Here is a 116,578-nt window from a genome sequence, read left to right on the forward strand (position 1 = left end):
TATTGATGGTTCTATCTAACTGGTCAGAGCTGCGGTCAGCTTTTTCAGTGGCACTCGGTCTTATTAGAAGTCCGGGACACAAGCACACAACGACAGCTACCTATACAGTAAAATAAATACACTTGTTTTCATTTCAAACAGAGTTATTCAGTTAAAAAGTTATTGGAGATTGTGACACTATGAGCAGAGACATACAAATATGCCTTTACTTCAGACACCAATATAAACAACCCACAGAGGAAGCAAAAGAAAACCAACAAGTAAGCAACAACAAAGATAGACAATCCCAAAAAGTATAAAATGAATAATAAAAGAAGTGAACTAATGGATAGCATGTTACATCACCACCGGAGAGACCACGACTCTACACAGCCCTATTTCCTGGCCTACATGATGAGTACCTCAGAATATTATGTAAAAAAAAAAAAACCCATAGAAACGAAATAAACAATTCTGGAAAGAAATTGATAGAAAAGTGTCGCTACAGAAGCTGGATACAAGAAAAGCTGGGGGACAAAATAAGGTCATTACCCGTGGCTTTGTTTTTAGGGCAGCTGTGGCCTTATTGCTCATCGTAGCTCTGTTGGTGCATCACAAGGCATCTTGGAAACTTGCAGAAAAACACTGCACCAGGAAAATGTGCAGTCTGATTTTCACTACATGCAACATACAAATATAATATTTAAGCATCTAAAATATAAACACAGCTTGACTTTGGTAAGCTGTCAGCAATTTTCTAAACATTTACAAATGAAGACCTGAAACTGGAAGAGAAGAGTAGGCGATTGTTGCTGTGGATTTTTTCATGATGCATCCCAAATAATTTCTGCTTGTTTTCTGCAGCCAACAGGAATTTAGATGAATTTCTATCTGACAGGCAGAAGAGGAAGGAGAACGGGAGGAGGAGGACTAGACTTTGAGCACCTGCCAGCAAACTAATCGGCCTGTGACCGATTTGGCCTCAAGGCCCATCCAGTCCGACCTGAACAGTCCAAGCACAAACATCCTGCAGTGCAGCAGGGCACAGAGGTGGAGCGACTGCAGATTATGACCAGAGGAAGAGCACTTTCAGCTGACACACAACTTTTTTGCACGATTTGGTCTCTAACAGAGCAGCCGAGGTGGCTTGTTTCATTCACATAAAAAAGCTACAGTGTCTACACGAAACCTCTGAATTTCATCACATTCAATTTATGCTCAAATTTTAATACAAAGAGTTTGACATACCCCAGTATCTAACTTCCTTGTGATGTACAAATCCAACAAGAATGAAATTGGGTAGAAATGAAAAAGAGAGATTGTCCAAGTTGGTGCAGGTGCACTTTCAACCTCAGATGAATAATCACAGTGTAGAAATGAACAGCTCCTCTCATTTCCATTGATTATTTCCAGACTCTACACCTTTACAGATTCACAGGTCAGAGCCACAGCATGCATTTTGTTTTGGAGCTATTCCACTACACTCTCCTGATTCCGGATTTGCATAAACAAGAGCAAAAGAGTCAAACTGTTGTTGTCACTCCTTATTCTCCATAGTGCAGGGAACAGCCACAGATTTTCAGTAAGCCTTCTACAGTGCAACAGGAACGAAAAAAAAAAGCACAGCAGGTTCACTTGATTTTACTTGTCTCACTCTTTCTGCAGCTGCTGAGTCAACATTCAAATATTTGGAATATCAGTGGTTTAAAGACAAAGAACAGCAGGTGGAAAGATTGAAAGAAAATCAGCCCATGCCTGCCTGTCTGTCTGTATGCCTGCCTGCCTGCCTGTCTGTCTGAATGCCTGCCTGCCTGCCTGTCTGTCTGTCTGTCTGTCTGTCTGTCTGTCTGTCTGTCTGTCTGTCTGTCTGTCTGTCTGTATGACTGACACAGCAGAGCTGAGTCTGATTCTGAATCAAATTTCATTTGTCTGCTTTCTGGGCCACATGTTTTCTGGCCAATGACCTATCACCTCGTTGCTGTAATCCTTCGACAATGATGCTGCGATCTGGCGCTTCCTCAATCCCACAGTCCACTGCTGACTGCAGGGTTTATGTTTCGGCAGAAAGAAAAAAAGAGGGGCCAGCTCACTTCTTTTGTACTTTCTGATGTAATAAAACAAAACCCTACACACCTCACCTGAGAACAAGCGTTCTTTTAATTAGTCACTTGCCTGGAAAAAGTGTAATTTCCTGAATTAAAGCACTAATTAAATCTAACATTTTAACTACACTTGGAATGTATTATGTATTATCAGTGGAATCCATTCTTTTGTACCCACTGTATGTTTTTAAAGAAATCTGCAGTTTCTATTTTTTCATATTTGCTCAGCTGCACCACAGTTGTCCTCTGATTACTGCAGAAGTAACACTGGGTTGCACCTGCCTCTGCTGGGGAATCAATGCTACATGTGATGTCTCATTACAAATCCACTGAAGTGCCGGAAATAAATTGGTTTAGCTGAGTCCGTCAACCAAATGATAAAAATGTGTGTGTAGGTTTAAATGTGGATGATTAATGCAAATAATAATCATTGAGAGTAAACACACCATCCGGCTGCTGAAGGGATGATATTAAAACAATTAAATCCCTTCCTGAGCCTTAGTTACTCAGTGAAGTCAACTCTTGAACCTCACAGCCTGCAACACACACACACACACACACACACACCAGTTACACACATACAGCCTGTATTTTGCATATGCACAGCGCAGGAAGCAAGATGAATACAAATTTATGCACAAAAATAATAACATTTTATGAGACACACAAGCACACGCACACGCGCGCACACACACACACACATACCCACACTTCCCAGCAGCCAGCTAGCTAAACCCCTTCAATCCATGATGTAATCTCTAAGTGTGTTCAGTAATTACAAGGTCCTGGGTTCCTCCTCTGCTTGGAGCCACCTCAGCCTTATGTAACGGACGACTCACGTGCCGTCAATTCAGTGAGCAAGATTACAATATGGATCCCCTAAAGCCTGCAGCAAGACGGATGGGCATTACATCCATCATCTTGCTTAGACCAGCAAGGGTGGAAGTGAGGAGATGAGGAAATACAGAGATGATGAGAGGTCAGTCAGTCAGTCAGGTAGAATCTGTAGTAAATTAAGACATAAACAGTTACCTAATTTATACTGAAGATCATGCCACTTGCACTTAGATAAACTTCTACTATTCCACCAGGTTTCAGAGGGAAATACTGTACTTATTATAATCTCCAAAAAGCTTCTCCAAAACATTTAATTACATTAGATTTAAAATTCAAATTTTTGCACTGAATAACACTCAAAGTGCCATCACTACACAGCAGAGCTGACTTTGGCTAGCAAGAACAGAAACATACACACACACTTCACCCACAATGCACTAAATCCATGTACATATTTGAGATGAAAGCAGCAACAACAATAAGCGGAGGCGTCATAAATTCCAAAGCATCACTCATAAAGAATCTGTGACCATGAGCCAGAGGCCCATAACAGGCTCCCACAACCAGCAGCAACCTCTATGTAAACCTCCCAAGGAGCTTCATCAACAAAGCCCTTTGTAAAGAGCTTTAACACTGATTAGTAAGTCCTGAAAGAGGTGGCAGCGGCTGAAAATTTATCTTCAACCCAAAGAATTTCTACTTTCCAAAAAAATCCAACGCGGCAACAACATGTGTTCAAGGCAATGACCACAGCAAGTAAACTAGAAGAAGCATCAAGGGACACCAGGACTTACTGGAAAGAGGTTAACATCCCCAGTTCGTCATCGTCGTCACATGGCTCCATCCTGTCAGCCGGACAGATGAAGGAATGAACGGGTGGAGAGAGTGGGATGGACGCCCCGGCCCCACTCACCACCAAAAGGCTCAGCGCGTCGGAGAAAGAGCTCCTGTCCCGCTCCCTGACTCCAACTCCTCCACTAAAAAATCCACTTCCTCTGAATCTCTTTAAAAAAAATCCCCAAACTCAATTTTCTGTGTGTGTGTGTGCATATGTGTATGTATGAGTGTGTTCCTGTTTTTTTTTTTTTTTTTCATTCCTAGCTTGGTGCCAAATGTTCCAGCTTAGCACCGCTGTGCAGCACCGCTGGTGATGGATTTAGCCGGGGCATCTGGGCCAGCGGGGATAAACTCCATTCACACACACACAACTGCATGGACACTGGCAGACACATGCATGCACACAGTGTCATGCAGTGTGAGATTGCAGTGGGGGGACAATGTTGGGAAAACCTCCCCCACACGGCATCATCTGAGAGATGACAAGATGTGTGATATACAGTGCGTCCGGCACAAAGACACACACAGCTTGCACACGCAGCGGACAGATCAATGCATGAACAGATGTGTGCCAACTTCAGAGCTCCCACGAAGCGCACACATCAGCAGCTGTACTTACAGCATGCACGTGTGTATGTATGTATGTGTGTGTGTGTCTCAGACACAAAGATGTCTGATGCCACTCTTAAACCCTGATGCCACAGAGCAAGGATGTGTGTATGACACATACAAGGCATCTCATGTATGTTTGTGTGTATATGTGTGTGAATGTGGGAATCAATGATTGTGAAGCGATTCTCTCCAGGCAGAGCAGACAGAGGTCAACTGTGCCTGTGGGCATACAGCAGGCACAGAGATTAACACAACAATAGTGTACAGACAACAAGAGAAGTAAACGACATAATAGTGCAGTCGTCCTTGGTTCAGTAGAGGATATAAGATAATTTATTCACATATAAAACACTATTGCCCTCCCTTCTCTCTCTCTGGGTCTCAGTGAAGGGGTGAAGGGGGGAGTATTCAAACTATATGAAATTACGTAAACAAACTGTAAAATCAAACCTGTCTGATCTATGTGGGGGTGTACGGCTATAACACACTCAGCACTGACAGTCTCCGCTCCCTCTGCTCCCACATGTGGACAAAGAAGATGTCAAGGGCATAGCTTGTGCAGACTTTAAAACATTCATAAGGTAAAATGTGATTAAACTGAGGATGGTAAACAGGGTCGAATCCCACTGTTATTCATTTATTTTGATTTTTTTTTCTTTCATTCTGGTGGAGAAATACCTTTATAGGGTAGGGCACCAAACCTCAATCCATTCTGAGTACCAGCCAAAATCTGACCACGCAGACAGAATCGAATAGTGTCACATATAAAAAAGTTGCTATTGAATGTTCAGAATTCTCAAGTATCGTAAAGGTAACGAAATCAAACACCCACCCTAATTAAATACAGGAATCAGCCTGTAAAATTACAACAACATGGAAGTTTAAGTGTAGAATGTAAACTTCCCCGGGTTGTTAAAACCCACAACAGACAAATACAGACGCCATGACCTCAGTGTCCATAATGATAGCTACAGCCTTGACAGTAAAGCAAAAAAAAAAAAAAAAGGTGCCACCAACAAGAAACAGGAAATCAATTGACAAATACATCAAAATAAATTGGAGACATTTGCAAGAATGCAATGGGGATGAAGTTTGATGAAGTCTGGGTGTGGAAGGCATTGTCCCAGTTGCAGGTATGGGATGCAAGCTGCAGAGAAAAGAAGAAGCTACAGAGAATGTGGAAAGAAATGTGCCTTGTCTACAAAGAAAAAGACTTCAGAAATCAGCCAGTCGAATCAGAAAAGTAATGTCATATAAAATCATCCATTTTTATCTTCAGTTTTTATAGCTTGCCCGAAGCATTACTGCTGAAATACAGTATTTGTTTTTAGAAATGCTGTGTTGGCTTGCAGCAGATTTATTTCTAAAGTGATGTGAGCACGGTATGCTTTCTCCTGTCAGGATCAATAACGGCTTCAGAAATTTCTGAGTGATGTTAGTGAATAAAAGTAGGGCAGAGAGGGTGTAAGACTCAGAGACACCAAAAGTCACAGCTGAGCCTGATGGAGGTATTGTTGGTCTATTTCAATCAGACATCTGTGATATACAGCACCTACGTTCTCAAACACTCGACTGTAGAACGTCCAGCTGGCTGGTGAAAAGTGCTGCCTGTCTGATAGTCCTGCAGATTCATCACTGCATGGTCTGATGTACTCTACAAGCACGCTCTGTGGGTGAATACATCATTCTTTTGACAGCTGAATTTGGTTTCTGTTTATGTTGCAACACTGGTTTCTTATTGTATTGCAAAATACGAGCAGGTGTTTCAGATCAAGCAGTTTAAGTTGCCTTTTAAAGTCATGACGAGGCAGTTTTGGCAGGACAATAGTAATGATTGTTACTAGTTTTATATGAAATTCCATATAGTAACTAGTAAAATTTTTATTATCTGTTTGCATTTTTACAAGCTGGTCCTGCACATTCCAGTTCAGTGGAGGCCAGCTCCATTTGCTACCTCTGAGATGCCACCTGGTACTGACTCTTGGCCAAGACTATCTATAGCCATGTCTACAGGGACATGACCACTGAGTTGTACATGCCAGTGACCCCTGTGTGTCTAATTTTACATACAGCATGGTAAAAAATATTTAGGTTAGATGGAACTATCTGCTGATACAGTATATTGTGTCAATATGAAATGCCATGCATCAGCAGGCGAGCTGCGTTTTCCACTGCAGATTTCTGCAGGTCCTCCTTGACCACAGATACATGAAGCAGTCTGACAAAATTCTGAATTCAATTTAGTCGTGTGTTTTATAAATTTATTCTACGTATAAAGGTAAAATTACTCAAACCTGTTTTCCTGCACATAAATAAATGTGTCAGCTGATCGTGCCTGAAAGGTTAGGATTTAGAATTAGAGTGAGACGCAGGTTATGGCAGTTAATGTTATGTGGTAGCAAAGGTGAGTATGCAGGGAAAGAATATGAGATTAAGGGATGAGAATAAGCTCCTAAATGCCCTAAAGGCAACCACATACAGGTGCGTGTGTGTTCTGCGTGCATGTTATGCTGGAAATGACTCTTGGCCAAATGACTGGACCTCGGTCATGTCCATCTCGAGGCTTTGCAGACTTTATGTAACCCTCCCCGTTTACTGGGAAAAGCAAGCAAAAGAGTCTCCTAAGTAAAGGTAATTTATTTTTTTATCCACTTGCTACAATGAGCTCTATTTTATGTAATATTATGGGGATTAACAGGGGACTGGAGGAAGATAGGACAGACAGATGAATGGATGAAACAGAGAAAACAAGGAATGATGGAGAGATGAAAGGAAGGAGAAGGATCTTGGTGATGACTCATCCTTAAAAATATACGACGGCTGATTTTACTTGAAGGCGAATTGGCTGTTAATTGGCTAAATACCCTGTCATCCTGATTCAGAACAAATGCAATAACCTGTCATTAGTTCTCTTAATCTGTATCATTCACATCTCATTCACAGCTGAAAGAGTCTCATCTGGTGGATTTGATGCAACAGCCAGCTCACTCCAGAGGGCCAGAGGTCTTTACTGTTTCATTAAAAAGAGAATAGAGATTCATCCTCTCTTTAATTACACCCTCTCCCATCATTTATAATACACCACGACTTAACTGACCCCACTACCAGCTGACCAGTGCAGAAAATGTGTTTGAGCTGAGCTTTAAACATTTTTTGTAAATCAATAGCTAAACAAAGTTATGAGACATTTGAGATATACCTTATTTATAATGTTACATTTAAACTCACATTAATTTTTTTGGTCACTGCGATGTGACGCAACAAGCTGAAAACATAGTATCGACATGTTATCACCTAACACAGTTGTTGTTGTGAAAGTGCAAACAGTTGCCTTTGCCCACGACCTGCAGGCATGGAGCAATATTTATTTGGAGTCATTATTGTGTCTACCTGATGCATGTAAATCTAACATTCACTCTCCCTGTAGCCCTGATTTGCCGTCCACCACCATCTGCTGCTTGGTGCTGCGTGGATACTGTATACTTCATTTTTCAGATCTTTTTTTTTTTTAACTGAAAATAGCTGCCTGCTGCGGCAAGAAACAAGATGATTGATGAGAGCTGTAAGACTGAACCAAACAGTAAAGTTGCAGGTAGTAAAACCAAAACAATGAGCTGAACTATGATAAAACGCTCTGTAGAGCTGTGTGTGTGCAGCAGACTGCAGAGCACAGCTTCACGCTACAGCCTGAATTTAAATCCTCTCAAATATTATGTCAAAACCTGAGAACTTGAAAGAAGTAGAAAATGCTGTTACTACAGTAAGATAAGTGGGAGGACTCTGATCAGACTGCCTCCACCCAACTGTGAAAATGTCTGTCTGCCACACACTGTGTTTGCCTGGAGAGACAGAAAACAACTTTCTCCGAAATTCTCCAGAAGACCGAACTATTCACAGCTCCTGTGCAGACGAAATGAGGCACTAAGTGCAGTGGAACACGGAAACACACTGTGATTATCTGTGCTATAAATTCCATAAGTAGATAAAATTGAAAATATACAGAATTCTGAGCAGAAAAGTCTATTAAAATCTAAAATAAATGAATTAACTAAACAGCCAATATCTAAAACAATAAATAAATTTTAAAGAAATAGAAAAAAATGACTAAACCTCAGACACAAGCAAAACCAAATATGCATGTATTCACTCCACTCGACAGACATAAACACCTTCACTACACTCCTGCATAAACACTGCACACTCACTACAATCAACAAAGCTCATCATTACACCATACGGACACAGAGGATGAGATGTAAATACTGTATCTTATCTTACCTCATGACTCAGTTTGCCATCCTGCTGCATCTCTCTGCCCGACTGTAATCTAATCCTCAGGCTACCACCAGCAAAGGGGGCAGGCTTCAACAAAAACAATAACCACAACTGCAGCAAAATTACTTCATGATTGGGTCAGTGGGGGTGGGGTGACGGATGAAAAAAGAAAAAAAGAGTTAGTAGATGTGAAGCAGTTGTGATACCAGAAAGTGGACGAGAAAAACCAAATGAGAAGAAAGAGAAACTGGACAAAGCTGGGATAACAGGGCAGAAGGTCCTGAAGAGATGTTATGAGGTCAGGTGATTCAGCAGCAAGCAGAAAATCGCTCAATCTCTTTATCTGCTTTCTTTACATCTCTGTAGCTCTCTCCCTCTGTGGTATGATCTCTTCAGACTGCCTCTCTCTTTTTTTACCCTCCCTCCCTCTCTCTTTCAACATCTGGGGATCTGATCTTTGGTTTAGTTTAGTTTTGTTCAGAAAAATACTACCCAGCAATGGCAAAAAAAATAAGCAACAGAAACGGTCATTTATTTTCAGAAATGGTAATTATATCATATTTTTTTATTCTCACATCAGGGATCCCATCTTCTTCCAGATGGTCCAATCATCACTAAGCTTCCCAAAATGCACTAGCCAATAGGGTTTAAGTGCCCTGACCGCTGTAACCTTTTTAGACTTTAAATACTGCAGAAGAACATTAACTGTTTCCTTGCACATTATCAAGAAAGAAATCAGCCCGAAGAGAAAAGACTGCAAGGGCGGAAATTTAGACAAAGTGATCTGGAAGAGGAGACAGAGGAAAAGGTGCAAAATTCATTTGTATTCCTCAGCTGACTCTGAAATACTCCACAGCTAAAGTTTAATCAGTCTTCGTGTAAAGTTACAGAAACACTCCACAGGGAGTTAGGGGACATTTAAAGACACGGTGAGAGTGTCTGCCAGTGAGCCTGTTCAGACCTTTGTCTGTCTGTGGAAGGGTAATTATATATATCAGCGCACGGCGGAGTGATGGAGAGTGGAAAGAAAGAATGAAAGAAATAGGAAAGGAAAGGCTTGATGAACAACACCCTGGATTTTCCCACTTGCCTGAGATTCTCTGAAGAATTCAAGGAGAGGTGATTTATGGTCTCTATCTAAACTGATGCATGGCTTGTTTTATCCGCGCTCACAGTCCTACTATTGGGAATCAGACTTCCATTACAGAAACACTCATGATTAAAACCAGATGAAACAGATAATCATCGCCACTGCGGGCTGAGAGCGAAGTCTCAGGGAGAGCACTTGCATTCATGTGCTGCTGGTAGAGCTCTTTTATCCGCTTCTCTCCCATCCTTTCCACAGAGGTTAGAGTTATTTTCTTGCTGTTAGGGAAAGAACAATCCTCGCCAACGAACAACACTTGTTTTCAGTGACTCAAACTATCAGACATATTTATCAAAATGCCAATGGAATGCCATCACAAGCTCAAAACAATGCAGAACCACATATTGATATTGGCAGACACAATGAAAATATATTGATTAGACCTTGTGCTTGTATCTTGGCACTCATTTTATTACATCTGAGACTACAGGATCAGTCTAATACCTGATAGGGAAATGATGAAAAGGCTATCACAATCACAAGTCAGACCCGAGGTCAAGGCATGCAATTCACATGTCACATGATCTTGGTGTGTTGTGTTATTAAGGACACTTTTTTCCCCTTTTTAGCCACTCTCGCAGTGTGGCACTAGAGATGGTAATTCATGTTGACCGCACTATATGTGCAAGACAGTAATTGTGACTAATTTTGCACTACATTGTGTGCATTTGTTGATTTTAAGTCATCTGGTTATACTGTCACAAAAAATATATATATCTGACCACTTTCCTATTTCTCACCAGTAGATTACACATGAAAGTGTTTGTCACTTATTTACACCTGGTCCCTGAGGAACGCTCTAGTTGTTGCGATGATGTACTCACTCATCAAGAAAAGATGTCTCCCTCCATGCAACCCTCTCGGTTCGCACTTGAGAGGAGACCCTGACTGAAGAAGGCTTCTTTGGGTTTTGGTCCTCGAACAGTTTATAGACACAGCAAGCTGTCACCGGAGTTAGGATCTGGTCAGAGCTGACTGATGTGAGGTCAGTGCTAACGTCAAATGATGTCCAAGAAGAATCAGAGGAGACAGAGGGGCTTGTGTCCGCCTTCTCCTCTTGCAATCCATCTCCTAGATCCATGGTGCAAGAACGAAAACGAGAGAACGGGATCATGGAAGGAAAAAAACAAGATGATGAAGATGAGTTAAAAAGAGAAAAAATGACTTGGATGAGGGTGGGTAAGGAGAGGACTGCGTCAAAGGATATCTTGATAAGACAAAAGCTTGGAGTGGATGAAAAGAGAATGAGAAGCTGAAAACAATTCCAAATTACTTAAATGATGGGAAAAAAAAGATGTGTCTACATAATCTTACTGGCCAAAAGTTTCCCAGTCTTTTCTCTGCTGTCTCAGTAAAGTACTGAAGACGGAGGAGAGGAAGGGAAAGACAAAAGTCCAATCAGAGGGCGCATAGACAAAAGAGATGATGATATGGATGTCAGGGCAGGAAAAAGAAACCACTCAGGGACTAAAGCAGAAGTAAGACATGAAGCCCGGAGAGTGGGATGGAAAAATAGGACTGCACCCGCTGCAGAAAGAAGGGGTGAACACAAACAAAAGAAGTGGTGGAATCAGGTGAAAGGTGCGGGCAGCAGCACTTAGAAGGTGATAGCTCACATCTCATTACATCCCATTTTCCCCCCCAGCGATTGAATCATGTGGTAAGTGGATAGAGATGGCACGGGACGGGAAATCGATCTGAGATGCATGGAGAGGCTTGAACTGGTGGCTTCTGTGGCTACATGATAGCAGCAGGCAAGAGAGTGCTGTCTTGGGTTGCACTGATAAGCGGTTCATTACAAGAAGTCTCACCCAGTCCAAATACGATTAAGGTTTACCACTAAAACCCATTAGGACCCTGATATGGGGAGGCCAGGTTAGTCAGCCTCCCATAGGTACACTGGGAACAGACTAAGAGCATAGTTCTGCAGACAGTAAAGATGCAGCACAAAGGTATAAAAGACTTACATATTCAGGTGTTTGCTTGTACATCAACTGCACGTTGCGTCTCTCAAAGTCCATTAACACAGCGGTTTTTAATGATCCAAACGTTCCTGTTTTGGAACATATCAAACTTTTATCTCTACCAAACACACGTCCAGACTCCCATCCATCTTCAGCAGGCAAGGGTACACTGACTGGACCAAAATTTCAACTTCTTCACTAATGCTCATCAGGGAAGCAGAGGCAGTATCATACCACACAGCACTGACAAATCCCTCCTGCCACTTTGGCTTTTATTCTGACAGTTTTTATTACCTATGATTAAATGTGCTCAGAACGGTGTCAGGCTTTCATATAAATGAGAACCACTAGATTAGATACGGATTGCTTAGTAAGTAGCTGCTACACAAACAGTAGAGCCACGCTGACAAGGACAGTAGATTCAAAATGTCAGACAGTGGCAACAGCAAATTCAAGGCTGAAGTTTTAATCAGATATAGTCCAGTGACATGTAAGGTCAGGGTGGCTGATGAAACTCTCCTGTCTACATTTTACTTTAATCGTGCCCTCGCTGCTAATCCATTTGCATGTTCCAAGCTAATTCATCTAGTTTCAGTATAAAAGGCAAGAAAAGGCGCCAGAATGAACAGGTATCAACAAAGACCGTGCCAATTGCCAGTACATGCATACACAATCAGTGCATTATATACTGTATGTATATACATAAATAAGTTAACAAGTTTTAGACAAAGTCTTTATTCAAATACCGTCTCGATGCTATGAAGACGATAAAGATAAAAGGAAACTGACTGTACAGAAAAAAGTTGAATGAAATACAAGAAAGTCTAACAGGCTAAGCTCTGTACGCAACACTGGAAAAATAAACACTGTAGTAAACTTACAAGTGTGCTACAACCCCGCAATTTATATGACACTGTATCTACAGATATATTTGTTCAAGAAACAGCTGAGACAAAGCAGTTGTGTGTTATCAACAAGACTGTTTTGGGCCTTGTCCAGTATTTTATAACCAGCTCAACAAACGACACGTGAACAAAATGATCCAGTGGTGTGCAATGAAAAATAAATAACATACTGACCCAACAGGTGCTTTGTATTTACATTTTCACAATGTGAAGTAACCAGAATGATCACTTTGTTTGCATTTACAAATACTGATGTACAATACAAATGACTGATGGAGCAAACTCCATCAGTCAATATGGCGTAAATCACATAAATGTAAACTAACTTTGTTTTTGACACATTTAAGTGATTGTCTGATCTTTATGGTACGAACTGAACAATGTTTAAGTAATATCTGCAAATACTAACAGCCTCTGGTTTTTAACTGTGTATTCAAATTAGCTTCAGAACAAGGTATTGTTTTTATTAAGACATGTTGCTGTGCTATGTTGTACACAGCACCATTGCAACTCATCCTTCCTGTTAGAAGGGGACAACAGAGGGAGGAACAGGCAGAACAAAGTCAAATACAAAGGTCAGACATTTATCAGACATGCACAGGACAACATCAAAAACAAAGAAAAGCAGGAAATGAGAAAATCTGCTACAGACACTTAGAGGACATTACACATACAAAAAGTGAAATAGTGAAGAAAAAATTGGGAGAAAAACAACAATCTTGATTAAAAGTCAGCAAATCAGAACTGCTCAGCAAAAGCAGCAGAGCATCTCCAGGATAGGAGAAGTAAAGCCTTCTGTAGCTTTAGAGGAATCACATCCAGAGGAGGATCGCCGGCAGCACTGCATGGGAAGCACTTACAGGAAGTTGCAACATTAAGACGGGCCAAGACTCCAAGCAGGAGAAACAGCCCACAATGCCCCAAAGAGAATCCAAAATTAGTTTATTAGGCAGGTAGACAGGGCTTTTCAATCTGTGTCCCTTCTATGAACAAACCACAATATTCCAAAACTGTGGCCCAAAAGCAGGAGAGAAAAAGGGCTTTGCCAGTAGAAGAGATCATGTCTGCTTCAACATCGGAGGGATTCAAAACTGTTTAGTTTTGGCCAGCCTCTAATATCTGAAAGGCTAGAGAACCTTCCATCCTCCGCCTGGTCTTTAAAGGTGCGGACCAGGTAACACACAAGCAGACGACAGTGAGTAAAGGCTCGGAAAGGCAGCTCAGCAGTTGCAGTCTAAGAATTGAATCGGGGCCTACAAAAGGACAGCCAGCACAAAGCACTCAACATGCCATGGGGCAGTACACTGAAGCAAAGCAGCGCAGGGTGGCTTCACATGCACGACAGCACCAAACACAGAGCGCAGGTGAGGGTTAGTGGCACGGTAGAAGCAACTTGTTCCACCATGCAACAGGAGGAAAACTAATGTTAGGCCAGAGGAGAAGAAAGGGAGGTCCAGGGAGGCTGTTATCCCTCTGAGAACCCCAGACAGGTCAGTCTTGACAAACTGGGGGGGGGTAGATAGGGTAATGACAGCAAGGGAAGGAAATGGTCAGTGTCTCCTTCAGTAAACGGGCCTCGGTTGTTTCATGCTGTAGTGGGCCTCTGATGCTGACACATACGCAGACTCAGGAAAAAAATCCTCATGGAACTCTGCCAGAAACCTGAGAGAGGGTGGGAAAAGGAAATACAAGAGAAGGAGATCAAGTGAGATGGTTTGACTCAAACAATGTTCAGCAGCCCTCCGTTCGCATTAAATACTCAACACGAGCGGTTTGTCAGATGACAAACAGCATGGACATGATATGCTTACATGAAGCAAAAAGCAATGACAGGAAAGCACCTCAAATGTCCCGTACCAGTTCACTTCAACTTCTGGTTTTCCTAGATATCCCTGGCTCATTCCACATAAATCCTAGACCCCTTGCCCTCTGCTCGTGGGTATACATGTCAGAGACAAAGCCCCCTCATCCATATACTACCACCAGTGAACCAATCGCAATGGCAGAAAGACTGAGAACATGAGAATGACAGACCAACGGTCAGAGAGGGAAAGAGTGAAAAATCCCCCCTCCTCCCATCTAATCAGTAGCAGGGAAAACTAATCCGGAATCTTCTTAGTATCCGCTACTCGGCCAAATCCTCTAAATCTTGCCATCTCATCTTAGCTCCACCGGCCTTCCTAATCTCAATGCAAACAAATTATCCTCATCAGAGCAGAACTTAAGAACGCTTTAACAACGAATAACAGACAAGACAACCTGACGGGACAATAAAGGAAACGTGACCACCCCACAGAGAGCAAACCGAAGGTAAGCAGGAGGTGGTTTAAAGAAATTACGATTATTTAAGCTGATTCTTCACTACAGACAAAAAAAATGATTCAAAGAGATTCATTACAAAGCACTACACAGGTTTTACTATATTTGTATTAATAGGAAAATAATGTTTTGGTTCCTTTGGGCCAGAAATTCTTGCTTATTCTAATCTTTATAGCTGTTAGAGCAGTAATAACACAAGTCAAGCTGCTTTAGGCATACACAATAAAGTAAATCACCATAACGTGTGTGTACACATGTGTGAGCACACACACCCACACTTAATCATAATCATTCTTGCAGAGAAAGGGAGAGTGAGAGATCAACTGTGGCCAAATCCCAGAATGCACTGCACTTCAGTCTCCGCAACATCAATCAGTTTTCGCCCGATCGGCACAATCTGCCACGAGGCTGAATTCACTGTAGAAAGCAGGAAGGCTTTCCCAAAAGACACCAGTGTTTTAGTTTGTGTCCGGTGTCCTGCAGAGTCTCCAACACACTTCACTCTTTGCATCCAATTGTGCCATTCTGTGGAATAATGCTCTATGAAAAGAGATGCACCAGTGATTTGCAGTCCAGAGCCACTGAAGTGAATTAAAGGACTTTCTACCCATGTTTCCCGTACTACTGATGACACTGCATGAAGTGCTGTGACAAGGGGAACTGCCAGTGCTGAAAAGAATGAGGATCAGTATTTATTTTGCACAGAGTTACAGTCACATCCTGTCCCATGTGAGAAAAACCTGGTGAAGGTGCTGCATCACTTACTAAGTTGAATGCTGTAATCTCTTCTCACAAACTGACATGGATGCCAGCTCATGCTTTTTTCTGAGGACCACCTCAAGATTTTTGTGGCACCAAGCACTGAGCTCCAGTTTATTTATTTACACACATTTTTGGGTGAGTAGCGGAGGAGAGGCAATTCTGGCTCAGAGACTCAGGTCTGCTCCTGTGCCCGCTTCATGTGTTCAGGTGTTGCTCCATAGCACGGTTTGGTGGCAGAAGGAGGTACTGCGAGTGTTTGATTAGAGAATGAGAGGACCTAAATCCCCCAGGTTTGGGACCGGCTGAACTGAAGATCGCTAGGGAGGATTTAAAGATTAGACTCCCGTGCTTGTGTAACGCCCACTCATCTCCCTCCCTCTAACACATGCTCTTTCTCACTCCAACCATCCCTCCCCTCCACCTCCATGTTCTCATTTACTTCCTCTTCCCTGCCTTTTTGTTTTGGTGTCTCTGGGTCAATTTTATAATTTCCTGACTCTCACCACTTTTGTTTTTTATTATTTTGACTGCTGTCCTCCATCTTTTAATCTATTGCTTTTACTCTGCTACAGTGAAGCAGATTACCAAACTCTTTAGTACACTGAGATACTGTGTGTAAGGCATAAACTGTACTTGTCAAGGGTGTACTGAAAGCTTCAAGGTTCTGCCCAACTCTTCTTGTGAAACGAGAACTTTCTGCAGCTCAACCATGGCAGTTACTATTGCGCTTTAATGCTTAGCTAGGTCAAACCTCAGTAAATGAACCATGCTGGTTATTAGCAAGGTGCATTGTAACTCAAAGTGCCTCCTATTTAATGTTCCGTTAATTCATTGCAGCATTACATCTTTTTAATGATTTGTCCTCTGAGGAAATTATACATGATTTCATACAGTTTTTGTCCACCTGACAGCACAATCCATTTTTTTCAAGAAGGGTGAGATTTCAATATTATGCCTGAATGCTTTAGTGAAAAAACTAAGCTTTTAGGCCCGAGTAAGTCAAAGACTGTTACTCCCACATATCTACAGGGCGAATAAACCTGAAACCTGCACTTTCATTATAGTATATCTGTCCATCTCTTGGTCTGTAAAGTACTTACCTCTGTGACTAACCTCTTATATATTAAGGAAATAATACGAATACATTTTATGACACTGATCAGTTACCTGAGAAAGAGTTCTAGATGTTTGACCAGGGCTCGGAGATTCCTCTCAGGGATCTGCATCTTTCCCAGGATCTCAGGAAGCTTCACTGGAGGAAGAGACCACAAGCAGGGAAACATAAGGACACTGACCCTTCACCCAAACCAAACCACTCAAGTCATGTATAACAGGTGAACCAGTGAGAGTACGATAGGAGACACCAACCAAAAAGCCGCAAGAGGTGCTGTGATCCGTACAGGTAAGAAGGTGGAGGAGGCTGGTCATTCAGAGGGTAGTTATCAGGGGTGAGCTTCCAGCTTAGGACCTGGTCAACAGAGCAAAGGAAAAAACATTTCGTCAGGTTTTGCTGTGCAGTACAAATGAATATCTCTGAGTGACCATGACGTGGCAACATGATGGACCCATGTCACTCAAACAGTTTCATACACACAGTTTCATACATGAGTAAATTCGCTCCCTGCAACGATGCAAGTCGTTAATATAACTATCCTGGAGTCCTTGAGCAAGACATTGTTTCCCTTGCAGGTAATAGTACATTCGTCACACACAGTTGGATCACCTCATTAAGCTCATTGTTTCTCCGACTCTCCAGGCCATAGAATGGCCCGCTTCGCTCTTTGCTTGGTGTCAAGGGCAATGGGGAAGATGAGCCACTGTGCACTGGGGTTTCTGGGTAAAGAGGAAGAACAGACGAAAAACAACACATTTATAATAAATGTCTTACTTTGTAGTGTATCACAGTTGAAATGTGGTTAAAATGAGAAATAAGTGACTGCAAAAATTAATGCTGGGAACAAGAAGTTTTGAGAGATTACATTTATTCTTGGGGGTGTGTGTTTCTGAGGTACATGAGAGGTGATGAATGTGGAAGGAGAGAAGTAGGATAACACCATCTACTGGGCAAAACTGGTCATTACAAAGTCACCTTACTCAAAATGATGATACTGAATGTTTTCATCATATACATCATTTTCCTGTCTCAGTATATATATCTTGAAAAAATATGTTCCCAATTATCAGCATGGTGAAAAATAAAAAGATGAACTAGGAGCAGAATATCCCACCGAAGAGACGGTTAAATGTTACAGTTATAGTAATACGCTGTTTTTTTTAATGGAGTGTCGGCTTACTTCTGTCGATGTTGAGGAAGAACTTGGGCTGGGATGAGGTGTCGACCAAACGCCGTTTCAGCTGTGGGGATGCTGTGGCACTGCCTCCACCTGGGTCAAACATACATCGTATTTACTATTCACAAGTGTAATCAGTGTTAAAATATGCTTTGCAAAGATCAAACAGATCACAAACGATTACTAAACTAGACAAGAAAAGATCAAATATTTTTATGTAGACAACATATTTTTACGTAGTCTCAAAACAACACGAATTCCAGTAAAAGCGGATTACCTCCACTGCTTCCCTCAGCTGGCCTGTCACCTCCGGACGTGTTCCTGGTGGAGCGTCTCAGTGACTGGGACTGGTATGAAATGCAGTCCATGTCAGGGTGGCGCCGGCGCTTTGGGGTTGGGGCTGGGGCAGTGGGCGTGGTGGCAGAAATATCGCTCAGCGCAGGCTGGCTGTCTGTGGACTGAGGAGTGGGGGGGTTGTGTCCCAACGGGCTCGGGCTGCGCTCTCGTTGTGTACTTCAGAGACAAATGGAGAGAAAAAAACTTCACAGCTTAATGGAAGAACACAATAGTCAAATGTAGTATATAGTATATTACAACCAAGCACTGGAGTCTGGTCCAGGACACAGGACTTGATTTGTCATGGCGCACTTACTTGCTGGAGCAGGGGGAACTTTCATTCATGGCCAGAAAGAGCCTGGAGGAGCTGACCTTCTTGAACTGAGCTTGTTCACAGGGGTAGAGGAGGATCATGGGTAAGGTGAAGTCAAACGTGATCCTCAGGCCGTCAACCATTTCCTTACACAGCTCCTCGCTTAATACAAAGGAAAATTAAGCATAATTAGTTCATATTCATAATTATGTAGCATATAACACAAGCGAGATTCACTAACTAAATGTAAGGATTACAATAATACAAATATGGAGAGAGAATATGACAGATGATTTTAAATTACTGCCAGGACCAACATGTATTTCATCTTTTACTTATGATTACACTATTCTATATCGATTCACCTCTTCTCTGGAGGGACTGGCTGTGGGCTGCTGTCCTGTGTGGTGCTCTGCTGTCGCCGGTACCTCTCATTGGCCATGAATGCTTTGTTGATGGCAAAGTGTTTCACGTAGGACTCCAGGATGTGCACAACATTCGTCTGACAGGGAACCATCACCAGCTAGAAGAGGAAAAGGACGGTGAATTATAGACAAGACTAGAGGACAAATAAAATCCATATGCACAATCACAGAATCATGAAATACAAACCAGTCATGTTCTGTAGTAAATTTCACATAATGTGTAACGTGTAGCTGAATATCTGCTGCATGCACCTTTTTCCTCTTGTTGATGTAGAAACAGTCATCCTCAAGTTTCTTCTTCAGAACATCGGGGATGCTGATGTCAACATGAACAATCTTCTCCTCACATTCCCTCTTAACATTAATGTCTGGTTCAACCCTCTGAAACAAACAAGATTTAAAGCTTCAGGAACATGGGAGGAGGATGCAGTTTTCTAATTAACAGTGATGCTTTTAAGAGTCAAATCTAGCTTTTCCATTTTAGAGTTTATGTCAATGTTGAAATGTATATTCAGAGATAAAGAATGAAATGATCCACTTCACCATTTTGTTGATATCCTCAGAGAAGGTGCTGTCCCCACTATTTGAAGATTCAGGGTCAGAATCGTCCCCGTCACTGCTCTCTGAAGACGAAATCAAACCTAGAGACAGATAAATACAGACAGATTAATTTGATTGCGGAGGGACACTGAGAGCAAAAGACAAAGACAGAGAGAGTTTTCTCACATGCGTCATCACTGTCGTCCTCCTTAGGGAGAGTCTTCAGAGAAGATTTAGTACCAGACTGACGGCGACGCCTCTTTGCCCATCCCTTTCTCTTCCTACCACAAGAAGACGAAACAAAACACACACTATCTGTATCAGACTTCTCTATAGATAGAACGAACAAATGGAAAGGTCAAATTCAAAACTTGTGGATACAGAAACTGATATACAGCGCATTGGATTTATAGTTTGAGCTAAAGGTACATGTACATAAAGTGACAGCATTTAGCCTATCTGAAATCCCTGAGGAAACTTTTCTATAGCCTGTTAGTAACAAAATCCATGACAAGACTGTGACCTGAATTCTTGTGGGGCTGAGATGGTTTCACAATGTATATTTTGTTGGCATGTTTACTTGGAGAACTGAATTAATGAACACAATATGAACTTACATGCGACCTAGAGCTTTGCGAGCCAGTTTACGTTGCAATGTACGGGTTTCTTCAGTGTCCCTTAGGACATGATCCTCTGCAGCCCAACGATCCCAGCTACACAAACAGACAGAATGATCCATTTAGTGGCAGTCGTTAACTACATCATTGCACAGGCTGATGAACATGAGATTTTGAAACAATAAACACAACCATGAGTATGATACACGTAAGCAGGCAGACATATTCATCTACTGTTAATAAAATAAAGCCAATTTTAAAGTCACCTTCTGTTCCAACCGTTGAAGTGAATCAGGTACTTTGGGATTCTTCTTCCATGTTCATCTGTACCTATTAAGACATCAATGACCTGTAATGTAAACACAACAGTAAGTATTTCCTCAAGGCTCCTGTGTTTTGTAAAACAGCGCTTCTGTACGAAATTCAGCTTATACGAAAATCCAAATATTTACGTTACTACATGACTCAGGTTTAATAATAACAAAGCATTTCCCGTCTTGCTTTTGTGAGTTTAAGAATCGACATTTAGCTTCCAAAAAAGTGCTGAAGGTAAGACTTACACTTGTAAATTACTATTTTACTTCGTAGTAGTGCTATTTAAATAAAAGACTTAAAGCTTCTTACAACAACTCACAAACATGCAGTTAAACAGTGGTTAATGCCAACTGTTAGGGAGCCATGGTTAGCAAACAGCCAAGCCAGAACGCTCTTAACTGCTATTAGCGTTAGCTAGCTAGCTAATTAGCCAGCTAAAACGACGTTGCACACTTAAAATAACACCAAAACTCGGATGGAGAAATTAGGTCTGCTTGAAACAAAGCAACTTCATCTTCCGAGGTATAACGCAATGCTATTAAAATAGCTGGACAGCAATTACATACGTTACAATGGTCGGTGAAGGCTGAGTTAGCGGGTCAGACGTATTGGTGCGTTTGTTTATTAGGCGCTGATTTTAACCAGCTGTTACTAACGTTACTTTGCTCTTCCATAAAAGACCTCCAACATTTGCTTAAATAACATTATATCATGCATTAGCGATAGTTTTGGCTGAATTGCCATGTCCAGTTGCCACCTTTGGAATTAACCAACACCTAAAACACATCATTGTTGTCTTTAACTTATTACTTAAATCGTGCGCGTCAAGAAACAAACGTGCAAACAAACGTGCAAACAAACGTGCAATCAAACGTACCCGGAAACAACGCAAGAAACCACAACAGTTGGCATTAAATTAACCGTTAAGTGTTATTTTTCTGAGGCCCAACTGGCCTTTTCAGTCTATTCGCAGATGCTGCACCTTACAGAAACAATCCTGCTTTTTCCAGCATAAATTATTCGTTAAAACAAAGTCGAAATAGCGAAGGGCTACATTAGCTTTCATAAAACGTTACCTTAGCGTCATACAACACTTTAGCCTTGGTGGGGTCGGGTTCAAAACACAGGACTCTTTCTCCTTTGTGAAATTGATATTTAATTCCCCGCGAATTCATTTGTTCATGGCGACGTGTGGGAGAGGAGGCATCGATCTGGACCCTATAAACTCCTTAACCCTTTCCTTGCCAAACACGTTTTTTTTTTCCCGTGAACGGTCTCCCAACACAACAGACTATGGAGGGATGGCGCTGTTGTAGGATAAATGGCGATGCCTTCAGTGACTCCTCGTAATTTCCCCTCTGCCGGCCCACTGTAAGTGTGGGCAACGACTAAACTGGGAGCTGCGTGAGTGCACTGAAGGCAACACAAAAAACGCGATTCGATACGTTCAAATGGTCTTTCGCGGATACCGTACTACTCGTGTTATATCAAACTCTGGCCAGCACATGTCAGTATTTGACAACAAAAAAGTAGGACTCATGCCACATTTGTTAAATCGCCACCAAACTGTTTTTGTTACTAACATCTTTATAATATCCACATCCACGTAAGAAAAAGTCCTACAAGGATCCCTGAGATAAAAGCCATCTGTGTGTGTTTTGAGAAACATGACATGAAAATGATTAATATCCTCTGGGCAATATATTGCCTCATTGCAAATAGCTCCAACTCTGCTGATCATATTTAAAGATTAAACCTGCTTATATAAATTAAACATACAGCCCATGCCTTAGAGAAGAAAAGCATGTTGTTTTTATATTCACAGATTTGGGAAAGACCTTTTTCCCTCGGGGCAAAAAGAAAAGTAGAAGAAAATTCACCATATCTCAATAATCTAATCTTCCTCTACTGGAACAATATGGGGGTTCTTAAAATATACAGTATGGGGATGTTTACATGAGCAGCCAGGAATACATGAAATCTTTGGTCAGATAGATACATAGCTCTAGGGTAGAAAGTGTTTGTGCATGTGCGTGTGTGTGTATATGTTTGCAGATATATTAAATTATTCCTCATATCTCTGGCTTTAATCACGTAAAAAGATTTGATTACTCATTTGTAGGAGTAATACATCAGGACTAATATGGTTCTTCCCTCTTTCCACCATAAATAATGTTAACTGTTTATGACAGATAAAAATAGAGCCTGTATCACTCGTTTATTGTTTCATGCTTCATACAAGTAATTTGATTCCTTTTGTTACTGACCTTGCAGCCTTTTCATTCATATCTGTCTAACAGCCTCGGACAATGAAATGTAGGCCTACACTGATCCCCACAGGAAACCACGTCTCCGCAGCTGTGGCTGAATCTAGACTCAATTTGCTTAAAATGGTTTCAGGCAGTGCAGCTCTACTATTGTATACCAAATATGGACAGTGTGTATATAACACTGGTCATGACTGGCTGAAGTGTAGCCCTGTTGATTTATTCTCCTTCCCTTCGACCCTGACTGCATCTGATATATTTTGACAGTAATGTCAAATGATCCCTGTTTCACATTAAATGTTTTCCATGGTTACACATTAGTAACCTGAGACCCTTAATGCCCAGATTGTCTATAGAATATGATGAAGAGCTTGAAGGCAGCCAAATGAAAAAGTGAAGGATGCTGCAAGAGTCTATACTTTCTCTGTCTGTGGTATGGGAACATACATGTTTAATATATTCTCTATTTGGCCTCTGCACTCTTTGTCCATATTGCTGTTGTTTTTGGATTTTTCTCTAAGTAGGAGTAGTGGGCCATGGGCACATTTCAGGGCAATAATGCCTCGAGTGTTGGCTTCTTTCCATAAACTTTTTTATCAAGTAATGCAAAACACCATGCTTTCAATCTATAATTTCTGCTTCTGTGTTTTCACTCAGTCCGCGTTTCATTCTTTCCCCCTGCAGACTGTTTTTAGAAGGGTCAAATCTATCTCAGCTGTTATCAGTGTCATGTCATGCTGTGTTGTGTGTATGTGTGAGTCTGTCATGCGGCGCAGCTTCATAAGCTCCTTTATCAGCTGGCCTGCGCCCTCCTCTCCAGACTCCTGCTGTCTCTTTTCATTTTTCCCATACTTTCACACACTGGGCCACACATGCTCCTGCTCTCTCCCTCTCTCTCTCTGTCGGCCTCTCTCCTCTCTCAGTGTTTCTCTTTCTCACACACACTCTCTTTTAAACAAATGCACACACTCACACAGCCATCTTAACAAGCTGAAATTACTGAGCTCTTCCACGAGCATCTGTGTCAACAAATGTCTGGCGTATAGTCTCATACACAGGTGTATGAAGAGAGGCATTGGCCATTAATCCTGTGGCTCACTTATTGTTTAGCTAATAATAGCACACAGCAGGCTCCACTGATAGGCCTATTATTCCCAGACAGCGAGGTGGATTAATGGGAGACAAGGATTAATACGCCTATTTTCATCCCTGGCTAAATCATGTCTGTCTGTATGTATGACCTTCTGCCTGTCTAATTATTGTGACTGGCTACTTGCCTAATTAGCCTCATGAAAATAAGCTTCTTAATTATAGAAACTCATCTCACCAAAAAATTTTAATTGCACAGGCAGCAGAAAGAAAACAAAGTTTGCAGTGGAGTAAAATCGAGAATAAAATGAAATGAGTAATTTACATTTTGTTAATAAAGAAAAAGAGGAGCCATGTAGGTCTCAAGTTGTTTTTTATTCAAGAGAGTTGAAAAACAAAATCTACCAAAAGGGGTTTTTAATAGTAATATATGTTGACATTTAATTGGTTATTAAGTAAAAATTACAGGTCAAGCATTCATCTCAAGTCTTCTGAACCCCCTCCCACACTCATGCACACACTTCTCTCTCCACTCCAGTTCACCAACGTGCAGAAGAAGACTGAGGAAAAGAAGATTTGACTTGCTCCTTCTCCACATCGCGCAGCGTCTGCAGCCAAATGCAGCACATTCCAGCTCTTCTCCAGCTTCTTATCGGATCTTCCCTTTGGTGGGGAAACACCAAATTCTTGTCTTGTAGTTGGAGCTTTAGAGAGACGCACTGAGCAGCGCTGATGTGAGATCCAAAAGAAAGAGACATGTCTGCCGCTCAAGGACTTCTCAACAGCGTCTTCTCCTGCTCCTCTCCTGCCTCCAAAGCCATAACCAAGAGGAGGCTACGCCAGACCCGCAGTCTGGACCCCGCAATCATAAGACACTGTGGCACCGGCACCGAGGGAGCAAGTGGAGCACCGCTTTCTGGAGCGGCGGCAGCGGACGCAGGTGCGTCTCCGGAGCGCTTGGCTGTGAAACCAGCTTTACGCACCAAGATTCCGACACTAAAGGAGCCCATAACCCCGTCCCTCTCTTCTCCTTCCATACCTCTGGATGTTTCTCCATCCTCCAACTTCCACTTTGACTATGATATAGTGAAGCGTGCCAAAAGGAATACCGCCGGGGATTTACCGTTTCTGGTGAGGGGACCCGGTGCTGCGCCGTCCGGGAGCACCGGTACGCTGTTCTCCCCGCGGAGGTGGCTCCAGAGGAAAGTGCAGCCGTCCAGCTCTCACGCTTACGTTGTGTGGAAATCAGAGGTAAAGTTTCCAAAGCAGTATAACGACTTGATTCATCCTGAGTTACCGACTCATTTTTACAGTAAAGAGTCCGGTTGTTCAGTGGAGTGATTCATAAATGGCTCTTGGATTAATTAGAAAAAGAAATCAACAGACTTAACATATAGCAAGGCAAATCCACTGTGTGCCAGCAGACACATCTGCTGAAAATGTTTCAGGACAGCCGGACTCTATACATACTATATACTATATACATTGCACATATTTGATTCATGGACTGAGAAAGTTGTCTGTGCATCTCAGACTGGACTGTGTATGGAATCAAACATCATGACTTGAAGAATGTGTGTGTGTGTGTGTGTGTGTGTGTGTGTGTGTGTGTGTGAAGATGTTGGAATTAGAAGATTTATGGGTTTTGAAGAGGGAGTATTGACCTGACTCTGACATCTGCACCTGGAAGCCATCCAGTAACTAGTACACTACAGCTTACAACTAGAGCTGTTGTCTTGCCCAAGGGCACATGGGTAATTAACAGGGGGAGGGGGAGCAGCACTACTCTGCTTCTCCCACCTGGATTTTTTTGGTGTCTGGTCATTGCTGTGTTTTCAGTCCCTGTGAGAGTCACACCCTACACAGAGGTTATTTTCTAGGAAAGCTAAGAAGCTTGTATGGAGGATTAAATAATTCCTACAAAAGGTGCAATGAAGTGCACAGATAGTTTTTTCCCTCACAGCCCTTTTCCCCTACTCTTGTTGTTATTGAGCTGCTTGGGCTTTTGTCTTCATATGGGCTTCAAATTGAGTGTGAACGAGGGCAAGGTAGCTTATGAAGTCCTTACCAAAACATACTTGGGCAACTTATTTTTAGAGGGGGGGTTTATAGGCTGCATAGTTGGCACAAGTCTATATGCAGTGGTGGAAAGGTATGATAATGTTCCAGCTTCTCTCATTCTTTGCCTTTGTTGATGTATGTTTTCCTTGTCTACTTCCACTGAGTGTGTGTGTGTACGTGTAGCAGCGTGTCTGTGTGCTGATGTGAGGGTCTTAAGGACACATAGCCCGGGATTCGGTTCTCACGACTGGGAGCGGTCACAGGGTCAAAACCACGCGGCCCTCAAACAGCTCTCCCATCATTTCCTATTACAAAGAACAGCTCCAGCATTCACGCTCCCTGTTTCGCTTTCTTGCAGTGTGCCTTTCTTCCTTTCTCACACACACATAGGGACGCATCCACATTCTCTTTTGCTCCCTCTCTTCCTCTCTGAGATGTCAAGAAGCTCTCACTCTGCAGTTTCCCATCGCTGTAATTCTATTTTCCATGCTGCCCCCCCCCACCCGTCACAGCCCACTGAGGATAACATGAGGCCATCAGTTTGGAGTCATTAGCACAATCTGGACCATGAAGTTATTGCACCTCAGAGTGTTTGTAAAAATACTGAGCCAAGAAGTGTTGCTGGTCTGCTGGGATGTTTCACACACTGTTGGGTGTGAAGTAAAATCCAGCAATGAAGCGTAAACAAAGACTTTACATTGGTAATGTACTGAATGTGGAGCGAAGTTTTCATGTATTATAAATTAGGGAAAAACTGAAAGTTCATGATTGTTTCAGTTAAGTTATTTAAGAAAAAGAACACTGTCTCTTGCAGTTACTGACATGAGGAGTCAGATGCAGTTGTAATCCACAGTCTGGCACTGGTTTTAGTAGTGCTTAGGAAGATGCACTCTGCCTGTCAGTTGTGATGAAAGAAAAAGAAAGAAGTGTCTGTTCAACACAGAACTTTTGTCCAAGTTGGAGGGACAGCAAAGGAATGGGTGTTCGCTCATGTCACTTACAGTTCTATTTGATTATGTCCATAGCTTGCAGTTATAGCTTCTATTTCTGTTGGAAGTTTACAGTCTGCCCACACTGGCAGTGTTTTTCCATGCTAAAATGGTGGCAGAGTCTTAATATTGACATTCCAATACTTTACCATACATACAACGAGCATAATTACATTATATTTTTTGTGTCTTTCACTACATCAGCCCTGCCTGGTAAACAGCCCCATTTTTCACATTCCACAGCCAGCTTGTCTTTCAGGCTTTTTCTCATAAAGTAAACTTCATCATCATATTGATGCCAGTTTGACAGTTTGGACCAAAAATGTCCCAAACCAACTTTTTTTTTTTCACATTACAAAATAGCAAGTAATTGAACTCAAGCAGAAATTGTTTTGAAGTCATATCAGGATATTTTTTGGTCTCAGCAAAGAAAACAGAGAGATTTTAAATGTTGCTAAGTATTAAGATTGATATCCCACGTTAAATGATTTGCATGTGTTCCACTGAGTGTGTGTGTGTGTGTGTGTAGGGCAACCTGTGCAGATTAGTCTCGTGCTATGCCTTTTTAAGGAGGGAGACATGGAGAGGCAGAGAGGCAGAGAGAGAGACAGAGTGGAAGGCAGAAGCAGAGACAGAGTGGGGATGTAATGGTTTACACAAAAAGCAATGCATGACAGTTATATTGGCCATGATTGCTTAATAGCTTTTTTCCACGGCCAGGCTGTTGATGTTGAAAGAACAATGACGCCGAAAAAAATAATCAGAAAGTGCCCCCTGAGTTATTTCGGTAGGAGGGGTCAGTCAGGCATCATATCAACATGTTCTTGCAAAATAGCAGGGGTTTAAAAACGGTGTAGTTTTTTTTTTTTTTTTTACAGGAACGCTGACACACCGGAATTTGTAACTTTAGCGTGTCTTTCATACTACACTCAGACATATACACATGCACACAGACGCACATGCACAAAGGCTCAGAGAGGAAACAGTGGTCAGCTAATTTAATCCTGGTTGTTTATGGGCGCCAGAATGTTGACACTGCACAGTCTATTTTTAGAGCCACTTACCCATAATACTTCAGAAAAGAGACTAAGTAAAGAAAATCCTTCCAAAATGAGATCTCCATCATTCACCATTAAGAAAAAACTGCAACCATTGCTACTAAATGATTGATAACAGATGATTTAAAGCAATTTAGCAGTGGTTCCCTGAGGTCAAAGTTTTGTCCTCCGACACTGTAATCTGCATGCATCCACAGCCGCAATCAAAATGTTATTCCCACACACCAACACTTAGTCGACTTAGTGGAAAAGTGGAGAAAGAGAACAAATATGTAGGTCTGCTTTCTTCAGCCTCATGAGTAATCTAATCTAGCAAGTCAATAAAAAGTAATGCTCGCTGTAAAGGCTAAAGAGGTGCTATTAGTGAGTGAAAACTGCTGATCCTGAACTTTAGTCTGCTTTGATTGTTTTAGTGACACCTCTGATGATAGATGGTTATTACTGTGTGTTTCCACACAGCAAATCCCAGTTTTCTGTTCGTAATGTACCTGAACCATGGTCATGAGGAAGATTAACATCTGGAGTTTTCTGCTTCAGATTGTTCTATGAATCTTAAAGTAGTTGGCTTGTTTTTTTTTCTTTTTGTTCAAGAGACTGTCTCTCGCAAAAGGGAGAGAAATAAAGTGGAGAAAAACATAATTTCAAAGCATACTGAAATGTCAGTACTTGACCTGTGTGTTCATTAGAAAAACTAACATTTAGAATTACAGTTGCTTGCATGTAGTTGTTACCATTCTTAACATTCTCTAAATGCCCCCCTGCTGATTTATGTTTATGTATCACTGCTGAAGTACGTCAGCGTGCTCAGAGCTGAGAGAAGCAGTAGGGAAACACGCTTTGAGAAAGTCTAACAGTCTACTGTTCTCTTTCTTGGGATCACTAAATGTTTTTTAGTCCTTTTAGAGTCAAGACTCTACAGAGCAATGTCGGTCGGTCAGTCCGTCCACCACCTTGGTTCAGACTAAAATATCTTAACAACTTGTTGCTATGATGTTTTGTACAGACATTTGAGGGCCCTCGCTCTCAGGCTTTTGTGATTAGTTGAATGACAAACTCTCACGAATGAGACAAATCTCATTGTCTCTCAGGTCCCACAACTCCAGTGGAAATCAAAACCAATACAGGACAAAGAAACAATATACGGGGAAATGCAAATTCATTTGTTAGCAGGTGATCATGTATAATTGAAATCTGAATATGCAAGACACCCTGTTTCAATACATTTTCTCTTGGACATGCTTTAGGAAAGAGAGGCTTGAACTTGTGAACCTAACAGCTATCCATTTTGCTTTTCCTCCCTGATTTCCTCCCTAAGTTCACTCAAAGTGAGGAGGCTGCGTTGGAGGAAAAAGACCTTGATGGTTCAACATCTGTGGAATGCTCGCACCAAAATACTCTCTAAAAACCAATTCACACACTACCATGGGCAGTTCAGCCAAGATTCACAAAGTCTTGTTTTTTCGCAGAGCTAGCGGATGATGTAGATCAAGGAGTCAAATATAGGATGTCATCACGCTGTTGCAAGAGCCTCCGTCAAAATACTGAAACTGTGATGGAACACAGGTTGGTTTTCTTGGCTTACAGCAGTAGTTTCTGATTTGGATTTGCTCACAGTCGTCTTAAAGTCGTATTCTCCTCTCACAGCATGCTTTGGCCTGCTTCAGTTAAAGGGTTTCTGAGTTTTTCATTATTTGACCTGGATTTTCTTTTTGTCTTGTTAAATCTACAGTTTTAGCAGAACGAATTAAGAGGTCCTGTTCTTTCTTGTTACTGCTTATGGTTTAGAATCTGGTTTAGGCCTCTGCAGCCTGCTCTCGTGCAGTTCCCCTCCTGGGAGAAGGTCTGGATTTATGTATGTGGGTCTGCAAGGGGTGTAGTTTGATTATGGTCCTTATTAAATTTAATGAGCCTGGTTGTTAACATATACAACCTACTGACAGACCAGAACGTTGTCTGCTTTCAGTGGAGGTGATAGAAATACAATAAGTAATATTAAATCGTTATTTTTGATGTCCTTAGGACTTAATTTCTTTTATGAATGAGTTTATTCTTTGATAAAAAAATATCTGTGGACCATTGTCATCATTTTTGCAAATGTTTAAGTTCAAATGCTTCAAAACTGTGAACAGGACTGAGAGCTACAGGTGTGAAACTTTTTAAACATTAACACATTATTGCCTTCCTTTGATTTGCGGTAGTCTATAACACCATGCAACACTAGACCGCTTCAAGCAATAATACTTTAAGTTCTGGAAATCAAACTGGTGCCAGCATGACACTCGAAAGCAAACCTCTCTGCTCATGCCCCTCCCTCCCTGCTCCATGACGCTCTGCCTAGCCATTCACCTACATCCTCGTCATGTATGCTGTCTCAGCTAATGCTGGAATCAGGAGCTTGCCAGCCTGCGACTCAGTCATGGCAGTCATTTTATTATTCTGAGCTGTGAGCAGTTCCATCTTTGTTGTACGTTACTGTACATGTGGAAAGAGTCCGTCAACACCTAATTGAAGTTTGTGTGCTCTTGAGACACATCTTTCAGCTGTGAGAAAACAGAGGCCAAATTTTTTTATTGGCTTCTCACGAATCACAGATTCTTCTTAATCTCTTTAAGCTGTTTTTGAGCACAGAACATCACCCAAACTAACACTGAGGAGCACAGTGTGTGAAATGCAGTTTAGAGGCCAGAAGGATACGACATCCACATCTGATTCTAATGAGATGTAACTAGTGTCTGAGGGAGACCCCCACACACTGTACAGTATAATGTGCGTAAAAAAAAAAAAAAAAAAAAATTCCCAGTCACCTTTCATTGGTGTGCAGAAACATGATACCTCACAGGGCAAATTTTTGACAAGTTTGCATGATATTCTGTTGAAAAGAACCATATGAAACAGCGGGTTTTGTTTGGCAGTGTTTTGGTTTTAGCAATCTCACATCTCCTTTGGGATGTTTTCTCAACAATGAAGGAAAAGAGAGCAGCTTGAAATAGAGACGGCTGAAAAGTAAACATTAATTTCCGCAGCCAGAATCTCTCTGTCTGTTGCCGATTAAACCTCTCCTCCAGTGAGAAAGCAGCAGTGTTGAGTTACTTTTTGTGTGCATGAACATGTTTTTGTGTGTGTGGGAGAGAATCCGAAAGCAGTGGGTGGATGATCTAATTGTGCACTTTTGAGTCTTGGAGGCAAAAGTGTCCGTCCCCTTGTGTATTTGTGTGTGTGTGTATTACAGTGACCCCTATGTCCACTGATTTTCTCTCTAATGTGGTTTCTCGTGGGCCAGAGGGGAAGCACGGATAAGCTCCTCTCACATATGCCATGGCGTGTTAAGTTTACAACTTCCCATTTAGGCATTCATCTCAATCAGTGTACACTCTGGTAATATGATACTCACCCTGGGTGAAAACGTTTCACAATATCTCAAAACACACCCGCTCTTTCTATCTGGATATTTTGATTAGACTTATGGATATAGGTTGACTGTCTGTGTTTCAGCCAGTGTGTGTATTCGTGCAGCAATCTTCATAAGGAATATCAAAAGGACACTGCATGTTCATATCCTGTCCCTTTGCTAAAATATGAGCCCAAAGGAATAAAATCCAATTTTGTTTTTGATTTTATCAAGCTCCGTTTTTTTTATTGTGAAACTCATACATCTGAGTTCAGCTTAGGACATCTTGCTTACAGCCCTGGCAGATGTATTGCAACCCTGTCCTCATTTTTGTTTGGATGGTAGCTCAGTCACTTTCACTCTCTGTTCAGTGTATATTAATTCCTTCTATATACTCAAGAGCATCTGACCTCAGTGTCATGCCTTCCTTTGCATGTCTATTCATTATTGAGTAAACTGTTTCATGCTGTATTTAGTGAGGATTAACCGAATGTTCCTGCTCCCACATGCAGGATTTAGGCTACTCCGAGAGCTAAGCTCTGAGAATTAATACCTGTGAGTGTTTGTGCATGTATGTGTGTGTGATTTTACTTCACTGACTTATCGAGTGTACGCTGATCAAATATACCCTCAAATACTTGGAAAAGTAGTTTAAATAAGCCATGGCTTTGGAGAAATTGTGCATTTTGCTTGGTGCACCCCCTTCCTTTATGTGTGTGTGTGTTACTCCAGTCTCTTTCAGAGGGGAGGTTTAGGGAATTATTTATTTGGAATTCCAGGTCAGAGCTTCATGCCGAGGCCCCGGGGCTGCTACTGAAAGAGGGGTGGCTACTGACTGAGTGACCCCCCAACTTCCTCTCCTCTCCTCTTCACCCACCCATCCTTTTTCAGCCTCTCATTTTTCAGCTCACTGCTGTCCATTCCTCACTTTCATAGACATCCTGGCTGCGCTCTCCTTCTCATTTGAACTGCCAAATCCATTTCGTACTAATCTCCATTTTAAGCTAAATGCAGCAACTGAAGCAAAAACATGAGATCACACCAGCTTGATTATACTTTTGAGGAAACAAGAATCAAGCTGGGATCAAAGCCTTAGTTTGCTGGACACGTCCAGCTTTGCCCTTCCAAAGAATACACAGAAAGCATGCAGCAATTTGTCCTCGGACATGAAGGCTCCTTTGAACAACCTGCCTGAGGAGCTGAGGGCAGCTAAATGAGTGTCATCTTTCAAGCTGCTACGTAAAACTCCCTTTTTATGGACCATTGTTTATGTAGTTTCCACCTAACCTCACTTTCTGTCCCAAAAAGTAGTTGTCAGATTGCTCCACTACATTCTAAGCACTTTCAGCTTCCTAAGAGGAAACAGTCTATTCATTTTGTAATTTTACTTTTCATTTTCGCTTACAGGCTACTGGTGAGGATCTTGGGGACCTGATTAGGGTTACATGACTTAAATAACTGACAGATTATCAAAGTTTTCTGTTAATAACTCTAGCCACACTCCAAAACACGGGCAGCAGATGCACACATGGACTAACCCGGCTTCAAACTTTATTTTGGTTGCAGCTCTAAAATTAAATTGTCTGTAAGACAGAAAGAGAAGGACAGACAGAGTGAGGGACACAACTGAACAAGACATGAGTCAGACCTACACACTGAGCTAAGTGTAACTATCTCCTTTGATTTTCCTGAATGTCTCTCTCTTTCACTCACACACACACTGGGTTCACTTCAGAGTGAGCCATCTCCTTCCCAGCGTCTTATCTCCTCTGCTCCCTCCTCGCTCCTCTTGGCCGGGCTGACAGCAGTTACCATTATCTGCTTGGAGTAAACTTGGGCTCAAACAATTGGCCAACACTGACTGAATTCAGTTGGAAATGTCTTTGGGAGCGTGTTCATCACAGCTTGTAACTCAGACGATGCAACAAAGCACAACATGAACACTGGCTTATACCTCTGTTTTTGTTAAAATGCAGAGGAGAAACATCCATGTCACTGCATAATGATTCAAGTGACAAACTGAGGAGTCAGTTAGCTGCTTAGTTTTTTTAAAGGGTCAACAGGTCAGTAGGGTGGTAAGGATTAGAAGTGAAGTCATGCTAGGGGAGATACTCAGGCGATACTTACACAGATACTCTATACTTACTAATGAATCTCCCATAATTTGAACATCTGTTTAACATAGAATCAGACAAATGACCAGTTCTTCTCACCAAAGGCCTGTCCTTTATGACTGCCCATCTCGTCAGCCTCAATGAAAGCAAATCCCTGTCATCCAAGAACACATATAAATATGACTCCAGGCCCTGAAAAGCAAAGTGATTTAAACCGGAGGACCTCTCACTGCCCCCTCCCCTCCCAAATCTCTCAGACAGTAAGGAAGCAAAACCGAATGAGACAGCAGGCATTTTAGACACAGCCGGGGCTCTGGGGCTATAAATAGAAAAATAGCTCAGCAGAGGAATGAGTCGACACACTCAAGTTCCAGAGGAGAAGCAGGGAGAGCCGTATTGGTTGCAGGTGTGAGCATGTTGAGGATTGTGCAGCTCATGCATATACATCCTGTTAAACTGCGATGTGAGTTAGATTTAAGTCAGTGCAACTTCACAGAGCAAACTCTGTGTAACACTGTCAGGAAACTTGAGCTTACTGAAGCATTAGCTTATCAGAAAGGCATTATTATGAGAGCACTGACAGAGAATTAGGATCAGAATGTGGTAATGCCATCTGGTGGACATTTTTATTTAAACAATTTCTCTTTTATCATTTTTTTCCATTATATATATCTGCACGTCTTCATCTATCACATAACTTCAAATGAATTAGAAACAGCAAATTAATTTCCTCTGCTGCTTTTATTTAATGTTGCACAGACTGTAGAAGATTTTCAACATCATATCCTAGATGGTTTCCAGATTTCTTTACATATCCTGAGTTTGTCTCAAAGTATATAAGTCTGTGTTATTTATAAATCAATAATATTAAACACCTACCATTACATTCTTTTTCCTGAGCTGTGTTTTTATAACCTACTGGACATTTAAGTGAAATGCAGGCAAAGTCTGTGCACAGTAAATGTAAGGAGCTGTTTTAGCCAACAGAGGGCGCCAGTCATCTATAAAAGTCATCCTCAGGAAGTGGATGACTTTTGGGAACATTCAGTTTTATCTGGACACACACACACAGACACACACACAAACACTCACACAGGCACAAATGATGAATCGCAGTAAAAATGTGGGTGGGCTGCTTTGTGGCCAGTCACAGCTGTGCACATCTGTCTCCTCAGCCTGTCTATGTCATAAGTATCTTACAAAAACATTATAATAGCTGATACCAGCTGCAGTCAGAACATATTTCACAGCACTGGGGCCAAATAAAACTGTTTAAAATGCACTGAACAGGGAGACAAACCCAACAATCTGAACCTAGCTCCTGAAACGTGTTAACTTCATAAGGATGGTTTATGGGCTGACAATATGTTAGACCTCAGATGTTTACATTCAAACCTCACAACACCTGTTGTGCACTGTGTGCGCTTATACAATTAAATCACCCCGTAAGCAGCCCCCCTCCTTACCGTTAAAGACATTTAACTAATAAAATCTTTTGGTAAATGTGGGCCTGTAGTGTTATTATTACACACTTGCAAAGTATTCTCAGAAGAGATCTCCAGTAGAGTGGAGTTGTTTGTACTGTCACCAACACCCACATATCCACACACACATACGCACACACCCCCCCACACACACTCACAACCATAACAATGTGTGTTTGTACTGCTTTCGTAGGGAACAGCGTCACTTCCAAGCAGAGATCATATTCTCTCCTGCAGAGTACCTTCCCAGAACATTAATGTGTGTGTCTTTGAGAGTGCGAGTGTGTGTGTGTGTGTGTGTGTGCATGAGATATTAGTTTCTGTGATCCAGTAGTCCCCACAAGATTCAAAACTCCAGTGTTGTTGGCTTACTTTTTGGCTTTGGAGCGGGGAAAAGATGTTTTCAATTTAAAACGTTTAAATGAGGAGTTCGACTTTGGGCTTTGATTGAGTAAAAGATTAAATATGCAATTATGAGGCTAAAAATTGATTGTTTAAAGTACATTTTCTAACAATTCAGCCTAATGCCAGGTCAGGAAGGGTTTTACCTTTCTAAACACCTGGTGTCAAGTAGGTCTTTCCTGGAAAAATTCCATCAGTGCAGGAAGTGATGCATTTACGTTTCCAGCAGAAGAAACAGCTCTGTTTGAAATAAACAGAAGATGTGGGTGGTTGACTTGAACAGCAATAGAGAACCTGGAGAAAATAGTCACTTTTATATTCCCAAGATAGAGACATCATTCATCTTTTCATCTTTCCATCCTCTGCCTCTACTCAGTTCATTTCTGCCTATTTTATAACCCCGCTGTCACCGTGCATCATCTTTCAGCCTCATTATTCAGCCACTCAGATGAATAGAAAACAGATGCTTTGTCTTTATAGAGTTTCTCATCTCATGCTGTCTGTTTTGGTCTCTCACTGTCAGACATCTTAAATAAAGATAAAGGGATGCGGGGGAAAAAAGCTCACAGATGGATGCAGCAGCTCAGGGGTCAGTGAGCAAATGGGATACACACTTAAGGAATCAATAAAAGCCTCTAATCGATTCAAAGAGGAGAAATCTACGGCTGTCTTTTCCAGGCTGTAGGTGAATATAGAGATGTCTGTGCTTAATAAGATTAACAGTGAGGTGTGTCAGTCTGGTTTCCCACAGAGCGCCGCAATTTGCTTTAATTTGACCTAATTGGAAGAGGTTTGCTGCTGCAGAGCTGCCAGGCTGAAGGCAGAGCGTGGGAAAAGAAGACTTTTGTTGGATCTGAGATATGAAAAGGGGAGATATAAAGAGAGCGAGAGACAGAGAGGAAGTCGAGGGAAAGAAAGAGAAAGGTCAAGAGAATGAGGGTGCAGTGGAGGGATGGAGCAGAAACACTCACAAACACACACACACACACCTGGGTTGGATTAGCTCGGGCTAGCAGGGAGGCTGTGTGTTAATGGAGATTTAATAGGCTCTGAAATGACTTACCGCAGTCATACAGTGTGTTAGTGTGCAGATGTGCAGTGTGTGCTTGAATGTGTATTTTGAATCTCTGCATGCTTTTTGGCTTTATGAAGTTATTAAGTCTTTCCATTTTGCTTTCTGCTCACAGTGGCCAACATGCTGGGCACCCATCGCAACACCAAATAGATGTTTAGATTTGGTCCATTGACTGTGTTTACAGGATTTAGTTGGGAATCTACGCAACAGTGGAGGATGCTGGTATAATGTACCAGCATTTCTACAGTGTGGTTCACAGAGCCTGACGTATTCTGGATTTTAGAGGCTGATACTGTTAATGTGGATTTAAAAAATCCAATAATAGATATGACCTTAGTCATCCTCCTGTCGTCAGTTGTACCATATCTGGGTGTGTGCGAGTTCTATTTATCAATAGGGAAGTTTTAATTTCTTTACTTATCAAACTCATGTCTCTTATCAGGGAGTTAGTCACTACTCAGAAACGTATAATTATTCCTGTGTCACGCTCTGTGTTCACCGCACAGGCTCTGTTCCTGTTTTGCTTTGTTTCACATTACTTTTCTAGGGTTTCTAAATCTAACTCTGCAGACTCTCCTCTTTCTGAGTGTGAGGTTCTGTCTGTTGCCGTGGCAACAACTCAGTGATGTAAACACGGCGCTGACCCTGGTCTGTAGGAGTGAGAACAAAGAAAGCATCTCTCTCAAACGTAAGCATTAAGAGATAGTTTATATGTTCAAAGGCTCTGACGCAGTTACTGCAAGTTCTCTGCAATGGAAAAATCAGACACGGGGAACGTCGACTGAAATGATAAATAGATTTGCAAATAGCAATAAAAATGCTACAAAAACGTGATTTACCTTAAACATCCTTAATATCTTCCCGACATTATGGCTGCTAATGTTACATATAGGAGTGACTGAGAGCGGCATTTAGCAGGGATCGTTTACATTTCTGAGTAACTCAGTAGCACAAAATGTGCAAAGTCTCAGTAACTCAAACTGTTATTTTTTTAAGGGAAAAAAACCTAAATCATCTACAGATCTATGTGTCATACTTTGAAGAAAATGGTTGGGTAGGTTTCAGAGATCTTTCACATTACTTTTCTAGGGTTTCTAACTCTAACTCTGCATCTTTGTGTCGTAATTGTTTAGTTTGTCGTAATGTACCACAAACACGTTACCTTCAAATCTGCATGTTCTAAATGTTATTTTCTTAGTTTCTTAGCAAATTCCATTAGATATGCATGTGCGTGAGGAGGAACCTATTTTAAAAACTGTATGCTTTTACATAAAAACATGTAAAAAGGGCAACCTAAAGCTTAGCCTGGAAACCACGTACTTTACTATCGAGGCCTAGTTTGTGAAATTCATTCCTCTGCAAATGGATAAGTACTCTCTCTCCAACACACACACGCAAACACACACACACACACACAACAAAAGGAGTGTGCATGAGGCTACATATCAGCTGGACAGGTTAGAACTGGCAACCACTTATTTCATGGTTAGAATGACCCAACAGAAGGAATAACTAGTGCGTGCAAACACACAGCTTGTGTGTGTGTGTGTGTGTAGCATGATATGAGGTGGTGGGAGTGTGGGTGGAGCCAACAGGGGAGTCGAGCTTGGATTCCAGCTGCATTCCAGAGAAAGAAAAAGAGATGGGATGGATCTGTCAACCCCCACCTCCTGTCTTTCTTCCACTTCTTTCTTCCTCTCATTCTGCGCCTCCACCCAAACACACACAGACATTCACACATAAACTGAGTTTGTCCGGTGAAGCTCATGTTAAACCACATGACAATACTGTCTGGGAAATTAAAACCCTCCACACAACATAAAACTTTTGTGCCAGTGTGTGTGTGTGTGTGTGTGTGCACAGAAATCCTGAGTTTATGCTGCTTTCCCAAATTTAGATGTTTCAGTGCTCAAGTCCAAATCAGAGTAAATGTTTAAACTAACTGTGGACAAGTTCTATTGGAAGAGTTCTGTTAGGACAAATTGTTGAAGCAGCTGAACAATTTACAAGTGGAGCATACCAAAGCATTGCAAGAATAATGGGAAGAAAACCCTGATACTATGAAGGAATGGAGCCTTTCTTTGGGAGGATGGCTGGTAGGTCAGCATGTTGATGGAGGAGACTGGAAATACTCCAGGTTTTTGTTATTGTCAACAAATTCCATGAAAGGAGCAACATCAAAGATGGATTCATCCTATTATCAAGTGTTTCACTGCGCAGTGCAGAAGCTTACAGAGCTTATTCCTCTGTACCTCAGAGCTCATTGTTACCCAAATACTTTTAAACAGACAGTGAGGCACTCCCTCCATTTTCACGAACACAGCCACTTTGTTTTCAGTCAATCCCATGTTATATAAAATAACTCTGACACTCCATGACCACCCTGAGAATAAAATCAGCTACAGACTGACACAGACAAAAGTAAGAGGACTGACCCTGTAGTGAGTAAAACCTTTTATACAACTGCTGCTTGCAGTTAACAGGAAAATTAACTAATTTAGTTTTGCTGCTGTGCCTAAGTTTATTTCTGGAGCTGTTTTAAGTGGGTGTGCCTGCACTGTGCATTTAGTTATAAAGACTCTACCACTGTCCATGATTCCCACAGTACATACAGAACAGCAGGCAATTTTTCATCAAGTCACCAGCCAGACTTAGTCACACATTATTTAAGATCGTCTACCATTAAGCATTAGAGCTGCTACAAATTCCCATTTTATTACTTTAAAAGATAATGGTAATCCCTTAGTATTACTCTGAAGCACACATAAACTGTCTTATATGAATCATAGACTGAGGTATTAGTATGCAGATAATGATAATGAGGATTTATGGTGTGGCTTTATGTATGTTATGTTCGAACATTATCTCAGTTAAAACCATACTCCTGTGGTGATGTTACTATGCGTCAGTTTCCTGCAGATTCTTTCCAATGAGCAGATTCAAAGCATCTCTCAAAGAAAGAAAAAAAAAAAAGAATGATGTCTCCGAAAAGCCTGATAATCTCAAAGAGCTGCTTCAGACTTGTAACCTGACAGCAGCAGAGAGGCATAACTTCATAGCTACACTGGTCGCATGTTCCGATGAATCAACAGTTTTGTCTGTAATCCATGTTATCAGTCGAAGGATAAAAGCACTGCTGTCATTTGAGAACAGAGCATTCCTAGAAGGCCGGTGTGTTTATACTACAGACTAAATATTTATACCATGAGCTGAGAAGAATTGAGACTGCGCAGTTTGACTTTGATAGAGGTCCGATATGCTTTGGGCCAGGTGACTTACATGTTGTAAAGATCGCACACCACAACATTCACAGATTGTGTATTCAGCTATTCAAACACACTGTCCCTGCAGTTCTGTAGATGCACAAACATATGCAGGCATGTACAGAATGTGTGCAAACATACATGCATACTACAAAAAACTGAATATTGCAAAAATCTGGGGAATCTAAATACAAGTACACACTGATAAACACAGATGAAAAGGGTGTCCAAGCAATGGCACTCGTGCTCGTTTGGTATGTCTGCAAGGGTTCAGCTGAGTTCATACTACATAGGAGGCCTGATGCAAGTTACAATGACAGAGAAAGGGAATTCTAAACAGTATTGTAGCCTTAGAAATAATTTATTCAAATTTCCTATATTCCTTAAAACATCTTGTTCTCATGGACTAAAATATAAGCTCTGTTTTCCCCTTCTGCAAACGGAAGAAACAATTGTCAGAGGAGATGGGGTGAAACGAGGTAAAGGGTGGGACGGTCTGTTCCAAAAACACAACCACTAAAGAAAGAAGACACAGAAGAAAGCGAGATGAGGCAAAATACAAAGAAAGAAAAAGGAAGGTGGGGCAGAGAAAGAGATACGACTCCAGGGAGGAAGAGGAGGAGAGGGGCAGAAGTTGAACAAAATATGTCCATCGCAATGAGCCCTCTGATATCGTATTTCTAAATAATTCCACATTTTCTAGGATGGTTTCTCATATGATTTTTTTTTATAAACAGCTGCATCGTTATAAGTACAGAAACCTATGTCCACTGCTCGCTTAGACAAACACCTGACACCTGAAAATTCATGAGACAAGTTGATTTGCATTGAAAACAACTGAAACTGTTGCCAGATTGAGCTGATTAACATAAAAAACAGAATAATAAGCGCAGTTCAAGCCATGTATGTAACACTCAGCCACTCAGTTCCATATTTTCCATGTCATTGTCTCTGTATGTGGAGCTTCTGTGGTTTAATTTAAAGTGGATCTGCATAAACAAGCATGTGATTAGACAAAGCGCCGACAACACTAAGCAAACTAATTTACATCCAAGCAGGTGATTGGACAGGCAACCTGTGTACATGGACGAGTCTCTGTCCAAAATATATAACTGTCTGTGGCAGGAGTCCTCTCAAATTCTCCCAATAATCAAATTAAAACAATAAGTAAAGCTAGTTTGTATGAGTTTAAACTGAGCCAAACACTATGTATAAAAAGTGTCTTCAAAATGTCCTAGAGTAGTCATTAATATCTGAGATGTCCATGATGGCAGATTCATGCACACAAAAGCTTGGGTGCAAATACACACAGGCACACAAAGTGTTTGGATAAAATGTGCCGAGAGAGATGCTGTGCTTCAGCTGAAGGACGCTGAGCCAACGCACTCACGTCACATCACTCAGTGGACATTTTATTCTGTTATTCAAGCTATTCCAAACCCTCCACTCAGGCGTCTCTGGAGATTTGCTCACTAGAGAGAGACTCCTCGACGGCTGTTCCTTTAGTTTACTCAAGAGTTGGTCTAAACCTTCCAAGTCAGGCAGAACTGTGTCAGTGACAAAAGGGAGAAGACAAAGTGAAAAGGGGTTTGTGTTGTTGTTTTTCAGAGTGTGGATTACTTGACGTATTATAGCAGGCGTGGAGCTGGTGTTTTCAGCACTGCATGCCACCTTTCATTAAAAAGAAATTGTCTGAATTTGCAGGAATAAGTCCATGTTTTTTTTTTTTTTAGTTTGCAGGAGAGAGAAAATAAGTATGAGTTACAGCATGTTTCACTGTGGATCAGACACTAAATGAATTTTGCACTCAAAGTTTTTTTTTTTCTTAGACTTACAGCGTATTTTGACCCATAGTTTATTTTAATCTGTTGTTTTACTAGAATGTGTCTAGACTTCATAACTCAAATTTGGAATTTCATATTTTTAAGAAATATTTAAGAACTACAGACACTTCTGTGAATTTATATCCCAAATCTAAGCTCATGTGAGCATGCTGATCTCACATCATTCTCCCTGTTTCCTGTAATGATCCAGATGCTTTTACTGCGGTGCTATGGCAACAAGTAAAGGCTATTTTCTGCTTTCCCGCTGCCAGCAAATGCATCACACAGCATAAAAATACAGAAATCTCTGCAATTATTTTCCCACGGTATTCTGCAATGTTTTCTCAACAGTTTGGCTTGATGTGAAAATAATTCTGAATGGCAGGAATGGAGGCAGCATTTATTCAAAACTATAATAGGCAGAAGGAGATTTGTCAGCCTCGACACTACACAAATATTTGATGACATGGGAAATATGTACCTGATGGTTTTTGAGGGATCATTGCACATTACTGGGTCTGAAATCCATTATCAGACCATATTAGCACATCTTATAATATGCTGACACGTGGATATACAGACACATGCATGCACACACTATCACAGAATTACACACGTCCTTGTTATTGTGCTGTCCAGCACAGCTGGCAAGCTGAGACACCATGGCAACTGTTGTGGCAGAAAACATTAAGGAGGCGTGGGAGGTGGAGGACAGCGTGAGTGTGTGTCGGTGTGCGTGTGCGCATTAAGGTGGAGGAGCTGGAGCTGAAAGACACAGTGTCTGTATGTGAAAAACAGCCTTTATCATACAGACAACGAGACCATTCAGTCGCACTTGAGGAACAAACAGGTTGTAGGATGAGCACTGACATCCAGCTCAGGAAAAACAAATAGATAAAATGCAAACACACATCATCATAAGAAAGGTGCCACTCACACATACAGTCTGATAAAATGCACTAAAGTAAAAACAAAATGCTATCTACTGGTTTTTTAAAGATTTCATACTTTGCACAATTCACGTTTCAATTTCCTAAATTCTGTTTGCATTTTCCCAATAAGGGACAATGGCTCCTGTGTGTCTATGTCTCTTTGTTTATTGTTCAAGATTTAAGAATCAAATGTTTAGTTGCAGGAGGGTCAGTGGCCCCTGTTTGAAAACACAAGTTAAATGACTACATCTTGGAAATTGCTAAATGTATTTCGTCAGTTTAGTTTATTTTCCTTACGGAATTTTCTCTTGTGTCTGTGGCAGCTGTCAGAGAAAGACAACAACAAAAAAAGACACAACGATTAAAGGCAGACATGAAACAGCACAGCGCTTGACCACATTTTTCATCTTCATGCCTGCAGACTTCAACCATGTGAGATTTTAAAATCAAACTCAGATTGGATCACATCATTTCACATAAAAACTAACACATACGCAGTGCCTACTCATCATTAAAGTCAGAAAAATTACACCTGTACTGATCCATCCTAACACAGACACCTATAACATGGACGGCATGCAGGGTCGGACAGCTACACACACACGAACAATACATCATTTCAAATCAAGCACCAAAACAAAAGACACCCTATTGCACGCTCCATTTATGCCTTCAAAGCACCTGGCCCTAATGGAAAACCTACCCAGCATTACTCAGGGATCCACAGGGGGAAAGCTGCCAGCCAACCAGTCAGGCAAACAAGCTGACAGAGCAGCAGGCAGAAAGATGGATAGATGGATAGAAGGGCGGAAGGTCAGATCAGCAGATATTTACATGAGCGCAGAGGCAGACAGATGAGCGCAGACAGATAAACATATACACAGATGAGTGGAAAGACTGAGCGCGCTGACTGCACTAACAAAGACCTGACTTCTTTTCTTCCTTGGATGGAGATGACGTCACTGAAAGTCAGGTGATGAAAACACACAGGCTCGGTGTGGTATGCACGCTGACATGAGTAACACACACACACAGAAACTCCAAGAAACACATGCTGGAACTGGATTCCATTTGTCTTGTGAGCAGAAAACATTAGCACTTTGACGTGTCCAAAGTCAGATTATTTTTTTATTGTTTACTATTAAAAAGGACTGAAAGTGCACAACCATTTCTACTTTAGACAGGCATGAACATGTATATGCATCTGCTATTTTAATCCAGTATGATTGTTGTTGTTAGTGCTGCCCTTATAATCATTATACTTGTAGCAGTTCAGATAGGTGCTTTTTTTTAACTGGAACAGGACCAAGGACTAATTTACTGGCTGTAATTGCTTGAAAAATAAATATATAAAACAAATTTATTTATTTATGTTCTAATAAAAGAGACAGTCATGTGGCGAATTCCCTGCCAGACATGTTTGGATGGGCTTTTGAAAATGTGGTTCACACTTTCATTCGGTTTTATTCAAACAAAATGCCAAACCAGCTACAGGAAACCACGGCCAAAAAAGAAACAAAAGCATTTGTATAAGACAATGAATGCTGATGTGATAGCAAGTGGTTCCTCATGTTTGGAGAGCTTGGTGTAACAAAATTAAACTATGGGCAAACAAGAGTCAAACTACAACAGAGAAGCACAAAGAGAACTGAAAAGTTTATCCTAAATCTGAACATACCACAGAATTTAAATCAATTATTCATGAACAGCTAAAAGATGATGTGAGATTACTCAGCATGAGTTTCTGACAGAGTAAACTGCTTGTCCTTACTTGTCCACACAGAATTATTGTTTCTTCATCTGGTTTCTTACATGAGGTGATTTCTAAACGCAGCTGTGAATCAGTGGAGCTCAAATGCTTTCTTCAGATATGTGAGATAAAGCTGATTTTAGATACTCTGAGAAACAATCAGTGTGAAAACACACACACACAACTTGTCTTGGTATTGAGTCCAAAAAACATGGAACTGTGATTTTTATCTGCCTCCTAAAATGCCCTCTCAGACAAAGAAAATCCAAACATTTCTAGCACCACACTGATTCTTTATCATGTGCAGTGGCATCAAACAGACTCAGCTGTATCTCATTGAATTAATAGACTTGGTCCCACCCACGGGTGTGGCTACAATCAACTGCACCTGCAAACCTGACTCAGTTCCAATAAACACCAACATTTTGTACATAGGGAATTGTTAAAAGTAAAATCGAAAAAAACATTGAAAAGCAAAAAAAAAAAAAAATGTGGTGGCCTGCAGTTTCAGTCGAAGCATTTCCACAGTTCTGATGTCTGATGCATGGTCTAATGGAGGTGGTATGGAGATGAAAGCCATTTAGCCACGCTGACCTAGAACCCAAAAGTCTTTACTTACATCCTCACCCGCCCCCTCCCTCCCCTCTTCTACGTCTATTAGCCCTCAGGACAGAGTATGGAGATTTAGGACAAGTGGGTCGGCCTGTTGATGGAAGCATCCAGATTGAATCCAGACCCACGCTGTCGTCACTTTGTGCGTGTGTGTCTGTGGGTTCCTGGACGAGGGTTCGGACTGTGGTCCGAAACCCTTCACAAGACACCATTTGTTAATAATGTTTGTTTGGGTGTGTGAAGGAGCAAACCCACGTTGGTGGAGGAGAACTGTCTTTCTCTCTCTCTCTCTCTCTCTTACTCACACTCACACTCACACACACACACACACACACACACGCACACACACACACATTCCCCAGTTCTGAGGTCATCCCCCAGAGGTGCTTTGTTCTGCTGCTGCTGCTGTAAATTCGTTTATATGTGCCCAGTTTTTTAGCATCCCCCCTCACCCTCTCCCCTTTCTCTCATTTTCTTTCTCTTACACTCGTTCTTTGGTCTGTCTTGTGAAATCAGGGTCAAAGTTCAAGTTCAGAGATAAAACTCAAAGACAACAAACTAATAAGCAGGCAAACATCAGGCTATTGTGAACAAATCCATGGTTTTGCTCTTTTGTTCTCCATCAGCTGTATCACTTTCTTATTCAGTTTAGGATTTTCTTGTCAAATTTGATCAGCTGTGTCTGATTTAACAACATGCAACTGTTATTATAAATGAAGAGCCACCGTGAGATACGGTTATTGACCTTTTGCTCACAGTTTTCATCCAGTGTCCTCTGAGAGCGAGGCTGAGTGTGACGCAACACAAGCAAATACTTCGATCTTCGTCTTGCGACCTCTATTTTGCAACTGTTTATTAAACAGATCGAAGGCCTCGCAAGACTTTTCTCTGTCATTTACTGGATCATCTTAAAGCACTTTAACAGAATTCCTTCCACTCGATGCAGTGATTTCACAACTCAGGTATTCGGCCTTCAGGAGGACGGTGCTGCACCTCCTGCTGAACGATGTAAACGTTAGCATTCTGCAGCTTGCATTTACCATAGAGAAGTCAAATTCCAGCCTTGCCTCATTTGTTCCCTGTAAAATAATATTGATGATTTAAATGATGCAGATCCAAGTATTCAGTTCAATTCAAGTTTTTCCTTTTTTTTTTTTTAAATTTGAGGTGTATTAGAGGCCAATTAGAAAAGAGATTTAAGTTGCTGTAAATACTCCTCACTGTCACTTCTCTTGCCCAAACTCCAAGCTGCTTCTTCTCTAGATCGACACTTAATAGCAGGGATTTGATATATCAACACAAACAGGCCCTGCCAAATTCAACAGCGGAAAATCCTGAGCGTGCTTTGAAATTGATATATGACCACGGGCGGCCTCATTTCAGCATCATTTTAACAATTTCAAGATGATATGAGAAGTGATGGCCAGCTGAAAGGATGTGTAGATTCAGGCCTTGCTTCACAAACAACTTAATCGTGTTCTAATGTGCAGTGGTGACTGATTTCGGACAACATGCACGTAGAAACACATATCTGTACATTATTGTTTGCCTTTTTCTCCTCTCCTCCTTTCTCTCTCCTCTTCTTGGACTCTCCTCTCCTCTAGCCTGCCCTCCCTCTCCCACAGGCTCTGTGTATTGTGTGTGTGTGTGTGTGTGTGTGTGTGTGTGTGAGAGAGAGAGCCATGGTCACAGTGGGACCATTGAAACACCATTTTAGGAGACAATGGGCTCCTCCTACAGGACCATAAAACACAGCTCCCAACCTTACAGCTGAACTTCAGTGTTTTTAAGGGGGGGAAAAAAGTTTACATCAGTCTTTACGTCTTTCTCCTCCCATCCATACACCCTCCACATCATCCCCAAGAATGTAGCTCAGTTTTCATTAGTCTTAAACTAGTCAAAAATAAACACAATGAATGAATCTGAACACAACTCCACCTTTGGCCCCAATTCCATTCAGTCCCAAAAGGTTTTCGTTTCTGAATTGAACAGCGACACCTCAATTATCTGAAGCAAAATCCAAACCTCATTTTGACAAGATCTGATTGGCAGCCTATCGGCCAATCGAAGAGCTTTTCTCTGCAAGAACAGGTTTTCTGTCGCCCATAACTTTGTAAAGCTGCAGTGTTTTGATGATGCCTGTGTGAGATACACAGCATAGTACAATGCAGCACGTGGTTTGTGGCTGAGTCAGTCTTCAGCAGTTTTATCTGTTATCTCCAGATTTCAGAGTAAGTGTTCCTCTTAACTTTTCAGCATTCCTTAAATGATTACAGCACTATCTGATAAGCAGAGAGGAATTCAGCGTCTCTCTCTCTCTCTCTCTCTCTCTCTCTCTCTCTCTCTCTCTCTCTCTCTCTCTCTCTCTCTCTCTCTCATGTGCTCACTCACTCATTCATACACACTGTATTTAGAATAAAAGAATGTGGTTAGTTTGCGTCTTTCTCAATAAGCCCACTCCAGCAAAGCAAAGCAAATGGTTTTCATTAACTCTCACCAAGTGTGTGTGTGTGTGTGTGTGGTTGTGTGTGTGTGGTTGTGTGTGAGGCCAGCTCATATTCTTCGGCCACGATGTCCTTGATAAATCCGGGTTGTGCTCCATTTGTTTTGCATACTTCTGTTTTTTATGTGGTTAGATGCAAGCGGAGTCTTTTGACACAGATTTCCCAACACTGGTTCCACATCACGTATTACACAAACCCCGACAGGCCTCCCCCTGTTTAGAATCTTCCAGTGGTGGACTGGCCTTTCATGGTTGCTCTTAAGAGCATATTTGAAAAGGGGAACGTTCATAAATTAAAATTACTACTGATTTTTACAATGGAAGCAATCAATCACAATTTTGATTCTGCGGTTTGTCCAGTAAACTCTCTGTGCTGTGAGCAGGGGCACCGCCGGGGATTTTGGGCCCCACGAAAAGATATCACCTCCTTCTCCAGTTGGGAGTAGGGCTGGTTCATTGGTAGGGGGCATGGGGATGGGGAGACAGGGCTCAGATTCTCCTCGGAGGAGGAGGAGACGAGCAAACAGGTTAATTTCCACTACCCGTGGGCTCACAGTCACAGTGCCTTAGAATCATCCTAACTTTTCCAACCCATATGGCGCCCCCGTCTGTGATTTATTTGCTACAGTAATTAGGCCTACAGCGAGCTATTTCTCACAGCTGGACGAAACCTTGTATCTCCAAAATAACAACTTTCCACAGGCAAAGATAAATAGGTTTGTTTTTAGCTCGACTACCGTGCACTTCTGGATATTTCCAGTGAGGACGGCAGAAATTATTCAGCTCACAGAGGACAACTCAAAATCCCCATAATTCACAAGGCAAATTCAGCTTGTGCTTCAAGTTGACGCAGACACAGTATGTCACTGTCCACACAGGTCAGACCTCACTTACTTCAGAAACAGTTACGGTTCTGCACTACAAACTGTCCAAAAACTAAAACCTCTCTATTTGGGGTTTCCTCAGTCAAATCTTATCATCTGTGGAGCTCCATTTGTGGGTCACTGACATGAAAACATTTGAGCAGCCCTGCTGTTGATAATCAAAAGCTTCTTCCACTGCCAGTCCTCCTCCTCCAGAGCCCCGCCTCTCCTTCTTTGCCTCTGTTAGTCAGTGTCAAACACCCAGATGAAGCCAGAAAACAAACCGGCAATAGGTGGCATCGTCTTCAAAATAAAAGCACATGTATATTTTTCCCAAAAGGGTGAAAATGATGAGACTAAAGAAAGTTGCAGTGTAACACAGTAAATAAATAGTGGCATAATAATACTTTATGCCTGTGTTTTATATAAGCATAACATCAGGGCTAACTGGAACACAGAAGGTTTGAAGTAGTCAGGTATTTCATGGTTCATGTAGGCCATAGTTCATGCCTGCCTAAAGCTTGTACTATTCTAAAGCACATGACCAAATGTGGTGTCAAAAGTAATTTTTTTACTAGGAACTTTTTCAATTTGCCCTGAGGAACCAGACATGTTTGAGTCATCATGTCATCATAATTACTGTTTATGAATGGGTGGTTCTTATTTAACACATAATAATAATAATGATCAATAGTGACACTTTAAAATCAAATTTAGTTCATACTAATACTACTAATGTTAACATGTCTGTCTCCGTGTATGATTCTTAGTTTAAGCAGTTTTGTTCTAATATGTATGTGGGAATTATATGCTTAACCAAAGTTGATCATATTTTGAAAATCTATACCGGAAGCCCCATGTCGTCCTATGTCTACCTTGACAGCAGTCTCTCAGCCTCCCTTCGCTTGGGTCAGCATCTGTCTTCAGCGGAGTCCGCGGAGCGCGCAGTATGGATCCGTTACGCATTACGCACTATGGTGTCCTTTCTGGCACGGATGGGTTTCTGACACGCGCTTCTGACTGGTGTTCAGACATCAGCTCTTAAACGCAGGCTCTGCGGTGACTCGCAGTTAGAAACTCCAGGGTCTCTGTTTGTCTTTAATGTAGAAGAGGGAGAAGAAAAAAAAAGTGATTCGTGGAGACTTTTTTACGCTCCCTTCCGACGCGCACACACTCTTTTTTTGGACTTATTTTTCTTTTCTAACAGGATATCATTTGCTGCATCTACATTTTTTTCCCCGGGTGTTTACTATATGTGGATACTTATTCGGGACCATGGGAGACTCCGTGTTCCTCGACAGGCAGAATTCTTATCTTGTAAGTACTCGGTTTATAGGCCATAAATTAATTATAACGATTCGGACGTGCACTGATAAGGGTTGAGATCTTACATCTTCTGTTGTCTGAGATCGCGTACGCGCATGCACGTCTATGCTTGTTTGAAGAACAAAGGGGGAAAGTGTTTATTTCCTGCATGAATATCACTTTAAGACAATTTTGCATATGTATTATAAGTATTGCCTCTCCAGCTCTTTGGGTAACAGCTAATATGCATTAAAAGTGCCACTGCAGAAGTTCTGTTATTTTCTGTATTTTAGTGATCAATCATCATTGTATCATCAGGCACTTACAACCTCATTTACATTCTGATCCTGCATGAATTTTAAGGTATGCAACAAATAAATATGACTAACATGATTTTAGCAAATTGTTTCCCTGTAAAATGTCAGTGACTCTGAAGCTGAAATTTGAAACTGAGCAGAACAAAGAGGCCTCAACATGCAAAAACATCCTGTGATGGAACATTTTAAGTGACATGTGGTGCAAAGAACATGTACACATGCTAGCACACAAGACCACACACATTTCCTGGTTTGTAGAGGAGACTTATGCACCGAAAGTCGCTCAGTGAAGACACAGAAACCTGCAGCAGACTGCAGTTCCACAGCCACAGGTGTTGTGTTTGACACTCTACACCTCAAAGCTCGGTGGCCAGATGAGGGCAAAACACACAGATATGGGTCAAGGCCAGAGAGGACTGGTGAGAGCTCTGATGAGAACTGCACTTCAAAATGAAACCCTCAGCATTTTGGAGCTCGTATTTGATTATGAAGCATTGTTTCTGACAAAGATTAGAACGCCTTCAAAGTCTGGAGAAGCAACAGGTTGCTTGCAGAACAGGTTCATTCAAATGCGGGAATCGAGTTGGTTGGTGAAGTAGAGAGATTTAAATATGCACAGACACAAGTATTTTATCATCCACCCTCTCTCCTCTGTCCCCTCCTTCTCTTTCCATCTCTCCCCCTTCTTCTCCTCTCCTGTGGTGAGGAATCCTCTGCTGACTGCTCCAGTAGTCTGTCTCCTCTTTATGAGCAATGTTTCTGTGGCTGGAAGCCCTCATAAACCTACGAGCATTGATTGGAAAACAATACAATTTTCTTTGGCTCAGCTGGCAGCACGCTGTGGTCTGGATTAGTGCTTTGTAGCAGGGCTATGTGGTGTGAAAGCCGTCGCCACATGGCCCACAGTAGTGGATCTAAAATTCATCCAGTGCAGGCTGATGAGGCTTCAGTGCACTGACCAAATTGTACTTGATGTACTTCTCCACTATCACGCTCTTACTTGTTTATTCAGATTCTGGCCTCGTTTTGTGAACGTAGTCAGTTTATGGTGGAAAATTATACTTAAAGCCCTCAGAATGAGTGAACTGACTGCACTTAAGAGTGAAAGTACAGAATTTAATAATGCTAAAGCCACAATATGGAGAAATCCTGTTTCAAATGGCTCAAGTTTTTGTTTGTATAAAAATGAGACAATATTGGTGAATTTAGATTCACCGATCTTTCCAGCTCCCACCGGTGGTCATGAGCTTTGGGGAGAGACCAAAAGAATGAGAACACGCATACAGGCGTCCAAAATGAATTTCCTTCACTGGATGTCTCGGCTCAGCCTTAGGCTCAGGGTGAAGAGCTCATACATACAGACAGAGTAGAGCTGGCTGAGGTAATGGCATCTAATTGGTTGTGGTTTCTACTGGATGCCACCCTGCGGAGGTATTCCAGTTAAGTCCAGCTGGGAGAGGACCCCAGGGTGCACCAAGAGTACACTTGGCTTTGGGAATTCCTGAGGATCCTTCAAGAAAGACTGAGAGGAAATGGCCACTTGGCCCTTGGCTTATCCTGCAACCACAGAGGTCTGAAACTCGATCAGCAGCAAAAAACAGACACATGGATGGAAGCGTAGCATCTGAGTGTCACTGCTGTTTGAGTTGATATCTGATGAAACCTCATGCCGTTTCTTTGTTCTGAGTACAGTTTCCTCTTCTGCCTTGAGACACTGTCACAGCTGATTTATCTGATTGCTGCTTGCCCAGCCTGCGTATGAGGACACACCTTGAATATGTGTGTGTACTGAAGGCCTACGATCACGTTTACACGCAAGGTTTATGTTGATGCACTGCATTTCATGAGCAAGCAGTAAAAATCTAGGAAAGTAATCTAGCAAAATAAGTCTACAACTTCGCCAAGCTGTAAAAGTGAATATAGTTTGCATTGGAAAATGTGTCTAAACAGGGGCGAGCATGGTAAGCTACTTTGTCCAGGCTTTATAAGGTAAGAAATTCCTTCAGACAGCATCTATTGATTGTAAACATATTAAATCTTTACTCAGGAAACCTTAAACCATCACTTTATTACAAAAAAGCAGCAGGTAAACGAATAAGAGTTATGTCCTGACAGTGTGTCATACTTAAATACTAGTGCACTTTCAGCCAGACTGCTCATTGCCGTCTCATAAATCCCCAACACTCAGTTGAACTTGGTGCAAGAACGCAGTTAAAATATGACAAAGAAGCAGTTCCAAATAAAATTGCATTTGTGTTAATGGAGGATTATGCCCCTTCAAGCCGCCCTTCGGCCGCCGATGATAAACATATGCGGGCTGTCGTCATTCCTGCCAGGGCAGATAAATATTTCAGATTCTAGGTTACCAGACTGGAGAAACACAGGGATGGAGAAGGCTGAGCCAGAAAGCAAGTGAGAGAGATGTGTAACAGCACCTCGTGGTCGCCAGTGCGTAAACGAGGCAGCCGCAAATTTGTTCCACTCGTAGTGACGTGTGCTGTATTCTGCTTTTTGTTTTCCAGTATTGCAGATTACAGATTTACGTGGTATTACGAGGATTATAAGAATAACACACGGGCGACCTTCAATCTACAGAGGGAAGATTCATCACCTGCAAAGGAGATGAGAATGCCAAGAGGAACAAATCATTCCTAATGTAATGGTTTATCAGCAGCAGTGATACCAAGCTGAGTTGGCTTCAAACTCATGCTTGCTGTCTCTTAAAGAGAGACCTTTTTTTCCGGCACCTCCACCAAACACCACTGTGAACACGAAGCAATCGTTTACTGATGCACTGTTACGATTTCTGAGGCCACTGACTCGCACACTGACAATGTAATCGAACCAATTGAACACATGAATCGACCTTGTCTGTTTATTATTTGAAGAATCAAACTGTTTACTCAGCCCAGAAGACGGATTTAGCTTCAGCTGATGAGCCACTGACTGATGATTTATTTAGCAACTGAACAAATTATGAATCATCACATTAGATGAGGCAGGAAATGAAAGTCATGTAAGTGATTGTCAGTTGATCCAAACAGGCTCTTATAACATTTCATTCTTTGAACGAGTTCAAAGTCCTTTTTTTTGTGTTTTTCCCCATAACACTGAATATTCTGTATCTAAATATTATACTAAATATTCTTTCTGGAACAACAGTGGCTTTTACTCTCTGATTAGTGTTCTTGACTTAAGTTGGGTCATGTGCACCGTGATGGTAAATGCTGTCTGGATGTCACACAGTGACAGCAGAGAAATGAAAGAACAAGGAAGTTTCAGAATAGATGTGAGTGAGCTAATCCTGGAGAGAAGCCAGCCAACGCTGCCACTTTTGCCAATAGTCAAATAAAGATTCTCTTTGTCCTGAATCCGTGTTTCGTGTTAACAAGTGCTGGCCAACCGTTACAACTTATACAGTTTAAAGAGGGCTGTCATTCAAATGAAAGATGTATGTGACAATCCAATGTTGCATCCTTTTGCAGAATGTGCATTTACAGCTGAAATGTCTTAAAAGTTCACTCTCAAGACGTTGAATTGATTTTTTAATCAGCTCAGACTATACTGGATTGAAAGAGGTGCCCTTGCAGTGGTTGACAGTGAGTAGTAAAGAGGCAGACCTATAGAAACACAAAGAAAGTATTGATGAAATGATTGATTACCCTCCTCCACTATTGTTTGTTTCATCTTCAGCTCTGTCTCTCTTTGTCTGAGTCTGTCTCTCATCACTGACCAAACAGAAAATGCTCTGCCTTCCTCTTGCCATTCAGGGAGCCTTGTCGTCCTGAGAGCAGCTACCTGTATAGACAGGCACCAGATTCCCTCCTTTCGTCTCCTCTTTGCTGTCTCTCTTAACATTTGACTTTTCTGTGGTCAGTTATTTTCAGAAACATTAAAATCTAAACGCTTTTCCTCCTCCTCTCCTTCTTTTCGTGCACAACGCTGAGAGCAACCATTTTATAACACCGTGTCCTCTCCTTACCTACTGATGTGTGACCTTGTTCTATTGCAGTAGGTGTGTTTGTTTTACTCCCCAGCCACTCCCAGCACAAACAGCGCTGGGAGAACAAGCCACAAAGCCTTCAGTCTTGTGGCAAACTGATGGAGGTTTTATAGAATGAATCAATGAATTAATCTTTAGTAATTAATGGATCTATTAATAAAAGAAAAATTTCCTTAATTTCCATCCTTTGTGCTCAAACGATTGTAATAAACAGCTGTGCTCATGCACGTCTGTCTGTCTGTGTGTGTGGGCGGTTGGCATCAACCATCCATATGGCTCCTTAGTCATCAGCACAGCGAGTTTATTTACATTGATCACAAGTTTTCCTAAGCACACCCTGACACAGAGGTAGAACTCAGCAGGAGTGGACATTTTGTGTGCAGGAGTGCAGTTACTGGGAATGCACACAGATACTGGATGAATCTCAACGTTCCTGGTTTCAGTATTAAAGCCAGTCAGTCCAATTTCGGTGTAAAATGTTTATTTTTTGAGAAAAAAAATCCGACTTTCAGGTCAGCCGTCTTTAGCCTGCTCCTCATAATGTATGTAGGGCTTGTTGACCCCTTATCATGTGGGTCATGTGTTGACACTCTAGACACGTTCCTGTACATTCATTAACCTGGCACTTGAATCTTGCTCTGGTATCGCATGTGTAACACCGCTCCAACATGGCAGGAGAAAGGAAACCACCCAGTCGAAAGCTGCCTCTTCACGTTCCACAGCCGTCACCTCTGGCTTGTCATGACAACACTGTCCGTCCCTCGTTTTTCTTTCTAGACGCTGTCAGGGAAAGGCACTTTTATTATCAACAGCGAAAGAGAAGTCCACCCTCCTCAAGACTTGTCTTTTTATGGAGACGGACGAAGGCTGAGAGGAAAACAAAGCGGAGGAAACGCAGAGGAGAAAGTTCTGGCAAGATCTGATCCACTGTTTGCTGTGAGAGATGTGCTTCCAGAGGCAGAGTCTTTCTCCGGGCCTGAACAAAATATGTGCTCTAGATGTTTTAAGGAGTTTGATTTACAGCTGAAGCTCTTGCCCTGGTTCCTTCATGACTTCATCCAGAGATGTTTCTTTCTTTGTGAGGAAAGTTAAGGGAGTTGGTCCGCGGGTTCAAGAAAAGGTTAGACATGTTTCCTGGCTGTTTGTGTAACAGCCATGAGGGCATGATGTCAATCGCCATGTTGCTGTGTGAAGCGCAGAGGTATTACATCACAGTTTGGCAGTTTTAAAGGTCCATAATAGCATGTTCTCCTTGATTTGCCTGCGTTGCAAAACAGTGTAATGAACTGGAATCCAGACAGAAGTTATCAAAGCTACCATCCTTGGTTTTAAGAGTTTTGAAACTCCCACTGGTTTTTGCGCTCTACCCGCACAGCCACACATGGATGCACACATGTACGTGAGTCATGCACACAAAGCAGAACTACATGCTAAATTATCAGAACACACTGTGCCGTCCTTGCTTATGTTTTCAACACCTCAGACAGCTGTTGCTCTCTGTGTGACCTTAGCAACACCGCTATGCCAAAGCTGTTAAATCTTAGCAGAATACATTTCGCTGTCTTGCACGTTTTTTTAAAAATCAAGAACAGTGTATTTGCATCGCAGCCTTGAGAAGCACAGCAATGCAGATTTGAGGCAGCAGTAAAGCTGTCCACGAAAAAAAGTTTTACCCACATAGGGTTAGAAATTTCCAAGAAAGTTTTACAAGAGGTCAGCAAGTCAAAAGAATCAGGCTGGCATCAAGCATCAAGTCATCTGTTTTACTGCTTCAGCATGTCTGCGAAGGTCAAAGGTCATGCAGCAAAGTGTGTCTGTGAGTGCTTTTCTCTAACAAGGTGCATGTGTTTTGTTTTTTTTTTAAAACTAATCTGTGGCACATACTGTATGACCTCACAGTGCTCGTCTTTGTATCCAATTACAGAATAATCCATGAGATGGACATTCAGTCCATTCATGAAGGAGGAGTTCGTTACTGATGAGAGCCAATGGCCCGATGCTGTTTCTTATTTAGAGTTATTTCACTGGTCTTGATCTTTGGCTCTTCCTGTCCTGCCTCCATGTGTCAGCATCATGGTGCAGTGATGGGCCTCAGTGGTTTTAAGCCTACGGTCGTTTGAGCACCAAGGATGGGTATTAAGAAAAGTGTTGAAGGCTGCTAAAAGACAGGCATAGAGCAAGCTTACGCTCCAGAAATGTACTTCTAAAAAGCTGCATTATTACAGATGTTCTTAATTAGCTGCTTCCTCGTGCTTACTGTTGCCAAGAGCTGCGTTTATCTCACAACGCTCTCTGCATAATTCATGAAACAAAAACATTCTAATCCGTCAGATAAAACAGGTGCGAATAAACTCAGACGCACCTTAACCCAGTGACACTGTATAATGCCGATGTGCACGACTCGCTCTGCTGTTTTGGTGAACTTCCTTTCTGGGCAGCAGAGCTGTTGTGCACACGATTTAACACCTCAAAGCATCATAAAATGGAAATGTAGCACAATATGCAACAATAAAAAAAATATAAAATATAAAACAGTACTGATTCTGATGCTGGCGACCTCAGCGTCAGAAGAGAATGCTGTTTTTACAAAGTGAGAACAAGTTGCTTATGTAGCTTTAAATAAACTGCCTCTCTCCCAGTCAGTGTCACGATGATAGGTATAGCTGCTTGACAGAGATTATCTGATCACTGTGGTGCACGTCTGCCTGACCTGCCCAGAGGTGATCTCTACAGTCATCATTAGCGATTGTGTTTGCAAAGCATGGAGAGCACAAAAAACCACAGAGAGACAGACTGATAGATGGAGACAGATGGACTGATAGAATCAAGGCCAGACAGATAGAGACAGATGAGCTGACAGGCACAAAGGCGGAAGTCAAATTTCCAGTCTGGTGAAATCTCAGAGAGCCTCGGTCAAGCGAATATTCTGAGTCAGACAAGGAATAACACAAATGATGCCAGGAATAACACGGATCTATGTGACAGGAATAAAGCATCGCACATAGCAACGCACAGTTTAGGCTTGCAGTAGATGTGTGCATTCATGTTCCTGGTATGTAATGTGTGTGTCCATGCATTTAACTTTGAACTTGCGTGTGTGTGTGTGCAGACTGGTAAGAAGTGTGACCCTGGAGTTTGACTAAGGCAGGATTAGCTGCTCTCAAGGCTGCCACTGGAATGTGGCAGTGCGCACAAACACACATACACGCCCCTTCCATCCCGGCACACTCACTACGCACCTTCCAGTCTATTACAGTCTATTAATATTCCTCCACTCCTCTTCTCCCTTTGTTCTCTTTCTTTTCTCGCAGGGAGTATAGTAAATTGGATTTCATGAAACCAGATCTAGTGGCAGGAGGAAATAAGTGTCTATTTTTATAATTTCCATCAGTGTACATCTTAATAATAAATGCAGATTCATTGCTGTTTTGGTTATTCAGTCCTTCCTCATAGCTGAAGAGAGCTCCATAAATGCAGAAATAACACCAGCGATTTTGTCAATTCATCTTTAATCCCAATTTATTTTGGGATTAGTGTCCCTTTTCTCACGCATCTTTTCACTGCATTTCACTTCTTTCACCAGCAAAAAGAACCGAAATTTACAAAAACATCAAATGGATGAAAGGATGAATGTAAAAGCTAAACTCCTCAGGGTTCATTCACCCAATTAGACACTTGTTTACAGTAAAATGATGAAAGTGTGTAAACAGGAAAAGTTCCTGTGTGTGTATATTTGTGTCTATACTAACCATGGATAGCTGAGTGACGCGCCAATTGATGGATGAGTGGATGAAGGCATGAAAGCATGAAGATGCATGGCTGCATCTTCATGCTTTACGCAACCGGAATCAGCCAGTTATCTTTTGTGATACCTTCTTCCTGAAACGCTAAAGTGAAGTGTAAGCTATGAAATTTGATTGAAAACACAGCCATTGTTTCTCTCCCTCAGGGTGGTGTGGTGGTATTTTAGAAAAACAAAATCCTCATGTTTGTAGTCAGGAAAAGAACAGAACATACAGGCTCTTAAAGGTAGAGAAAGGTTTTTGGTTTCCTCTTAATCTCCTCATGATCTTTTACAGATTTTGTCTGAAGGTCAAAATTATGCTGGATGAGGAAACAAAGTCAGCAGCAAAATCTCCTTTCATTTGAGCAGCTTCCCATGGGAAAAAAAGTTCTTTCTAGTTTTAAAAATGTGTTTTTAGTTTTATCTAAGTGGCTGCAGTGATCATATGAGGTACTATTTGTTTATTTCTTAAAACAGGTGGAGAGTGTGGGAACATTTCAACAAAAGTATCTGTATCCTTTGTAAACATTTCACTTCAGTTTTCTATGTTAACTCAAACTCAGTGTTGACTGATATTTGGCATCTAAAACACTTTTTAGTTTTACTAATGGACTTACATTGTTTAAAAAGTTATTTTCACGAGCCCAGTATATCAGAAGTGTTAGTGTTTATTTTTCAGACTAAATCAGGGGAGCATATCCACTCTGCAGCTCTTATGAAAACAGTGAAAACAGCTAAAGCAATCCCTGGAAAGTGCTGGGATGTTTTGTGTAAATTTCACTTTTGGCTGTGCCAGATTTTCTTTTCTTTTTTTTTTTTTTTAATTCAAGTTAGTGCAGGGAAAGTATGAGCAAAAAGAGAGATCATTTTAATCTATTCCAGCATCTACACCTGGATCTAGATCCACATGAGAAACAAATTGTTCCTTGGCCTATGACCCAACATTTCACCTGATTTCAGTGAGAGCTTTGACCAGGGCTCTGAGATAGTCTGATAAAAAACACAACAAAGGACCAAACATGTAACCCCCCTTGATGGAGGTAATCACTCACAGATTTAAAGCTACTTCAAGTAAGGGAATGTATGAAAATTAGTAGGTTTTTTTTTCTTTTTTAACAAAAAGACATCGGGAAATGCTTTTTGTGTGGAGTCCACATTTACTGTGGAGTAAAAGTGGACGATTTTGTTGTCATCATGTTTCAGTGCTGGATCGTGTTTAAACTTGTGGTATGTGCTTTGTTGATCTAGTTCCCCAACTCTCACCACTAATCAAATCTACATTAAACAGGTCCAGTGAAAAGCAGACTTTGGTTGAGTTTTGATGGCTCACACTGAGCAGAGCCGGTGGGGAGGTGATAAGTAGTTTACCGTGTTCATTAAACACCCCATTAGCACTTATCAGCATCTGTTTAAAGTGTTCTACACCTAGTCACTATTGTTAACACTTTATAGTGTTCTTTACTGACACACCTTCACACACACACACACACACACACGTTTCGGGCGCTTGAAGCTCGGATGGGGTGTTGGGCAGGACAGTGGCACTGGAGCGCTATGTTCGTTCTCTTTCCGCTAGGAAATCAATAACAGACCAGCTGACCCTGCTGTGACCTGTGTTACACGTGCACAAAGTATGCACACATACACACACACACACAAACACGCTGTCACATCCACTGTCCAGGGAGAACAAAGCACCGCTGGGCAGTGACGGGTGTGGCGTGGGTCTCCAGGAAGTTACACTTGGCTAAAACTTCCTGGACTGAAACAAGGCAGATGGTTTCAAACGCTGATTTAATTAGTTTTGAAGTGTTTTCTCTTATAGCGGTGGTTCATTGTGGTTCAGCAACATGTAATTATACTTCAGTCAAACACTGAAATCACTGATGGCTTCATTGGTGAAAGAACTGCTTTTGTGGCATTTGTAGAGTGATTGTTCACATTAGTCCAGTTTGGTTAAAGATGAGATTTTGAGTAGATTTTTCTGTAATGATGCAGAATTTCTATATTAATTACGGAAATTTCCATGGTGGTTTAGTTTTGTATAACTGGATTTTGCTCATTTTTACTTTTCATATACAGTACATTGTGTTCGTGGATATATGGAGAAACAGAGACAAAGAGGGGACCTGGTCTAAGATGTGACAAAGGAATTTGGCCAGATTCAGACCTAAAATGGTTGAAGTCTGCCATGTCTCAGCCCAGTCGTGCATTCCAGTTAAGTCATGGATGGCTCTCAGTCTCCATCGGAAGCTGCAGAGTCAGTCCAGACTCCACCTCTTCCTGTAGGAAGACTCCTGGGTATTAAAAAAAAAAAAATAACAAGGGCCCCTAAGTTGTTGGTCAAAAATAAAGTGGAACACACTGGTCACTTGTCATGCGTCATTGAAAACACAGAGATACAGACAGAAAAACAAGAAGAAGAAGAAGAAGGAGACAGCTTTTCTAAAGGGCAGCTTCAGTCAGACATATGAAGCCTTCATGCCTTTGAGCTCACAAGAGAGAACTATTTTTACAATAATATTTTTCATGGTGGCGCCTTCTACATTCTGAAAATCTGACCAAAACATCCCTCTCCTCTCGTTTCTTCGATAGACAATTAATATCCTTTAGTTTAATACATCAAACCCTACCACACGCACACGGCTGCTTATTGTGTTTTCACAGTTTCTGAGCAGCTCTTGCTTCTTTGTGTGCAAAGACGTGTTCTGCACATACATGAAGCAAGCGTGTGTGCTGAACACGTCTGTCTGACATGTGCTCACATGTTGCATTTAAGCTGTGCGTAAACGCTGCCATGTGTGTGACCACGGCTCGGCCTGAACTCTGTCATCTTCGTCATCGACATCATCCGGATTCTGAGGAGCAAACCAGCATGTTATAATCCCTGCTCTTTAACTACCTCACAGGATTAACTGGGAGGGAGGGTGGTTGGCACCCATGTGGAAAATAAAGAGTCTTATGGAGACTTTGCTCTGATCCTGCTGTGTTAAATGGATACGGTGGAAGAAGCACGGAGAGGGAAAACCAAGGGAATGTGCTGCAGGCTACTTTTGTCAGCTCATGTTCTTGCCCCTGGCGTGAAAAATAAACTAACTATTCCCTAATAGGATCAACATATAATCTTGCACACGCTTACATGCATGAAAAATAAAGACGGAGGTGTTAAGTAAATGCACTCACGCTCTGATCTGTTGTAATGGAGGATGTTTAGACCTACACAGATGCAAAAAATATGAGAATAAAGGGCTCAGATGAAACAGTTGAACTCCTGAATTTATCAAGCCACGAATGTGCTTCTGAAATGTTTCAGTCAGATGTCAGAAGTTATCTTAAACCCCACTTGTAAGCCCACTTCCTCAAAAAATACCAACACATCCTACATGTGAAGATTATTTGCATGGACGTTTGCAGTGAGGAAATCTACTTAGGCAAGGAGGAGGCCCAGACCATGGTTGCAAAACCTCCCCTCAACTGAAACTTCCACAGCCAGACTGTGTGAAATCAAGTTTGTCGTGAAATTCAACAAGCTGAGAAAAATGTCAGGCTCTTCAGAGAATAAAAAAGTGTCAAGAAGACAGCAGCTGCTACAAAAATGACAGATTAATGACACTAGTTTCTTGGAATTAGGAATTAATTGCCAGAAATTCTTGAATTTACTATGTGCTCTGAGACATGTCTGGAAACCATTCTAACTTTGGTTCTTTGGTTATGTCACACTTCCTTTGAAAAAACAAAACAAAAACAAGCTTCCCCTCTTTTCCAGTGTCATAGCTGTCGTGTGTCTCTGGTGTCGTCGTTATGTGACAGTTTAGTGCATCCTCATGTGTGTACATGTGCATTTTTGCTTGTTGCCTCGTTGTTGCCAATTTTTCTATTGAAATATTTCAACATTTTGTTGTCTAAAAGTCACTGGAGGCCTGGTAGGTGTTAAGCTGGTGTGAGTTTATAAGAGGAAACTCAAATTGTGCTCCTCACAGCTGTGGAGAATAAGAGAAGGCGAATAGGGACAGCAGAAGCCGAATTCCAGCTTTACATCTGAGGACCAGCACGTTACGACTTTTTGGCACAGATGCCAGTTCTAATCTCCGAATCTATTTTTTAGAACATTCCAGGATTGATGGAGTGGCACATTATTTCTCTGGGAGTGGTTTCTATGAAGCCTGTGTGTGTGTGTGAGATCCCGTTCTCACGGTGCTGATATAGTGGAGCGCTCAGACTGCAAAGGGTTCGATGGGAATGTAATGCCCATGGGGCCACTTATACAACCACTTTGACTGATTGACAGATAAATTGCGCGTGCCCCCCCCACACTCATACTGTACGTTGTATATATTGAACTATCTGCGTTAATCTGTGTTAATGGAGGCACACGGAATATAACAATTCTATTCCATTATATTCTATAACTGTATACTTGTTTATATCCAGTTCACATCATTTTTGTTACTGGATTCCTGTTGTTTAGCCAAGGTACCTGCATGGAGGACAGTGGTAACTAAAGGGGACACAGTTCACGAGAAAAGAAAACAGGAAAAAAGTGTGATCTGCTGTCATTGCATCACTTTTTGGCATTCTTTTTTAAACAAAATTCCAAATTAGTCTGTAATTTCCTCAGCTCTGAGAGTCTTTCGGCTAAAATCATCATCACCTCTGGTGGTTGAAAGACCTCAGTTGTCTTCTGCTCAGTTCTGTTTGGCAGTGGTTAGGCTACCGCTGAGTTGTGACCTTAATTTGAGTTTCAGATCGCTCCATAACACACACAGCGTGGCCTGGAGGAACTCACATAAACACCCACAGACATGCACACACATGCGTTGCAGGACCGAGTGCTGATTGCTCAAACCATCTCAGTCCCCCACCACTGCCATCAGGCCACAATCAGTATGTCTCCGTTCAAGTGGAGCGAGCAATGCATTTTTCCACTTATTTATGCTAAAATGAACATGATCCACACCCCTGCTCCACACACACACACGCACACAACAATCACTAAAAGTGCTCCACTCTCCCTGCAGGATTAGTAATGATTAACCAACTTCATTAGCTCCGCCGGGTAGTCTGGTTGGAGAGAGAGCAGGAGAATTTACTGTCTTGTATACAGTCGAGATTACACTCATTGAGATTACACACATTCCTTGGATAGGGCTCGGTTTGTGTGTGTGTGTGTCCAACAAAGAGAGGGAAATGAAACGCTGGAGAACATGATATTAGCAAACACTGAAGAGATGTGCATGCTGCATTTTTCATTCATTAGTTATCATACTTCTTATAATAATGGTAGTCTAACAAAAGAAAAAGATACTCATACACAATATGCAAATGAATATAGCAACCCCTCTTAAAATAACATTTAGTTTAACTAATAAAAACCTGATACTTTATCATGGGTGGTTGTATTTGCATAGGAGCGTTGTCTTTACTGCCGTGAGAAAAAAACATTATTTACATTATTCCTGAAAAACATACAGATGATGTGGCCTCGTTTTCTCAGATCTGAGCGCTGTCTGCAGGGTTTTCTCTCAGGCTGCAGACTGCAACTTGCATGTGTGTCTCAATTGTATAATACATACTAACTGTACATATACAGTGTACAGTTAAACTAACTGTCTGAAGATATTGTTTTTACAGTTAGTAGCCAAATAAATCATGTTTTGAACCAACAACAACAAACTGCAGCACTGGGATGTAAATGGGAGTTAAACTAAACAGCACAGAGGAGACGTCCAAATGAAATAAATGACAGAGTCATTATCACCATGAGGGTGTCAACATTCTTATCACCAGAGCTTGCCTCATCAGATAATGTGATCGGAAACAGGAGACTGTTTAGGGATATATCAAACTGAAACTGCAAAACTGCAAGGAACAAAATGGGATTTTGAAAATCCCCATCCTCTGTGGAGACTGGATGTGGGAAAAAAGTGCAGAAAAGAGATAAAGCAGGATGCAAAGAGGAATAAAACAGTGAATTATCCATTGTTTATAGTCTGGCTCCTGAACCCCCTTAAGCAATTTAAAGGTTTCCCAACACGCCTTGCAAGCAAATCACTGGTTTGCAAGGCAAAGCAGGGGTGAGGACCAATTCCTAGCATGTTAAACACAGCTGCACTCTACCTCGCCCTGGTTTTCCTTGCCAGACAGCCTCATTGTGAACACGTCACTCCCCGTCTCTAGGACTATCAAATACAGTATCAATAAAGACATTCCTTCCTGTGGTATGAGCAGGAGCTAAATTATTACAGAAATTCACACTTGAGCTGTGATGTTTCACCTCCCACAATTCTCACGTATGCACCAAGAACTGTGCAGCATCACGACACAGAAGGAAGAGTCCTGATACTGAGACAAAAGACGAGAAAGTATGACAAGTATGTCAACTTTACGGTTGTGTTAACTTCTAAGAGGCTAAAAAAATCAAGACTGTAATTGTGGCCAGAAATGGAGAAAAGGTTAGAAGCTTGTGTACCGGCTTCAAATGTCCCAAGTTTCTTTTCCAGCACAAATAAACACACAAATACTCAGTTTAAATACTTGGGGTTATTATGCGTAAAGTTCAGTGCTGCGAACAGGAGTATAATGCCTCTGACATAAACCCAGTCTGCCAGTGACAGCTGATGGAGAAATACCCTGACAGATTTTTGGCTGTAATCTGTGGTCACCCTGCCATCCACAGACTGCTTTGAGCCAATACCACACGCACACATACAGCCACACACACACACAAACCCACATATTACTTCAACTTCTTCTACTATCAGCTGTGGTGTTGATACAATACCTAATTTTCTTTTCTTTTGCAGCTTACGTAACCATTATGCAAGCAAGTCTTCAAGGTCGGGCCTCATTATTGCTGCAGGCCCCTCATATTAATCTGTCTTTAAAATGTTTGAAGTTCGCCCGAGGCTTTAGATGTGCTTGCCAATGATTGGGGGGAATATTTGGAGCACACGCTCCAAGTTGATCATTCTTGCAAATGAGCCAGGGTGGACTCATTAAATGCAAAGCCAGGCAAAAAAAAAAACAATATGCAGTGAAAGCTGACACATATTAGTGTGGGTATCAGCACATTCAGTTCCTGTATTACCTCATTAATGAGTGGTGGCCTCCCACAGCCTGAAAAATATAATTAAAATGAATCATTTATTGCTCAACATGCCAATAAAATAAGAATTAAAACTGCACTTTTAACTGCATCAAGATAATATACATAAAGTGAACTGTGTGATTCAAGATATACAGCTAAGAGATGAAACTCCACTGAACCCAAGAGAAAAACTTTGGTGTCAGGGGTTTTTGTTATTTTAGAAATGTCACGATTCTTGTGTGGAAAAAAAAACAGTGAAATATATGCAGGACTCATAAAATCAAACTGAATCAAGCTGTGCATTGCTGGAAAAAGTCGTGTAATTCTTCAGTGAAATCCAGAGCATCAAATGTGGAAGTCAACACAAAAGCTTTTGACAGTTATTCTCAGCCAAGTTTTGTATTTTGGTTTCTTTTGAAAAAAGAAAAAGAATAAATCATTGCTACAACAGAGTGAAGTAAACACTGCTTCTGTTGTCATGTGATTCTCAGAGGAAAATGTTGGACAGATAGCTGCTGACATGCTGAAAAGGACAAAACTGGCTTAAAGTTGTGTAACTTTGCTAATTTTGCTCTTCTGCTTTTATGGAAGTCTATTTATTACAGTAAACAAACCCCTTCTCTTGGCCAGACCAGTTGAAACTTATATAAACCTAATTTAAATTTTGTTTTAACTCCTACACAGTGTGTACCATGAATCATTAACAAGAGCAAGTAAAAATTATTTCATGATATAAAACAGAAATAAGCATCAAATCCTCACATTTGAGAAGATGGAAGCAACAGATGTTGGCCTTGACTTAATCTACTATCAAAAAAAAATAATTCTCTATCAGTTGATTGATGGATATACAGGCTAATCATTTCAGCACTGATTAATGTACTGTACATGATTTCTGTTATAGCTGCATGGAGACACAGCCAGTTATGTCCAAATCACAGCAGCTGCCGTTTTCTTGCAGTCAGAATGGAAGGTATGATAATCACATTTACAGCCATAGCAGGTTGTTTTCTTCACATGATAATCCATCTGCATGACCTGCCACACTGAAGGTTAATAACCTCAAATTTTACAACCAAAGATAAGCCTGATACCACCGAATTACTTTCACATTGGGTTATATAACGTGTGAGTGGATAACAGGGATCCATAATTCGGTGGTTGCGTTCCCTCAGGCAGCATCAGGGACAACCCAAAACAGGTGGAGAAACCTATTAATCGTTCGTGTGTGACAGGTACATGTGCAAACATGCGCGCACACACATACACACAACAACAGCACTGGCTGACAAGCGAGGGTGGTCAGTAATTACAAGCAGATGTGAACCATGAGGAGGTTCCAGGTCAGCGAAAGCAATCTATTACATGCATGCATGAAGCCAACCTGTAAAAGACAAAAAAAAAAAAAAAAGGAGTGAAAGGAGTGTTGAAAAATACTTGTGCATTCCTCTGGTTCAGCGTTGTGGCACAGAAACTCTGCTCAAGGGTCAATTAAAGCCAGCTGCTACACAAAAGGGAAAGAAAACAAAACAAAAAAGCACAATGTGAGGAATTCTGGAATGCTCCTTTAACGTCTGTATTCACCATAAGTGATCTCTTCCTGGGCATCTGCTGCCTTCCTGGAATATCACTACACATGATTCTCTCGATTGTAGTTCACATAAAGCCAACCAGCATGGTTTTGTCATTAACAGATGATGCTTGTGTGTGTGTGTGTGTGTGTGGATGTAGAAAACGTAGCGTTTGTAAGAGAAAGACTCTGCAGCATCTATTTCTTTGAGTGGCTAAATGTTTTTCACCCAATGGGCAGATCAATAATTACAATTATATAACTTGTCACTGTATTGATGCAGTTTCAATGGAAATTAGCAGATGTAACATGTTGCAGTGACTGTAGTGAACCACACATTTAATTAGGAAATTTAAAAACTATAACTTCCATATGACCTGTGTGAGTCTACGTGGTCATAAATAATAAGTATTGGAGAAACTAACATTTGGAACATATGAAAAACATTAAAAAAGCCTTAATTCACTGCCTTCAGCCTTGGCATTTGTCTTTTAGGTCAGAACTGATTGGAGTAACTAAGGTTTTCACCCAGTTCATCGCTCAAACCAGTGGATTAAAGGCTTTATAATGGATTATTTTTTTCCTGAAAAGACGATATGCTTCATTGTCTCCATTTATGGGATATTTCCAACAGCACTTGAAGGTGTGTGTGCATGTCTTTTCCTGAGGAGAGGGGGTTGTTTTCTCTTGCTCTTTCTTCCACATGCACAGTCACACAGTCACATGCATACGACCAGACGGAGACCAGAAGTTTGGTCAATAGGCTGCCACAGTGCTCCAGGCCAGTACTGGCTGCACTGATGTCTCACTGGTATATGGAATATTGAGTGGTAAGCTGTGTTGCTTATTATTAGCTACATTATTGTATGGTGTTGTCAATAATACCTCAGGGACAATGATGATCCAGAGAGAGAGTCACACTAAGTGTCACTGACTTTGCACTGAGTGCACGTGTTCAAGGACGTCGTTCCTGTTTCCAAGTCAGCCTCATGTTACTGTGGTGATTTATGCAGTGCATCACAGCGACAAGTGTCCTGTGTCCTCTGTCTGTGTGTGTGTCTTCCAGGTGCGTTACCATAGTAATATTTCTCTCACTTCCTGGCCCTTCTGATTTTCTGTGTATGAGTTGCCACGGAAACTGACTTATTTTTTTGCCCGTGGCTTTTGCGCCATTTGTCCCTTTGTCTGAACTAGAACAGAAAGCGCGTGCCGCAGTGCACTGTGGGCCCAAATGGCATTCGTCATCTAACTGCATGGTGCCAGTCCAGTCAGCAAAGTCATTAGTCTTTCCAGACTAACATCTGTCAGATGGGAACACGAAACAACAGCAACAATGACACAAACAAGTACTTAATCCCAGGTTTACGAGAAGCTTTGCACTAAGGCTTTACACAACATTTTATATAACATACACGTCTCACCAAGCTGTTGATGAACTACACACACAAATCACTTGCATGCATTCTTTTAGCCCATGTGTCTAATAGTTTTCGTTCCTTCCTTCTCGCAAAGCACATTCATGATTTATACTGATTTATTTCTGCTTATGCAAAATCTGATTAAGTGTAGCAAACTGGCAGAAAATGCCATTTGTTAGACTTGGGATTATCTGATTAGATCTGTGCAGCCATTCCAGCAAACATCGTCTGTGGGGGGTTCAATAGTTCTAATAAATACAGGAGGAAAACAGATGATGGCAGTTGTGTAGAGGCTTAGCAACCAACCATATTTTGGAGACAAACATTAGGAGTTAAAGGACTGTGACAGTAGCTGCATGGTAGATTCGTCTCTATACAGGCTATTCAAAAAGTGTTACATCTCACTAAACATTCACGTCACACTGAGATCCCAGATAATGAATGGTTGGATTGTATGTTCCAGAGGCATTCGGTGTTGCGGTGCTCTGGGGCTTGACATTTGTGGGATGAGTATTCTATGAGCAGTGGATGAATGAAGGAATGGATTTTGAATGTGATTTGTGGTCCAGTAACATGTGATCCCATTAACCTCTGTGGGTCAGAGTATCACATCAGGAGACTGGCTGTGGTCAAATCATCCATTTGTGCTTTTGTAGCTTGTTAACTGCACTGATACAGCAAAACAAATCAGCATTTGCTATGGTATGTAGCAGTAACTGACAGACATTTTCTCTGCAGTGAGAAAATTACTCAGAATGACTTTTCACCATGGCGATCAGCTGCTGTGTTTGTGTCTGCTGCTGTTAAGGCTGCGCTTGGATGTCTGATTAGGTAAACTTGGCCGGCGAATCTAATGGTTTAAAGGCCAGGTTCAAATGCTTTCACATAATCCTGCTGATATCAGTGTGTGAAACTACAAAAAAAAAAAAAAAAATCACGTTCATTAGCGTTGATTTGCTCAAAATGTAACTGCACTGTTAGTCAGAGGTACTGAGCCATTACACAGAGGGATGAGACTGAATTTGCTGCTTCTAGACTACAAATCTAACAATGATAAATATGCAGTTTTAGTATATTACTGTGCTCTACAGTACAGATGACAAAAAAGAAAATGAAAAAGGTCAAGAACCTATCCAGTGGACCGCAAATGTGGTGTCTTTTATCACCACAGATCATCAACAAACCACAAGTCATGTACCACAGTTTAAAATGAATTCACAAAGCTGCTTTTTAACAACTAAACTGTGCAGGCCGGCTTTGGAACGTCTCGGTTTGTAAATCTGAATGAGTGCAGCTGCAGGTCACACAGGCTTCCAGCTCACTATTGCCAGAGTCCAGCAGTGACACCAGGGTTTAGTCTGCCCCCTTCGCTCTTCTGTCAGCATTCCACAGGTTGCATAGGTTGACACTTAAGAACTGAAGCTCATCCGTCCCCTTCAGAAATCCTGCTGGGCTGAACGAGCTCGACCGAGAAGAGGCCTCTTATTTAACTTTTCCAACTGTTTGTCTTTTCTTTTGCAGTGTGTGTGTATGTGTGGGTGTGTAGAGGCATGCGCATGTGTGTGCGCCCCTCAAGCTGTGTGTGAGGTCAAGCAGGAGGGCAAAGGGCTTCCTCCACAAGCGATAAGGAATGGCATACACATGCACACGCAAAACACACACACACACACACACACACACACACACACACACACAGCTGTGCTGGATAAAACGCTCTATTAAAAGGGGACAACATGCAACTTGTTTTTCGCTGGACTTGTGACAGGCTCATTCACACACACATGCACACACTCTCAGGTGGCTCTCCAGGCTGCCTGTGTCCACATCTTGTTTTGCTCCCATGGCTGAATGATGGCTCTGTTGCTTGACTGCACTGAGTGGGGTCAAATAACAAGAGAGTTGACAGCGTGGGGGGGAAGACATCAAAATATTGCTGATAGAGGTCTAATTATGAAAAGCAGAGAGATGTGCTTGACAGAAAGTCTTCAGTGCGTCTCAGAGAAACTCATTTTTCTAGAGGACTTGAGTAAACATCATTCAAGGGGCAACGTGATGAAATTTTATGTTTTCAAGATGTAAATGGTTTCTCTCTCCTCGCAGGAGTACAAACTAAGACCATATAAACACAGACACATTAGAGTCCACTTGTAAGCCCTCTGTCTGGATAAAGCATTAGATAAATTGGAGCTATGTCTCCTCTCTTTCTTTTTCCCCTCTTTCTTAACCTCTACCTCTTCCTGACCTCCTCTCTCAGTAGACACGGAGGAATGCATGACCAGAAATTCAGATGACTCAAATGTTCAAAGCCAATGCGGTCTCCAGGTTTCCAGCAATTCATTACCATTCACTTCAGTTCAATTCCACCTTGATCACAGATTAAACCAAAGCTGCAAAGCAAACGTGTCTGTGGCAGGAAAATGAGCGTGATGACTGTTTTCTATATGCCCTGGCCCTATACCAACCACATCTCCTCTTCAACATATGCTATGCATTCCTAATGCTAGTTTATGCGAGTGGAGAGCATATTGTAAATCCATCAGTGGAAGGCCACTTCAGATAAAACGCCAGTTCAGAGCTGGAAGATGTCCTCACTTGCTCCTTAGAGAAAGAGAGTTCTTCATCTAACAACATAAAAACAGATCATTTTTTCAATACTTTTGTATTATTAAAAAAATGCAGAGACCAGGGGTGAACTCAGTTTTATGTGTTAGTCTGATCTGTGCTTTCACATTCTATATTCTGATCTGAGTCTTATTCTACTCTGTGTCAACTTCTCTCTACCCCAGGGTGATTTCACCTGGAGCAGCCTGTCGGGGCGGAGCGTGCGCCTGACACCAGTTGCTATCCAGAGCCTGTCGGAGCTGGAGAGGGCCAGGCTACAGGAAGTGGCCTACACCCGTTTACATCAGGACTATGACCTGGGATGTCAGATTACCATGCCAAAAGGTGGGAGCATGTGTGTGTCTTTATGCATATTGCAGACCTGAGTTAAAAGGTCTTACATAATTTTTATGTGTGGGAGTTCCAGATGGGTGGAATTTACTGCTTCAACATACCTCAGATAGCATGAGGTTAAAGAAGACCCTGACATTTATGTGACTGTTAACGGTGGCAAAACGCATCTGTTATCGACTCTGGAACTGTTCTATGTCGCAAACACTACTCATTCTTCACTCAGGTTTGCTGTGCAGAGCTTGTGCAGATACTTTCAAGTGTCCCATAAAGTAAAGCCAACGCAGAAGCCTCTGACCACATCCTCTTGTCATCCCTCAAGCGTATTTAAGGGAAGTCATGTATGGTCTATGTTTGGGCAAGTTGTGACAACACATGAATTTAGATGTAAACGATGCTTCACATCGGGATCGGGTGCTTCCTGTTTGACACCCTTCCTCATAACGACACGCGACTCCCTTTCCGCTGCAGCTGAGGCTGAGTGGAGTCACCCCACGAGTCACCATGTACACTCACTCTTTTAACAAGTCCTAAATGCTGCACAAGCAGTCTGTATTTGTCCTGGTGGCCCACGTCTTAAAGCTAAACAAGTGTGTTTTGGTCTCATAAACCAAACCATAAAGTGAATAAGGGTTTGGAAAATAACTAAATTAGACAAATGGAGCCAGATATAGCAGAAATGGGCACACTACTGCACTGAAACTGCTAGAGTTGGTGGTTTGTTCCCCACTGGGTCCACCCATGCTAAAATCATCTTCATAATATCTGGAAACACAGCAACATTGCTGTAAAGACAACAAGAAACACGAACGTCAGACAATCAGACATGTTTCAACAAAATCCACTTTTAGCCAAACTCAGCTGTCCTGTGCAAACATTTTGGGTGCGTTCAATTTAGGCTTTACCCACAAATAAAGTGCTCATATTAGAGCTCATATTAAACAACCATTTAGATTTGTGATGAAATGATGTCTGTTTTTGGACTTGTAACACTGGTTGCGTAACTTCTAGTTGTGCCCACTTGGCCAAAAAGTAATTTTTCCCAGTCAGATTTATTTATTTGAATTATTTTTAGAGGCAAAAAAAAAAGCAATGATTAGAAGAAATTCAGAAAAAGGTTTTGAAACTTTGTCTGCTCTCCTGTCCCGTTAATCATTTCATGACCCTTCAAAGGGCCCTAGTGACTCCTTGGGGTTCTGGACCCCCAGGCTGGGAGCCTCTGGTTTCTGTAATCTGGCTAAACTGTTTTCTTGTTTACAGCCTGTCTGATCACCACCAGACTTTGTTACAGAGCTGTTGCTGTGGTTCCAGATCTCAGCATTTAGATGAGAGCCAAAACTGCAAAAACAGATCCAGGTTGTTATAAATCAGAACTTCACTTTAACTTTCTGCCTGAGGTTGAGTCTCGTTATTAGAACGGTCAGTCTGTGTTCACACAGATGCACATTATGCTCAGTGAGTGCAACATTTTTTCGCTTCACTGTATAGGAGTGGAGTGGCTGCCATAGCAGCAGTGCAGTATAGTGCAGCCAGTGGATTATCCAGGGCCTTGCATTCCAGCTGAAGGTTAAACCTCTCCCCACCATGATTTAATACGTACTTGTCTGTGTTGCTTATGAATTCCAGAGCCCCTGACGGCCGCCATGTGCTAACGAAGGAAATATTTCAACTTGTGTGTAAGAGTGTGTGTGTGTGTGTGAGTGCAATCTCAGCACTGCTAATGTGGGCTTTTCAGCCTCACTGTTCCTCATATTTATCTGAGTGCCAGGGGCCATGTTTCTTGTGTTTCTTCAAGAACAAAAAGCGGATTAAAGGAGGATCAAACTGAGAGAGACAAAGAGGGATGGGATGAGGGTATGATGAGACAGAAAAGCGGGAAAGGTTCATCAGACAGTTTCACAACTGGTGGGGAGTTGAACAGGGGAGGTTTGGAGGTTCGGGGTATTTCCGTACGGCTTTGGGAGCCATCTGTCAAAAATCCAAACCATTTCCTATCTCTGCTTCTCCCTCCTCACTTTCTCTCACTGCCCTCGCTCTCCATCACAACATCTGCTTTCATTCTCCTTCTATCTCACACCCCCTCCTCTCTGTTTCCCACCTATTTTTCTCTCATACACCCTAAAATTTCACTTCTTGTCCTTCTCACTTCAAGCCACAGTTTTTTTTTTGGATCTCAGAGACTTAAAAGGACATGCAAGTTTCTCATATCTCACCACAGTGGCAATAAATTGATTATCAAAGACCAGCAGCTTGTTCAGATTTGTCAGAGATGGTCGGACACATGGGGAAACTGAACCTGCTCCCTGACGTAAGAGGCTAACGCTACCATCGAGCGTGTTGTGGGAGATGGATAAAATTTCCTGAGCCCCACAAGTCACTCATTCGATACAGCTGAAGGGAACATCTGGGGTTCAGACTGAGGTTGCTAAACCAGCAGACCAAGGCAAAGACTCTCTGAACGAGTCCAGACTGATCTGATGTGTAAAATAGTTGGTTTTGGATACCAGAAAGCAAACAGCAGAATGACCGAATGATAGCATTAAAAGTTGCTGATGTTTCCACAAACTGACATCCTGGCCCGAGACAAGGATTCCAAAGCTTTAAAGTTGCGTGTGCCGCGATTTCCAGAGTTTCCTGATCATTAATCAGCAAATTCAGGACTCATTCATCATGTTGACAGCTGACAAAGTGGCTTTCCTCCTTTCAGAAAACTCCAGTCCAAAAGCTGCATGTAAAGCACTCGCACATATGAACTGATTTTTCAGAGCAGCTCTTATGACACAACATTTCCCAGTATCCAAAGCAAGAAAACCCTGAACACATAATGGCCACAGTAGATAAAAAATATATTTTTTAAATATTTATTATGTTTTGATATTTTTTCTGCTGAGTAATACCACAGGCGGCCCTGCCTGACGTTTCAGTTAAATGGATTTAAGTTCATAGCCAGTTCCCGCCCCGTGGTTAATTTATGTCTGCATTCCTGCTCTAAGCTTATTAGATATAATAAGTGAGATAAGATGCATTAGTTATGGAGGCCATTTGTTTCAGATGATTTATTTTCTTGTTTTTTTTCCGGCACAGATGGACAGAAGAGGAAAAAGTCACTGAGGAGGAAGTTGGACTCTCTAGCAAAAGAGAAGAGTAAAGACAAAGGTACGCCAAGTTCTTTTAACATGCAGTCCAACATGTTGCCAGTTTAAAGGGTTTTATCTCTCTGTCTCTTCTCTTTCAGTCTCTCTTTGTCACAACTCTAACATCTCGCTGTCCTGCCAGTGAGACAGAGGGCCAGTCAGTGGTCTCCACCCCGCAGGCAGGTGAACAGCGAGGTTATAAAAACACAGTTTTTGTTTACTGGGCTTCAACAGTTTATATTTAGCTTAAGTGGAGGGACTCCTTGTAAGGGGACTGGGCTCTGAGAAGCAGCCACTCTGCTGCACTAAGGGAAACATATTTGGCAGAAAGCGAAAAGGATCTTAGTTGAGGGAGCCCAGATGGAAAGAGGGGCAGGAGATAAAATAAAATGGGCTTCTTTTGTTAAATTTGTGAGAGTGTGGCTGCTGATTCCAGCTTACGTTTACCATAAACACACAGTGGTATCTGGGTTTAGCTGTTTTTCAAACATAATATGCACAAACTTAATTATGCTTTGTAACTTTTTTGTTTTCTGATTGCACTTATGCAGCCATCTGCTGCCACAGATGGTTAAGGTCTCCCTATAGCAACAGCACTCTTGAGAGAGGAGTGCAAAGGCAGAGCGTTGGAATAAATAACCCTGATAATGTCATACTGATTGTATTAGGGTATAGAGCCATCATTTAAGGCATGCATTTTGCAGCATGTATTGTTTATTTATGTGCCACTGAATGGAACTTTTTGTCAGGGCTATGTCAATCTTTCATTTACTGTTCCAACAAGTGGAAGAAACAGCTGTGAGGCTCTGAGCTGTATATTGGAATGGTGATGCTATGTCACAGCTGTGTGGTCTGAAAATAATGTGCATTCTCTGGCCAATCATAACCAAGTATTGTCGGTGACAGCTGTGGCAACTGTAAATACATTGGCAGGTTGCCTCTGACCTCCAGATGGAGAGAACAAAATCCTGGACATATACTTTGAGTTATATATGTTATGTAAGATTTATGTCAGAGTAAAACTGAGTGTAGGTGGGTTTTTCCTCCTCTACATGCCTGGTTCTACCCCTCCAGAGCCCAGATGGCTCACATGTACCTGCGGTCTAAACTGCCAAATGGATTCCATATTTAATTTTCTCCTGGGGTCCCTGAATACCAGCCCTGCATTTCACTCTGAAGTGGGCTCAGCCTTTTCTCTGCAAGAGAGAAACTGAGAGAAAAGGAATAAACGTCCTTCTTTGATGCAGCCACAGTAATGTGAGCTGCATGTGTTGTGATCAGACTTCAGTCAAACTATATTTGCAAATAATCTTTAGTAGCTGTTACACTCTGCTTTGAGTACCTTCAGGGTGAGTTTTTATCTCAGTCAATCAAGCTGTCAGTCACAGCAGAGATTTACTAATTGGTCTTTTAAATACTTCTACATTTCTGACATTTTTGCCGGATTGTCTTGTGAGGTAAACTGCACCCATCTGTGCACATTAAAACAAAAGTTTCATGTTGTTTATAACTTTCCTGAGGCTCCATGAACACATCCAGCTAATATAAACACTCTACATGAACATGAATAAGAAAAAGCTTGAAACAAAGGAGTGCTGAAAACCAAGACTGTTGTTCCCAGGATGCTGCAGACCTAGAAAATATAGATTTATGAAAATCTGACATGGCTTGATAAATGTGGTCTGGCTGTGGACACATTGTGAAGTGCTGTGCATTACATTGGTAAAGCCCTGTACATTATGCGATCCAGACTGTGTGCCTGCACGTCTGTGTGTGTTTGTGTGCTTGTGTGTGTCGGTTACATAAGCCCTGTTAACGCTGTAAGGCTGCAGAGCAAATTCGTTGTGTCACAGTGTTAGTGGTCATGTTGTTCATGAACCACAGCCCTCCACTTGTGGTTGTGGAATGCAATTTTGCTTTCTCCCTCTCTCTCTTTCTCTCTCTCTCTGTCGTCCTTTGCCTCTTTTCTACACACACACACACTGAACAGCTGGACTGTTTTTCCTCAGCTGTTGGCTCAGGCTTTGGGATTCTGTATAATGGAATATATAGCCTGTGATGGCCCTGTATGACATCATTTTTCTCTGTTGTGAGTCCTGTGCCTGTGTTGCATTTCAGCAGTTCAACACAAATTTGCATCAGAAACAAGCCCCAAGTTAAAGCTATGGTTTTGCTTCGCTTAATTGTTGTATAAACTCCATGTCTCTTGCAAGTTTTTGCCAAAACAAACGCCATCCTGCCTCTCGTCATACTTTAAAATCAGGGAAAATGGAACAAAGGCATAAGCCTGATAACATGCTGGCTGTTATTAACATATGTGTCAGTGCTGATCAGCTTCTAAAAATGACCTACACAGAGAACATGACATTGTGCTTGTGTGAGAGAGACATCAAAGTTGTGTTATTTTGGTCAAAGTCACTAGAATTAGTGGTCTTTCTTTCTGTGATCTCTTATTTTGGAAAAGAGCTGTAGCAGTACTGTAGCAGAGTCGTAAGAGTTTTAACTGACATAGTAAACGTGTGCTGTGACGCTTTAATCAGAAGCAATAAAGAGTTTAACTGGAGATATGTTTGATGTTCTCGTTTTAAGTCCACAGCTATTTTCAGATGCTTCCAATGAAGCTTTCTTTTTCTTTTATTTCTCCTCTTCTTGCTGCCACCTCTGTGCTTTTGTTGGTCAGTTTTCACCTATAATAAGTTCTAATTTCCTCTTTCTGCTCTCATCTCTTTTGTTTTCTGCCTCCTCCATCCTTCTGCCTTTTTCTTCTTCCTCTATCTCTCTTTCCTCATCTTCTCTTCTAATACTGCCTCCCTTTTCTTACAGAATGCGTACCCCAGGCCTTCAGTATACCGCTCTCCCAGGTCATCGCTAATGACAGAACACACAGGCAGCGTCAGGACGGCTACCGTCAGGACCCTCCACAGCGCGAGGAGCACAAGGACTCCTCTGACCTCGTCTCGTCCATTTTACAGGTCTATAGATTCATCTGTAAATACATCTATGTGCTTGACCCTGTGCTGAGATAATTCGATTTGTCAGGAATTTTAAGGGACAAATTTCATTATGTTGGAATATATAAAATAAGGAAAATTATCTCATTTGTGCTATATCAAGAAAAAGCCAAACTCTTTGATCATGTGTCCTTCAGTTTGCCACCAAGCGGCCGTCCAATAAGGAGTTGTCCAGCAGTAACTCCTCACTGAGTTCTACATCAGAGACAGCCAATGAGTCAACATCACCCAACACCCCCGAAGCTGCCCCACGAGCACGCAGGAGGGTGAGACAAGATAATACATTACATACCATAACTCATTCCAGTCTGAACTACATGGCAAGGACCAGGTGTTTGTGTTTCACTCAGCTGAATTTGTTTGAATCACACGCATGAATTGTCCTGCAGGGAGGCATGTCAGTGGACTCCATCACTGACCTGGACGACAACCAGTCGCGCCTGCTCGAGGCGCTGCAGCTCTCTCTGCCGGCCGAAACGCCGAGCAAAAAGGAGAAGCACCGGGACAAAAGGCTGAGCCTCAATCCCATCTACCGTCAGGTGCCCCGGGTGGTCGACAGCTGCTGTCAGCACATCGAGAAGTATGGTGAGTAGCTACTTTACAACATCATACATGCACATCCAGCATTTTATCTGTCACCTGTTACGACAAGGACAGCTGCTGGAGACAGACTTTTTGTTCCTTCTTCACTCAGGTTTGCAGACTGTGGGGATCTTTAGAGTGGGCAGCTCCAAGAAGAGAGTCCGACAGGTACTGGGTATTCCCTCATTGGTGTTTTAATGATGGTGGTGGCGTGCACTGTCCAAAATCTCCCATGGATGCTCAACTGGGTTGAGATCTAGTGACAGGGAGGGCCATAGCACATGACTCACATCATTTGCATAAACTCACACAGCCCTATTTAGTAGTTATTTAGTAATCTCTTGTGCAATATAATGGGAGCATCATGTCATTATGTATTGTTTGTACTCACAGATAAGCCACACAGCACCACGCCAAGTTTCCCAGCAAGAATTCAAAGGCTGGTTTTGCAGAAAGTGAAATTACTCGTGCAAAACGCTCTTCACACATTCTTTTCCAACAACAGACAGCAACAAACAAAACCTCCTCTCCAAGAATAGACTGTGTAATAACCAACACATTGCACCAAAATGTGCCGTTCATGCTGCTGAAGCTTCATCTGTTGCATTTGCCATCTTCTTAATGTAAACAGTCCTTAATTCAACAGTAATCCAGAGCTGTATTTGTTGAAGAGGAAAAATTTCTTAGCTGAATTTGCTGTGAATATAATGTGAAATCTGGTGTAAGCTGCACCCAGCTGACCCATGTGTATCCATCATCATGGCCGACAATGGACTTTCTATTTTTCTGGAAGTCATCCAAAGGTTAGATGGTGGAGATTAGGATCCTTACTGGTAAAACTAGTTTGAACCGAGAGTCTACCAGGTCACTTGGAGGACCAACAGGAAGTGAGCATGTGTGGGAGTATGTGCTACCTAGAATATAATGTCCATTGTTATGTGCAGAGGATGTTTCTAAATCCCCCTTCTTCCTCTCTTTCTCCTTTGTCCTCTCTTTTCTTTCTGTCCCTCCTTCAGCTACGTGAGGAGTTCGATCGGGGTGTTGACGTCCAGCTGGATGAGGAGCATAGCGTTCACGACGTGGCTGCTCTATTGAAGGAGTTCCTCAGGGACATGCCTGACCCTCTCCTAACCAAGGAACTCTACACGGCCTTCATCAACACCACGTGTAATCTCCTCCATCCTTTTCTTTCTCCTCTCTGCCTCTCCTTGATCCTCCTTTCTCCTTTTAATTCTTCCTACTTTTCTCTGTCATAGATTTTCTCTTTCTCAAACAGTCCCGCCCTAATCTGTGTTGCAGTGTTGGACCCGGATGAGCAACAAAATGTTGCTCAGCTACTAATCTACCTGCTCCCAGCATGCAACAGTGACACGCTCCATCGCCTTCTGGAGTTTCTATCCACCGTGACTGATCACGCCCACGACCGGCAGGACAAAGACGGACAGGAGGTGAGCACCAGCTTTTACCAACAGTAAATACAGTAAACAGTAAATAAGCCCTTCATCAAATCCATGAATTAAGTAGAAAAAAAACAAACATGAGAGAAAACAATCATGCCCAAAACATCCAAACCACCTTTAGCCATGTGTAACGTGTGCTAACAGCTTATGGGCAGCCCTCTAACGTTTTGTTTGCCTTCTGTTTCCACCTCATTGGGAGGAAATTACCAAAGAAGTGATAGGAATCAGTTAGCGTGGTTGGTATGTGCACATTTTTCTCTTGGCCTGTCAGGCCTGAAACAGCTCGAGCGTTGCTGTAAGACTGCTAAACACACTTGGGTAGATTATCACATCCATCATGATGTGAATGGCTGCATTTAGTCCAAATCTGAACTTCAACCGCATCCAACACCTTTGGATGAACTGGAACACAGACTCTACAGGCCAGGCCTTATCACGCAAAATGATGCACAGCTTCACTGAATGGGAGCGAATACCTGCAGATAGGTTCCAAAATCGTGTACAGAGCCTTCCCAGAAGAGTGGAGGCTGCACAGCACAGCACAGCGATGCCTGTGAAGTTAAAATGGCTTGATGAATGGTGAGACCAGCACAGACTGAACTAGAATCTGTTATCAAGACTCCCCACGAGCCCTTTAGCCTTATTTAATTCCCGTGGACTCAGGCATGTGCGTGGGTATGAATCTCTCTACTCTGTGCAAGGGTGTGTGTGTGTGTGTTGTTTAAGTGTGTACTGAATGTGTGAAAAAGAGGCTTAGTGTGTGTTTTGTTGTCTCTCTGTGTATATACATGAGAATGTGTTGAAATACTGATTTATGTATGTATGTGTGTGTTTTTTCCTTCACGACTTCATGGCTCCAGTATCTGTATCTGAGATCGTGACAGGAAGTCGGAGAGTTTCACACTCAGCCTGGAACAACACATCAATACTTTTGGCTGCTTGTGGCTCCCATCTCTCCTGTGGGACTGGGAGTGGAAAGGGAGGGAAGTGGGAAAGAAGCAGAAAAATAAAGTTATCACTAAAAGAGTTGTCCAGGCTTTGAAGGGCTTGTGAATTTAGATGGTAATTGTGTCACAGGATGTACAACATCACCCAGCCCTTGTGGAAACCGAGGTAGCAAACACTATGACGCCACACTTTATCCAACTATTACTCAAAGTGACAAAAACACAGAGGAGGGAACATGACAAGAGATACGGAAGGTGGAGGGGAGAGGTGAGAAAACCAATTAGACTGGATGGAGGATGGAGATTTCAGTGGGAACTGGAGGAGAAAGGGAAGAAAATAAGGAGGGTCAGCAGGGACGAGAGGAAGTGTTTCCAAACACTGTGTAATCACAGTGAAGTACAGTGATGTCATTTCTGCAGCGATGAATAATTTTCTCCTCATAAGGAGGAAAAAAGTTCCTGATATCTCCACGATGCAGAGCTCTGTGTGCGAAGGTGAAAGGCAAATTTAAAAAGACGCACCAGTGTCAGTGCTCTGCTGGAACACATCACAGTCCAAACTGCTTGTAAACTAAATGCAAACAATAGGAAGGATTTCAGTGTTGCCCTTGGCCCCAGGTTCTGTAGCGAGCAGCATCACTGTGCTGCACACACATCTAGCACCATCATCTGGTCAGCTTTGTTCCTCTCGTTCTCATTTCACCACTGTTCATGGGATGCTTCGTTCAGACTGTGGTGCATCCTAATCAGTTATGAAACACTGCTGTAACCAGCACGTCTCAAGACGACTCACATGCCTTTCTATATTATTTTGTTTGAATCCAAACTATTTGTTTCCACAATTGCAGATCACAGGGAACAAGATGACGTCTTTAAACCTGGCCACCATCTTTGGCCCCAACCTGCTCCACAAGCAGAAGAGCTCAGACAAAGAGTTCAGTGTCCAGAGCTCGGCCAGAGCCGAGGAAAGCACGGCCGTCATCGCCGTGCTGCAGAGAATGATCGCCAGCTATCAAACCCTCTTCATGGTCAGTCACTGAGCTCACTTCATCTCACCTCACTTCCTCCTTTCATTCTTTTACCCCTCAAGGAAACACACACACAGTCTCACATTCGCTTGCACACGTTCCCTCTTACATTCCTGTGTAGAAAGACAATCCCTCCTGGCTTAACACACAATGGTTGTGTCTTAGTTAATAAAAACAGAACTCAGGCTGGTTTAGTGGACAGGGAGAAAGAAGAAAGAGAAACAAACAGAATAAAGAAAGGAGGATAAACTGAAAGAAAAGGAGAAATATAACAGATGGATGAGGAAGGTTTTTGGTCAAAATCTTGCCTAAATTCTTGCAAGTATAACAAGAACGTAAAATCTTGCCCAGCAGCTGACAATAACACCAGAAACCTTTCATCCAGATACTTGAACCTGCTCTTTCCAAAATAAAAGCAGAAAATTCAGGCATGAAATCCTCCATGTGGTGTCAGAAGCGGTCAAGATTTTGCACGGATTACCGCCTCATCAGTCACTGTTCCTTTCTCTTCCTGGGATTCTCAAAACAGCGCAGACAGGCAGTTCAGGTCATTTCAGGTCCGAAACCTTAAACCGTAATGTTTTGTAATCTGCCACCGTCGTTCCCCTGAGGCTTACATTCCTGCAGTAAGCCAATGAAGGGCTATTAATCGCATATAGTGAATTGGGACTGAGTTGCTCAGTCTCAGTGAGTAAAAACAGATTTGTAGGCAGCTCAGGTTCTATGAATGACATCTGAAAGTTGTTTCATAACCTGCTTATGTCTGAATTTGTTAAAGACCTGGCAACTTCTACTTTCAAAGTATTTGACTATGAGAATCTTTCTTTCATCCTTTTGGGGAGTCTTTATTATAATCCATGTTTGATAGGCATCAATTTCAGCTAATTACCTGACGATCAGACAGACGGACGAGACAGATAAGAGACATTCAGCTTTCTCATTTATGTTGCAATGTTGCAGGTGCCTCCTGATCTACAAAATGAGGTGCTGATGAGTCTGCTGGAGACTGATCCAGATGTGGTGGACTATCTTCTGAGGAGAAAAGCTTCACAGTGAGTTGCACACATGCACACATAGCATGTGCTCTTTTGTTTGTCTTTCCTTTTTTCACTTTTTCATCTACATTTTTTCTACCCCCACAGGAGTCCCGACCTGTTGCAGTCAGAGGAGCCCTTCACCCTGAGCGAGCGCCGTTCCTCCAGCGACTCAAACAAAGCGTCTAGCGGCGAGGTGTCCCCTTATGACAACAACTCTCCCGTTCTGAGTGAGCGCAGAGGAGAACCGGAGAGCCCAGGCAGCGAGCAGCTCTTCCGTGTCCCAGAGCAGTACACTCTGGTGGGGCAGGTGTCTGGCTGGGGCAGAGAACCTGGAGCAGCCGACACTTGGGGCACCAAAGGTGACGCTCAGTGATAGATTTTAATGTCTGAATTCATTCTAAGAACAGACATTTTTCTCAGTTTTTTTTCTGGGATTTATATTAAAGAAATATTAAGACTAAGACAGTTTATACTCCATGCTTTTGTTTGCCGTGGGACTGAACATGAAGAGGGATTTCACCTCCTTTTCTTCCTTCAGATACTGTATCAGAGGAGCATGCTAACATTTGGGGGACATGGCACAGCACTCTGAAACCAGCGCTCAAGGACCAACCATACACAGGTAAACAACTATCACTCATTTCAGTTCTTAGTAGTTAAGCAGTCAGAGCAGTGTGTGCCCGACACATTTTCATTTCTGGTCATCAGAAACAAGCGTCCTGCTGCTTTTTATTCACGTTCAGTCATCTAGCTGCTGAGTTACACCTGTGCTGCCAGGTGAAAGCATTCAGCCAATTAACCAGCTGGGAGGACAGGAAACCAGCAGTAATAGGAAATGATACATGCACAAGTTTTAGGAACAAAACACTAAAGTGTAAAAATTATTTGACGTCTGCAAAAGTTCTGCACAGAATTGTAATTAAGCTTGCCTTGAGTTATGTTTGTTTTTATTTGTCTTTATATTAAAGAAGCAATAAGACCTGTCAAAGTTGGTATTGTTGATATTAAAAGTTCTGTTGTACATTTTTATGCCAAGTACCAACTAGTGATGTGTGTATCCCTCGTTATACATTAAATTAATTAATTCCACTGATATAGTTGATATTCTGTGTCTAGGTTCTCATGGCAACATGTCAGAGGGAAGCTCCCGCAGCTCACAGGAAGGTCTCGATGGACTCCATGGCGATGGCAGGCACCAGGCAACGCTACAAGGAACTCAGACATTGCCCGGCATCACTGAGTACAGATCCCACCCGCCGGTCACCAGAGTGTGTACCAGCCCTTACGCAGAGACGGGGCGACCACGCCTGCAGCTAAACACCAACCCCTCTGTGACATCACACCTCAACAGCACGCAGGGCCTCCAGCAAGCAACTGGACACAGAATTAACTCGACCTCCAGGGCGAGCACCGCTGATGGCGGCCCTGCTCTGCTCAGCGACGGCCGCTCTCCACCCCCTTATAACGCCCACCATCGACTGGCTAGTTCTCAAAGTTCACCTCAGCTCGCAGCGGCTCAGCGGGCCCCTCTGCAGCACGGGAGGCCGAGCACAGCGCAGAGTAACTCAGCCTCAACAACAGAGGCCCAAATGGTGCCGCAGAGCCCAGAGTGGCAGGACTGGCAGAGGGACCGGTGGCAGATCAGGCAACTGCTGTCCTCGGACAATATCGACACACTGCCTGAAACGCTGGTGTGATCTCAGACCATAAACTCCGGCTTAATCTCTGTAGAGATTCTGCTCTGGTATCATCAGACCCCTCCTATTGACAATCACTCCTCATCCTAACCCTAGTTTTTCTCTTGGCCTGCCTTTCATCCATCCATCCATGGATTTCATCCTTTCCGTGAACCTTCTGTGCTTCTCCTGCATCTTAGCGCCATGGCGTTGTTGTTTACGTGTGCAGCTGCTGCCTTATACAGACTTTTACATCCAAGAGCCACAAGTATTTCTTGTTTTGTATGGATGTTCAAAGGTTGCTTCTGTTCGTAGCCCATGTTTTGTTCATAATGACTAATGAGTTGGGAGCATTAAGAAATGCCCACCAGAAATACCTCAGAAAACTATTCTTTCACTCCTTTTCAGAATGTTACCATGACCACATTTTCTATTCTGAGAGAGTTCAGTCTTCATATCTCAATTAAGAGCAATAGGAAAGCACCATTTGTGTAGTTTGTTATATTTTAATTTCATAATTTTTACATTTTTCTTTTTTTTTAATTTCCACCAACAGACACTAAGATGTACGCATTAGTAACTGCTGCTAAACGTAGACTTTTTGTGTGCGTACTCTTTATGTAGCTCAGCCACATCTGTCTAAAAAGATCAAATGTCGAATTACTTTTCAGTGTCAGATTATGTTTGACTTACTTATACTATATATATATGTAAATTGACATGTAAAGTATATAATTTGCCAATCTACCTAAAAGTAAGTCAGCCCTTTAACAGGCAGTCTAAATGTTGGTGTTTGTCAGACTGCTGTTTTCTGTCTTTTAATATTGAATGTAAAATGCTTCAGTTATGGCAAAATGCTTAGATCTAATTATAAAGCACTCGGCTGTAAGTTTGCTTATATGTGCTCTTGCCACCTGCTGGAGGACTGCAGGATCAATGTGCCAAAGTTTTTTTTTTTTTTTGTTTTTTTTACATCAGGATATTTATCGTACAGTTGTGTTCATTTTCATCCAGTTGTTCATTTCTAAGGAGACTCAAGAGCTTGTGACACTGGCAGGTGTTTGTCAGGATTACAGGAATAAAGAGGCTCATTTTAACACACAGATTTCATTATCAGGTTGGTGTGAAGATCATGTTTCCAGCTATTTATAAAAGGACTTAATTGAGATGCTAAAACAAAACCGTAATATATTTGTGTGAATGACACTTTGACTGATCCATTTTATTACATCTCCCATGCTAGACTTAATATTCCATCTGGGTGTAGACTCATTACCTGTCTAAAAGGCTTGATGAAGTTTTGTAGGAGTCATTAGAATTCATAAAGAATTAATGATCCAGCAGTGGTCAAACTGAGGTGCTTAAAAAAGAAAGAACGTTTCCTCAGCACTTACGCCCACAACCAACCTGCCCAAAACCTCTCCAGTGTCACAGTCAAGTGGGTATTTGCTGGCAAATATTTCACATTTTCTCAAGTCATGGTGTAATATTTGCTCGTCTGAAGCTACTTCAGCATTAAATCTGGAAACACACTGTATTTAATTCGACACCTTCTTATGTTGTCCTTTATTTGCTTGTCAATTGTCAGTTACTTAGAGGAAACAATGGAAGAGTCTCACAACTGCAAGAAGAGAAAGGATTGTGGTAAGGGCTATGGCGCCATCTACTGTCCGACTATGAGCAGCATCATGCTGCTGCATCCCACAGTTCAGTGTTTCCATGGTATCCATTTGCGCTCAATTTAGACTCAAAGCTTGTGATTATAAGCACCTTTTGTGAAAATGTAAAACTCTGTGTGAGGAAATAAACGTGCCATAGGTCTCACTCTTAAAAGTTTCTCCATGCATTGCTCAAGGTTCATATTGTGAATTTTTTTTGTGTTACTTTGTCTTTTTTTTTTGTTGAGTGTTGTAATATATAAATCCAATATAACAATTTTTATTCAAGAAGAAAAAAGAAAGAAAAAAAAGGAGCAAATAATCCTAATGGTCCTAGCTTTGTCTCCCCAAACCGAGGCCATGTTTGTCTTGTTGACTTCACTATGAGACTAAGAGAAACATAGTGCTGTGGTGTTTTTTTTGTTGATATTTTGGTGGGGTTTACTGGGTCCAAGTCGTAATGGAATATCTGGTAAATGCTTTTGTACTGCGTGTCATCATCAATATGCTACTATGGAATTAAAAACGATAAAGTTTACATTCTGCTGTTGGAGTCAGTGCTTTATGATGAAGGCAGACCCCGAGTGTGTCACTGCATGAAATGTCAAATGAAACAGTTCAAGTAAGGTGATCATTTATCATTAGTACAATATAGTGTGCATTATGTTGAATTATGAAATTATACTATATACCATTCTATGCTGTAGAGAGTTTCATATATTGTTATATCATATTAGTTTTGAAAAGATTTGGCCTTTCTTCATACTAGTTTTATAAGTGCATGGAGAAATAATACAAACAGCAGAGGAGGGCTGCAGTGAGTACAAGGACAGTAACTAAGCTTGATAACAACACTAAGAACTATTCAGTGTAGAAAATCTGAGTGAGAGGACAGGAAATGTATCTTGTCTCCATTATTTTGCAGCGTTTTGCTTCAAGGTGAGATCAACATATAAGGACTGCGGAAAGTCAGGAGGCAGGAGAAAGGTAAGAATCAACCACAACGGCTCCTCGACCACTCAGCAGAACAGTGACTAAAGCAGCATGATACAGGAAGATGTCATCTTCACACCCTTTTTCCCTGGCGGCTGTGCTTCTGGCTCGAGATGCAAGGACAAAAAGAAAAAAAGAGTAACCCAGAGCCACTCATCTGTAAATGTCAAAGTGAGAAGACTGTCTCTTCTTCAAAAACTTGACAGTAGTTGGGCTATAGTACATAAACCCTTTATTACACCTGAAAAATACATGTCTGTGAGTGAAGTGGTGCAAAGAATTGAGGCAGTGATCTGGTGAGCGATGGAAAAATGTCAGATGGTCAAGATGAGTCATTCCTCAAAAAGGCAGAAAATGCAGGGCTCACTCAGGCCACAGCCAGTCACCAAGTCTGGGAGGTTATTTCCCCTGGAGAAGACGTCTGACTGTTCTGTTAACCCCTTTACGGGAAAGGAGCAAGGAGCTAATAAGTTATTCTGAGGTTCATGAGTCTTCTATTCTTCTATTCTATTCACTGGACCACTGAACGGTTTGAGGGGAAAGCTGATGCAAATAAGACCGTGAGTCAGCAGATCTGAGGCCAGCTCAGCATTCATGGAAAAACTACGTAAATGTGCCAGAGGTGACGTCTTCCATGACTGTCACGAAAAAATAAATAAATAACTAAAAAATAATAAAGCATGTTACACCAGAAATAGAAATCCCAGCCCTCCTGCAATTGTTTGGGGGGTACATCATTCCCCGATATGCCATTAACTCAGTAAATATTTGTGTGTTCCAGATTTTTTTGGTCCCTTGATGGAGTATTTTTTTCATTCCTTGAGTAACTGTCCTTGACCTGCAAGGCTGGAAAAAAATATCTGGAATATAACAGCACAAAAACCTGACTGTTGTTTGTAAAGTAATGTTCCCATTACGCCCCTAGAGGTCAGTCAAGAGCCTTGAAAAGCTTTCTGAACACATTCATGTTTGAGATACTGTATCTCTCAAAGCTAATTGAACAAATCTTTGTTCTTCTTCTTTCTATATCTCCCAAACTGCACTTGATGATGAAAAAATTAGTTTTTGAAGGTTACAAATGGAGACAAGTCTAAGCTAAAAAAAAAAAAAGACTAAAAAGAAGAGGAATAACTGTGAGACTGGTTGTTTAAATGGTTTTGTGATGGAGAGAGAAAGGAAAAGGTAACAGGCAAAAAAGGAGATTAAAAAGATTTCATGGCTTTCTCCTCAGCCCTGCCTGATAGCATATTAAATCACCTTACAGACATCCAGAGAAATGAAATTAACTGCTAGGAGACCATTAGACATATTGGGAAAGGTAATGGATGAGCATTTGAGTGTGTGAGGGGACAGAGACTGAGAGAGTGTGGCTGACGATGGCAGTGAGCTAATAATTGGAATAGAGACAATGTGCAGCCTGAATACTTGCTTTTTCTCATTCCTTGTAATGGACCCGAGGAATAATGAGAATAAAATCAATTTAACCATTCACTTACTAGCAGCTAATTGAGAGTTCTGATCAACTGTGACTAAGTCTGGAAACTCTGGAAAGTAATTAGAATCTTTTCTTGCATCTCACATTCAGATATACACACTTTTCAATCAACAAGAACAACCCAGGCTGCATTTTTCCTGTCTGTCCACTTAGCTCTCCTACTATTTATCCTAGGAAATGCTTCCTCATTCCAGGGCCTGTCTCTAACAACACCAATTAAAGCTTTTGCTGTGAATTGTGCGCCCGTGATGTCTGAAATGAGTATGTCATGTTCTGCTCAAGGAGGTTCTGATTAATTGTGATCAGTGAAGACGCAGAGGCGGTTTGTTTCAGACACTGTACTCTGAGCGCGCTTCTTCCATTTTCTTTTGTCTTTTTGTCGGTTACTGGAAGGCAGCCTGATTTTAAATAGAATTTTGTGGACCATGACAACAAAACAAAGCTGCTTTATTTCAGTGGCTAATGACTTGGCCCAGAGTAATGTTATCCAGTTGGCCAAGCAAAAAGACAATTTGCCAGAAAAATACACATGCACAAATAGGTATGCATGAACTCATCCACACAGAGACACTTGTAATTGCCAGTACGTAAGAGTTCAGCCCCACTCCTGAAGAGAGTTAAGAATTCATGCACGGCAGTAAACAAAATGTGGATTTCGGTTTGTTTTATCACATTTCTGAGGGGCATTTGAGGTGGTTCCTGTTTTATGGGCACAACAATTTGAGCAGTGCATGCACAATACTTTTTTTTTTTTTTTTTTTGCCTACACATGCAGAAACACATGGTCCCACACACATCCTGAAAGGAATTTGTACCCACAAGGTCCTCATTAGCAAACACAGTCGGTTCATTCTCATGTGTTGCCTCTTACGGTACAAAAACTGTCCCAAAGTTAAAAATGTTAAGAAATGCGGACAAGATTCTGACCTGAAGTAACCCATCTGTTACTCATCACTGAATATACCACACCACTACCTGAGAAAATAAAACACAAACATCATCATATATTCACCAGCTGCACCCAACTACAGTACGCGCTCTCTCATTTATAGATCGATGACAAAGTTTAGTTTCTGAATCAATATTCAATCACATTTCACTCTAAACGTTCAAATATAAAAAGACTGCCTGAAATGTGCTATGACTAAACTTCACAAAAGGCTTGCATAGGTGTAGTTAGACCTCATGTAACTGTAGAAAAGCTACTGTAGCCAGAAAGTGCTTTATTCTCACAAGTGCATATTCATTCACGAGTGTGACTACTGCAGCCCTGTGACCGGAGGGCACCGGCCAATCAACCATGACACATTACTGATCTGCCCTCAGGAGCGGAACTACGCAGGCATGCTTTACACATGTTCACACACACACATCAACACGCAGCCCTTCCCAGCAGCTTATACACAGAGGAAGTGATGTGCCAATCCACTGGCCATGTGGGCCAGTTCTATAGGAGAACCCCGACAGATACACTGCCACAGTCAATTTGTTATTTCCATTCAAATGGATGCTAGCTAAGTCACGCTTCATTGTTTTCTGAGCTGGCAAGCAACGATCTTGCTTGAAGAGAGAACGGTCACATTAGAAATTGTTGCATGTGACTAGAACGGATTTGAAAAAATAAGTCAAAAGCTGTTTCATATGTTCCACAAGTAAAGACACGGTTGGGGTTGGGAAAAGTGGTTAAGGCAAATAAACTATGGCTGAAATCAGATTATGGAACTATTTAAAAAAGTATTCCTCATCTTACAAATAAAAAGCTGAATTCATAAACAATAGAACACACTCAGAAAATGGTAGTTCAACCAAATGATCTAAACTCAGCTGAAACCAACATCTGGTACAGCCCAGAAACTGCAGTGTATAGTGGCCTTTAGACATAAAGCACATATATTAAGAACATAAGAACATATGCCGAGAACACTTTAAGCCAGATGTGGAGGACATCATAGTGAAATTCTGCTGTCCTTGAAGACTGTAATTTCACTCCAATCCTATAAATCCGTGTGCCTGGTGATTCACACCGTAGGTATGTGTGTGGGAGACAGAAATGAGAGATCTTTGTTAGTCATTCATAAACTTACTTGAATAAATTACTGCAGCTGAATAAAACATCTGAACTATAAATTGCAGATGAAGAGCTCACTTTTGGGGTTGTTAAATTAGTCAGCCAAATCTGCACACTTTACATGTGTAGTGGCGTAAAGGAACAACATCATTTATGAGCCTTAAATTTTACTTTTAAAGGATTCTAGCTCCAGCTGCTGTGTGCAGCTGTCACAAATTTCCCACAGCCCTTGAAGGCAACAAGACAGAACATTATGCTGCTGTAGAGTATGTTGATGTTTGCAAAACTGACACTCCTCGCAGTGATGCTATTTATAGTGTGACCAAATAACTGATATGAGGTGTGTGCATGTGATCAAACCTACTTCTATTTTTGAGTATTCAACCTCCAAAGGGACCATTTGAAAATCTCGTTGAACTAAACATCCAAGTGTGCTTTAAACGGATGAGCGATCCTCCTCAGCGCTGTGGTGTGTACACAGCTGTGATAGAGAGAAGAACCTGTCTGCAGTTAGACTCTGGCACATCACGATAGCTCGCCATTTGGCTTCTATGCGATACCACCGTCCAAACAGAGCCCTGCTGAGGTCGCTTCACCTCCCTTTCACCTGCTGGCTCGTAAGGCTGGACACAGTCATACAGAGAGGAGGCAGGGACTGGTGCCATGTTGGTGTAAGGATATCACAGCTTCCTCTTGCTTTCCCTTTGGTTGTTTGGCACCGGAGGAGTTTGATTTCTCATGAGTGCTACTTCTTCATAACCCCAGGCCATATTCACAAGCTATCAAGTTATTTTTTCAAGCGTTGCTCTTGCTGCAGTAGGTTTGCAAAGAGACGAGTAAAATAAATACATTCAGTAAATCTGTGTAGTAATGTGTAGTGATCTCTCGGTAAGTTGTAAGTAAGGTAACAAGAACTGAATCAATCCATCTATCCATCTAGTATTGCACTGCCCAAAAGTTTGGGAACTCACAAGAGACGGATTAGAAAAAGAATGGTCCAAATCAAAGCAGCAAGTCAAGCTCCAAAAACACTGGATCCTACATTTCCCACACTGCAGCTCATCTGTCATTAAAGTAAGATCTTTGAGAGGATGCTCCTTCCCAGTATATTTGTTTGTGGCGCTAAACCAAAGTAATATAAACCAACGCTGCTTCACCCAAAGGTAAAGAAGCAGCACACACACACACAGCTTCAGGACAAAGTTGACGAAGTTTTACCACTTTATTCCAGCCATGTCAACAAATGTGCTAATGCTCTAACTATTTTAGAAAAAGGTGATCAGTGGAAAGATGTCAGCACTCACAAGGTGTGAGAGTGTGTATCAGGCTGTGTGTCCCTGCACTTCTATCTGTGATTGAACCAATCTGAGTTTGAGACCTTCAGTGAGAGGTGAGTTGCTATAATTCTTGCTGGGCCTCGTGTTTCAAGTAGCATTGTAAGATTAAGCTTAGTGACAGGATCGAGGGGTAAAATTCATCCTGACACATTTGTCCATTTACAAAATCCTCTCAGTGTCTCTCGCTATTCTCTTTAAAGTCATTTTGAATGTTGCAATTGACATCCACTGCCCTCATTCACATATAATCAATGTGCAATCAGATCCACATCTAATTCAGGGGCTATTAAGTAGCCAGCTTCAGTAATGGTCTGGTGCAGAGATAATACACTGATTGAGGCCGAGTGATCCTCATCTCCTCTGATAGGATCCTTTGCATGCACACATTATTTAAAGTCCGTGCCTAATTACACGTTATGAAAAGACATTAGGGGAAACCTACTAAAAGCCATGAAGCATTAAATGTCAAGTTCATTAAAAATCTGCTGCCAGTAGTTGCCATTTTGTAATAAGTGAGTTACGCTTATTGGATATCTAAAGTTAGATTTAATGGTGATGGGAGTATTTCTAAATTTAGATCTGTATCTATTGCCGAAGTTAGATGGATGATTTTTACACATTTCTAATACAATTAGACATTTTTGATGCACTTGGATTCATGTAGTGATTATTTTTCTTCATCATCTGGAGTTAAAATCACTGAAATCACTTTAGATTGTAAAAATTCCCTGTAAATTTTTGTTTGCTTTACTCATTGACATTCGGTCAAACTGGAGGGCTTCTGGCGTGGCCCAGCTGTGAGATATAAATCAGCAATGCATTATTCAACGTGGTTAACATTGTTAGGGATGGTACGAAGCGACTCAAAATACCACAGAGATTCGAGGATGGAGAGGCAGATGTTTTGAAAGGTTTACTTATCTGAAGTTTAGTTTGGGAAAGTTGAATCCCCTGTGTGTTCTGTGCCTGAGTCAGAGAGGAGTGAATGAGTGAGGGATGAATAATGCAGGTCAGGATCCTATTGTTTGGTGAAGGCCCTGTGCAGCCCAGGGCGCAGCACAGGAGACTTTGTGAAATATTGATTCACCACTTAAAAGTTGTTGTGTGGATGTTTCCCGACTTCTAGGATGCACACTGAGATTTTCCTTGGTTTTACCTTTTCTTTTCTGGATGAACTGAGGATCCCCGGGAACATAAAGGACACTCTTCAGGTTATGTAAGCAAATGTCGGGTCTGATTTTAGACACATTTTTTTGGCCAAAAGTTCCTCAACACTTCAAAGCAAGTCAGCAACCGAATGGACTCAGACTTTGTAAATGTTAAACATTAAAGATGAAACAAAACTGGCACTTGATGTTCAGCCTCCGTCAGCCTGTGCTGCATTTAAACTTGGCCAGATTGAGTGGAATTGTTTTATTATGGCACAAAAAGTAATGAAAATAGCTGAAAAACATACCAACAGAGCCAGCAACCACCTAAACTGACAAAAAGGACAACTCCATCTGCTGATGAAGATCATGTAACATAAGGGAAAGCTCCAGAAATTTACTGTATAATATTGTTATTGCACTGCAATAATCTTACTGTGCTGTAATAATAATGTCTGGTAATTTAATGTTATATTTGTATTAAAATGCAACACGTGGTACATTTAAATTACAAACCAAATGTCCTAGCAAACCCTGAGTTAACTGCCCTCTCATCCTGGATTTCTTTCGATATTTGCCTTGCTAAAGCAGTTGTGTGTGACAAAACAGTGGCCCGCTTGCAGTCTGAAGACGGACTTGCCCTGCTGTGTGAGTTAACAGGCGAGTCTTTCCCATGGGTGAGCACAAACGTCAAGTGGCCCAGATCTTTCCAGGAGGAGCAGGGCAAGGCAAAGGGAAGGGTGGTATGGAAATGACAGATGACATGGCAAGAGAGGAGGCAAGGGGAGAGAAAACGTGTGAGAGGACGGAGAGGAGGCGACCGTGGAGAGGAAGTGAGAGGTTGGGGGTTAAAAAGGAGGAATGACAGAACAGGAGGTGAAGAGAGGAGAAGTGATGGCAGAGCTATAATTATAGGATATGAGAACCTGGCTGTCACTTCTGCTTCTCTTTTAGCATGGCACTACTCTGCTCTGCTACACCTCTTCACTCCTCTGACTCCAGAGCCTGTTCTCTTCGTTTCAGATGCTTTTAAATATACTGGTCAGATTCTTTACAGACCAAAAAGAGATTTATTTTCTCAGTCTGTGGTTATTTCTTGAGGAAAATGTCGGGTATTGTTCATTTTCTTCTGCTTCTCTTCTTCTGCTCCTTCCCTTTAATTTTCTTAGTCTACAGTGACTGAAACGTTGACATATTCTGCTGTTATCAGACCATGAAATGTTCAGAAATAGTTTCCTTCATAATGCTAACAAGCATAAAGAGACGCTGATAACAGAGCCAAGTTGTACCCACCAAATAACCATATGGTCTGCGCTTATCTTTGCTGTACGCCTTCTATTTCTGCTCAGTACCATCCTCCTCCATGACATCCTCATTCACTTCTGCCAACTCCTCCCACTCTCTGCACCCAGCATATCAGAAAAATCAAACCCAACGAAACATATAACATTCCAGCACACAACTGCTGAATTCACTGCTGTTTTCCAGGGGGGAAGTGTCTGCTTTTGCTTTTCTTTGGAAGGGAAACTTACTGACATTTTCATTGTCCCACAGCCAGCCGGCCCTGTGTTTATGAAGCCTGAGGAAATCATACAAAAATGTACATGTCTGCAGTAAAAATCTGGGTATGTGAGAACGTATTTAACTGATCCATACATACAGTGTAGAATAAGCATAGTTCCAATTTTTTATAACAGGAAATGAGTCTGACAGAAAAGTACAGAGATGCCTATTCCATAAACAGTGGGCATATGAATGTTTCATTGCTGAGCTATGTCTCGACTTTTTCCGTCTTCTTTTCTCCATCTTTTCCAACCTCACTTTTCCTTTCAATTTTTCTTTTTCTCCAAGCGTACCTATTCACTTTTTCACTGGAGAGAAGAAAAGGATCCCTCATGAATTAGTGAAATGTAAGGCATAGAAGCCACAGAAGCTTGCATTCTGCTCCAGAGCTTTTTGGTTATGTCATGTCTAACTTTATATATGGTTTTCCACTCTGGGCTGTGATGTATCATATGATCATCTGCTGTGTTATTTTTAGCAATGACAGTGGTACGGCCATAGAGACGGCAAAGTCTGTCAGTCTGTCTGTCAGTCCAACACTTTGGTCCATGCTGAAATAAAATATATACCCTGCTATTGGAGGCAATGCTGTGCACTTAGCTCCATTTCCCCCCACAGCATGATCCCTAAACACTTCCTTTTATGATCCTTTGAATTTGCAGCTAGCACCACCAACAGTTAACAATTACTGGGTGAATCCGTCCAGCGCCAGCATTTAGTGCCGGTGCAGGAGACGTGACCTATATGCAGCTACGTGAAACTAGTGCAGCTGTGCAGGTCAGAGTGGAATGTGGGAAACCAGAGTTTGCATCCTGTCACAATCCAACAATTACAGCTGAGGTTGACAACGGTCAGAGAAGTCTGACACTGCAGAGTTGAGTCAGATTTGTCCCAAACTGTCCACTGAGCTGAGAATAAACCATTTGATTCAGGTCAGAAAGTGCAGTTTTATCTGGTGCCACCTCCTGGTAAAACTTCACTGCTTACTGTTACAGCAGTGCAGCTGAAATCAAGTTATTTATCATCTTTATAGCGAAATTGCAAACTTCCTTTCAGCAATAAATGAACTCAGACAATTTTAGCTGGAAGACTAATAGCTGCTGATCTTCTAGGCAAAGATATTATTTGTTAACAGCAATTTTACATTTGTCTCAGAATGAACGTCTCGACATTAAAATGCTATGCACAGCACCATTAAAATGGCAATTTATGTGGATAGCTCTCTCTTTATCAGCGAGACAAGCAGAGTGAGCTAAAGGAGCAGAGGACTTTTTCTGCATCTCAACAGCACAGAAGCAGGATATATCTACTGTAAATTCAGGTAAAAAGGGGCTTTAAAGTCATCATCAAATGCAGCCTGTGGCTTGATGTAACCTTTGATTATTTTTCAAGAGACATCTAACCTCACACATCTTCTTTTATTCTCTTTCACAGCTTAAAAACACTGTCTGGCCTTGGATAGCACATCTCAAAAGAACCTGCAAGTGTTGATAAAGTGTTGACTGCAATAATATTTGAATTGCAGCTGAAAAGGAATTAAAAGGCGCGCTCAAGGCTGATAGAGGCCTCAGTGGCACAGTGTTTACAGTCACACGGGGTTTTTAAACATTTCTTTTCTGTTCCAGAGGATAACATTTCATCCTTGGACAATGAATGGCAGGAAAGTAGAGCCGATTTAAATATCGTGTCCTGTAGCAAAGCAGTTACTAAGGGTAGAGATATCTTCTCTTTGCACCACGTTGCTTTCAAAAAAATCCAGCTTGTAATACCTTAAGAGCATTACCAGAACACTGCTGCATTATTTATTCCCTGTATGCATCAAAGCAAAATTTGTACGATCAATGTTAAATAAAACCATACTCCCCTACTTTTTCTGTTTTGCCTGAAGTAGTCCAGTTAAAATTCTTCATGTCCTCAGTGAGTGGAAATATCCAGTGTGTGGTTTGAGCAGGGTGTGTCGGTCCACATCTGTGGTCTTTCACCAAGTCAGAAATGACTGCATCAGCATCCAGTCCTTTCCATTTCCCTGACAGAGAGCAACTGTCTTATTGTTTTGACCATGACCACGATCATATGATGCTGTAGCTCTGAATATGTCAAACATTCAGTCTGTCAATTGCTGATGGAAATCTAACATGATCATTATAGTCGGAGTTCTAGAGAGTCAAAGCCACCGAATTCAGATCACATCTGCCATCAATTTGAGTCCAGCGTGCTTTTTCCCAAGACCTCAGTTTGCTGTGTCATTCTTTATCCGTTTAAAGTACCAACAATGAATCAGAAGCTGTCTGTATTTCCACAGAGTGCAATTTCATGCTAATTTTCTATTTTTCTGTGATGGTTCAAGTTTTTACTTAACAAAATCCTACATGCTGAAAACCCCCCCACCACACTACTGAAAGCATTGCAACAACTTTGCCATAAACAAACTTTGTCAGCCTTAAGGAAACAAGACCAAGCATCCACAGCCATGTGAGCAGCTCTGTGAGGCTGCAGGCACAGTGCTGCTTTCAGCTAAATGCCAACATCTGTATGCCAACAGTGACAAAGCTAATGTGCCCAAAATGTAAAGCCATTTCACTGCTGTGCTGCTCATGCCACGCTGCTAACTTTCAGACCACCTCTTCAAGATGCGCCAGACAATGTCTTTTCTGGACTCAAGAGCTTTAGGAGTCAGAGATGATCCAGTAAAAAGACAGTTCTGGCAAAAACTGACATCTGAAACTTTGTGATATTCCCCTCATGTTTAAGACTCTTCATACGTAGACAGAAGATGACAACTGGAAAGTTGGAGCACATGAAGATTGTTTGGCTTTAGACTTGCCAGAAAACTGCTTAAGATAGCCACAGACTCCTGGAAATACAGTGGAAAAAATGACTTGGGTGGTGTGTGTGTGTGTGTGTGCGCGCGTGTGTGTGTTTGAGTCTTGCCCAAAGAACCAAAGATCTCAATCCCATATTAGGATCGCTCCCAGAAAAAGGATTAAGTCCTCAGAAGCATAAAAATCTGGTCTAATCTCTGAGAGAAGACTTCACTGAAAGACCTGACCTTTCAGCTGTTCCTTGCTTTGTTTTATTTCTTTCTCCGTTTTTTTAAACATTGGGTTCCACAATTTTAGGGAAAGCTTTGATGACACTGTCTGCGCTGTGGGTCCACATGCTTCAGAGAAACACAGAACCATCATATTTTGCTGGTTGGTGCAACAAACAGATGTTTTGCCTCTTTACAAACAGATCTGAACATCAAATCCACATTTCTTCTGACAGGCCACATCTGCCTGCCTCTGTCCTGTGGCATGTACACATGCAAACATGCCCTTGTATGCGTGCGTCATCTTCTTCCAGTCATAAAGGTTGTGTGCAACGTGTTCTTGGTGAAAATTTGTCAGATATTTCCATACGCGGGGCAAACAGCGCAGGATGTAAGCTCATTAAATCAGCACTTGGAAGAGGATTTTCAGCAAACTTTGTAGTGGAACTAATTTTAGGACAGGTTTGCATAAATTGCCCTTTGAATGACCTGTCGGCCATGTTTTAAAACTATTTTTAGCTATTTCAAAAGCTTTAGAATCCAGCTCTTTAAAGCAGAGGGTGTGAATCTTGAGTTTAAGAAAAGCGTGTTAGCAGCAGTGTCACTACATGTCTCTTAATTTTGTTGCTGGGAACAAAGATGTTCAGGTGGAGGCAGTTACCTCCACCTTTAAAGCTGCATTTATCTATATTTTTACATTAACAATGGATCAGATGACAGAAGTATCAACCAACTCTGCAGCTCTTCTCAGATCTAGACAGCATGTTAGCCCTTGACCTACATATTCTGCTTTTACTGAGTTGAAGTAAAGTGGGTAAGACACTAACCAGTCTGAATTTATATTCTCAAGCATAGGGAGTGAAGTTAGGCAGAAAATTTAGGTAGAGAATGATGTGATAGTGAACTGGGATTTTTAAGTGCAAAGTTTGCATGAGAAGACTTAGTTCTCAATAAACCTGAAGTGCTTTTTAAAGAAAAAAACAAAACTTCAAATTGTGTTTCTTTAAGGCATCAGTGCGACTGAGTGTGCAACAATCTCTGATGTATTCACAAAACACAACACATTTACTGGGTTCACACTTTCTCTGTGATAAGAACAAGACAGAGTCCCATTCAAGTCTCAACAGCACCAAGACAAACACTCACTTTCTAAACTCTGTTCACACTTCTGGGTTTCTCCTTGCAGAGAGTGAACATTTCTCACCTGATCAGGAAACGACTCAAACACCCACTGAGTGAAACCTTTCTGTTTGCTCAGTGCTAGAACCACAAATGAAGAGAAAAAAAAGTGCTGAAAATGTGTTTAAGATTTCATGTGGCTTTTGAGAGCCTTTCATTCTCTCTCGAAGCGTGATTTTTCCGATTCATCTGACAGACCTTAATGCTTTTTAAGAGCCAAAGGCTGCATTGTTCAGAGGACCTGCTCCGTAAAAGTAAAAATATAGACTTATACAGATGTAGAAATACAGTACAAGAATCAGAGAGCATGAAATATATATGCAGGGAAGTGGATGCTGTGGTTTGCCCTCTTATTTGAAAAGCTCTCAACATGATCTCAATTGGGAATTTGGAGGAAGATGATAAAGCAAATATAGAAATGCTATTTTATGCTATGGGATAACAGAGCACCTTGTTTTTTTATTTTGTTTTTTTTGACTTAGTATAGAAAGACATGGTCACCGTTCAGTGCAGCTGCATTCAGACGATACAGATAGGCTGTTATGTAATAAATGATAATTAAAGGAAGTTAAAAAGGACAAATAAAATAAAAAAATAATGATTTTGTTCGTAAATATTCTATTTTTTAACAGGAATCTCTGAACTAACCCTGTAGATTTAAATAAAATAAAACTAAAGGCTGGTTGATGGCTGCTGTAATTTTAAATAATGAATTGAAATTCAAATGAGGTCTACACAAGTGACCTCCACATGCACTACAACACTAAAAAAAACTGATGTACAGAAACACACACGCTCCATATGCACTGTGTGTCTGTAAAGCGGTGTGTCTGACTGTATGCTAAAAGCAGGTGAGGAGATACATTATTCAAGACACGCAATGGAAAACAGATGTTGGTATACTGTGAGGCTGAGAGACCAATAATCTGCTCAACATGTCTCGCATGTGTCAACAGTGCCACACGTGCAGTGCATGAACTGAGGCAGGCAGAGGAAGCAGGGTGCATAAGTAAGTATGCTGACAAAGCCACAAGACCACAAATGAAATCGTACGAGTTTCTGTTAATAACTGACCACACACCCAAGCACATGAGCCACCCACACACACCACTTATTTTCCCTCTGTGTCTGTGTGTGGGTGCTTGTTTTGTGTTTGACCTCAAAACCTTTCACTTTACCGCCATGGGGAACTGTCCTCTAGACAGTGACCTTCTGCTTGTGGCTGCATGACCAATGTATCCTCAGACCACCCTTACAGACTCAGCCTAATGTGTGTGTGTGTGCGCGTGTGTGTGGCATGTGGGCAGGGATTTCTGGTTGGATTATGCTGAATAAATGAGCAAGCCAGATTTTTTACGCTTGTTGATTTATGTGTCTGACTGTCTGCAGGATTTCTTTAAAGCTTTTTGATTGTTATTACCGCAGTTTTCCGTACACTGTGGCGCTCAGATTAGTCTTGGGCCAACAACAAACTGAATCCATTATAATGGAACCTCTGGATTTTCATCTTTTGTGTCCTTTTTGCAGGTTGTGCTCTAAATTTAACTCTACATGATGTTTATGATGTCTTTTGGTGTAACAGGCAAGTTGGACAGACGAGCGTTGGCATAGAATCATTTAAGAGCCTTACTGTGGCTTTAATGTCATACATGTGTGCCCTGTATGAAGTGTGTCCTTGCACATCACAGTTTGATTCTCTCCTTATGTGCCATGGATTAATCCCAAACGCCTTAACGTTTTGTTCCAGTGTAAGGAAAATGCCTGCGGGGCAATCATTCATGTCTGATATGATGGATAAGGTATAGATTAATTTCATATTTACTGTAGAAATAATCAAGACTACACATTTGTCAGTGAGAATGACACGTGAGCTTTCATTTTCATCATATCTGGGTTTGATTTGAAAAGCAACACTGGCCTTAAAAAACCCATTTCAGTCAACCCCACTTGAGATTGATAAAAGTATATTGTATGACTTATCTAGTTCTTTGTCTAATGTATTCAATTAACAAGTTATAAATTACCCACAACTGCTCATAATATAAAGTGTAAAATTTTTCTTTAGTCTAGGTCGTGATTCTTGCTAATTAACCTCGTTACACTTTGAACTGTCCTATGGGACCCCTGAGCCATCTATGAGCCACAGCCAGCCTGATAATAACACTCACTTTTAGAGAGAAATCCCAAAGAGAAGACACCATTTTGGAAGCAACATCGTCAGTTAAACACACTGACATTTAAGAAGGATAAGTGGACTCCCTGAGGACCGTGGCTGTGTTGAAGCCAGAGTCCTCAACACCAACATTTACACCACCACTTGTCAGCGAGCCAAGCATTTTAAATTGTGCTGCAGAGCCAAGCAATCACAGGAAATTGCACATAAAAGAGGATTTTTATGGCATATACTGTCAAAAACATAATAACTATGAAGCTTAAATTTTGTAGCTTCCATGTTCTGCCACTTGCATGCAAATTATGCTCGCACATGAACAAATTCCTAAAAGAGGAAGTTTTGTCAGAACTCCAGTTGCTAAATTCTTCATGTGCTATTTACTTTGTTCTTAAAGTTTATGAATAATTACAGGAGAGGGGCCAGATCTGACTTTTCTAAATGCAAATCAAGTCGGGGTCCGTGAGGGGATTGTGCTGAGCCACTCAAATGAGGAAAGGGGAACAAAGAGCAACAAAGAGCAGAGTAGTCACCCATTTTATTAATTGTGTTGGTTCTAGCAGTTGCCCTTTAGAAAAGTCAGTGGACTTAATTAAATTACCACGCACGCTCGGAGGAGGAAGCAGTAGGAAATAACCCTGTAAAACAGAGCCTTGCGAACATTCAATCCCTTCTCTAATGAGAATGAGAACCAAGGGGATGCTCAAAGGTCTTTAAGTGACCTCTGAGTCCTTCACTTAGTACTATAATATCTGGTTTTAGTAAAGAGAAAAGTAAACTCTTTGGCAAACAGCAAAACTGCAGCACAGCGACTGTCTCATATGTGAAGGCTAGCATCAGCTTTTCTGAACAATGGTTTCAAAACAGCAGTTTCATGGTGAACAAACAAGCTGAGGCTGATGTGAGCGATACTGCCAACGCTTTCAGCCCTGTTCGCCACTCTCCTATATAGTGCCCTTTAAACCCTCCGGGCCCTTCAGAATAAAGGCATTCTTTTTCCAGGTCAGCTCGCATGTCTGCTTCTCACAGCTGAGTCTCGCTGCCTACTGTTTGCACAGCACATATAGGATAATTAAAGTCGGTCCAAGGGTCGAGGGAGTTGGGCAAGAGAGGCTGGCACGAGGAGTAAGCGGTCATGTCATGCTTACCCTTCCCCCTACACATGTTCCAAAGCCCAGAGGCATCGTTCGAGGTTATGAAGGCTTACTGAAGAGGCACATGCATACTGAGTAATATGGCAAGTGGAAAAGCCACGGAGGACTGGACATGGAGAGGCAGAGTGTAAATGCCAGTTCCTGTTGTGGTGTTGCATTACTGTGGTGGGGAAGAAAAAATGGACTGCAACATGAGGAGAGAGCAACACTGCCAAAACATCCAAGACACGGAGAGGTCAGCACACAACACAACACAACCTCTGTCTGAATAAGGAATGAGCACAACCTGCTCTATCGTTGGCATTTAGGAAACCTCAGAACTGAATCAGTCATTATAGTCTCATACTGTGAAGCCACACACACATGTTCGAACCCACAGGGCTTAAAGGAGATTCCAAAGTATCCAAATATATAAAGTTCAATTTCAAAGTTCAATCTACTCATCCATAAACAGCAACAACAACAACAAAAACAAAAACATGGAAACTGCACATCCTTATCAAGCAGTGATAATGACAAACATGGAGCTGTGTGGTCTACAACATGAGCAGCAGCCAAAGGCCATGATGTAAATCTAACTTTAACCCATTCACACAAACATGACCTTTGTGAAAACCTCCAAATAGCAGCCTCAAGACTCGAGTCAGTGCAACCAGCAGTGCAACCTGAAGAAGCTGAGAATTTATGCTCTGAGTTTGTTTGAAACCTTTACAGTCACCTGACTGCTCGCGTATTTTGCACCATTTGACCTCTTTTTAGCAATGCTGTCCTTTTGTTTTGGGTATTTATAGATCAAAAGTGCCAAAGAAATGTGCCTTTGAATGAAAGAACCTTCTCTGAAAACCTCCTGGCTGTTGTGCTATCACAAAATATTGTGTCATTGGATTCATAGAGTTTTCAATGTAGTATAATAAACTTTGACATATTGCACTAAGAAGAGAAAATAGGTCACCCCATGCTGTTATATGGGCTACAGGCAACACAGTCACTTAAATATCTTCAGATTTGACTCATTTGTCTACGATAATATACTTACTAAGATTATTCCCTGAGGACATTGCGACTTCTGTGCTTTGCATCATCTCTGAGTTTTCATATCCTTTAACTCCAGCTGCTTTCTTTGACTTATATAAGAGGAACCCATGCGGGAAAAAGTGAGGAAACAGAGGGCATTGCTCTTTCAGGGTCTAGCTTGTTAGAGTGCATTATGTAAAACATGCCTGTCTTTGTTCCCACAGTTTTTCAGAAAAAAAAAAAGTATTAACAAATATTTAATTTCCTTCATTGTTGAACTGAGCAGCCTTCTGGTCATGATGCTTCAGCGGCTCTCCAGTCAGCCAAGTCCTGGCTCTTTAAATAGAAAAGAATATTTGTTGTTATTGGTTTAGCTGATACAGTATGTGAAATATTTCTGTAATGACTCAGTGGCAGTGGCATATTTTACTCTAAATGCATATGACGATAACAATCTGGTATCTGTTTTCCTCATTCCCTAGAGAGAGAAAGAGGGACATGCTTCCTGTTCACTTGCATTTAATGCAGTTGTGAACGCTTTAATGGTTTAATAATAGTAGTGGAATAGTTTTGCTGTAAGAAATGGTAAAATCTAAACACCCATAAACACCTAAACATATACATATCTGATATGCAGATGGGCTAAATGGGTCAACAGACGGTAGATGTGTGTCAGTGATTCCCTCCTGGTGCAGAGCTGACCTCCTGCCTGTGGAGATTCAGCAGTGAAAAAAGCTGCTGATGCTCACTTAAAAGCAACCTTGACCTGTTTGTTTCACTTTCAGACTGTACACAGTACACAGCTGGGATCTGTGCGCACAGTGTGCTGGCAATGAAATAAACCAACATCTCACTTCAGAACATACTGATCTCATTAATGATCCCATTAATTATCCTCTTTAATTTACTTTGGAGGTTATAAACCAAACTTCTGCTGCATGAGGGCAGATTTGTACCTTTAGGCAGCGAGGTAGTGAACTGTGAAACTTCAGTACATAGAAGTCACTTAACACCATGTAATTAAACTAAAGTTTCCTTATGTTCTCCTCCCAAGTTTCTAATCAGAGGCTGGTGGCAGTAAATGCGATAAAGGTCAGTCTCTGGGTGGAGCCAATCATTTCATTTCAATCAATCTTTCTTTCCCCTAATGACTTTGGTGATCCCCTGGCTTTTCCTCCAGCTCCACCAAGAGGTTGACATTTTTGTTTTGTATTGAAATATCTAAATGACTTTAGGTGGAGACATTTATGGTCCTTAGATGTTGATTTATATCCACTTTGATCCTGTTCACACTGCCAGGAATACAATTTTGGTGAACTACGGTATTCTTATTTCATTTATGTCCAAATATATATCTGCAAATACTGGATTCAGACAGTAAAATACCCATAACCTGTCCCACACACCTCAGTGCTGAAGTAATATAAGACACAACAGGTTTTTCATAATATGTTCCACTGCAGCAAAGAAAGGATGAAAGCATTATAAAGTGCCAGAGGTTGGCGTGGAACATATTAGGACTGATCTTTGAGCTCCAGGGAGATTCAGAGACAGCTGCAACCCGCAGAAACACAAAAGCAATACGGCTTTGAAATGTCTTTGAGTGTCTCATGGGAGCTACACTGTACCATTGTCTATTCCACCCTCAATGATCACTCACGCTCTTGTAGCATTGTTTAGTGCATACAACAGCAGCCCTTATCAAAGCAATGTGCAGCAAGAGAACCATTTTAGGTAAGTTAGCCTCTCAGCAAAAATAGAAAAAAGATGCACTTGCATAATCAGACTCTGATAATACACATGAAAAACCAAAGGCCTTCTCCTGGGTGGCTTGTAAGATTATCCTACCACTTCCCTGGCAAGCCAACACATCTCAAGCTTATCTCCCTACGTGTCCATGGGCAAGAGGGAGAAGAGATACAGACATGAAAATCAGCTCAACCTCCTCTGTAATCTTTATGGAGTATGAAATAGTCCTCACTCAAAAGCATGGCACGTTCAATATTCACTTTAATCTGTTTTCTCCTGCACTGAAACAGATGATTAGGCATGTCTGACCTCATCAGCAGGTCTTATGCTCCCTGGTGGTGCTCGACTTAGCTGCTGATCATGTTGTTAGGGCTGTTGGAAAAGCTTAGGTCATTCAAATCCTAACCACTGACAGCAGGGGGGTCCAAATTGCTTTCCTTAAGCAGAATATGGGCAAATGGGTTAATCTGTAAGATTTAGCCATATGAATTCCTCTCAGGACACGTTTGCTCTGGCCGTATAATGACCGTAAAATCATGCTAACCAGAAGGGAAGGATTCTCATTCATGTATTTGTGTTGAGTTTCATTTCATGCCAATGGCCTGGTTTGAGTGGATAAATCTGTACACTGACCTGCAGCCTGATTTCCAGCCTCAGGTCTCTTGTCATCAGAGACATCAGAGGGAGGGCAGAGTGTGCCCAAAAAAAAAAAAAGAAAAGGCTCTGCCACAGACTGCAGAGACATGTTTCTGAAGTTCTGACATTTTTGAGGCTTAAATGTTTTGAAGGTTGGATTTGGGTTCATCTGTTCTCACCATCGCTGTCTGATGCTGGGGCTATGAAAATAAAACAAACACTGGGTGAAGCTGAGGAGGGAGGGGTGGGTAAACAACTCAGCTGAGTGTGATAGTCTGAGACACCTGTCAATCAAGCAAACATGCCCACACACCACTTATCAATATCTATTCTGTTAGCCATGTAACAAGAAGTGACATCAGTTACTGGGATCTAATCTGTTTGTATCTGGACTTTTCAGATGTTCACTTAAACATACCATCAGCAAACAAAGAAAGTTTGGTTTAGTAAACGGTGGCATATTACTGAATGAAGAAAAGACCAAGGGTTGTGATAACTGTCTTAAGTTAGAACATGTAAAGACCCTTTCATTAGTATCTAGATTACAAGCATCTCATCAAGTTACGGGCAGAACGTTTCAAACCATGAGCAGCAGAGTTTCATTCAAAGCATTCAATGTCGTGTGATGGTCTACATTTCCTTCCCACCGAGACCAAATATATTGTAGAAAAATAATAATTTAGTATTTTCCAGCATATAGCAGCTATTGGCAAATCAAACACTAAGTCTGTTAGTCTTTAATAAGCCAGTTTCAGCCCAGAGCGTTCAAAGTTAAACTGTGGGGTTTGAGTTTGAATATAAAAACATCTGCTGCTCTGTGCTTCTGCTCCCTTGGGTGATAACCACCACAAGATAAAAGCAACTCAAAGCTGGGAAAAAACTGCAGACATTACTAAAAAATGAGACAGTTTGCATCAGCTCTTCAAGTGAGGGAAAAAAAAATATGCAGCGTAATATCTTGTGTAATCAGTAAATGGCTACACGGCAAGAGCGTTCCTTTTAATTGAACTGAGGTAACGTGAGCATGTATCCACATTCAGAATAACTCATGAGACTTTGATTATCCTTGTCTGGACTGACCTAACTGAGATGTGCATTTGTAGCCAACCGACTTTAGAAACTGAACTCATGCATTTGAAAGAGATCCATCTACATCTAATTTTAAAATATTTGATTTTATTTTTTTTAGGATGAGATCCCAGGAAGGTGTTACAGAGGAGCCAAGATGCTGACTATCGTCTCCTGCCTCTCCATCCATCTGCTCTGGATCAAACACACAGAAGGGGCCAAGAAGCTCAATGTTCCACGTAATGGAAGCATGAGTTTCCCAACCGCTGGACAAAGCACTTGGAGTGCTGGTTTCCTCAGCCCGCTTCACGCTCGCCTGAGCCTGAACACATGACAAGTAAAACCCGAAGGCACTGGGGTGGGGGGTTGGTGGGGGAGGCTGAACGGGAGGAGGAGGAGGAGGAGGAGGAGGAGGAGGAGGGGAGATGCAAGAAAAGATCCTAAGTGTTTTGATTTGCGTGTGCGCTGAGTGTGTGGATGCATGAATCTGCGTCCTCTCACCTTTCTTTTCCATCTCTCTAACTCACTCTCTCTCTCTTTCCCTCACTTTCTCTCCGTCTCTCTCTCTCTCTCACTCTTCAAGGTTACTCACTATTGTTTTTCCAGACTGGAATCATTGCACGCTCCTCTTCTTTTCTATCGGAGGACCATGTAAGGCTCTTGAATGTAAGTGCCTCCTTTGTTGCTTAATTCACTTTCATTGGGACCATTCCTTTAGAGGCAATAGGTTTAGCGTCTTTTTTTTTTCCCTCATAGCACATGCACAATGGGATGTCATACATCGGAGGGGTGGAGTGGGTCGGGATGGGGTGGGGTGGGGGTGTTTAGGGGGCTTGATTGCTCCATGTGGTCCAAGCGTGGGAGCTGAATGCACGTGTACGCTGCTGTCATTGTCTCTGAGTAGCTTTTGCACAGCTTTGTCCTGAGTTTTAAAGTTGAATCTCTAGATGTGCTGGTTCTTGACTTTTGGTTTTGGCTTTGTATTGTTTGCATTTGGTGAATGCAAAATGCTTAATTCTAGGTCTACGAGATCCTTAGTTTAACTGTAAGTAAGATAGTGTACTGAATCTCTGAAATAAACAGTAGAAGCACAACACAAAAATTATTTTTCATGTGTAAACAATAGAAATGCACTAGTCTTATTTAAATATAGCAAAACAGCTATAAATTAGGGGCTTGAGTGGTTTGTTGTTATTACTTTACGGTGGTTATGCACAATTTTGAGTACAAAATGTGAATGTTCCAAAATAGAAAATAATTTCCATGAATCTATCTCACTATAAATACAGTACTGTACTGATTAAAGAGTCATATCTATGGTCATATTATCTCATTAACTATTAGTCAAGGTGTGTTTGACTAACAACTGTTAACAACTGTCTGAAATATTGTCCCACCAACTGAAACAGAATCCTAGAGCTATCTGTTCTGTATTACACTTAAAATCTGCAGAATGTTGTGTTTATGCTTTACCACTCGCTTGTTAGCTGCGTCCTGTAAGTACTCAGAAGGCCATTGTTTATTTTTACCAAAATATCGTCCAGTTCATTCTTTGTTCTCTATGTACATGAGTCAATGGACAAATTGCTTGTTTGGACTCATGTCTGTATTATGGAAAACCGTGTCCCATATTTGAACTGAATGTATATTAAAGCTCAATCTTCTGTCAGTCAGTCTAATAGGCCTTGTTTGCTGGGTTTGTTAGTTACCGTGGAGACGTCAGAGTATTTGAATTATGAGGCATGCATGCATAAGCAATGATCTGAATGCACAAGCAATTCCTAGCATTCCTAACTCCTATTAAAAGCAACAACATTGACTGACAGAAAAGTATATTTCTCATTATGTTGTACTATATTGATGATTTAAGTGGAATTATTCAGTGTTAACTTTAGTTTGTGCTCTTAGATGCCTCCAAACCAAAGCTTCTTCATCACAGTTCTTCCTCTAATGGGTTTCAATGCATGCATGTGCACTCGCTCTCCTGCAAAGACGAAAAAATATGGCTCAACTTCATATGATAAGTAGTTTAAATTCCTTCTGGTCTGTATGAAATTCTGTGAGGTTCCAAAGTTAAACATCCTCCCATGCTTCACTGCAACGCAATGTGTCTGAAGGGAACTGCAACTGACATGGCCAATGAATAATACAAATAGTGTATATACTCTTCTATCAATTATAGACAACTTTGCTAAGCTGAATGCTGAGCACAGAAAGCTGTGGTGAACGTATATTTACCTACACTATTCTTTTAAGTGGTTATATTTGTGATTTCCTGCATTAAACATCATCGTGGACTTATTTTTCAACCTCTGGCTCCGTAACGATGTTTTCTGCAAAAAGTTTGGTTCGTTAAAGGCCAGCATGCAAACACACACACAGCTCTAAATATTGAATAATGATGTAAAATGCATTTTGCTGCTGGTGCAGTCAGTGGGATTTCTCCATGGCTGATTGAATCTACACTAAAGAGCAAGATTAATGAAACATTACTTTGCTGTAGATTAAGAACTGTATGTGAAACATCACATTTTTCCCCCATAAAAACAACCTTGTCTTGTAGACTGACGGCAATTCATATTTCAGCTTGTACAAATGTGAAATGGTTTAGTGAGCTGAAAAGCTCTGAAGCTTACTGAGGACGTTTCCCCACAACAGCAGCAATACTAACTTCTTTAAGGAATCCTTTCACTTTCTTCATAAGACCCAAGACTTTTTAAATGATGCTTATCTTTTGTAGATTAGGTTTTTAGGAATCCTGGCTGTGCACTGACCTTTTTCTTCAGACGGATGAAATGTTTTCTTGTTCACTTCTTAAGCGAACCAACAGAAACCAGCCATTATTGCTGTGGTCATGCAATTCACAACATTCCCAGTGCATCCTTTCCCCATTATGGATTCCACACACTCGATTCCCTTATCAGTGCTGACGTGGAGAGGGAGGCACTGGTGAATGCATCAGGATGTGACAGTTGCATACCTGGAGCCAGTGGTGCTGAGTTAAAATGAAGTGAAACAGTGTGGAGGCAGGTTTGGAAACATGACACTAACCTGGAGCATGCATGTGAGTTCCTATCTGCTGAGGTACTCGACAATATTTTGCTTCTTTATTCTGCAAACATTGCTCTTGATTTTAGCAGAAATCTAAAACATTTTTGTTATGAAAAAGGAATATTTGTTGATCTAAATATAAGAATATTACTTTGTGGTTTAATACACAGCACAAATCCTCCATGCTCAAATTATTTTCAGTTTTAACACCCTCTTTGCCATATTTGGAGCCCAGCAGGGTCTCAAGCTTGGAGGCCTTGGCATCAGCAGCTGCCAGTGTGTCCAATCTTTTTCATGCCCAGCCAAACCCCCCCCCCACTTTCCAGCTATAAAATCCCATCTCTCTGCTGAGGACTCAAGAGCTTTGCATTCAAGTCTTAGCTCCCCAACAGCCAAAATCTGGATCCTCGCCACCCTCTTGTCTTACACCAAACCTCAAGAAAATGAGTTTGAACAAAGAGAAAAGACAGGGGGGTGAGTTTGGAGAGAAGAAGGTAGGGTTTAAATGGAAGTTCAGGCATTTTATTTGCCATGGCCCCCTTTCATCCACCCTGGGGGTATTGGACTGTATGAATGAGCTGTTTGTTCTACGGGTGACCAAACATGGCACTTGAATGTTTATCTGCACAATGACAAAGCTTGAGAGAGCCAAAAACACTTGGTGATGAGATGGACCGTGAACTAGTCAAGTGCCCTGTTCTGTTCTGTCTCCGCTGAACACACAGCTTTGGCTCCACTGCAGGTTTGATCGAGTTGGCAATCCATCTTCTTTCAATACATTGTGTATTTGTGCCAGGATCTAAGGGACAATAGTGGGGTCTTACTATGGTGCAATGTGCTGGGAACCTTGTACAGATGGAGCTACCTCTGAGAACTCACACTCAGAGTGACAACAATCTTGAATACTATCCAATATAAGTGCCGACAGATGCTAACATGCATAGACATACTTTACTGTGACGTTACTGTGAATGGACCTGTGTACAGTGTTACAGTGGTTTGAACATGTGCTCTGCTGGTCACATCATGTGTCGCCTGCAAGGATTACGCTTTACTAAGCAGATCAGAAGAAAAAGACTCTGAGTATTCAAAAAACTGCCCATTTGCAGCTGCTCATTTCTTGGTCATGCAGAGGCTGCTGCCCCAGGTGACCATGAATGAATGGTCAGTGCAGTGTGGAGCCGCGCCATAGAAGGACAAACATCGACCTAACAGACTGAAATTATTGGAAACAACAGAACCTGATCTGTGCTTTTCAGCTGAATGAGATACAACAGAACAAACCTCTGAAATACCAACAAAAGCTAATTCACATAAGATCATTTCAACAACATAATAGCAGACAGTGTCTCATCTAGTTTACAAACACGTTGTGTCTGTGCAGCTTAGTATGCCATTGATTAATGCTGCAGCTCGGCCTGCATATTGCTGTCTGCATTAATTGGCTCTTTGATTAGCTGAAGCTCAGAGTCAAATTCTGGCCTACAAGCAGAGGTGGATCGATGTGTCCTCGTGGAGAATTCATAAACTGGGAAAGCAGCGTCGGGACAGCTGGTCCCAAAGCTGGTAGAGACTAGTTCCACATTACAAATGTGGCTGCGGATGTGCAGGTTTATCACTGTGTCATGATATTGCATCATGCTCCTCCCATGTGATTCCAGGAAAAGATGCTAACTAATTATGGGGAGCAGGTTTTCCAGGTGCAGTGTTGTGATTTGTAAGCAAAACCTCAAAGCGTTCCAGTTCGCTCTCATTCATTAAAGCTGTATGTTGTGGGGTGAAAATTCACGCTATGCTCCAACGTGTTCAGCACAGAAAGAAAAAAATAAATCTCGTCTAACTAAAATAACCACAGGACAACAAACACGAAGGCTGGCCAGCAAAGACAAAGTCAAGATGTTTCATGCATGTTTCAGTAAAACCAAAAAACACTGTGGTGCACCCTGCCTTCCTACTCAGAAAACATAATCCTAGTCAGCACGTACAAATGTACTGTTACTATGACAACCGATATAATAATGACAACAAAAGATTATATTGTCCAAACACAAATCCACTGTGGAGGTTTGCAGATGACAGAGTGGACAAGTCAGCCTTTATGATGGGTTATAAAAAAACAATTGAATTTGTGTGCTGTTTGAACAAAGCATAACTGACTGTTAGATGTTTACTGGAGATTTGATCACTTTGGTTCACATTAGCCTTGAGGGAAAACCACAAGAGGAATGTCTCTAGTAAACTGAAGCACAGACACCAAAGTGTCTTGGAAAAGCTGCATCCAGTGCAGTGCTAAGGGGAAAGTTCATTGCTTTAACTCGAAGCAGAATTCAACTATCTATCAACAACATCTCACCCACACAACAGACATGCAGCCATTTCAACTGAAAGGAAACCTTATGAAGTTAGCCGTTACCTACAGATGAAGCGTTGTGGTGTGGGAACAGTGTGAGGTGGCTGGCTTCCCCGCTCCACAAAGAACTTAGCTTTCACTGTGCAGCCGGATTTCTATTATTTTGCAGTCATCTCACTCTCTGCTGAGGGCTGAGATGTGTCAGCATTTCTCCGAGCTGTATTTACAGTGACAAATCTTTCAATTGTTTGATATGACAGTTGTTATTTCTATAGCCTGACAAATTACAGGGGCTTTTTTAGGCCGAGCCAGATATTGATTTCGGAGTTAGAGAGAGCAGCATACCCGTATTTTAACTGTGTTATTTCTTTCAGGTTTATATGTACATGTAGGAAGCATAGGATCTCCAATGGTGTGATGAGCCAGTCAACTTGTGGGTCAAACGATGCTTATCTCCCACCATGTGCTCAGTTTGACTGATGCATTTATTGTCGGTATCTTCAGAAGCTGCTGCGTCTGCAGCTTGATTTGCGTTAAACAGGAGTCGATGCACTTTCCAAGGAAGGACCAAACACTTGGAGTTTTCTCCGAGACTGGATTCCTTTGTGCAAACAGATAACGCGTGCTGAGAGGTATAAAGCTGTGCATTCCAAGGGAGAGTAATGCAATATCACTAATGGTCTTATAGATTGTTTTGTTTGTTTTGCAGAGCACTAACAAAACAAACACACACACATACACAAACCCACACACAGACAACGCCACAATGTCTCTCTGTGAGCTTTGGAAAGTGCTGTGGGTGGTTTATTGATTGAACCTCTGAGGTCAGTGCGTGTGTGTGTGTGTGTGTGTGTGTGTGTGTGTGTGTGTGTGTGTGTGTGTGTGTGTGTGTGTGTGTGTGTTGGAGAGTGGCCCTGTGTGTCTGTGGCTGGCAGTATTTATCTGTGCTGATGTTAGAAGAATAGAGACGAGGTGTTGGCTCGGCCTGAGGGGACAGCTCGAGCTTGATAGAGAAACAAGACACGTAGAGAGGGCAAGTTACCATGTTGGAAGCAAATGTCATTCGCTTTAAGAAGCTTTGTCCCCTGGGATGCACCTCTGTGTGCCAGCGAAACTGCCTGTCTATCTGCCTGCCCATCTGTCTGTCTAAATACTGCATTAGAAGTGACTTAGATATTTGTTCTGCCTCTTGAACCTCCTCTATTTTTTATTCCATCTGTGAGCAACTGATTTTCTCAAGTACCCAGAATTGCCTTGGACTGTGAGCTGAACTGAATTACTATTCAGATGAATTCTGAATAGTACTGCAAATCCACTTTGGCTCAGTGGTTAGCACTGTCACCTCACACTGTCACCTCACAGCAAGAACGGGACTTAGGATGTCTCTCAAAGTCCTACACTTTGTATGTTACATTACTGTGGCCCTTCATACAATGCAAAACATTTTGCCTGGAGACAGAATTCAGGCTGCAGCTAAGTTTAACATCAGAACATAACTGGCAACAACAAGTTTGTGCCTTTAAGAAGCCCTAAACTGATTAAACCTGATGATTTCTGATTATTAAAACATCACACCTAAGCCCAACAGAGCATGTTAATAATTCAAACCATTAATGATCCAACTGAGACCATCATTTATTCCATTTATAATTTATAGCTGTCTTATACTGTAGTCACTTTGCCATCACACTGTATGAGCCCCCCCCCACCACCCGTCTTCATACAAAATGCATGTTCTTTGATTAGTGTCCCAGCTTTCACGGACTTTGTACTCCATTCAATCGTCATCTGCATCTCCAGTTAGCATCCCTGATTCTTTTTATGGGCACAGAAGGTACAAAAGCTTTTATATTCACTGTGAACAAAGTGAGATGTTCCTACGTTCTGCTCTGTGTGTGTGTGTGCGCACAGCAGTGGCATGCAGTGACCTTTACAGACAGGTAATCAGAGCCGAAGAACCGACTACATTCCACTTCAGCATTGTTCTAACTGATGTGTAATTTTTTTTAAGCTTTAACTGGTCAAGCTCTGCCTGCCTTGCTTGTATGTGGTTTCATGCTACTGGTGTACAGCATGTGTGTGCTCTCACTGTCACAGGTGATGACAGGCCCATAAATCAGAATACTTTCTCACTGCCAGGTGCACAATAGTACATAAACCATCGCATTACATTAACCGCCGCACACACTCATACACACATTGAGGAGCGCTACACTGCGGGGATGAGAGCAGAGGAGGTCGGAGAGCCTGACTTTCACTTATAACTTATTCATGCTTCACGCTGTCATTCAGCACACCTGAGAAAAAGTCAATTTTTCTCACAGTGGGAACGCTCATCCAAAGCAGCAGTATATGACTTTAAAATAACAACTTGCCCCTCAAACATCTTCACACAGAATTTCTTATTACCTCCTTCCTCGAGGCTCCAAATGACAGAGTTGCACTTTTACTATTTTGTACCCAAACTACAGTACGATATTTTCAATGCACTTCAGGGCTCACAGCAGGAATCGGTGTCCCAGCCGGAGCAGTTTCAGGCTTGGCTGATCGAGTCATTGGCACAGAGTATGAGAGATTCATCCTAAAAGGTCACAAGTGCATGATATGTGACGCCTGTCTGTTAAGGAATTTCCTGCTCTGACCTCCATTTAATGTACAATGACGAACTCATGAGTTACACAACCTCAAAGGACAAATGATGAGAAGATGGAGAGGTACTGTCTGTTGATGCACTAACTGCAGGGTTATACACTGGACATAATTAGGATTTCAGTTTGAATTGCTGCATAACTGCACTTCACAGGAGAATATGAGGACAATATAATGATCTTCCTTCCTGCCATGAACTACTCCAAATATATTCTAAATTAGATTAGCTTTTACCCTGGGCTCAAAGGAAGGGAAGAGGTTTTTTTTTTTTTTGCTTTAATACCTCATCACACCCTTATTTCACTCAACACAAGATGGCAGATATACTGTGCTCTCCTCTGTGGGAGGATTTTAACAGATAATGCAGCGATGCCTGAAGTAACACATTAGCGTAAAGAGAAACTTGGCTGTGTGCGACAGTGAACGCCTGAGAGGCAGCCGATGCTCACCAAGTTGTGCGTGATATTCATTGACCTACTATATACTGTGCAGTCGATGTTCATTTATAAACTGTTAAACCTGCAGGGGTTAACTCGTAGTATTAGTAGTAGTATTTTAGTAAAATGAATTAATGCACTTTTAAAAATGTACTAATTAAAAAAGTGCTGGACATTGATGATGACTCTGAATGACTCATAAAGACAGGACCATTTTAAATGGTTCAGTGCACATGACAATCTGGCCAAAATCTTCTGGCTTTGTTGGCTCTGATAATGAGCTCTGACATTGATTTGAGCCTTTAGAAACTGTAAACTAGTCAGGAAAATACACAGAATGGAAGGGTTGGGTAATCTGAATTTGAAATTTACCACCTTTTGGTGGTAAATTATACTTTCAGCACCTTACTTTGAAAATCAGTTAAAATGCTGCACATTAAAACTGATTTCTAGGCGTTTGTTAACTCTAAAACATTTTTTAATCTTAGAACTAGCAAACAGACCTTAAATTAAATGAGAAAAAGAAATAATTTCATCACACACTCTCTTGATAATTGTACTTGACTTCTATGCTAATGTTAATGTTTCTTCCTGATTGATCTGATTGATCGGAGTCTGTTTTGGGTGGGATTAGGTGCCGGTGTCACAGTGTGGCAGCTGGTACTGGTTTGGGTTGAGGGTGAGCAGCGGGGACGTGACTCCCTTCGTGACAGTTTGAGGACACATTGGGTCCACTGACAACTAATGATGATGGCGCCTGACACCCGTATATATGCTTGTGATTATGTGTGTGTGTGTGTATGTGTTTATGTTTATCAGAATCTGTGTGTGTCCTTGTGGATTTGTGTGCATGCTTTCGGGCATGTATGTGTTTGTGTGCTTTTTTCTGTGTATGTGCTTATTTGCATTGGCCTGGATGATTTCTTCAGTGTGACAGAGAATGACCTTGAGCTGTTGCTGCTGGTGAATATGTCAGATTGTGGCAATGGATCTGGAAGTGCCTGTGTGTGGTGTGTATGCATAATGTACAAAAGCCCCGCTGAATGCTCTTAACTTCATCTAAACCCTGAAATCAAGACGAGCAATGCACAGTCTTTCTTCCTCGTCCTGAGTGATGTTTTTTTCGCATCCACTCTTTTGTCACGCATGAAAGGAGCCAGCAGGGTAAAGACGTTCATAACTACTGTTGATTCAGAGTCTGTTACTCACTCTGACCTCATGCCTCTCATTAGATATTCACAAACAGCAGTGAATCAAAATATTTCTGTTGATCGACTGACCTCTGTTTGATTCTCTGACTCACAGTGACTGAAAACCTTGTGAGCCATGTTTCTTGTCCTGTTTTTTTTTTTTCCAGAGAATCTCATGGTCTGCACTCTCTGGAAGCACCTGAGGGAATGTTTATGTCAGTTCACATAAACAGACAGGCATGATTGCGTGGCACACACACAGACTCACACAGCTCAGCGTCTGTGTTTTTGGTGATTCATGTCGTAAATGTGTGATTTCTAGTGCTTGCATCTATTCTTAGTGGGCACGTTTAAAGGTTCAGTTCACCCAAACAACAAGAAAGTTTCCTTTTCGGCTACTTTGCATACCAACAATACTGGAGCTACACTGGAGCGTTTATCACCTAGAGTTCTTTATCTCCTCCACTCCCCACTTCTCTCCCCCCACATCTCTTAATCTGTCTGTCTTGTTCCTCTCCTCCTCTCTTAGAATCTGTTTTCAGTGTATTTCTGTGTATTAGTTTCCCCCTGATTAGATCTGTTTAGTCACTGAGGTCGTTTGTCAGAGACAGATAACTCATACACACTGCAGCAGAATCTCCTTAACAAAACACAGAATGAAATCCTGAACACAACCACTTCTTTCCCACTTTCCTTCCCTCCTCATCCCAAACTGTGCTTCAAAGCAGCTGCTGTGTCTCTGCTTGGCTGGCACCAGCTGTACATCTTCTCCTCGCTAATTGAAACCAGCCTTTTACTGCCTGCATGTGAACTCACTTCTGAAAGCCAGAGGTCACTTTGAGGGGAAATGTGTTTGACATTTTCCAAAAGGGCCTGAGCTGTCACAAACACCATTTTTTGAGGGGGCACGAGCGAGACATGGTCACACTTAGAAGTAAATGTATGTACGAACAGCTCGACAGAATCTCCCATGAAGCCATGAGTCATGCAATATGAATGTATATCTAATGTACTGACCATGACAGTGATCAGTGACCGGGGAGGTTTTAAGACACTGTATATCTAAGTCATAAAGATG

General features: G+C 41.6%; 2 protein-coding genes across 5 annotated transcripts; one reads left to right on the forward strand and one right to left on the reverse strand.

The window, feature by feature from the left end:
- Positions 1-12,478: 12,478 nt before the first annotated feature.
- On the reverse strand, positions 12,479-21,897 carry LOC121178157 (male-specific lethal 3 homolog). Of its 2 annotated transcripts, none has more exons than XM_041032684.1 (14): positions 21,653-21,897; positions 20,528-20,610; positions 20,262-20,357; positions 19,831-19,925; positions 19,648-19,745; positions 19,357-19,485; positions 19,045-19,202; positions 18,683-18,841; positions 18,308-18,543; positions 18,034-18,123; positions 17,463-17,572; positions 17,108-17,207; positions 16,907-16,991; positions 12,479-14,320 (listed from the first exon to the last, which is right to left on the reverse strand). In XM_041032684.1, exons 1-14 carry the CDS (start codon positions 21,749-21,751, stop codon positions 14,221-14,223), a joined length of 1,638 nt encoding a protein of 545 aa, XP_040888618.1. In that variant the 5' UTR covers positions 21,752-21,897; the 3' UTR covers positions 12,479-14,220. The 2 variants fall into 2 exon arrangements, with proteins under 2 accessions (XP_040888618.1, XP_040888619.1); XM_041032685.1 differs by lacking the exon at positions 21,653-21,897 and adding an exon at positions 21,143-21,334.
- A 2,721-nt stretch (positions 21,898-24,618) lies between these two features.
- On the forward strand, positions 24,619-85,750 carry LOC121178042 (rho GTPase-activating protein 6-like). 3 transcript variants are annotated; one of them, XM_041032536.1, is made up of 15 exons: positions 49,174-49,566; positions 65,650-65,718; positions 70,520-70,679; positions 73,770-73,841; positions 76,643-76,791; positions 76,968-77,096; positions 77,220-77,415; positions 77,525-77,580; positions 78,429-78,579; positions 78,712-78,860; positions 80,668-80,847; positions 81,808-81,899; positions 81,990-82,243; positions 82,423-82,506; positions 83,001-85,750. In XM_041032536.1, exons 1-15 carry the CDS (start codon positions 49,525-49,527, stop codon positions 83,579-83,581), a joined length of 2,364 nt encoding a protein of 787 aa, XP_040888470.1. In that variant the 5' UTR covers positions 49,174-49,524; the 3' UTR covers positions 83,582-85,750. The 3 variants fall into 3 exon arrangements, with proteins under 3 accessions (XP_040888469.1, XP_040888470.1, XP_040888471.1); XM_041032535.1 differs by lacking the exons at positions 49,174-49,566; positions 65,650-65,718 and adding an exon at positions 24,619-25,183; XM_041032537.1 differs by lacking the exon at positions 65,650-65,718.
- The last annotated feature ends 30,828 nt before the right edge of the window (positions 85,751-116,578 follow it).

This window comes from Toxotes jaculatrix, chromosome 24 (genome assembly GCF_017976425.1).
Source record: "Toxotes jaculatrix isolate fToxJac2 chromosome 24, fToxJac2.pri, whole genome shotgun sequence".
NCBI classification, from domain to species: domain Eukaryota; kingdom Metazoa; phylum Chordata; class Actinopteri; family Toxotidae; genus Toxotes; species Toxotes jaculatrix.

Bases quoted from the DNA above. Each gene is read 5' to 3' on its own strand.
- LOC121178042 (XM_041032535.1), top strand. From the start codon at position 24,689: ATGTCTGCCGCTCAAGGACTTCTCAACAGCGTCTTCTCCTGCTCCTCT. The intron at 76,792-76,967 runs GTCTATAGATTC...TGTGTCCTTCAG, and splicing joins TCGTCTCGTCCATTTTACAG to TTTGCCACCAAGCGGCCGTC. The intron at 77,581-78,428 runs GTACTGGGTATT...TCCCTCCTTCAG, and splicing joins CCAAGAAGAGAGTCCGACAG to CTACGTGAGGAGTTCGATCG.
- LOC121178157 (XM_041032684.1), bottom strand. From the start codon at position 21,751: ATGAATTCGCGGGGAATTAAATATCAATTTCACAAAGGAGAAAGAGTC. The intron at 20,611-21,652 runs GTAACGTTTTAT...TTTACATTACAG, and splicing joins AAGTGTTGTATGACGCTAAG to GTCATTGATGTCTTAATAGG. The intron at 17,573-18,033 runs GTAAGCCGACAC...CTCTTTACCCAG, and splicing joins CTTCCTCAACATCGACAGAA to AAACCCCAGTGCACAGTGGC.